We start from the raw sequence: 136,294 nt of genomic DNA, 5'->3' as shown, positions 1-136,294 counted from the left end.
TTCAACTCTCTAATTCATTAATTGAAACTCTTCCTAATTTTTTTCTAATGTAAAATAATGTTCATATATTTCCCGAACTTATTTGATATAAATCTCGATCTTATTTGACATATATCAAATAAGTTCTTGAATCAATTTTCTGTTAGTAAAATTAGATGAAAATTCTTAAATTCAACAATTTCATTAATTTGGGATTTCAACAGACTTAAAGGTTGGAGGTACAATTTTTTGTATATGTCAAAGTTCGAAAAACAAAAATTCATTTTTTTTTTTGGAACTAATAGGTTTTTTCTTAATCCTTATAGTGTTTTGTTCCCTATTTTTTTTTCTTCTTCTAATTTATAACAATTATTGAACATGTATTTTTTTTTATATATATTTTGTTCATTTTTTTGAAACAATTACTTACTAATATGGTGTTAATGATATGATATCCGCATCAACAAAACTTGATGGAATATAGAATTAAACGACACATTATCATCAATATTTTTATGGTTTGAGAAGATTATATCCATACAAATTAAATATTAAATAAAACTCTATAATGGTCATAATACTATTATTATTGGCTTGTCACATTTAACACCTTGTCAAATTTACTAAGGGGAGTTCTATTTACACCTCACAAAATGATAAGTACACCTCATTATTAAAAAAAAAATATAAACTTAAATAATTTTTAAAAATTACTCTTAATATTTTTTTAAAATTTTTTTCTCACATTATGTTATGTTAATTTCAATACTTGCTTTGATTTTATTTTCATAATTTTTTCTAACTCATGTATATTTTTTTTTTAATTTTTTCTAAGAAAATTTTATATAATTTTTTATTTTAATTTTTTTCTCATAATATTTAAAATATAATTTATTTTTGTTTGATAGGTATATTTTTTAAGAATATGAATTGGAAAAAAAAAAAGTTAAAAAAATTTAGTACAATTAAAGATATAAATTGTATATAAAATAAAAATTATTAAAATGAGGTGCCTTTAGAAAATTTTGGGGTGTAAATAAAATTTTTCATTTACTAATCAATACTCTTTATGGATGACAATTTTACAAAAATGACCTCTTTTAAGTTTAAATTTCGTAGTGATTGAAACTTTCTAGTTTAAAATTTAGGGATATGAGGACTGTGTTTCAAAATTTTATACTAAATACTCTAGTTATGAACTAGAACCTAAGATCATCAAAATAAATGAACTAGAACCTAAGATCATCAAAATATACACTGAAATTATTTTGAGCTGTTGATTTATTTTTGTTTTCGACCACAATCTTAGTTACTATGAAAGCATGAGTAAAAGCTTAGACAAACAAAATCAAAGTATAAAAGAATTTCATTATGCTACTTGTATATATTACATGGGATACATGTATACTAATAGTATATATACACAGGGACAGATCCCTTAAGATTGATGTGGAGGCTATTACTATAGCCAACACTAATAAAAATATTGTCTTTTAAAAAATTAAATGTAAATTTTTTAATTTTATAATTATAAGTCAAAATAGTAAAAAAAACCCCCACAAAATTAGATAAATTTAGTAAGAGTGATTATAATGTAGCTATAAATATTTTTTTTATGATAAATAATTTGTATTACAAAATGAATTTTTGCTTTTTTTTGGTCTATTACTCTTTATTAAGTTCCAAATAGATTTTTATATTCTTGGTGGAATATTGTATGGCATAAACATAGTAAAGTCTATATTTTTTATTTCTTAGAATGAGAATTTTTGGGATATTTTGTATGAATAAATAGAAATTTTTATTGTGATCTTGATTCTCTTGTGATAATGACATATAATATTATCAGCAAGTACACAATGTTTTTTTAAGATAAAATAATGAAGAAATCTTGTGTAAATTAAAGACTTTATGACATATCCCAATACTATATGAAAGATTTAAATAATAAACATGATTAATTAGTGTAAAAAATATTAAATATAAATTAAAATTATGTCCAAAAGGAGAATTGTAAGTGGAAACATATAATGTGGTCAAGTTGTGGAGAACAAACAAAAAAATAGTGTTCTCTAAGGAGAAGAGAAAAATAGCTAATAATATTATATTAGGCACTTCTAGAAATTTTGATGCTTTCTCTTTCCAAATATTTGTAGATATATTTTTTTTTTTATTTATAGTGATGAAACTAATTTATATAAAATATAGGGAGTTAAATGTGATTTTATTTCTTAAATTTAGACTTTTTTTTATCTATATATAAATATTTTAGGGGGTTTAAGTAGTTTTTTCCTTTAAATTTAAAGTTTTTTTAATGATTTTCTTTTTAAAAAAATAAAAAATTTAACTTGATGATTATTTTTTTAATGTGAAACTTGATGGTTAATTAGAATCATATTATTAAGTGAACAAAATATTGGGGGCATATATATATATGAAGAGATTTAAAGTTTAAACCTAAAAATCCTCAACATTTGACATGGTGGTAATTTTGATGTTATAAGTATCAAAGAGGCTCTTAGTTGGATTAAAAGTATGAATTGGTAAAATATTGAGATTGAATCTGATAGCATGATCTCTCTTCAAGGTATTCGTGGAAACTAATTAATGTGTTCTATTTTTAGGTTAATTTTACACGATTGTCAACTTTTATTCTTATCTTTATCTTTTGTAAATTTGTGTTTTATTAGACGATCAGTAAATTAAGTTGCTCATGTTGTGGCAAGAAATTCTTGATTTCTCTCTAGTCGTAGCATTTTCGAGCACAATATTTGGACTAATCTAAAAGCATGAATGCTAATATTTTAATAAGATTGTTGTTTTTTTTTTTTTTGTTTAAAATACTAATCTCTATTAATAATTAATTAGTAATATAAAGACGTTTTTATATTAAAAAAATAAAATCTGTATTAATAATTAAACATTAAAGTGTTAAGTGATTGTTCACAACATCTATCATAAATCCTTTAATAATTTTTTGTTCTATCATGAGCAAATAATAGAGATATTGACTATAATACTACTGAATTATATATTTGGTAACATTTAACTTTATAAACTAAATTTTTTAGGGTAAATATAATTTTGGATTCTGTGTTTTGCAAAAGTTATTAATTGGACCCTTTGTTTTGTTAAATGGCAAAATTGATCCCGTATTTTCTAAAATGGTACAAATAGAAACCTGAACTGATTTTTTATCAAAATAAAATTTAATAATAATCCGATCTAAAGGAGTTATGACAAAACTGTTTACATTTTCTGTATTTGTTTGTGTTAAAAATTTTCTTCAAGTTGGTTATATTAAAGAAAAAGTTGTAAAAAATTAAGCTCAGTGTCTTATTTTTACCATTTTGGAAAATACAAAGTCCATTTTGTTATTTAACAAAATAGAGGGTCCAATTAGTAACTTTTGTAAAACATAAGGTCCAAAATGATATTTATCCTTTTTTTATGTAAACCTCACTTCTTAAGTGCGAGGATGGACTGCTGACAGTACATTTGTGTACACATGTTAAATTTTTATTGGTCCATATTATTTTAATAATTTAAATATTATAAAAATAATTTAAAAATAAAAAATAAAAAGTTTGGAAATAACTAAAATAATAAAAATAATTTTCTTTCTCTAATTTTTTATTTTATTCGCAATATCACCATTATCACCACCACTAAAAGAGAAATACTATAAACATTGAACCAATCACCACAACCAAATGTAAGCATACCGAGATCAAATTGAACAAAACAAATCTTAACAAAATCACAAGAAAAATAAACTCCAATTTCATCTATTCATCAAACACAACAATCTTAATTTTTTCTAATTATTTTTTCTCAAATCAATGGTCAATCTCTAAAAAAAATCCAATCTAATCCGAACAAAAATCTGAAAGAGAACCAAAATGAAGGAGATCGCTTTTATTATGGGCGAAGGGGTTTCGATGAAACACCATGGAAGCCTCATTGCTAGCGTGAGCAGAAGAAGAAGCCTCTTGTTCTGCACAGAGGGGTTTGAAGAAAAAAATGGAAAATTAAGATTACATGTCACAGGAAAATAATAAAAATGAAAAAAAAAATGAAAATATATATTTTTAGATTTTATTTATTATTTTTAATTAATTTTCCTATTTTAGAATTATTTATTTAATATTGTAATAATTAAAATTATGTAAACTAATAATAACATGATATGTGTATATTTCAATATTTGTGTAGATGTTAGTTATCTTATTGGTAATTATTTTTAGTATTTTACAACTAAAAATTTCATTTATAGGATTAAGTATTACAAATGATAGTGTTTAGATAGTTTTACTTTAATATCCTGTAATAATAATAAGGGTAAATACCATTGTAGACCCTGTGTTTTGCAAAAGTTACAGATTGGACCCTGTGTTTTGTTAAATGACAAAATGGACCTTGTATTTTCTAAAATAGTAAAAATAGGACCCTGAGCTTAATTTTTAACAACTTTTTTTAATACAACCAACTTGAAGATAATACTTAATACGAACAGATACAAAAAAATGTAAACAGTTTTGTCATAACACTTTTACATCGGATTATAATTAAACTTTATTTTGACAAAAAATCAATTCAGGGTCCTATTTGTACTATTTTAGAAAATACAGGGCCCATTTTGTCATTTAACAAAACACAGGGTCCAATTAGTAACTTTTGTAAAACAGAGGGTCCAAAATAGTATTTACCCTTTTAATAATAATAATAATAATAATAATAATTATTTAATTAATTAATTATTATTATTATTATTATTATTATTATTATTATTGAGATTTCCCAAAATAACAATAAAAGGCAAGAGAACCTAAGCTAGGTAGTGGATATAAGCTAAATTTGTGTTCACCACAAAATAATTAAGAATCAGATTCTCATAACAACAATTCAGCACCCTCAAAAATAAAAATTAATATAAATAAAAAATAACAACAATTCAGCAACCTCAAAAATAAAATAAATAAATAAATAAAATCACCAATTTAATTTGACCATTTGCTTCTATATGCTTTCCTAGGAATTTTAGCCATTTAATTTGGTGGCTGAGAGCTCTATTTTTATTTTTTTTTTATTTTATTATTATTTTTTTTTTTTTGTAAAAAAAAATGTATATAAAATTAATCGAAATCAAAATAAGTGAGTTAGTAAGAATTGAGATTACAGTTCGAATTAAGTATTACAATGCTAACTCTCACCTTAAAGTATAAACACTAATATTAAAAAAATATATAATAATTTGTAAATTATCCTTAATATTTTTTTAATAAAAATTTCTTTACCATGTTCATTTCAATAATTTTTTTTATCTTGTTTTCATATGTTTATTTTTAGTCCAATAAAATTTTTATATATCTTTTTATTTTAATTTTGGTCCTAACATTTAAAATATATTTTATTTCATATAATATATATGTAATTTTTTAGAGTGTGAGAAAGAAGAAAAAAAGTGAGCATAATTTAAACATATATTATGCATAATAAAAATAATAAAAAAAATCAATCTTTCTAAGTTTATGAGTGCAAATACAATTTCTTTAAATAATAATAATAATAATAATAATAATAATAATAATAAATATGACTCTGAAAATATGTATGTTGTCAATTAAATTTTGGAGTTCTCATTTTTAAAAATATACATAAAAAATGAATATTAAAAAAGAATATCATTGGACTCGAATCTAAATGCGTTATACAATACACTTAATTTTAGTTAAATAGAAACATAGTCAAATTTTTTATTTTTTTTATTTTGGATTTAAAAAAATGTAGACCCTAAATAAGGACCTAACCTAACTGACCCTGTAAACACCTGCGTGGAGCCTATTTATTCAATAGAATATTATTATTTTCCAGTTAATTATTATGTCTTTCTCCAAATTTTTGAAAAATAATTTTATAATGAGTTTGTAATCACTGCAACATATTCGAATATAACACTTTTCTTTTTGAATTAAATGATCATTAATTATTCTATCAAAATGAGAATCCTTGAAGTACTACTATAATAAACCTTTTATTTACTACAATTATATTATAATTAATCAAACAACATTAACACATGGGTAAAAAGAAAGTGCATATTTTATTTATTAATACAGCTAAAAATAAACAATAAAATGGTTTATATAAAGAAGTTGAATCAAATACCATATAAATGGTAGACATTAACACAAGTACTTATGATAACATAGAAAACAATTATATATTTATTATTTTTTATATAATAAATTACAACTAATTTATGACTCTTATACATGAATTTGTTATTCTAACTGCTTATTGAAATGATAATTAACCCTACAAATCAACAATACTATTTTCAACCTACTTTATATTTACTCGCACACTTTAGGCCACTTATTTCAAAATTACTCCAAATTAAGTACGTTTAATTTTAAAAATTTTAAGTGATAGGCGCTTAAAAAAAAAAATACACATTATCATTATAAGTAGTACACATCGATTTATTTAAATCTTCTTCAACTGAATAATTCTATACCTACACAATCTTATGATCATCACACTTAATTTTTTTTAAATAATATAACATTACTCAACTTACCTATCTCTCATTTACAGATCAATGGATACTATCACATAAATAAATATAATATCCCAAAATTATTATATGCTATATATGAATATTTTTATTCAATTATTATACGTATATCTAATTATATATATACACACACACGATAATATACCATATTTCTCTCAATTATTCACATTCATGTATAAAGTACAAAAGCAATTATTCCAAGTTTGATTTCAAGTCTTTATTATGTCATGGTTTTTTTTTTATTTTATTTTTTTTTTCTGTTGTAATGTTGGGGCATAAAAGAAAATGCATGCACTACAGTCAAATATACCACCATTTTTTTTTTTAAAGAAAAAGTTAATAGAAATATTTATTAATATATAAATTGGACACAATTAATTATAATGAATACAAATTAACAAATTCAACTATATAAACTCTTTTTTTTTTTTAAGAGAAGACATTGTTGTGCCTAAAAAATTATCAGTTCAGTTCTACATTCGATTAAAAATGAATAAGTGGCCATTTTTTAAAAAAATAATCCGACCCGATTCAACTTTTGAGAGCAAATTTTCTATACAAATTTTTGATATTTTGCAAATCATAACCACAAGAACAAATTAACATTTTACACATGAGTAGAAGATTAAAAGAAGAAAAAAATAAGAAATTTTTACTATAGATAAAAAAATGTAAATTTATAGCATATGAACAATAATACATCATAATACTTGTGTTTTTACAGCAGTTACAAACTTTAAAAAAAAAAAAAAATTAAAAAAAGGTCAAAATCATAGTAAAAAAAAGTCTTATATTATATACGTTTATTCTTTATTTTTTCTTTCTCTCTCTAAAAAAAAAAGCCAAAATTATAGTAAAGAAAGTAAAACTTATAGTAAAAAAAGTCTTATATTATATACGTTTATTTTTTTTATTCTTTGTTTTTATTTTCTCTCTCTCTCCAAAAAAAAAGTCAAATTTCAATGTAAAAAAAGTCTTATATTGTATACGTTTATTTTTCTTATTAGGTAAAAGTTACATGCAATGCAAGTATGTATGGTTAGTTTTATGTTTAAAATATATTGTTTATTTATTATCTTTTTATAATTATTTTATTAAAATTCAATATAAAAAACAATATATTCCCTGCATTAATAAATTTCACCTGTCTAATACCCATCTTAAACTCAATTATTTTGTTTACTTTTTTCTTCTTCTTTTTTACTATTCTTATTATTACAACTACTACCATGGTCAAAGTCAACATTAGGACTCTCCAAAGCTCTCTTCTTTTTTTTTTGAAAATAAGCGTAAATTATATTAAAGTAGAACTAGACCTCATGGTCGTTACATAAAATGTTTTCCGGAACAGAATTGATCGGGATCGATCCAAACACTTGGTGGGTAAAGGCCCACTTGGCAACATTGTGTGCCGCAAAGTTACAGTTCCTACTAATGTTAGAAAAATTACAACACATTAAAGAAGGAGAAGACTTAGAACAAAAGGAGACATAGTTCTCTAGAGCCCAATGAGACGCCTTCCCATTGAGAGCGTTGATTACTAGTCTCGAGTCACTCTCCACAATAACATAATTATACTTTAAATCTAAAGCAACCGACACCGCCATGCAACAGGCCGCCGCTTCTCCGCAAAGAGCTTCCGAGAAATCCAATCTAGCCGTGTGAATAGAAACCACCCTCCCCAGATGATTCCTAGCAACAACAGCTGTGCACATACTCTCCAAACCCACGCGAACATCACAGTTTAATTTTATCCAGTCCAGTGGTGGAGGCATCCAGATGTCCTTCCCAGGCGGAGTAGGACTATGCAAGAGAGAAGTATGTGCATCTGCAAAAGAAGAACAAATATGGTCAATACATTTAAGAACATTAGGAGTGCAATTATTGTGTATGACGTCGTTGCGCATCCTCCAGATGTTGTCCACTACAAACGAGGCATAAAGGAAGACATCGTCCACTCGGAGACCCCGGCTATTAAGGCTCCAAATGAACTTCACCCAATCCCAAACACGAACACCGGTGTCACACACAGGGAAAATCCCCCACGGAGAAGACCTCCATAAGTGCATCGCCACATCGCAGGTTAGAAACAAGTGTTCCATAGATTCCTCACCCCTACCACACAACGGACAGCTGGTATCATCAATCTGAAGTCTTCGTTTAATCACAGCTCTAACAGGGAGAGCTTGGGAAAGGATGCACCACCAGAGAACCTTATGTCTCTCCATGATGTTACTATTCCAAAGTTTATTCCAAAGCGCAGGGGCAACATTACACTGGGGAGCTCTCTCCAAAGCCTGGGACAGATAAGCCGATTTACTAGAGAACCGCCCATTACTTTCCAAGGTCCACATCCAACTATCCTGACCCAAACCAGGGGGGGTACCATTTTTCAGAATAGCTAACACCGTCTCTTGGTCAAACAGATGTTTAATCTTAGGGACGTCCCACCCTCCCGAAGGCAACATTAGATCAGCGACACAACTATTATCCATAACAACACTTTGGTTTGGTTTCGGGACGAAACCTTTCAAGTGAGGGATCCACGGATCCCTCCAGATGCTAGTGTCTCTTCCATCAGCCACCCTTTTACAGGCCCCTTTCCGGAGTATTTCACTTGCTTTAACGACATTCTTCCAAAACCAGGAGTCAGAATCTCTATATCTGCAATGGAAGAAGTCCTTACCCCTTAGGTATTTAGCCTTAAGGACCTTGCAACATAAAGACTGGCTCCCTGTCAGCAGATTCCAACCCCACTTAGCCAAAAAAGCAAGGTTCATCTCATTGGTTTTCCGAAATCCCAGTCCCCCTAAAGACTTGGGGAGACACAGTTTATCCCACGCTTTGAGGTAAAGGCCATGGTTCCCTTTCTCAAAGCCCCACCAGAAATCACGGATCAAACCGTCAATCCGATTCACAAGTCGGTTCGACAACTTGGTGGTTTGCATGGCATAGATGGGCATGGACAAACCCACAGATTTGATTAGGGTAGCCCTTCCCGCTTTTGATAAGGTTTTAGCCTTCCACCCCTGAAGTTTAGATGTAAGATTGTCCAGAATGAAATTAAAATCAGCATCTTTTTGCCTTGATCTGAACAGTGGCAAACCCAAATACTTAAGAACCCCCTCAGGGGTACCAATCCCAAGAGCTTCCTTAATTCCTCTCCTCATACCGATCGGGGTATTTTTACTGAAGAAAATTGACGTCTTAAGTTTGTTGACCTTCTGCCCAGACCACGAGCAAAACTTTTCCAAACAATCCCAAAAGGATTTAGCTTCATTTAGGTTAGCCCGGCCCACTAATATGAGATCATCAGCAAAGAAAATATGGGATAGCACCGGACCCCCCCTACTTAGTTTAATCCCATGGATAGTCCCCTCCCCAATCGCTTCTTCTAGAAGTCTTGAGAGCACTTCAGCCGCACAGATGAAAAGGTAGGGGGATAACGGGTCACCCTGACGGATACCGCACGAGGGTGTGATCTTCCCCACCGGCCCACCATTGAGACAAAGATTGAGGGAGGAAGTGGAAATACATTGAGTGACCCATCTGCAAAGTTTTTGGGGGAACCCAAAACAGCCAAGGACATGGTCAATAAAGTTCCAACTTAGTCTATCATAAGCTTTGACCAAGTCAATTTTTATCGCAAATAACCCCTCTTTTCCTCTCTTCTTATTGAAAGAGTGGATAATCTCTTGCACTAACACATTATTATCTTGAATACTCCTTCCTGGGACAAAAGCAGCTTGAGTTGGACAAATGATCGAGGGAAGAATAGGCTTGATTCTATTTGCAATGATTTTGGAAATGACCTTATACGTCACATTGCAGAGAGAAATGGGCCTAAAATGATTCGGTCTCTTCGGGTTTTGCACCTTAGGAATTAGCACAACATTCGTGGAATTCACACCCCTATGCATTCTACCTTTGTCAAAAAAGTCAACAACAGCATCACAGAAATCATTCCCAACAAACTCCCAGTAGTGTTTGAAAAATAAGACAGACATTCCATCAGGCCCAGGGGCTTTATGATTGCTCATGGCAAAAAGAGTGCTTCTTATTTCTTCACGGGATGGGGCCTCAACTACCCCAACCTGGTCCTCAGGAGAAATCCTTTCCCTAAATAAATGTCCACAATTCAGAGGCCATTCATTGGTAGAATCAGAGAAAATATCCTTAAAAAAGTCCAAGAATTCCTGACCAATTAATTTTCTCTCATTTATCCAAACATTATGTTTGTTCAAGATGCAATCAATGGCATTCCTTCTTCCTCTAATAGCTGCAGAGAGGAAGAAAAATTTGGTGCACTTGTCTCCATCCTTAAGCCAGTCAATTCTCGCCCTTTGTTTCCAGTAAATAGCTTTCCTGGTTCTAGCTTCATTTAGGTTCCGTCTGATGTCACACTCCAAACTCCAGTTTCGAGAGCCTGCAGGCATCCTCTGAATTCTCTCAAGCTCCATCTCCAAATCTTTGATATCCACATCGAGTTTCCCAAACTGCGTTCTTTTCCACTGAAGGAACGCCACTCTAGTAGCCCCAATCTTTTTGAAGACTCGGGCGGGTGCCCATAGGTGGCAAACAGAATCCCAGGCGTTGGCAACAACAAGCTTGCTTCTAACATCTCTCGTCCAACTTTCCTCAAACTTGAAACACTTCTTAAACTTAGGCTCAGACCCTGCCGTATCAAGACACAACGGTCTATGATCAGAAGTGCTCGTCTGGACCGAGCAGAGACTAGCTTTAGGGAAAAGCTGAAGCCAGGCTGCATTCATAATTCCTTTATCCAGGGCCGATTTCACATGGCTTTCTCCCGAACGGTGGTTGTCCCAAGTCATCATGTCCCCTTGGATGTGCATATTAATTAGGCCACGGGACTCCACCAAGTTTGAAATGAAAGGGATAAAGGGGTCTCTACCCGACGACCCCTCCCTCTCAGAGTAATTAAGGACAAAATTGGTATCACCAAATATCAACCAAGGACCACCGTATCTATCCCCTAACGCCATGATCTCATTCCAAAAATGCTTCTTTGCATGGATGTAGGGCGGACCATACACACACGAGAGGAGCCACGGGTTGGAAGGGGGGTCCGAATAGACTATGCCCGATATATGATTACGAGAGCACGCGATACATTCAAAAGAAAACCCAAACTTCCAAGCTAAAATGATTCCGCCAGCAATACCAATGGGCGGCACATAGATATGAAAATAAAAGTGAAAAGCTTTCAGAGTACGTACCAGGGGATTGGCATCCACCTTGAGCTCAGTCAAAAACACAAAATCCGGAGAGCGCGATCTGAGCAGGGACTTCAGCTCCAGAACTGTAGAGGTCTGCCCCAACCCTCTACAGTTCCAAGCAACACCTCTCATGTCGCCTGTGGAGGAGATTTGACATTCTCCTCCACAGGGTTAGTCGAGTGGACTGATAAGCTAGAGCCAGATTCTTCAATTACAAATGAGCCAATCAAGTGATTACTTTTAACTCCTTTATTGCAACTAGAGCTCTCATCAGAGGGCTCCTCCGAAGGTTCCTCAGAAAAATCATCATCCTCCCCATGTCCCACATGATTATTCTTCTTAGTGTCCCAGGGAAAGTCTCCAAAGCTCTCTTCTCTTGCTCCAACTCAGTACTCTTATTAAAAAAAAATCCTTAAAAAAATAGTAAAACCAAAAATTAAGGTTAAATAATATATAAAGATTTTTTGTTTTTTCTTTCTCTGTCTAAAAAAATTGTCAAAATTATAGTAAAAAAAGTCTTGTATTATATACGTTTATTCTTCTTATTCTTTATTCTCTCTCTCTCAAAAAAAAAAAAAGTTCATTTGTTATTCTTATAAATATCAAACAAAACTCTCACATTTCAAGCTATAAATTTGTTATTCTTTAAGGAAAAAAAACACCAATTTTACTAACATAACAATTTTTTTTTTTATTATTATTATTATTATTATTATTATGGGTTGTGTTTGTATGAAGCTAAAGAAGTTTAGATATAATGACCCTAAAGTTCTTGCTTCTCATACTTATTCTAAGCCATTTAGATATGAAGAAGAAAATCATGAAGTTCTTGCTTCTCAAACTTATTGTAAGATTTTATTTTCATTAATTTTCTTTTAATTTTTCTTGGGTTAATTAGTTCTTAATTACTTTTTTTTTTTTTTGCAGTTACTATAAATGAAGTTGAATTTGTACATGAGCTTTTCAAGAAATTAAGTAGTTCTATAATTGATGATGGTTTAATAAACAAAGTAAGTTTTAGTAAAATTTACATCAAAATTAAATAAATAAATATATATATATATAATGTATTAATTTATTCACTAAATTTATTTGAGTTTTTCTTTAGGAAGAATTTCAACTTGGTTTATTTGGGAATAGCAAAAAACAAAGTCTTTTTACAGACAGAGTGAGTAGTAGTTACTAGTTACCATTTATGCTTAATCTAATCTCTTCAAAAGCTTAGCATATTACTTATTTGTTCTTGCTCATATCTTAACAGATATTTCAAATGTTTGATACCAAACAAGATGGGGTAATAGATTTTGGTGAATTCGTTCGATTTCTAAGTATCTTCCATCCAAAAACACCTCAAGCTGAAAAAGTTTCATGTATGTAATTTTTTTTTCCAGTAAATTAGTTACTTGAATTACAAAACATGTAACCATTAACCGAATAAGTCTTTGTGTTAAATTTTTGGTAATAGGTGCTTTTCAACAATATGATTTATGGAATACTGGCTTCATTGAACATGAAGAGGTAAGTAAAAAATTGCCCTTTTAAAGACTTTAAATCTAAATGATTTTAACTCTTTTTTTTTTAAAAAAAAATGATGAAAAAGGTTAAGGAGATGATCATGGCACTTCTAAAAGAATCAGATTTGATTCTCCCTGATGAGATAATTGAATCAATTGTCAAAAAGGTGAGAACTTTAGTCACCAACAAGAATTTTCAATTGATCTTAATCATGTTATTATGTAGTTAATTTGTTCATCACTAATCTTTTTTGGTTTTGTAATTTTGTATAGACTTTTGAAGAAGCTGATTTTAAAAGAGATGGGAAAATTGACATGGAAGAATGGAAGGAATTAGTGGCTAAAAATCCATCCTTATTGAAAAACATGACAATTCCATATTTGAAGTAATAACATCTTCATATTATTATTATGCAAAGTGTAAATTTCTTTGGCTAGAATTGTTCTTCTCTTTACTAATGAGATTTTGTATTCATTTGTTATTGTAGGGACATTACAACTATGTTCCCAAGTTTTGTGCTAAAACCAGATATAGAAGACAACAACAATAACTTCTGAAATTTCGAAGTTATTTCGAAGACTAGATTAGAATTTCGAAGCTTCTTATCGAGCTCTTCAATGGCGTATCTCGTGATAAAGTTAAACTTCATTAAATTTGTCAAACTAACCATTTCAAATATTAAAATTTGTAAAATAACCTCATTTAATTACTCTATGACCATGATGATCACATAATGTAAATCTATGGTTGTTTAAAAATTTTTGTAAAATTATTTTACCAATAAAAATTTTCATAAAGGTTATTTTTACAAAACACTCGAAGATTACAGCCAATTGGTGGCACCAAAGAAGAAGCAAATTCCTAAAAATTCCAACACATGAAAATTGTTGCAATAAGGGCAATTTATCATAGTGGAATTGTTCTCCTCACCTTGAGTTGTTGCCTAACAATAGAAGCTAAGAACTTGTTGGAAAGTCCATGATTCATAGATGGTTTGAACATTTAGACACATTAGGAAGATAGTAATGTATGTAATAATTGATACCAATTGAGATGTAAATGATGGAAATTTCTCATATGTATCTGTATTTATGTAAAGGAAAATCCTTTGACCTTGTTCAACATCACAAAAGTAGGCTACACTGAATTTTTATACAACATGGTTTTACATTCTAAGATTCCTTGTGAATATAATTTGGAAAAGAAAGCTCGGTAAAAACTGAAAAACCAATGCAATGATTTTAGCAGCCACTTGGAAAAGAATTCCAATCTTCTGAAACCTCTTCTGCATTATACCATATCCTGTAGATTCATGGGATAGCATGTTTTTGAGTACCGGCCGTTCCAAACATTGTCGGCGATGATGGCGTTCACTGCATCGGTAGGATGAAACTGATCCCACCATATGTAGTTAGAAGCATCAGTACAAGCCATTTCTGGTGAAAGACACATAATCCAACCTTTGTACTTGCCTAAACCACAACAAGCCTCAGTAGTCACATTGAAACCTGAAGAAACCAAAGGAAAAAAACCTCAATATCCAGCATTAGATGCAAACACTAACACAATTTAGGCTGTAATACTCACCATAACTTGCAGGGTTCTTTAGTATATCCATGGCACCTTCAAGCACATCACAGAAGATTAGATTGGAATTTCGAAGCTTCTTACCGAGCTCTTCAATGGTGTATCTCATGACAAAGTTAAACTCCATTATCATGTCGTTTATCTCTTCTATACATTCCCCATTTCGGCTACCGAATTGCCACAAGTAGTGAGGACTACAGCCTATTGGTGGCAGCCCCATTATAACCATCTTTCTAGCTTTTAAGTTGTACAAGTTCTGCACCAAAAAAAGAAGCAAATTTTTAAAAATTCCAACACATAATAAGGGCAATTAACATAGTGGAATTGTTCTCCTCACCTTGAGTTGTTGCCTAACTATAGAAGCTAAGAACTTGTTGAAAGTCCATGGTTGATAGATGGTTTGAACATTAGACACATTACGAAGATAGTAATGTATGTAGTCATTGATACCAATCGAAATGTAAAAGATTGAGTTTGAGATTAAATCAGCTGCAGCCTGTTCTCCCATACTTAACACAAATTTCTCATATGTATCTGTGAACTGTTGAATTTGTTGTGTAAAGGAAATCCTTTGACCCTGTTCAACATCACAAAAGTAGGTACTGAATAATGTTTTCTAGATTCTAGGGTTCTTTGATACTAAAATTGAAAGAAAACACATACCAATTCTGATCCACTTGTGAATATGATTCCAGCTCCAGCAGAAGCATAATTCACTCCATGAAGCATATCACCAACACTTCCAGATTGCCCAAGAAAGCTTGGTACGAATGGAAGTCCCAGATGAGCAGCTAAACATGGAATTCAAGAACAAAACAATCAATGAAACATTTCATCAAACACATTCAAAACACCAGCTTTTGATAAAAATCAAAATCCCAAACTTTAATATAAAATCATTTCTCTTCAAGAAAATCACACTGCTTTGAATTTAGGGAAAGTGACCCAATTCAACTAAAAACATAAACGAAGAGAAAATTTCAATCTTTTCCAATTTTTTCTCAGTAACCAAACAGAAAAGAATCAAGAAAACTCGGTTTTAATTCAAAATCAAAGAAATATTTCATCAAACACATTCTAAAATCAAAATCCCAAACTTTTATACAAAGAAAGTCTCATTCAAGAAAGTGTTTCCCTTGAAGAAAATCACATAATCCTCTGAGAAAAACCCAATTCGACTAAAAACATCACCAAAGATAAAAATCAAATCTTTACAACTATTTTCTCACTAACCAAACAGAAAAGAACAAAGAAAACCCTCAACTCACCAAGATAATCAACGGGGATTCTTCCATTGGAGAAACGGCCGGTAGGGCGGTGAGTATCGAAATCTCGGCCGTAGGGAAGGCGATCAGCTCTAGCAAGAGTGCCGAGGAAGTTATTGGTGCCTGAATCGACAGAGGAATCGCCTATGACGAACATTGCAGGGACCAATGGAGGAGGATGAGGAAATTGGGGAATGGTAATGCCGGTAGTTGGATACACAGAAATTGAAGACGGTAAAGTTGTGGGGTTAATGGAAGTAATGAGTTCTTGAGGGTATTGTAAAGCTTTTGTCAGTGCAAAAATGGAGGAGATGAAGATCAAGATCAGAGGAGGAAGAACAGTATTAGCTTCCATTTTTGGTTTTGGAAGAAAGAAAATGAAAATCAATTTTGGCGGGTAATATGACAGTTAATGCCGTTGTGACTTGGGCTTTTTTTAAAGACAGCCCAAATCCAAGCCCAGCCCAGCCCAGCCCACTCATTCAAAAATACAATGATTTTTATAAAAATACTGAATTTTGGATAAAAGTTTACAATTTTACTGTCACATAGAATTTGTTACAAAAATACAGTCTTTTTTATAAAACAATCCTAAAACAACAAAATAGAATAATTAAAACAATTGTGTAACAAGTAAAAAATAACCGTGAAAACTTAACACAGTATACAGTATAAAACTTACACAATATTTTTGAAAAAAATTCTGCCCCACAGTTTAAAAGTAAAAAAGTTAGAAATTTCAGTATGTGGTGTAAAAACTCCAAAATACAATAAAAAATTATACTCTAAACCCGCTTTTCATTTCTTATTTTAGTTTTTACTTTTTTTTATTACTCTTTAATTTACACTCAAACTCAATGTTGTAGGTTATATCCAGTATGTGAGTTAGAGGCTCTAATTTTAATAAGTTACGTGAGATTATATTTAGTACTTTAAATATAAAAAAGAATATTTATCAATTAAAATTATTTTACAATTATATTTAATTAATATACAATAAAAATAATAATTCTCACCTTATCCCAAATTTAATCACAAGCATTTATTATAAAATTATGGCTTATCCTCCATTGACACTTACTCACAAAAACTCCTATAAACATGCTGAGTTTGCATGGATTAAATTCATGCGAACTTGTTAGCAATAATCTATATGATTTATTTCAAATAAGTAATAATAAAAGAAATGTAAAAAGCTACCAATAATATTTAGCATTCTCTAAAGTATAATATTTATATTTAGTATAATTAAATATTAAGTCTCATATAATTTAATATAATACCATTACGCTACACTAAAAAAAAATATAATTTAATATAATAACTTTTATAGAGTATTGTTAACTAATCATAAGACATCAAATATAAATGATGCTAGATTACTAATACATAATAATAATAGGGAAATTTACATGGTATACTAACTTTTGCCATTTTTTTACAAAAATACTGCCAGGCAGTATTTTTTACTTTTTTACTGTGTTTTTTTATAAGTTTCATACTGCAGTAGACTGTGTTAAGTTTCACTGGTGTTCTACTAGTGTTTTACTAGTGTTCTACTGTTGTTTTGAGTTATACTGCTTTGTGTTTTACTGGTGTTTTATAAAAACACAGTATTTTTGAAAAAAATTTCGTGTGACAGTATTTTTGTAAAAGTTAACCAAAATTCCAGTATTTTTGTAAGTTTCCCTAATAATACTCTAATAATAAATAACAATACGATTACAGTTGAGACTTTTGCTATTCTTCGTAGTTTTCGTCTTTGATTTTAATTGGGATACTCTCACGTCTCACTTGAATTAGATTGCGAAATGCTTATCTCGTGGTCTTAGTAATATTCATGTTGTTTGTTAATAATTTTTATGATGTTACTTTTATTTTTTGTCCAAAAAGTAGTAATAGTGTTGCTCAATTTTTAACAATTCTTTACATTAGTTAAGACCTTTGTTTGATGGCCCTAAATTTAGGTTGAGTCCTCTTTGATTAATGAATTTGTTTTTTACATAATTTAATTTACATGTATCTTAAATCACACCTATAAATATTTGAGTCAAACCTTAAATATAGTCCCTTCACCACTATATTAAGGAATAAGGAGGTGTCATATTTCTCAAATAAGAAGATTTTTCTTTTAATATTGATTCAGGTTTTTTAGTAACGATTGTTTTGTCATATTCTATTTTCTATGTATGAAATGATAATTTTTCCTTTTTCTAAAATTCCAATTAAAATTGTTATTTGTCCCAAATTAACCGCTCCTTCTCACAAGAATATTCAAAATTCAACCTTTAAAAAAAAGGAAAAGAAAACCCAACCTCATTTATAATAGTAAACCCATATATAACAAATCAACACCTTTTATTCTAAAAAAAAAAACAAAGACAAATAATCCACACCTTCTCAATTTTTACTCTAGTAATAATTATTACCATTTACTATTTACTTCTCTATTAACCCCCTAATAGAATTTTGATAATTAGTGTGATTCAATCCATAAAAAAAAAAATCATCGACCGGTGGTGGTAGCAATTGCTATCACCGTCGTAGTCATCGTCAGTCCATCGATCGGTGATCAAATCCTTCGATGGATGCGAATTTCTTATGCAATAGTTCAACTCTCAATCCTGAAAGCGATTGGTGTCTAAAGGGAAAAGAATTGAATTACATTGTTGTTTGTTTCAAACAAAGAATTACCCAAAAAAATGGATTGTGGCAAGTTGATAGTGGTAACAATGTATCATTTAAGTTATTCATAATTCAATTAGCCTTAATCATTTGCGTTAATCGTCTCTTAATCTCTTTCTTTAGACTCCTTCGTCTTCCTCGAATTGCCGCCGAAATTCTCGGCGGCACATTGATAGGTTCGAGTGGAATCGCTCGAACCCCAATTGGATTCAAATTCCTTTTCCCTCAAAGTGGGGTTATGATTTTAGAAACTGTTGCTCATTTAGGGTTAATATTTTACATGTTTTTAGTTGGATTAGAAATTGATATTAGACCCATTTCCAAAACCCCCAAAAAGGCCTTAATCATCGCCGCCGCCGGATTTCTTCTCCCTTTTCCGGTCGGTTACGCTTTACACTACATGTTCGTCGGAAACGCCATGGATTCCGGTCCAATAGCAGCTAAATACGGTCCAATTTTTTGGGGAATAGCTCTCTCCACAACAAATTTCCCAGATCTAGCTCAAGTACTCGAAGACATGAAGCTCCTCCACTCCGAAATCGGCCGAACAGCCCTTTCAGCCGCCGCCGTAACAGACGTTTTCTCATGGATAATTCTCGTCGTAACTCTCTCAATCGTGAAAGGAGTTCACGTTAACACAATCATATTTGGTTCAATCTTCTTGATCTTCAACGTAACAACAGTCCGACCGATCCTCCACTGGATTCTCCGACGTAAACAAAACCAGGAAGAAGATTACAACATCTACTTTGTGTTGACCGGAGTAGTATTATTCGGTTACATAACAGATTCGCTAGGACTTCACTCCATAATTGGGGGTTTCGTGTTCGGATTGATTATGCCGAAACAGAAAGAGCTGAAAACGATTCTGATGGAGAGAATTGAAGATTTCGTTTCGGGGATAATGATTCCGCTGTTCTTCTTGATCGTTGGGTTGAGAACGAATCGTCAAGATGTTTTCGAAGGACAATTTGGGATTTGGAGGATTGTTGGGGTTGTTGTTGTTGGGTTTTGGGTTAAGATATTTAGTACATTGATTAGTGCTGTTTGGTTGAATGAGATGAGTTTTCGTGATGGTTTGGCTTTGGGTTTGCTTATGAATACCAAAGGCATGCTTTCATTGATTGTTATTAGTGCTGCTCGCAACTTCAAGGTACTTTTTCATAATTATGCTTAGTTATATTCTTAATTTTTATTTTAATTATATATAAATTTGGGTAATTTTATAATGCACCTCCTTAAAAAAATATAGTGATGCACTATCTACTTGTTTCGGTATCCAGAAGAACTTTTTAGTCTAATTTTTTTTTTATATTCATGTATGTTATAGCTATTTAAGATATCTTATAAAATTTTGATAAATTCAGAATAATTTACAATATAGATTACAATATTTAAACAGTCTATTTTACACGAGTATAAAATAAAATAGTCACAAGTGTAACACACTGTTTGAACACAGTTTTTGGCATGTTAAATTTTTTTTCGAATTTCTTAAAATTTTGCATGATGTCTTAAATAACTATAATTTACGATGAGAAAAATTTGACTACAATTTTTCATATTATTTATTAAATTAAAATATACAGGATACATAATTATTAGTCATATTTACATATTTCAGGTGCTCACCAACCAAACATTTACAATGATCATTGTGACCCTTTGGTGGATGACTGTTGCTGTTTTTCCCATTCTAAATTTGACTTACAAATCTATTAAACAATTTGTGAAGCGCATGCAAAGGTCTTTGACAAGCTTACAGCCAAGCTCAGAGCTTCGAGTTTTGACATGTTTTCACTCCTCGTACGAGGTCACTGGCATCATCAACCTTCTAGACGCATCCAACCCTACTAGAGACTCTCCAATATCCGTATTTGTCATAAACCTTATCGAGAATATTGGTCGAACCACCGCCATGAACATTGTCCATGGCACTTGCACGGTAGTCAACATGGGAGGAGAAGGAGGAGGATACGACAATGATCAACAAGCGGCTTTTGATGCCTTTAAGGGCTTCAACAGCGAGAAAGAAGGTCTCTTCATACAACCATCGACTGCAGTGTCATCATACGCAACCATGCACGAGCACATATGCGATTTCGCAGAGGAGAATCGTGCCAACATCATAATTTTGCCATTTCATTTAAAGACGATAAAAAATGTAGTAGGAGGAGGAACTAATGCCAACAATAATTCAACAACAAATCTCGATTTTAGAAATATTAACAAAAAAGTACTAGAAAAATCCTCATGCTCGGTTGCTATACTTGTGGACCGTGGCCACAGGCCTCTCACAGATGCAAAAACTACACAACCAACTGGCCATAACTTCATGATGTTATTTTTAGGTGGACATGATGACCGTGAGGCCTTGGCTTATGCGCAAAGAATGTCTGGGAGTCAAAATGTAGCCCTAACAGTACTGCGTTTTGTCGCTGCTAATAATAACAACAACAACGACGAAGACAATAGTATTGTCTATAACGAAAAAGAAAAAAGAGATAGATTGTTAGACGAGCAATACTTCGAAGAGTTTCGACACAAGACATATGGGAATCCACTAGTGAACATTACACAAGAGGTTGTGAGTAGTGTAGAGGATATTGTGAAAGCTATTGGAACTATGACCGAAAAAGAGTATGATTTGATCATAGTTGGAAAAGGATCATCAAAAAGAGGTACTAGTAAAGGATCACTTTGGAAGATGTTAGAGGATCAAACAGAAATCGAATGGAGTGATTATCCTGAATTAGGTATTTTAGGAGATACTTTGGTTTGCTCTACTTTTGCCCCTAATGCATGGATTCTTGTAGTTCAACAAGGTAGTGGTTGTGATATTCGTTTGAAGGAGGAGCAAGTGAATAAATGTGGTAAAATTAGCCAACAAAGTGGTCACATGACATGGCAACCTTCCAAGGTTGAAACACCAGAATTAGCACTTTTTGTGTCTCGTAATGTTTAATTACCTAAAATGGTTTTGTAGACTTGTAACAAATTAAGAAATTGTGTGTAAAGATAGTTATAGGTTTTGTGTACTAATTAATTATAGGTTTGTGTATTTTTTTATAGTAAGATATTGAAAGTAAAGTATAAATTTGATTTTTGAATTATTCGTTCATATTTATATAAGATATAGGATGTAATATGCTAAAAAATGGTTGTATCTATCGATGCATCCTTTTCTTGTTTTCGATATCTGAATAGCTATAATTTTATTTTTTTTATATGATTATATATATTGTAGTTATTTAAGATATTCTATAAAGTTTTAAAAAATTTGGAAAGATTATTTTACATTACAGAAAGTAGAGTTCAAACAGTTTATTTTATATACGTATAGAATAAAAGAGGCACATGTGGAACATACTGTTTGATTGTATATATTGTAGTTATTTAAGATATTCTATAAAGTTTTAAAAAAATTAGAAAGATTATTTTACATTACAGAAAGTAGAGTTCAAACAATCTATTTCATATACCTATAGAATAAAAGAGGTACATGTACAACATACTATTTGAATTTTATTTTTGGAACGTTAAATTATTTTGATTTTTTTAAAAATTTTGCAAAATGCCTACTATATGGAACCTTTGATGAACATAGATTATATAATAAGGTTTAATTATTCTTAAGTACACAAATTAAAGATAAATAGAAAATGATTTTGAAGATATCTTTAACCCTGTTTATGGAACATAATTATTTTTCATCAATTATAATGAACACTTGTCACAACTCAAGTATGAGTACACTGCGGGTAAGTCTGTCGTATAGAATTCTCGATGGACTCTTTATCTGTTTTGGTATTTAAGAAAAAAATTTAGTCCAATTTCTTTTTATGATCATAATCATATATATTATGTACTTAAGGCCAAGTGTAAATTTTTAAAAAAATTTGAATATTTTACAATAATAAAAATAAAATTTACATATTTTATTGTACACACCATTGTTTTTTCTTATAAACATAATAAATAATAAAAAAATCTTATTAAAATTTGTAACATCATAACACATAATAATCATCAAGTCATTATATTGAATTATCTCTAAAAAATAATATAATATATAAATATATTATATATATTTATTCTTATATAAAAAAAAGAATAAAAATTAGTGTAATTCTGAAATATATAGTGCGGTGTAGTTTGAACTGTAATTATTAAATTTAAAACTGCAAACTACATTACACTGCGTAGTTTGATAAAAATACAAATTATAAACACACCGCAAAAAATTTAAAACTACATTTTTATGCGGTATAGTGCGGTACGAGCAGTTTGTACAGTATAAACGATTTAATGAACACCCTACTTGGCAACTTCCTCCACCGACCATTTGAAAAGTGTTGTTAATGTTTAAAATTGCCATTCCAACGGCTACTCCCACCTTAGGAGCCTCAAAATCTGCCACCTATTCATTTCTTACAAACCAATATTTAACAAACCAATTTCTTTTTTTTATTACTTTCTCACCTACTCATTATTTATTAGTTTGGTGAAATTTAATATTTTTATTTTTTATTTGTGAATGAATCGACAAATTTGTTAAGAGATAATAAAAAGAATGTTCCTAGATATTACTTTTAATCAAAAAATAAATAAAACTAGATAATAAATTTTGATCATACAAGGCATAAATAATTTTTTTATAATTATTATTAAATTATAATAATGTTAGAAGGCATAAATAATTTTAGAGTAATTGGCGGCAAAACTTTTTTATATTTTAATTTTTGAGTTTTTAGCAGTTAAATCTTCTCAGCCATCATTTCACTTGTTCTTTCAAGCTCAAATTTTGACAGTAAAACTTTCCAAACAACTAAACTGTTAACAAATTTAAAGTGTAATATGGCTAACTGACACTATTGATTATTTATATGTACACTCGTGTACACGTGACACGTTTATATTGGTACACATAATATTATTATTTCAAAATTTATTTTAAAACTAAATAAAATTATAAAAATAAATAAATTTTTAAAAAATAATTTTTTTTTTATAATTTTTAAATAATAATATCAAGTGTATCAATATAAACGTGTCACGTGTATAAGAGTGTACACATAAACAGTCCATATTGGTAGTGAAAAAATATATGACATTTTAAATTTACTAATAGTTTAGAGAGTTTTAACACTAAAAATTGAACTTAAAAAGTTAAGTGCAAATAGATATATAAGCCACAAAAAAATCTTAATTTTTATATACTTAACTCTTCTTTTTTTTTTTTGGAGAAACTCTTTTAATTTTTTTTTTTAAATTTTTATGGCGTTAGTTAAATATCACTGTTAACTACTAACTGGATGATTACTGTGTACACTTGTGTATATGTGAAAGAAAGTAAAACTAAAAAGTCAATATTGTAATACTTCAGTTGTTATTTAACAGTGATATCCCGGTGATACTACAAATTTGTAAAAAAATAAATAAACATAAAGAAATTTTTCCCAAAAAAAAAAGATAAAGGTGTTAAATATAAAAAATCAAAAACATAAAAGAATTTTCCTAATTACCCATAATTTTATTATAATTTAATAAATTATAATATGTTGGTTAATTTTTTTTTAAGAAAATGATGGTTTTATTACAAGATAAATTGATCATTATTTTCCTAAAAAGGATAATTATGGAGTTAATATAAGATATATATATTATAGTGTAGTACCTACCAACAACATTAATAAATAAAACTTGTGATGGGGAACACCAACATTGCAACATGGGAGCATGAATGAGCTAAACATTATTCTTTCTTGCTCCACACTTATACTATTAATATTTTCTTTTTGTCTTCATAAGTAAGATTTATTATTCTTAATTATCAATTATTCAATTTAATATTCACCTATAAAGTTTTCTCTTAAATTATTTGCTTAAAACTTAGACTAATTATTATGCTATATACTAATTAATTAGTTGTTGTCATATATTTAAATGTAAAACTAATTATAAGATAAGATGATCAAAGGGTTTCTATGTATAAATGGGGTTAATTGTAAAATGTTAGTGGCTTAAAAAAAAAACCATAAGATCTATTATGATTCATTACTAACTTTTATTATCTGACCAATAAATATATAGAGATTGGACTTTGTGTCATATTAGAAAATGCATTTTGTTTACTCTAGATCAATAATCGAAGTAATAAAATAAATATTAATTATTAGAGGTAATTTAATAATTACAGTAATTTAATAAATTACAGTAATTTGATGATTATTTGTAATTTGAGCTCCATCAAAATACTATTTAATAATAATTTTTAGATTAATATTATTAAGTACTTGATGATTATAATTAAGAGCATAGAACACTAATATAAAAGAGAAATATAATATAAATTAATATTAAATATTACCTTTTCTTATCAATTGAAAATTTTCATTAATCAACCATGCATATTACATCAATTCAAGAGCACCTTTATTATCTTCGCTACAATATTTAAAAAAATTATTATTATTATTAATTATGTAATAATTATTATAAAATTACTATCAATATTATAAATATATAGATATATATAATTAAATAATGTAAACTAACATAGATCATACATGTGCTCTCAAATTATATCCCCACGTACTCAACTTTTTTATTTTAGCAAATCAATAATGCTATTTTTTATTTATTATAAATGAATAAAACTTTACACAACTTTTAATAAAATTATTACAAAATTCCAACCACAAACGAAAGCAATAATAATAAGTTAGAAGAGTTAGAAACTATGCATGTTCACTGTACCTGTTCTTATTAGTATTATTATTATTCTTTTGAGAAGTTATTTTCATAAATATTAATTATTGTAGTAATAACAAATCTCCACCGTTCATTCTAATAATGATCTAACGAAATACATACGTTAGAATAACACTACAACAAGATACAATGAATATATTATTAATGGTTCCAATGATGGTTAGGGGAGCTTAATAAATATTGATTATTTATTTTATAAATTAATATATAATTTTATTTATTTTTTTTAATTAAAAAAAACACCAAAAGAAGACAATGTAGATTTGTAAGGTAGATCTGGGGACCCTTTTCGAGTTCAACGGCAATTAAAATTGCCTCTTTATTTATTATTAATTTAATTTAAAATAATAAAAATAAAAATAATTTGCAAATTGTACCTAAACACATGGTTTAGTACTTTAATTTTATTTATTTAATATGTGATTATCCTAAAAATATATTGTAGATCTTGATTTTATGGCATTTTAATAACTTAAATTGATTCCATTTTATCCTTATTTGTCAGTTCTGACAAAGGTTTGAATGAATACACGTGTGGACGGTGCACATGTGTGAGATTGTGCTTAACCTTAATTATGATTATTAATTAGTAATGCATAATATACTTTATTCTGTCCCCCTAAAAGAATAATAATAAAATCTCATTTCTCCAAATAATAATAATTATTATTAACTAAAAGTAATTATAATCATTTTGATACATAATAATAGTATTTTTTACAGCAATGATATTTTACAAAAGTAAATAAATTTATAACTAAATATAATATGATCTTTTTATGCTGATTTTTTTTTTAATTTCATAACACACCTCATTTAAAAATAAATAATTTGTGGTATAAATATTTAAATTTAATACTCTTGCAAATAAATACTTAAGTTTAATTTTCAGCGGTAATAATACTTAAGTTATATTTCAAAAACTCCGTAAGAACCTACTCGTTAAATATCAAGTTATTATTTACGTATAATTTTCTTATTGGTATATTTAAACTAATTTTTTTTAAAAAAATAAAAATTTAAAGATCTAGACCAATCAGGATTATCACGAGCCAATTTACTTAACACTTAGGTGGCGTTTGATTGGGAGGAATGAAAATATAGGAATAGGAATGGAAATGGAAATTAGAATAGAAATAAAATGGAATAAAATTTAAAATGCATAAAAAAATTGATAAAAAAAATTATTAATTTTTTTCAAATCTTGCAATAGTCTTTCCTTACATTTTAAAATAAAATAGTCATTCTACCAAAATGGTAGAAAGATCATTCTATTGTAATGATATTTCAATACTTTAATGGCACGTATACTATACGGTATTCAGAATCGGAATAAATTAATAGATAAATGTAACGGAATAAATAAAAGAGAATCGAAATCAATATTTGTAATATATTGTTTACTAAAATTATTTGGAAATGGAATAGTTGTGATTTATCTTGTTTACTTTATCATGAGACGTAATCGGAATGCTTAAATTGACTAAATTACCATTTTGAGTTAAACTATATTATATGGTAGTTATTTTGTAAGATATATTTTAAAAGATAAAATTGTCATTGTATATTTAATATTAAAAAAAAAATTAAAATCCATTACCTTTAATCGCATTCCTTATAAAATTGGTGGAAAAACCGAAAAAGTTCTCCCTTTCTTTTCTCTCATATTTAATTAAGTTCTCATCACTTTCTTAATTTTAATATTGTAAGTAAATGAATGTAAGGGAATAATTATCTTACCATTGATTCTCATTATTTATTAGTAAACATGTCAAATGCAACCAAACAAAAAAATAAAATGAAAATTATTTCTTATTGGTATATTTAAACTATTTTTTTAAAAAAAATAAAAATTTAATGACCTAAACTAATTAGAATTATCACGAGTCAATTTACTTAACACTTAATATTCAGATACTTATAAAAATTTCAAAATTATAACGTAAGTATTATTACCATTAAAAATTAAACTTACATATTTATACAAAAAAAAACTACTAAAAAAAATTAATATCTCATAATAAATTCTCATCATTTTTTAGAGTGTTTTATTCAAATAATTTATCGGACTTTTTTCAACAAATCAATAAGTTATAAGCTATTATTACCAAAACAATTATATTTTTTTGTCAAAAAAAAAAGTTCTATTTTCACTAATTTACTCTAATAATTGAAATTTAAGAAAGAAAAAAACAGTTAGGAAAATTTGGTTTAAGAACAATGGCAATTTGGTAAAATAACACCTGACAGTTAACCCGACATGGGGGACAAGAGCCACGCTATTAATAAAGCAAAGCAAACTACCGTTACGAACCCAAACGACGTCGTTTTCCATTTTTAATTAGTTAATTAATTACTTTTTTTATTAATAGTATTTATAAAATAGTAATAATTAAAATAATATTTGATATTTTCTGGTAATAGTCGTTGGGTCAAAAGGTGTTTATATAAAGCCAACGGCTATAATTCAGTTTCTCTCTCTCTCTCTCTCTCTCTCTCTCTCTCTCTCTCTCTCTCTTTACTTCTTCTCTTTAATCAGACTACAATTTTCTCGGACCAGAAAATCTCGCCGAGAACACTGCGGAGAGACCTATGACTCTTAACCCTCCAATCTGGGTAAACAACTCATCTCAATTAATCGCCACCTGATCGCCATGCCAGCTTTCCCTCTTGGCAATTTAAGCTCAACTTCCATCTCCATTTTCCTTTGATTCTTTTCCTTGGGTAAGAATCCACTCTCTCCTTTTCAACTTTTCTGAAGAAAAAAATGTTATCTTTTTGAGAGTTTTTTCTTAGCTACCCCCCATCACTTAGATTGTTCGTAATTGGGTTTTTTTTTTTCCTTTCTATTTTCGAGTTTCGGTTGTTGTTGTTTGTGAACCCCCTGGGATTTTTAATTCCTTTGTGGGGTTTTCGATTTGTGATGTTTTTGATTATGGGTTTTCGTCAAGTTTGATTGAAAGGCCGGTAAAAAGGAATCTTTTTTATTTTTGGGTTTGGGGGAAAAAATGTCAGTGGATGTTGCTTTGAGTCCGATTCGGAAGGAATCGGTACATTCTTCCGGGTTTTTCGGGAGTAGGAGAGGAGGAAGACATTCACACTGTTCGAGTGAATCTATTGTAATTTATCTCAGTGTGGCTGGTTCTGTGATTCCCATGCGTGTTCTGGAATCTGATTCCATTGCTTCTGTGAAACTTAGGATTCAGACTTGTAAAGGGTTTGTTGTTAAGAAGCAAAAGCTTGTGTTTGGAGGCAGAGAATTGGCCAGGAATGATTCCTTGGTTAAGGATTATGGTGTGACTGGTGGGAATGTTTTGCATTTGGTTTTAAGGCTCTCTGATCTTTTGCTCATCACTGTTAGAACCACTTGTGGTAAGGAGTTTGAATTCCATGTTGATAGGTACCGAAATGTTAGGTACTTGAAGCAAAGGATTTTGAAGAAAGGGAAAGGTTTTGTGGATATTGATGATCAAGAAATCTTCTTTAATGGTGAAAAGCTTGAAGATCAAAGACTCATTGATGATATTAATAAGAATAATGATGCAGCTATTCATTTGGTGGTTCAGAAATCTGCTAAAGTTAGAGCTAAACCCCTTGAGAAGGATTTGGAGCTGTCTGTGGTGGCTGCAGTTCTTGATGAGGAAGTTAATGAGTCAGAAGAGATCCGATCTGAGGAGCTTCCACTTGTAACAACAACTAAGCCACCTTGTAGTGATAGAGATTTCTTGTTGGAACCTATTTATGTTAATCCCAAGGTTAAGTTTCCGAAATCTGTCTGGGATATGTTTAACTCTACATTTGATGGTTTGGAGAAAGGCTATGAACCCATCAGATCCTCTGAGGGAACTGGAGGAACTTATCTAATGCAAGATGGATTAGGACAAGAGTATGTTTCTGTGTTTAAGCCTATTGATGAAGAGCCTATGGCTGTGAACAATCCCCGAGGATTACCCGTTTCTCTGAATGGTGAAGGTCTTAAAAGAGGAACCAAGGTTGGAGATGGAGCACTTAGAGAAGTGGCTGCCTATATATTGGATCATCCAAGAAATGGACCTCGAACCCCATCGGGTGAACAGGTTATGGGATTTGCTGGTGTGCCTCCGACGATCATGGTTCAGTGCTTGCACAAAGGATTTAACCATCCAGATGGGTATGAGAGTGGACCAAAGAATGTTAAGATAGGATCACTGCAGATGTTCAAGAGGAATGAGGGAAGTTGTGAGGACATTGGTCCCGGAGCCTTCCCAGTCGAGGAGGTGCATAAGATCACTGTCTTTGACATAAGGATGGCCAATGCAGATAGGCATGCTGGAAACATTCTGCTGAGTAAAGGAGAAAATGGTCAAACTGTGCTCATTCCAATTGATCATGGATACTGTCTGCCTGATAGCGTAAGTCTTTTTTCATGGTTTAGTCTTTTCCTTTGCTATGCTATCTTATCAGTAGTTTGTCTTTTGTAGAACTGGTCTGATCATACCACAATTTTTCATTGCATTCTATAATGATTTATGCAGACTTTTTGCTTTAAGTGTTCGAATCGAACATATCAAAATCGTTAGCTTGCTTAAAACTAGCCACCCTGATCCAGACTATAGACTTACTTTCGTATTGAACATCTGGTTATTGTTTGGATTTTTGTGGTTAATCACAAGTTTACTTACTCTCTCTTCCTTCTTGCAGTTTGAAGATTGCACATTTGACTGGCTTTACTGGCCACAGGCACGCCAAGCCTATTCTCCTGACACCGTCGAGTACATAAACTCATTAGATGCTGAAAGAGATATTTCTCTTTTGAAATACTATGGTTGGGACATTCCTCTTGAGTGTGCCCGAACACTTCGTATTTCCACTATGCTTCTAAAGAAAGGAGTAGAGAGAGGCTTAACTCCTTTCGCCATTGGAAGTATCATGTGTAGAGAAAATGTAAATAAGGAATCTGTCATTGAGGTGATTGTTCAAGAAGCGTGGGATTCCTGTCTCCCGGGCATGAGTGAAACAGCATTTCTTGAAGTTGTCTCTGAAATCATGGATTCCCGGCTTGACAAACTCGCGAACTAGTTTATCATACTTCTTACAAAAAAAAAAGTATATATATTTATATGCTTTTGTGTACTAAAATTAAAATGACCAGTTCATTTTTTAGATGTAACTGCTGGTCATATCTGTAATGGTGGATCCTTACTTGTTCCACCGAAACAAGCGTCTTTGACTTCTGTCAACAACTCCTGCTTGAGATTGTAATTTGGGGTGTTGAAACAGAGGTGTAAAGATCATAAAATAAGATGTATTATGCTCAGATATATGGATTTGCAGGGTTTGTAATATGATCTCTTTGTAATATATAGTATAATGTAATGTACATAAATCTGAGCCCCTATTTCAGATTCAAAGCTCATAAAGAAGAGAAAAAAAGGAGCTTTGTAAGTTGATATTGGAGGGCATGGACAACCGTGATTTAAGGTTTGTCTGTCTATCACGGGTTGTAATATAGTGTGGTGTTTCAAATTTTAATTATTATAATAAAAATAATTATGTCATTTGAAATTTATAGCTGCATTGCTGCTGAGTATGATGAATTTTGTTGAGTTTAGTTACAAGTAACCAGTAACTAACTCTCATTAAGTGACTGGTTAGCTTATTCTGTTAAGTTAGTTATCTTATTCGGTTAGTAGCCGAAAGCTATACAAGTTTGACTCCCCTATTCATTTAGTTCTTGACATTGTTATGTTTAATTGGGTTTCGTGTTGTGTGTTCTTGATCGAGGTGAATGGATCTCACAACGGGCATTTGTGCTTTTAACTAGTGTTTTTCTTGAACTTTTGCAGATTGAGCTTTCTTTTGTTCAGATAAAAATGGCATCTACTCACCAAAAAAACAAAAGAGCAAATGTCAGTAACATTTTTTTTTCTGTTTTTTTGGTAATCTTTTCAGGAAATAAAGCATATTTCACTTGTTTTGAATTCAAATTTTGTGTCAACTTTTTGCTATTTCCATATCATGTGTGTTATGCCACTTATGGAGGTGTTGATAATATAATATGCCTTCTTCTGGTCATATTCTTTTCATATCACTTATTATGACATTGTTGCAGAAGCACTATATGACATGAATGGTGGGCTTGTGAGTCACCAATCAACAATCATTATTATTCATCTTCATGTTCATCACTTTTGTTTCGCGAAAAGGGTATCTATTTTTTTTTAGAGTAATTTGCGGATAAATACTTAAATTTAGCTTTCGCATGTGAAGAAATACCTAAGTTATAATTTTAGAACTTCTGTAAGTACTTGATCGTTAAATTTTAAGTAGATTGTCATGACAATCTTTAATTAGTCTAAGTCATTCAAATTTTATTTTTTATTTAAAAATTAATTTAAATATACAAATAAGAAAATAGCACGTGAATAATAACTTGATACTTAATGGTTAGGTACTTACGAAAATTCGTATTATTAATTAAACTTAAATATTTATTTGTAATTGAAAATTAAACTTAAGTATTTGTGCTGCAAATATTCTTTTTTTTATTCCTTTTGAGATTTCAAACTTAAATTTGTTGTCTTTAGTGAAAAAAACTATATTTGAAATACACAAAAAATTAGTTACAGAAAACTTCCTATAAGTTAAAGATATTGCTGAAAAATTCAAGAGAGATCTGAAAAAGAATTTAAGAAAAGTCATGAAAAGTATTGGTGACTACATTTAATGGCTAATTATGTAAAGTATAAACCTTTGTTCAAAACCCCTCAAAAAAAACTTTGTTCAAAAGAAATTATAGTACAATGGACCCCCATTGCATAAGACTATATATAATGTGTGTAAAGTGACATCACATCACTAGCTCTTACAAAATAAATACTATCACTAAACTTGTCTTTGAGTTTTGGCATTAAAATACTTAAGCATAAATCTTGGATTCTTAACTTTGTCTTAAGTTAAAATTTGTGGGTTTTATGCTTTTAACACTAATCTTAATGAAATGGGGTTAAGTAATGAAAAAAGAACAATCATTATGTTCTTTACACTATGTTTAGTAGGAGGAGGAGGTGGGTGGATGGAGAGGGGTGGAGGAAAAGTGATGGAAGGAGAAACTAAATCACTTATTTGGCAAAAGGAATAGGAGAGATAGATGGAGACATTCTCCCTCTAAACCTTCAAAATTTAATCCTCCTAAATTTGGAAGGATTGTAAAAATAGACAAAATACAATAATTACCCTTAAAAAATAATAAAAATTTATTTTTAAAAGGACAATTTTGTAATTTTACTAATTAATTTTTTCTCCATCCTTCTCACCTCTCACCTAATAGCAAACAATACAAGGTAGATTAATAATCATCTTCATCCCTCTTACTCCTCATCCTCTCTAACCTTTCCATCCATCCTAATCTCCCTCCTTCCCACCAAACATAGCCTTAGTTAGACTTTTTTGTAAGTGAAAAAATATTAAAATCATTTAATAGACTTTGGACATGTATTTATAGAAAAATTCTCACTTAAAATGTTGTCATACATTAATGAAGAAAAATGTAAAAGAAACAACTAGGTACACACTGCTACTAGATATCGTTTTGTGAATAGTTAGCTATTTTTTTATAAAAATTATTAAATTAAATTATAAAATTTGGTATTTAATTATACTAATAATCATGGCCGGAACCACATGTAGACTAAGTGAGGCTTAAATTAAATAATTTTTTTTTAGTCTTTTATACAAATATTAATCCACTCAATATTATCAAATTATATTCTTTGGTGTATTATTATTTGGATTTGAACTTAATAATTAATTTAAAATGTGATTATACTAAAATTTATTTAACATAATTATTTATTATTTTATATTTTATTATAGTCCTATAATTTTTATTAAATATTAAATCTACATGATATAAGAATAAGCATTACTATCTTATAAATAGTTATTAGCTTTCTATAATTATTATTAAAAGTAAAATAAATAAGTGAGACTTGATATCAAATTACACAAATAGCTTATGACACTTCATAAAAAGTATTAAACACCATAAATATTGTTAGCATTTCACTATAAAAATAAATAATCACCCTACCTAAGATTTATTTTTAGTTTTGCCATAATAATATGATAGATCTAGTAATATTAAACACTACTAGTGTTATCTACTTTTTCAAATATTAACATAATTAAATATTATACTTTTTGGGACAAGAATTTAAGAATTGTTGCTTGGATAGTAGGAGGAGGATCCCTAATTTCTTTTTGTAGGGCCATCAATCTCATTCATTCCTTTAAAACTCTCTCAAAGTTTTCAACTTTGCCTTTAGATACCTTACCTTCTCATAGTTCATAAGTCCCCACACTCACACAACCCCAAATAATAACTCAATTCAAATCAAACCCCACTTTGACATTTTTGTCTCTTGAAACTTTAATGAGTACCTAAATTTAAGTTATATTATTGTCTCAAAATTATCATAGAATTTAGTTTGAAATCCCAACTATTAAGTAGCAAAACAGAAACCACTTGAGGCTAGCTCAAGTGGCTATAGAAGAGTGCGTGTGTGTTAGAGGTCCTGGGTTCGAGTCTCATATTATGTATGGTTGTAATATATAAATACTTAAATTAAAAAAAAAAATAGCAAAAAAGAAACTTCAACAAACAAAAAATTGACAAATTTGTATTCTGTTGGAGAATAATGTGACAGAGTAATTCTTTTAGTTAGAAAACAAATCATTTGAATAATGAATTTATGATATTGGATAAATGAAATGTGTGTTTTTTTTTTAATAAATGTACTTATATTTAACATTATAAAAATATTTCAATAAGGGAGATTAAGAATTGGGTAATAGCTATTTCTCTCCTTGAATTAAGGAATTTGCATAACTTTATCTTTTTGTTATTTCAATTTGCTTATGTAAGACTAATATTGTATAATTCAAGAATTTTAGCAGAAAATATATGTATAATAACACATTTTCGAAAATATATGTATTATAAATAGCAGTGATTATTCTAAAAAAAATATATATAAATATATATATATATATTTAATATCAATAAGCTCGGCCTTTCTACAACATTTATAGCCGAATCATAAAAATAAATATGAAAATATATTATCTACATTTTATATACAAACAAAATAAATATAATAGTTAATGAGTGTCCATACTACATCACCTTGAGATGTAGTTACATGTGTGACTATTGTTTTTTTGATAAGAAATTTTATTTTTAGTATCACAAATTATTTAAATTATTTAGAGATTTTGTCTCATATTATTGTATTTCTTGAATTTTTTAGTATGTTAAAAATAATTTTTGAACTATTTAAAGTGTTATAAAATTATTTCTCTGTCTGATTTTATCATACGCGACAAACAAAATAATGATGTAGTTGTTTATACTATTATTACATCAACGATTCATGTAACAAAATATCAAGAAAAATAACTTTTCAGAATATCGAAATAAATTTAAAGTGTACTGAAGTGTTCCTTCATAGAATAAATTTTTCTATATAAATAATAATATGTAGGCAATTATAATTTTTTTTTTCTCTTAAATTTTAACATCTGAAAAAGTTTGAATGATATAATTTGGTAGATGTCAATATTCATGGAGGAAAAAGGGTAAAAATCATTTTGAACTATGTTTTGCAAAAATTATTAATTAGACTCTCTATTTTATTAAATGATAAATTAGACCCTGTATTTTTTAAAATAGTTTAAAATGATATATTAGACTAATTTTTTGTTATAATAAAACTTATTAATTACATGATATAGAGATATTATGATTAAATTAGTTGCAATTTTTTTATTTATTAGTGTTAAAAATTATTTTTAAGTTGGTTATATTAAGAAAATATATTGAAAATTGAGTTTAAAGTGCTATATTATACTATCTTGAAAAATACAAGATCTAATTTGTCATTTAACAAAATTAAGAGTCTAATCAGTAACTTTTGCAAAATAAAGAGTCTAAAATATTATTAACTCAAGCAAAAAAAGAAATGTTAAAAGATATCAGTAGTGCTTAATACACTCATAGTTATCGTATCAATATTAATACAATTAATTATCATTTTTCGTGTAATTTAATATAATAATTTTTAAAAAATATCGCTAATCAATTTAAGAATACTCCCAACAGACTCTCTACTCTATTTTTGAAATACATCACTAAAATTCTATTTTTTTTTTAATTTTAGAGCACATTTTTACCTTACATCACACACTTACTTCTTTAAAATACATCACTAAAACTTTAATTTTTTAATATATTTTATTCATTTTTATTATATATTCACATATCCCTATGCAAAACCCATTATTTAAGCTCAAAACAATTAATAAGATATGTTTGGAGGAATGAATAGTATTTTAAAAATATAAAGCATGAATAATAAATTTTAAAGAAACTTTAAAATGAATAAGGAGTTTAGAACATATATTGTAGCGCATTTTTATTACAATTCATTATTTTTTTAAAAAAAAGCTTCTCTATTTTAAAGAAACTACTGTAAGTGCTCTAAGGACGTCACATTTAGATAGTGCTAGATACTATAAGTATCTAATAACAATTCTTGAGCAAAAATTTAAGATTAATTATGATTTTAACCTAATGAACTTTGACATGGACTAAATTATCTTCCATGAATTTTCTTTCCCCGTTTAAAATCCTCTTCAAATTGAGATGGTTAGATTTAAGGACATTTGTCTAATTTCATTCAATTTTACTAATTATATGATTTTTTAATGTACTAAATCATGCTCCTTAAACTTTAATATCTACAAAATCATACCTATTAAATTTTGATATGTATCAAATCAAGCCTCCTGAACTTTCATTCTTGTTAAATTTTCCTTACTTAAATTAAAAAAAAAAAAAAAATCCTTAAATTCAACCATTTCAAAATATTTAACAATTTAAAACATGATTTATTACATAGACAAATATCTTAAATAGTGAAATCTTAATATCCAAATGAAATAAATAATAATAATAAAAAAATAAAATAACCAAATGTCCAAACACACCCTTAATTAAATCCAAAAAAAAAAAAAACTGAAAATCCACACACAAAAAGAAAACCAAAACTTTCTCTCTCTTTCCTTCTCCATAGATCCACCATTGTTGACCTCACTCCAAACCTTCAAACCCTCACATGGCGAAACCCCACCCTCCACACCGCCCACCTTCCCGTTCCGGCCGTACAAACCTAGCATCTTGCATTGTAGCCCTAATCTTCCTAATCTTCATCATAATCATCGCTCTCATAGTCTACTTCACCGTCTTCAAACCCAAAGACCCCAAAATCTCCGTCAACGCAATCCAACTCCCATCTTTCTCCGTCACTAACGCCACCGTTAACTTCACCTTCGCTCAATACGTCGCCGTTCGAAACCCTAACAAATCTTCCTTCACTCACTACGACAGCTCTCTCCAGCTTCTCTACTCAGGTAATCAAGTAGGGTTTATGTTCATCCCCGCCGGAAAGATCGACGCTGATCAGACTCAGTTCATGGCCGCCACGTTTGCCGTTCAATCGTTCCCGATTTCGCCGCCTCAACAGTCCGGAATCGGAGCGAACATGTTATCGGGTTCGGATTCGGACTCTGTGCCCGGAATGGGTATGGGTTTGGGTCTCGGACCACAGCTCGGTAATGGATTTGGCGGCGGAAACCGTGGCGGAGCAAGTATGGAGATCGAATCGAAGATCGAAATGGCGGGTCGGGTTCGGGTCTTGCATTTCTTCACTCACCATGTTGAAGCTAAGATTGAATGTAAGGTTTCCATTGCTATGAGTGATGGGTCTGTTTTGGGGTTTCATTGCTAATGATAATTAGTTAATTAATTAATTAATTAATTGATTGATTAAGTAATTAATTGATTAATTAATTAATTGATACCCAATTAATTTTTTAGTTTTTGTAAGTTTTATATGTTAGTTTTTGGGAGATTTGGTGAGTTGGGTTTTGTTAACTCAAGTTAATGAATGTATCATGTTAAGTGTATAAATTAGTAAACTTTTTATTTGATGATTAATGATTAATGATTGATGATAATCAAACCAAACTCATTCGAATTATAGCATTGTTAGTACCTTATAAATGGTTACATGTTACTTTAAAATAATTGTTAGAGCAATTTGGGAGGTAAATATTTTAACTATTTAATAATTTTGGAATTAATATTTGCATTTTATTTGTTTAGTGGTATATTAAAATGAATAAGTATTATTACTGTTAAAATTAAATTTAATTAATTATCTATAATAAAAAGTAAAATTTAAATATTTATACTGTAAATTACTCGAGTCTTTTTAATTTTCACATATAAACACTTCCTATGACATCATGCATGATGCTATTAGACAAAATCCCTTAAGCATATTTTTCTTCATGTAATGGTATTTTTCTTTGTAATTTTAGAAAGAAAATGGGATAGGTTTGGTGAGAGAATTGGTCATAATAATTGTAAGCTTTGTTTTTTATACACAACAACATAGTTTGAAATATTAATAAAGGAAAGCTAAAGCTATAATAATGTATATAATAAGAGAGCTTTTTTGTTTTGCTTTTGCTTTTTGGAATGGAAACAAAGAAAGTGAGAGAGATTAATTAGAGTTGAAGTAAAGTGTTCTTGTAAAATGGGTATTGGTATTAATTAATGAGGCTAAGACATCTTTAGGAGTTTTGTTTGTGATTCCATAGATGGGTTTTGTTGTGGTAAATGACTAAAGGTAATGTAAGAGCAAAATTGGCCAATAAGTGTGAATGTGTGGAGTTTTGGGTTTTGGGTTTGGGTAAAAAAGAGTGGTTGAGTTAAATAAGTGTAAGTGGTGCAGACAAGACTTTGGGATTAGAGTCAACTTTTTTGACTTCTATGCTATCAAGTATGAATGCTACTAATTGTAATTACTATTATTCTTTCACGCATTTTTCCACTTAACAAAAATTACATATAAAATTAAGGAAATTAACCTTTGGACAAACAAATTACCTCAAAAATTGTGTAAAATAAAAAAAAAAAAAAAAAACCAATAGTCCAAAACCGTAGTTGGACTTCGGGAACTTAGCTAAAAGAATAAAATTTAAGAAATTTCTAATAGATTCTTTAATTTTATGATTATTTTTAGTCTTGTTATTTTTATGATTATGTTTGTATCACATCTAATTTTTTTTAAAAAATTAAATAGTTAATTAAATTTTATTTTTAGTATTATATTCAAAATTTTCTAGAAAATTTACATGTGAAATATAATCCTATATAGCTACAACAATGCAATAATATATATATAAAAAATAAATAAAAAACTTTCTAATTAAATACAGAAATAATAAAAAAATCTACTAAAATAATTCTTTAAAAGGATATATTATAGACTTACCCTACAATATATTATTGTGTGTTTTTGTGCCTTTGAGTTTGTAAACATTGAAGAAAAAAAAAGAATTAATCTAATAGTTAAAAAAAACAAAAATGATTTTCCAAGAAAGAAAAATTTGCAATGAATTGTTACAAAAAAAAAAAATATATATATAAAAAAAAATTATTTAGGATGTTTTTTCTTTTGTAAAATTTTTAAACTACAAGGATAATGCTAAAGACACAAAAATTGCAGATAGTTTTTACAGAGTAAAATATAGTTTTAGTTTTTACCGTAAATAATTTGATATAGAGACTATATTATTTTTAATTTATGATTAAGATTAATTAAACATGTAGATAATGTGTGCAATTTTTGTGTATTACAATACAATTATAATTATTAGAAATAGAATTCAAAATTCTTAATTCTAAAAAAACCCAAAATTGAAAAATTTCTTGGAGATTGGTAATATTTTAATGGAAAGTGAAGCTTCAAAATATTAAGAATAATAAATTCTTTGGAGGAAAGTTTTGTATGTTCCCAAGCTACAACCAAGTATCTTAGTCCAAAATAATGATATTAACATTTAGAGCACCTATATATATTAGACTAATTATGATTTTTATTTTAAATTTTTTTTTCATATATTAAATCATGTTTCTTAAATTTTTTTGACTATTTAAAATTGCATCTAAATTATTAAATTTGTTTGATTTAAGGACTTTACTATAATTACAGTCAATTTTACTAATTTTATGATTGGTTATATTCTAAATTTTGATATCTACTAAATTACGTCCTTCAAACTTTGTCATGTATCAAAATTACGTTCCCTAAATTTTTATCCATGTTAGATTTTTCTAACTAAAAATTGGACAAAAGTCTATAAATCTAACAATTTCAATAGTTCAGAAAATATTTTTAACGACCTTAAAAGTTTAAGAGGCATTTTTAACGACCTTAAAAGTTCAGGTGACATTATTTAATATATGTCAAAGTTCAAAGACAAAAATCTTAATTAGCCTATATTTATTTCTAGATTATATGTATAGAACAATAAATATTTTATCACTATTTATTGAGTTTACAATTATTTATCAATGATATTTTTAGTTCTCGATTTTTGAAGTGTATTACTCTTAAGGCATGTTTTCTTGAGGCTATTTTTCTCTTAAAAGTAGTCATTGTATTTATTATGAATAGTATATTCATCATTTTTCGTGAAGAATTTTAAAAATTCAGGGTTTACAGTTTACTTGAGATAAATTTTAAAAAAATTATCATTATTAAAACTTAAGAAGAAAAAAGAATTTCATTTTTATTATACATTAATTATTATTGTCAACTTTTTCTCATTTATAAGTTATATAATTGTTTCTCATATCCTTACTCATTGGATTGTCTTGCTTTAACTTTCAATAAAGTATAATGTGCAGATTGATTTAAAAATCACACAAGTTTAATTTGCTTTTTATTATTTATTGGATAAATATTATTTTAAAATTTTATATTTTTAAAAGTTTTTGATTAAATTCTCTATTTTATAAAATGATAAATTGAATCATGTTTGTTTACGTTTTGTTAAACGATCTGCAAACCGTGTGGCTCATTGACTTGCCAGAGTCTCATGATTATATGATGAACGTAGTTATTCGGTTGATACTATTCCAAATAACATTAGTGATGTAATTGTGCAAGAATTGTTTTAATTAAAATTTCAGCTTTTATTCAAAAAAAAAAATATCTTAAATTAATTTTTATTAAAATAAAACTTAATAATAATTTAATACAAAAGTATTATGACAAAACAGTTTACCTATCTGTTCATAGTAAAAATTATCTTCAAGTTTATTATATAACAAAAGATTGCTAAAAATTAAGGTCAAAGTACTATTTATACTATTTTAAAAAAATACAAGAACATCTTTATCATTTAACAAAATAAAAATTCCAATCAGTAATTTTTACAAAATAGCATCAACCCTTATTTATACATCAATAATAATAATAATAATACACATGCAAGCATGAGACTTTAATTCAATCAATAGTAGTAGGTAAAAAAATACAAATTCATTAGCTTTATAAACTTGAATATAGAGATAATATTAACAACTACCAATGATTGAACAAATGATACCATAACAAAAGGAATAAACATAAAAAACATCTGCATATGATGTTTGACTACCCAATGTAACAAGACAACATTATCAAACAATCACACAGTACCAAAACAAATTAAATGATCTTATCTGTAGCTATAAAGCTTGGATTCCAATTGCATATTGTCTCTCCACCATTGATGAATTCCATGAGCTTCTTTCAAATCCCGGGCTGGCGTTGTATTAATAACCAAGTTCGCCGAAGGAATGAGGTGCATTGGCTCTGATTCTTTGCCTATTGCTTTCATAAACAGACCCCCAACTGAGTTTTGAGTTGCCAACCTCTCAATAGCTCCAGCTCCTATATCATCCATTTTCTTCCTGTGTTCGAAATATCCAATGTATTCTGAGCCTATGTGATCGGCAGGATTCACAAATAGATAAGGAGTCCATGCCGAAAGAGCTGTAAATGGATCTTCAGAGGGACCCCTTTGCTGAGTAGCCTTCATGGCAATGGTAAGTCCTGCTGTGATCACACTTGTAGCAAACCGAATTCCATGTTTGATGTTCTTATCCTTGATTCTCTCGACGGGGGCAGAAAAGAAAGGGGGGTTAAAAAGGAAAGAGTTGAGGAAAATGCCTGTCTTGGCCATGTTTTTCCCGGCTAGCATTGCCATTGCTGATCCTAAGGAATGGCCAGCTAACCAAACGTTTGAATCGCCTACCAATGCAACCATGTTTCGTACTGCTTGAATTGCTATCTCAAAACGAGATGTTCTGTGAAGTCCGTGCTGAAGGAAGTGAATGTTCAACTCAATATCCCTTGAAAATGAGCCTGGCTTTGTTAAGGTACCACGAAAAGCTATTACATATCTCGGGCTTCCATCTAATGAGTGGTTAAACTGAGCTGTTGGAGGTTTGAATTCATAAATTGCACCGAAGATGGAAGAATCAGCATCGTCTACTAGTTGACGAAACAGCTGAAAGTGAAAAAACTCCCACCATGGAGGCGCAATGGCCTGGTCACCTAACCGTTTCTCCTGGCGATCTCGTTCTAGAATGTAGACACCTTGAACTAAACTCGCTGCAACAGACCTTCTGTGATTTTCATTCTCCCTACAAATTCCAAACAATAGCAAGATAAAGTTGTTTTCCATATTTTTCTTTTCGAAACTAAGATCCCCCCTTAACCATACAAAATTTTTGAAGACCAGGAAATTATAGCAATTGCTATGTAGGTACCCAAGAGGAACTCGAACCTCAAAACTTGTGGGACCAAACCACATGTCTGATCATTTGAGCTACCCCAATTGGGTAAAATTGTTTCCCATATCATCTTACAAAATATCAAACACATAACAAAATAGTATAAAATGATGCTATCAGAAGCTGCTTCATTCAATCAAGACTAACAGCAGATTTGTATGACTAAAGATGGCTATTTGAAATGACATAAACATAAGACAAAGCTCATAACAGCAGTTATTATCTCATATACACTTTCAAAGGATAACAAGAGATAAGTAATCTAAACTAAACATTTTCTCAACCAATATGGTGATAGGAATTTCCAATCAATATTACCTATGAACAGCAAGAACAGTAAAATAAAAATAGGAAAACAGAGAAATATTTTGTATTGAATACCAATTGGGTTACAACCCTTACCAATTTCTTCACCCCTTACAAAAAATCATCTCCCTCTATTTATTCTAATTCAAGCAAATATCTATCATATGGCTAATCATATCCGAGCACATTTTCTAAACCAATATGGCTAATCTTATTAGCTCAAATGTACAAAGTTTTTGCTTTACATTTTGTTTAGTCTAGTCTGGTCCTTCAGATTAACCTTAAAATCTTTTCTTGGTAGAATCTTTTATGAGGAATTCAACCTCAATCCTCATGGAAAACTATCTCTCACCACTCAATCTAATCCTCATATATCACCATATTCAATTAGTTCAACAGTAAATATTGAATGACAGAAATCCCATATACCAGTTTTTGCAAATTAGAACATATGATTCAAAAACAATCTTCTTCTTGGGGTAGAAAGGAAAGTCTTACCAATCAATGGAAGTTAGATGGAGTGGTCCAGAAAGGTCAAAACATTCTCTCTCAGATGCCATTTTCATTAACACCACACTGTTCTGCATTGTATAGAAAATCCATACATTATATATTTATACATATATATATATGTGTGTGTGTGTGTGTGTAATAAAAAGGAAAAGGGCCAGAAATCCCAACCGCAACTTCCAAAAACCAAACAGAAAAATACAGAGAATGAAATATGAAATTAAAGTGAACCCAAATTTAAAAATTTAAAAAAAAGCACGTACCTTCGAAGAAATCACAGCCAGAAAAAACAAAACCCAGATAGGAACGAACAAAAAGATTGAATTTTTATCAATAAGAAAAGGGTTTATAAGTTGTAATTGAAAGGTTGGTGTTTTGGGAAGAAAATTTTCAAATGTAAAAAAGATCAAATGAAACAAAAACAAAACAACATTTACACCTTTACACGCCAAAACTACATGACATCATAGATTAATATAAGAAAACAGAAGAAAGAAATTGAAAAGTAATATCAATTGACTGATTATATGTCATTGTCTTCTATTATTAATAGGTTTTATTTTTGTACCTCTGTGGATCTGGAATCCGAGAATTGTTGTTCAATCTAAAACGATGTCGTTTTGTATTGATTTGTGTTGAAATTGAAATGGTGTCGGTCTATTCTTAACTGCATTACCACTCAAAGTTTTCTCTTTTAATTTATTATTTAGGTATGTTGCAAAGTTAACTATTAAATATTGATTTGGATATTAAAAACCATTAATTTTAATAAAAAGAGCAATATTACAAATATTAAATAGCATCCTATAAATGGTTAGTATTTTTTAATTATTGTTATTAAATTATTTTATATACTATTTTTTTTTTTACAATTTGAATTGCTCTATAATTATTATTTGGGTTGCAATTTAAACTTTTCTGATTGCTATGTAAGTTATTATGTAGTCCTTTCAAAAAAAAAAAAAAGTTATTATGTAGATATTCCTCAAAATACAAAATACAAAATACCAAAAAAAAAAAAACTTTAAAATGTAAAAATTAAAAAATCCCATAAAATAAAATAAGTATTAAATTGCATGTATATAAAAAAAAAATTATTCTATTATTTTTTCTTATGTTAACATAGTTAATATGTTATTGCTATAATATAAAATTTAATTTTTTCTTAACAATTAATTAAAAGAAATTAGATTTTTTTAGAAGGGTGTTATGAACCCCGAAAATAAATGTTAGAATATATTTTGAGTAATGTTATGGGACACTAAGATGTTTCGCACCTTTATCACATAACGTCTTATAATTAGTTAGTGGTTCTCAAAATTTTTATTAAATTATAATAAGTGAGACTTAATATTAAATTGTACCAATAGTAATATTACAAGGTGTTAGGCACTATAAATGTCCTTTAGCATTTCTCATATTTTTTTATAGTAATCTATGTTATAATTATAATATTACAACCTTTAAATTTTTTTAAAAAAATTGAATAATTTACAATATCAAAATAAAATTTTTAATATTCCAATTTACCACACGTATTCATAAAACTTCTAATTGTTTTTTATACTGTAATTTTTCAAAAACTTACAAAATAATATTGTCTATAACAAGGTTTTATTTTCTTCATTTGTATTTTTTTTTATATATATATATATATTATTATTATTTGATTTGTTACTTTTTACTAGCTATTCTAATAGTTTATTAGATGTTTTGAGTATTTATGTGTCCACACAAGTTTAATGATTTTGATGCATTTTTCAGTTTATGTGTCTTTTATGGCATTTGTGCTATTTTTGTGGCTTGTTCCCTTTTAGTTTAGGGTAATTTTGTATTATAGTCAATTGGCAAGAGAAGTAATCCATTTTGTGCTCATGATCTCTACTTCAACAACTTTTTTTCTTTTAACATATAAGTATTTCAAGTCTTTTAAGTCCTTACCTTTAAAGATGAATTTGTTTACCATCATTCTCTCACTTTATCTTTTTTCATTATATTGTGTGGTAATACAATTTTATTTTTGGTTGTTTTTGTAGGTTGCTTTGTGGAGGGCCTACACTTACAAGAGAATTTATCGATAAGTTTAATTTTAATTATAATCTGTTTGATATTGATTTTCAACAGTCTCCAATTTGGGTGCTAGTTTGTTGTTACTAGCCAAAGGGTAATACCTTTGGCTAGTTTTACTCAGATATTATGTTTGGTTTTTTAGTTTTAGTATTGTTGAGCTAGTGTTATGGGTGGTGTGTTTAATTCTAAGTTTAATTTTTTAATTTTCATTTTGAAGAATGTTATTCTAATATAACTATATTTTTTGGTTTGGTATTGTGATGTTTTTCAGTTTTGCTAAATTTTTATATTGAGAATGTGTTTTTCAATGTGATGGGTGTTGTTTGATCTCGCTATAGTTTTATTGTCTAAATTTTCAGGGACAGTTTTGTCTGCTCGAGATAAAAATTCTATAGCGCATGGTTTGACAAAACATGCCCTTCGATTAGACAATGAGCTATCCTAGTTCGAGAAAGTACTGCCGCCGACTATGAATTACTGCTTTATTAATCATGTGTGATTTTATCACCGCATCAAAAGTAAAATATTGTCTATAACAAATACTGCCATAAATATAGAGGTTATAATCTTGCAATTAGCACTCCTTTGTTTTTTATTTATTAAGTATTAATTATTAATAAATAAAATATAAATTCTAAATTACTCCACATCATTATTTTATTGGTTACATAGATATATTACCCTATTAATAGACACAAGTAATGGTAAATCATAAATAGATATATCACCCTTCATAGGCACACAAATATTACATCTATTGGCATCCAAACCTTAATACCCTAATGTTATGAAATTTACAGATCTCTTTAACATTTAACTGTTATCTAGAATCGATAACTAATCGTATATTAAAAAAAAAAAAGCTAAACACGACCTAATAATTGTTTTATGAATGAGAAAAGAGAAAGAAAACAAAACAACAAAATTTATCAACAGTGGAAAACACAATATCACTATGCAATATGCATAATAGCACAATAGAAAGAAATCACTAAAGAGTAAAATAATGATACAACCATATTATATCATAAAGTATATATTGTAAAAGCAATTTCAAAATCAAAACGACGACGAATAATGTCATCCTTCTAAACGATGACACAACCCCCATTTCACCCAACCCTCCTCCTCTTACCAATTTTTACATTAGTACACAAAAAAATTTACCAGGACAAATACCCCAAATACTCCTTTCTCCCTAGAAATATATATATGTACATATATGTACACATATATATAACCGGGGGAATGAATGATATTATAAATCAAAGCCTCTTCATCATCATCATCTTCTTTCTATTTGGACCAAGCAACTGAATCAATTTCAGCTTGAGCACTCCTGTATAACTCCAGCCTCTTGGCGAGGGCCGCTCGTCGCTCCATCACAGCTGGATCCTCGTTCAACAATGACGACAATCGCTTTTGCTGTAAAAACACATTCAAGTTAGACCCTCACCTGATTCAGAACAAGAAAGAAAGTGAGTTATTCTAAAGCTTACCTCCAATTTTCCCAAGTCAGCGAAGAAATGGTCGAGTAAGCTTCGCTTTGCTTCTCGGACTTGACAATAGACAATGGATTTCGGAATGGAGTTACGAAGACTTGAGCAGACCATATTGACGTATGCCAAAACAGTTGTTCCTGTTTATGTGAAGGGTAAGTTATGATCAGTAAGAGAGGACAAGAGATATTTTATTTTAGCGGAATTTGAGTTGAAAAATTTACCAATTCGCCTTAGATATGAATCGTTGTATCTGTCGAAGATGGAATGTGATGGGTTGCCACCCTTTTCAACGTCTTGAGGAAGTTTACGGAAGAAGTCAACGGTCAAGTAACTACTTTCCATATCAACAAGCTGAAGCGTGGCTTTCTTGCTCTCGTCCCTCATTCTCTCGAGAGACTCAATCGCTGCATTTGTCACCTCTACTCTAAGACCAGGATATTGCCTTAACTCCTGTAAATTCCAAAGTCAAAAACAAACATTTATTAGGCAGGTTGCACAATTTCAAACGACACGATAATGTCAGTTTTGTTATCTGAAAAGCCAAGAACTACACACAGTATGTATCTATATCAATATATATATATATGAATGAAAGCAATAAATTTAGTCAAGGCCACACATACCAGAGTCTCATTGATAGCCTTGTGAATGAGGTCTTTCAATAGGGAATGGACCTGGAGTAGAAAATGACAAAAAATTCTTCATTATTCATTTCTTAGTAATTTCACAAGACATATTGAAAAGTCTGGCACATAATTTTTTCTTTTGGCTTGGCACTTTGACCGAGAGACCTCCCAATGGCCATTTTCCAGTTTGAGGATTCAAACTTGGAACATCTACTGGCACTTTCCAGCACCCCTTGGGGTTCACATAAAGAAAGTTTCTGGGCACTTAAAAGCCTACATTCTCGAATCTATCATACTACAAGTAATCAACTCCGTTTTTTCACAAAGCTAAAGCTATAAATTAATATACGACAGAAAGAAGTTACAGGAAAGGTCAAAAGAGTTTATTTAATCTTAATGACTTAAAAATACATACCGCATCAACAGCTGCCTCTGCAGGACCTCTGATGGTAATTAAAGTAGATTCAATGAGTCGACGGTATCCTTGCTCTGGAGCTATCAAATGAGGCTGATAACCATCTGCCTCAGTTATGAGCTTCCTTATATTTTCCATCGCGAGCTGCTTATCAAATTGCAGTCTTTTTAGGGCAGCAGGAAGCTGGTTGTCAAATACGTTGTAGATCTTATCACCACCGGGACGCCTGTGAGCAAACATTACAGGTATAAAACCAATGCAATTTTGTCAGTAGAAGAACAAAAAACTTGTAATTAATGTAAACTACATCGAAGCAAAAGGCCCAATTTAGGACCATTAAGTGTGACACATACACTCCATCAAGATGCTCCTTGTATATCTGATCAAAAATTCTACAAATTTCCATGATTGAGTATAGCTTTCCCTGCAGGTAAAAACGCAAGCAGTTAGAGTTACTACTTCTTGTATAATGTTGTGTAAGATCCAAAAATAAAAGACAATGAACAAAACTAACTCCGGCATCAGCAGCAATAGGCTTTCCAAGACGAGACAGTTCGGTTTCAAGATCAGAAACTGTCTTAGCTATAAGGGACTGGATGCCAGGAATTTTGGACTTGATAACTGTTTCCAAATGCTGAAATATTAACACCATTCAAACAGTAAATATAGCATATATACGATCACCTTAGTCATTTTTAATCCCAAAGAAATGAATAGTAGATGATGACCCTGTGCTTACCTTAGAAAGCATCTTTGCTAGATGCTCAGATCCCATTCTGTGAGCAAGGTGCTTATATTCTGGTGTAGTAGCAAAGTACTCACGCTCCCGACGTCGAGCAGCAATCATGTCAACATTCTTATTAATATCTTGTTGTGAACGATTGACAACTCCAACCCACGGAAACTTAAGCCTATAAGACTTCCCCTCCAAAATCTAAGCAGAGCAAAAGGGAAATGACTCAGAAGACATAACGAAAATGCTTTTAAAAATAACAAATCAGCATGTCACTGAGTAGCTAGTAGCTACACATATCACATACAATTTCAATCATATCTGACATCTAGAAACCATAGACAATAGCAATTTTTACAGTAATTTCAGGTTCTTAAATATGAAAACAGAAGTCCAAGGTGAATCCATGCGTTAAAGACAGTTTGAGAAAAAATGCAATATTAACTGTAATCTGTAATATTACTTCAAATCCAATGCATGATCATAAATGGTTCAGAAAATATATACAATAAGACTAAAATCTTTGCAACAAAATAACAGCCACAGATTATTGAGAAATGGATAAACAAAAGAAGAGAAAAAAATTGGACACAAAAAGTTAACGAAATATCTTAAGCTGTAAAGGAAATGTCAATTTCTATCTATCTTCTATAATAAAGTTACCTTACCTCAACTGCGTCAGTACCCTTGTCCATAAGATCAATCTTTGTCAAGACACCTAATGTCCTCTCCCCTAAGGACATGGGAAAAAAATAAACAAGTTAAAAATCATTAATAAAAATATATAAATATAGCACAAAATATGCTCTAAGTGCACCAGCTTTTGATGCTTAAAAATTCATATAATGTTACCTGTAGGATCTACTTCACGAGATATCTTAATTGCATCTGATGTTGCAAGATCTTGATTGGCAGGTGAGACTGCTAAAATAATGCAATTAGGCTGCAAGGGTGGTGAACAAAATAATGCAAAAGAGTAAGATAATTTATCTGCAACATCCATCAAAAAATACATAGAGAAACTAGAAACATGGAAGACTAGTAAGAACCAAAATTAATAATGAAGTCATAGTTTGATTATAGTTTTATCAAGAACTGAATCAGCCAAATAGGAAAGATGGTAAAATGAAAGTAAATAATGCTTCTGCAATATTATATTACCTTTTCAATGTAGGCACGAACCATATTCTCAATGTCTTGCACAATATTCTCTGACTGACCATCTGCCTCATTAAATAAAATACTTTGTCACACATCTGTTTTTACTATATTGCATTTATTTATTGCAGAAAAAGGAAACAAAATAAAAAAAATTAAAGTCTATGTTTACATAACAGATTCCCAGAATAGTAGCAGCAGAAAAATACTCAATTAGTTCATGTACTTGTCTTTTTTAATATTGAAACGCAACAATCTTTTCTCTTCACAAGTTAAAAGAAATTTTCCACATCATTTATAAGATTTAAGGTAAAAGAAAATTTCCCAATGTCTCGAAAGATGTACGTGTTGCCAAATGCCCAAATCAAGAGATGTCAATACTTACCAACTGCCACTTTTGTAAGCCCGGGAAGATCGATAAGTGTCAAGTTGACAACTGCCATCAGCAAGCAAAAGTAAAATGTGTCAAAATAAGTACGAACAAAAGTGCACTTTCAATAATGCTATTCTTAAAAAAAGGAAAAAAAAGAAGAGACAAATACATTCCCTTTCTTACCATTAGGAGAAAATATGCTGAGATGAATTGGAACGCTAGAGATTTGTTTGCTGCGGCCAGTTTCTCTATCTGTCTCATCACTAATCTCCTTCCTCACAGCAGCTACACAAATATGACAATCAATGTCAAATAAAGAAACATTTCATAACTATATGCATCTCTCTAGATCCTCACCTATCCCTAACCAAGGCAATGTATCAGTGCATAGGGAAGGACAGACAAGTATTTTACTTCACAGTAATCAGTTCCTCACAACAACTAGACAGATATGGCAAGCCTTTCATGTAAAGTAAGTAAAATCAATAACTAAATGTATCTAGCTCTCACTCAATCCACCCCTAATCAAGGAGAAGCACCATCAAATATGTTATATTACACTAATCAGTTCCTCTATGTTCAGGGCTGATAGTATGATAATGAAATAATAAAGTTTACCGAAATCAGTAAATCTTTTTCTCGGAAGGTGGAGAAACTCCGCATATTCTCTGCTGCCTTCGGCAATTTTATGAAGCTGCAACACAAGAGGACGCCGAGTAACAATTCCTGCACATATTTTGCATAGCATAATTCCCATAATGTTCAAGAAGAACAATTTTCAGTGCTCAACTGAACAAAATTGTTTCAATGAAAATCCTATAAATTACCAGATCCACGAGGTAAAAAGTCCTTGCCAACAACACTCTCCAACACTGAAGACTTCCCGGAACTCTGTTTAACAACAAAGAAGCAATTATTATTGGTGAGAACTGATATTGTTATCACTAAATTTTGTAAAGCAAACAATAAATTTCGGTATAACTGCCTAATTCCTCCATTACAAAATCTTAGTCATCAACAAATTTAGCTAAAACCAAATATCATTATTAGATTTCTACTCAGTTTTGACTAGTGAGTCAAAGCATACATTAAATTTTCCTAACCTTGTCAAAATAGATCACCTCAAACATCTCAATTAGTACACTAATCAAGTATGGAATTGTATTAAATATAAAGCAATCAAGTTAAATCGATTAATACACCATAAAGGAGCTTCTTTCAATCCAAAAAATTGAAACGACCTAAATCAATTCCACCGTAAAACAAAGCAGAATATCTAACAATAGATAAGCAATCAAAGAGAAAGCGATCGGTAACTGACCTGACCACCAACAACAGCGATCGCAGGCAAGGCGTCCCATAGAGTAGGCAATGCATTAGCTTCCCCATGGTCACCAAGAGCAGTACAAGCTCTCTGGATTTTATTCACCAAAGAGATAAGATTCTCCATTTCTCAATCACAACCAAGATCAACGCCGCCGATTACAACCTTCAGACTCAGATCACCCCTGGATCTGCACAGATTCGCCGTGAAACGACCTCGCAGAAGCAGAGCAAGAAAGATCCACGGGCGGTGACGATTTCGCCGACCTGAGAGTTTAGAGAGAGAAAAGGCTTTTGTGTTTGAAAGAAAGAAAGAAATGAGAGAAGGAAAAGCGTGTTGTTTGGATTTGAATTTATAGCGTTTTTTGTTTTCGGAATTTAAAAACGGTATTAAAGAGAATTCGGGTAACCAGTTACCAAAGCTTAATGGGAAAAGTAACTAAAGAGTGTTTTAAAAAACAAAATTTTGTAAATTGACCCTATTTTCAATAATAATCCTAGATCTGCGTTGCCTTGTCATTATCCAACATTTAAGGCCGTGTTTGGCAGTTGTTTTTTGTTTTTTTACTTTGGTTTTAAAAGAAAAAAATTGGTTAATGATAAATGCACACACAAACTTGACACATACAAGTAATTTTAACTAATAATTTTTATTTAAAATAGGTCTCACTTAAAAATGACTTATTACATAAGGGTGCGTTTGGAAAGCTATAATGTAATTAGATTTGTGAGTAATTGGAGGTAATTACACAATTTGACATATTTGTTTGACCATGTAATTACACTGTAACTGTGTAATTGTGTAATTGGAAGTAATTGAGGGGTTCCAATTAAACTCTCCAATTCTCATGGCCCCCTATAAGAATTGAATGTAATTACACTGTGTAATTACTAAAAACTTTCCATATTAAACATTAGCTACTAAAAAATATTATTTTCCCATGTAATTACTAATTATTTTGCCAAACAAGATATTAGGAATTCATATGTAATTACCACCTCATATCCAAACACACCTTGCATTTTAAAATATAGTGTAATTACTACACTGTGTAATTACCACCCTAGTAATTATTCTACTTAGTAATTACACAATTACTTCCAAACACACCCTAAATGTGTGTCATGTTTGTGTGTCGTTTATTTGTGCATATATTTTTACTCAAAAACTTTAGCCTCATCTTCTGAAAATTTTACCTAATGTTTGGTAGAGGGGATTTATAGAGGGATGGAGGGGGAGGTGGAGGGAGAGCAAATCTTTCCTAATTCAAAAAAATCCAATCCTTCCAAAGATTGGGGGATTGAAAATAACATATTTATCCTCAATTAAACATTAATTTTATTTTTGTTAAATTAAAATTATTTTGTTTTTTTGGTTTTTTTTTTTTTTTTTGTCTTGATTTATATATATATATATATATATATAAATTACTAACTTTATAAAAGTATCATTTTGAAGTCAAATAAATTAAATAATTATATGCTTGTATTTATTAGTGTAATAACTAAAAATATATAAATATAAATATTTATTATTTTTGTGTATTAAATTACCTTACATATATATAATTCATATTTTTTTATTACTATTTTAGGGAGTGTAATTATCAAGATTATAATTAGACAGTTTAATAATTATTTTATCTTTTAAATATAAAATTTATCTAAATATGAAATGGTAATTACATATGAATTTTTGATATCTTGTTTCACAATATAATTAGTAAATACACAAAAAAGTAATATTTTTTAGTAGTTAATATTTAAAATGAATTTTTTTTAATAATTATACAGTATAAATACACTAAATTCTCTTAAGGTCATAAGAATTGGAGAGTGTAAATATATAATCAAATATCAAATTATATAATTATCTTCAATTACACATAAATGACTTTTCAAACATGCCCCTATTTTTTAGGAGTTTCTACAAAGATACTGGATTTTAAGTAAAAGTTTACAATTTTACTATGCGGTAGATTTTTTTTTATAAAAATACTATCTTTTCTATAAAACAACCGTAGAATAATAAATCAGAACAATAAAAACAACAGTGGAACAACTGAAAAACAACTGTGAAACAACCGTAAAACTCAACACAGTACACAGTATTTTTGAAAAAAAATTCGGCCCAAAAGTACAAAATTTGAAATTTAAAAAGGGTTAATTTCACAAATGCACAAAAACAACAAAAAAACAACAAAAATACGGTTTCACGGAATTTTAAATATTTTTACGATTTTTTTGATTTTATTTACATAAAATACGGTCTTTTATGTTGAAATTTTGTTCATTTGTTGTTTATTTTTTGTAATATGTATGTTATTTTTTGTTGTTTTTTTATTGTTATTTTGATGTTATTTTCATGTTACTTTTATGTTGTTTTCTTGTTGATTTTATGTTGTTTTCGTGTTATTTTTTGGAAAACCGTAAAAATGTAAAAATACATTCTTTGAACGTAAAAATGTAAATATTTTACAAAACAAGGGTGCCTTATGTAATTATTCCATTTAAAAACCCTTATTTATTTATTTTTTTTTTTTATAATTCATACTATAAATATAGAAAATTACACTCTATCTATACAACGGTGAAACTCACCTTTACACACATACATGTATTTTATATTGAAAAATACCCCACTTACCTTTCAACTTTTTAACTATAGACAAATTTGGCTAATAATGCAAATTTGAAAGCTTTTTCAGCCGAAAGCTAAAAACAAAAAATTTGAAATTCCATAGTCCAACGGCACTAAACCTAGAAGACGTTGGATTGGTATGGGACCAACCTTTTTTATTTTTAATTTTTGAAATTTCACCATTTTTAAACATTTGAAAAGTTTATATTTTAATATTAATCATTCATTATCTGTTTGATTAATTATGGCTATGTTTTTAATCACTTTTACACATAATTATCTAGGACAATTCAAGTGTTTATAATGAGTGTTGATGTTATTATTCCTTAAGGTAATCATGTTATTTTTTTGCTTAAATATTTGAAGAAAAAAAAAAAGAGTAATGTGATCATATGAAAATAATAAATATGAAAAAATTGAATATTGAATAAAAATAGCATACGACATTTTAGAGGTTATAACTAATCACACATTGTTCAGTGGAAGAAAATATAGTTATGATATAGCAACTCTTTCATTATCTAACTTTTGTTCTTCTTCTCTTGGTATATTGTTGATGAAATTCATGATTGAAAGAAAAAAATATTTATGATATAGATTCCCTCTTATTTTATTTGAAGATGGTACCGGGAGAATCTGCGCGAGAAAGGTTCTCCACTTGAAGTCGGAGGAAGGCGGAGTTCCAAAAACCGCGAGAAGGCCCCCTGCAAGGAGGGGCTTGTGGGGACCCTCTGCTAGAAGGTCCTTGGAAAGAGAACCCTATGAGAAGGGACCTGCAAGGATCTCCTTGTGGGGACCCTTCCCTGGGAGGACCTCCCTGTGCCAGACCTTTCGTGTTAGGAACACCCAGACGACGACACTTTGTTAACACCTTGATTGTTTGATAATTCAGAGTTCTTTCATTGCATCCCTTGTCCCGTTGATGCTCAAACGATCTGACTACTATAACCTCTTACAAAATTAAACAACCACAATAGAGAGTTAAACCACAAATTATAAAGCTCAAAATCACAGTCCACATGTATAGAAATTCAGATTCAAACAACATAAAACCAAAGCTCCAAACTTGAGCACAATATCAACATATTCAAACTCACACCTTGAATCTTCAAATCCCAAAACATAAACTCAAACACAACACTAAAATTAGAGCTGCATAACAGATTAAAAACACTTATGAATTCCCTAAAATCATCCCAACAACATTACTCAAGCATCCTACATCAATTTCTAACTCAATCACGCATAAGATGTAAAGATTACACCAATATCATCATACATGCATACCAAGAACATCATACCCTATTTTCATGATTTTGAACAATAAATTTCAGCAAGAAATTCAACAAATAAATGGGTTAAGAACTACCTCAAGCTCCAAACCAAGCTAAGCACAAAACCAACCAAAAATCCAAGTTTTCAAGATGAATTTTCCAACACTTAGCAAAATGGAAATATGGAGAAAAAGAGGGAGAGGGGGTTCGGCTAGGGCAGAGGAAAAAGCCCAGAATTTTTCTTTCTAAAATGTAAAATAATTTCGCTTTGTTGCAATTAATCCAAAAGGCTAATTTACCAAAACGCCCCCTAGGGCCAAATAACACATAAAAGCATTTCCAAGGATGACATAGTCATTTTCAACATAAATATTCCCAATTAAATTTCAGATTAAACGCACTTAATTAAAATGCCAATAAATAATCCCAAAATTGTATTTCGACCCCGAACCCAGTTCGGCCCGGAATACCCAGTTGTGATTATACCGCACCGACTTGTCAGAATATACCTGAAAAAGGACAAAACATGCATACTATATAATAACATAGTCCATAAGCACGTATTAAATTAAATTCACCGTTTTACCCTTTTTGGGTCAAAATTACTAAAATGCCCCTGGTTCACCAACATGATCTTAACATGTCATATTTCATAATAATTTGCATATAATATATTATATAATAATATAATTCCACAATAATACACAATTAACTAGTTAGGGATTGCTAATCCATTTCATAATCTTAGGATATTACAATACTTGGCTATCTTCCTTGTTCTCTGAGAACAAGGGCGATGGCGCTGACCTTTGCACAAGAAAATTCATACGGCTTTAGAATTGTGGCTCGTGACAATCAAGGCAAGTTAATTGAGGCTTAAACTTGTTACCAAGGAGGTGATTATTCTGCTGAAACTATTGATGCCATTGGTATCAAGGAAGCCCTCAGTTGGCTGAAAAACAAAAAATGTCAGAATGTACAGATCGAGACAGATAGCATGGTCTCTGTCCAAAGTATTCGTAGTAAGCAAAAGATGAACTCCACTTTCGAACTTGTTATTCAAGATTGCCTATTTTTGTTATCTTCTTTATACAATGTAAATCTCTTTTTCATTAGACAATCAACAAATCGAGTTGCTCATGTTGTTGTAAGGCACTCTCGATTTTTCCTTGGTCGTAGCATTTTCGAGCATAATATTTGGGCTAATTTAAAAGCTCTCTTGTATTTCAGAATGGTAATAATTCAATGAAGTTGTTATTTCATCTTAAAAAAAATGAATAGAATTAAACGGAAATTCTTAAAATTAACAATTTAAATAGTTCAGAGATAATTTTTAACAGCTTAAAAGTTCATTAAAGTCATTAGTGCATCTTTTTTAGAAAATACATTGTAGAATTTTCCCATCTTATATAAATTTATTATTTCTTTGTAGCCTTTTCTCTCTGTCAAAGAAAAAAATAAGTTCACATAAAAGAAACAAAAACACACACACTCTCACATTTTAAGCTATAAATTTATTAATATTCTTTTTTTTTTTAACACCACATGAAACAATATCACTAATACACTTGGGCAAGGAGAAGGGCCTTCAAAGTTTTGTTTTTGTGAGGAAGGGAAAATTTGGCATGCACTTGGCTAGGGGTGTTCATTGGATCACATCCAATATTTTTAGGCCTATTCAGATCTGATCCAATCATATATTGAATGTTAGATTTTACCATCCGATCCGATCCAATTAATTCCGGTCATCCAATCGATCGGTTTTATCCATTGAATGTATTTCATATATATTTATTGGTTTAATTTGAGTTTATCTAATATTTTAGATCTAGTATTTTTTGGATCGGATCGGATCTATCCAATATTTTAGGTCCAGTATTTATTGGATTGGAATGGATCCATCCAATCTAAGAAAAAAAGAGTAAAATTTTAATATTAATTTTCATATATACATATAGATTTGACGTATTACAATATAAAATCTAATTACTCATCCCAACTAAATGAAAATACTAATTAGTTCGATTGGAGGTTGGATGTATTGAATTTTTAGACACCCCATCCACCATCCGATCCGATCCAATTAGATATTTAAAAATAATATCCAATCCAATCCGATCACAATTGGATATCCAATGTTTGGCGGTCGGTTCTCATTGGATTGGATCGATCTATGCACACCCCTACACTTGACTATGGAGAATCGGTAGGGGTCATGATTTGGGTGGGGGTCATATCGGTGTTTTCACCCTTGGTGAAATTTTGCTTATTTTTCAATAGTGAATACTATGTATAAATTTAAGTGTTTATTCATAATTAGAGATTCTTCTATTGTCCACACTTAAAATAAAATTATACTCTATACCCTTTTTATATTGTCCTCTTTTATTTTTACCCTTTTTCTTTAAATCCTATCATTTTTACTTATTTTTTAAAACACTTTACCAATTTTACCCCTGTCACCTCAATATAGTCTCCATGTGACTCTCTTATGTCAGAGTATTTTGGGTACAACACATATAAAAAGAGGTATATTTCAATTAAATATAAAATTAGAGGTAGATTTTGACTAATTGATGAATAAAAGAGGTATTTTTCAATATACCCCAAATAACTTTCTCCCTAATACACAAAAGGGCTATTTACAAAAATATGGGAAAATAAAGATAAGTTTTGATATATATGGCATAAAAACTTAATTACACTAAATATGGCATTTTTTTAAAAAACTTACAAATATGGGAAAAAGTCTTGAGGAATGCCATAAAAAACTTTAAATTTGTGTTTCTTTTTATTTATTTTTTCTTTTTTAAAAAAAAATAAAATACTAAAATAAATAAAAAAATGATCTCAACTATAGATATTATTTTTTTTACAGAAATTAAACTTGTTTTTTTTTATTTAAACTACTATTTTGTTTTCTTTGTTTTTTTGTTAAAAACTAATTATTTCATTAAAAGCAGCAGGAAAAAAAAAACCAGTTTCATCAACATCATCCTGAAGAAAAAACAATATAAAAAATTATAATCTAAAGAAACTATTAATTTCATTAAAAGAATAGAAAAAAAAATAGTTTCATTATGTAATTAGAATTTTTTTTCAAGTTACTTTTTTATTATTTTGTTTCTAGGTTGGAAACTTACACTTATATTTTGTTATTAAATTATTGGTAGGCATTATGTGTTGTTTTGATTATATTTGTGATTAGTATTATTTTTTTTTTTTTTGTATATTTGTGTGTGTGTGTGTGTTTTTATTTGATTGTCTGATGAAACTGGTTTCAATTAACTTTATTATTAACATTTGTATTTTGTTATGATTTTTTATAACGTCAAAACTGGTTTCACATGTCGAAACTGGTTTCACAGGTTTTAACTGTTACGTAATGGGGTTGCTCAATTTTTATGATATTATTATATATTTTTTAGTTTGTATAAAACCAGTTTTATTATTGTATGATATTTGAACAACAATTTTTTATTTTATTTTAATTAATCAGTTTCTGACACACATATTATTTTATTATTTTCATAACTGGTTTTTTTAAGTAACTAGTTTTTATAACTAATTTTTTTTTATTGTTGTTCATAATTGAGTTTTATTCAATTTTTTATTAATTTATTTCAAGAAACTGGTTTTTATTTGTTTGTTTTTATTTTGGTTGTTTTACTAACTGGTTTCTCACATTCTACTGTTTTTTTTTTTGTTATTCTTTTATGGTTTTTATTGCACTTTTGTCTCTTTAATTTTCTTTGTTTCTTTTTTTTTCTCTTTGATTTTAATTTATGATTCTCTTTGTTATATTTGTTGCATATTGTATGTTTAAATTAACTCTAATTTTTGAGCAAGCAAATAAAAAATTAAATGCCAAAATAAAGAATGAAGTTAAAAGTTTGATTATTAGGTATTGATATAAAATTTATATGTTCGAAACTGGTTTTTAAATTTAGTATCGTTAATTTGTAAAAGTTTAGTTATTAAGCATTGTGTATTTTTTATTATGTTATTGATGAAACTATTTTTTTTTTTTTTTGCCTCTTTTAATGAAATAATTCGTTTCTTTTAATATTGATGAAACTGGTTTTTAAAGTTTGTATCGTCTTTAGATTGTAATTTTTTTCATTATCTTGTTGATGAAACTATTTTTTGTATTCTTTAAATGAAATTATTAGTTTCTTTCAATGTTGATGAAACTAGTTTTTAAAGTTTGGATTCTTTTTAGATTATGATTTTTTATATTGTTTTTTTTTTTTCAGGATGATGTTGATGAAACTGGTTTTTTTTTCTGCTGTTTTTAATGGAATAATTAGTTTTTAACAAAAAACAAAAAGTAGTTTAAATAAAAAAACAAGTTTAATTTTTGTAAAAAAAATGAAATATAAAAATATACACTTATTATATATATTAAGAGAAAAAAAATTAGGTTGAGAAAAAAAAATTAAAAAAAAAAGAGACACAAAGAGAAATTAGAAAATAAAAATAGAGAGAGATAAGCAAAAGAAAGAAAAAAAAAGTTGCAACTGATTTAAAAGTTGAAAAGAAAAAAGAGAGCTAAAATTGACTAAAAAATATATAAAAAAGACAAAAAAAAAACTTTTTGAAGTTTCAATAAGTAAAAAAAAAAAAAAAAATTAATAAAAGTATAAAAGTAAAATGTTCTTGTCAAATTAAAAATGTAATGTTTGAAAAAAAAATGTAGTATTTGGTGTAAATTTTTCAAATAAAAAAAAAACTCTAAAATGTAAGTGTAAAATAAATTAAAAAATAAATAAAACTAATTAAGCTAAAAACAAAAACATAAAATATGGGATTGGATAATAAGTTTATAAAAATATGGCATATCAAATACCATAAAAAATTTTAAATGTGAAAAAATACCATAGAAGAGTGGCAAACCTAAAAATGCCATATTTTTCTAACTTTGTTATGAAATCCCATATTTCATGTAATTTTCACTACACAAAAATGTGATATTGCTTTAAAATGTTGGGCCTTCCTAATAGACAAACCCTTCTAATTTGGGCCGCTCCTATTAGTTTTAAATCTAAAAGACATCGGATTTTTTCACAAATACACAAAAATTAGTAAGATACGGTTTCATGTAATTTTAAATATTTTTACAATTTTTTTGATTTTATTTGCAGAAAATACGATTTTTTTATGTTGTAATCTTGTTATTTTGTTGTTGATTTTTTGTTATTTGCATGTTATTTTTTGTTTTTATTTTTGATGTTATTTAAATGTTATTCTCATGTTACTTTTATGTAGTTTTCTTGTTATTTTCGTGTTGTTTTTATGAAAAACCGTAAAAATATATATAAAAAAAAAAATTCTTTAAACGTAAAAATGTAAGTTTTTTACAAAAAATGATATCTTATGTAATTATCCCAATTAAAAAAAATTACAAGTATGTTTCAAAAATATCCATAATCTATAGTCATGCTCGACACAAAATAGACCTTATAGCACCCTATTATCCTATTCTATGTTTTCAACAGAAAATACAACACCCCAAAAACCAAATTCCACCTAATAATTAAAGCTAATTAAGAATTTTATCTCCTAAATTTTTGACTAAATTATGAACTTTCTGAACTATTGAAATTGTTGGATTAAAGACTTGTCCAGTTTAATTTGATTTTGATTGTTTATATACTAAATCATACTTTCTAATGTTCTACCAAATCATGACCCTGAATTCGAAAAAAATACTCATAAACATAATTTGGTCATATTAAAAGTTAGAAGCAAAAATCTTAATTAACGAATAATTAATTCCACAGTATATTTCCATTTTATAAGTAACCAAGTTCAAATAAACCAATCACAAAGTGTTCAAAATAGGCATCTGCTGCCTTATCATATCATAATGGTCAACCTTAATTAATAAGCTATAATAAATATGAGACCAAAGACACAATGAATTCCATGAAAAATACTTTATAAAATTGAACCAGTCAAAAGAATGTTGAAAGAATTGGTACTAAAATTTAACTATAATTATTACTATTATTATTATTATAAATTCTTATTCTATATAATGATATACACCTCAATGGCTATCAGCTTTCACAGGGTCTGCCAACAAAAGCTCTGTATTCCTACAATGGCCAAAGCTGGACACACCGGGTGACAATATTATCACTAAATTAAATACCAGTTAAATAATATATATTTATATTTATATATATATATAGATTTTTAAAAATAGAGAGAGCTTATTATATGGTTACAAGTATCAACTTCTGTTTCATTTTCTTTACTCAGTTGCTGTTTTCTTGTGATTCATAGCCGTAAGGATTTTTGCTAGCCCAGTTCCATTGATCCCGACACATTTCGACGATACCAAATTTCGCCCTGCAACAAAAGTTTGAAGCTTTATCAACAATGTTACCAACTTTAACAACAAGAATTTTCTTTAGTAAAGCAGAATTAGCACTTACTTCCAGTTCAATTCAGCTTCCGCCTTCTTTGTCGATGCATAAACTACTTCGGCGTCACCAGGCCGTCTTCCAGCTATCACAAGAGGAATTTTCTGTACAAGTTGACATGAAGATTGTCAGACAAAAATATCCTTACAAGTTACAACAGATGAGTTTTATGATACATATTTAGTATAGCATTTTCGAGCATGAGAAAGTGATACAGGTTTTTGTGCGGTTTTGGTCCAGTACCACATTACTTATTACTGGTACCTAATAGCAATGCTCTTATATTTAAAGTTAAGGATTACGGGATTATTTGGAATCTAAACTAACTACAAAACAAGCATCTTTTAAATTTCTCAATTTTGGTATGGAGATTTACTTCAGTTATTGTTAACAGATAGTTTCATAGGGCAAAAGGGAGATGTATAACCTTCCCAGACGCGTTTTCAAATGCTGCAACCATCTCCAACACCGACGTTCCTTTTCCCGTTCCTAGATTGTACACCTCACAACCTGGCACAAAACACCCTTGAATCAAAAAAATGATGTACAATAGCCAACTTTCTAATACTGAATCACAACTCAGTACTTTCACTAATTTATTAGCTGATTAATAGTGCAAAGAGCCAGAAAAAAGAAAAAAATAAGAGGTGAAGATATAACATTTATGACAAAATGTGCAGATACCTTTCGAAACCAGAAAGTTCATACCTATTTTTGCATCGTCGAGTTTCTGCAATGCAGCAATGTGCCCATCGGCTAAGTCAACAACGTGAATGTAGTCACGTACCTAAATACAAAATACCACTATAAGAACTTACATGTCTTTTATTAAGACAAAAAAAAAAAACATTGAATCTAAACTTGTGGCAGAAAGAAATACAATTGAGAATACAACTTCAGATATCAGCAAGTTTGAAACCAAATAGAATGGCAAAAGCATAGCCAACATTCAAACTACAGCTTTAGAAAATATTTGGACCAATTCACCATACAAAAGCAGCAGCAAACTTACCCCAGTTCCATCTTTTGTGCAGTAATCATTCCCATAAACTGTCAAGGCTGGCCTCCTCCCAACAGCAACTTGCTGCACGAATGGCATCAGGTTGTTTGGAATTCCGCGAGGATCTTCACCGATATATCCACTAGGGTGTGCTCCAACAGGATTGAAATATCTTAGCAATATGATTTTCCATTCTGAATCTGATTGGTATATGTCACGACAGATTTCCTCAATAAAAAGCTGGAACAAGACCATAGTACATATGATTAAGCTAAACTGTTATGAATGATTAATCAAGAATCAGCTTAAAAGACACAACTTTACTTACCTTAGTTCGTCCATATGGATTCACTGCACCAATGGGGAACTCTTCTGTGCATGGAACCTCCTTTGGCCAACCATAAACTGTTGCTGATGAGGAGAAGACAAGCTGAAACAAACTTCCAAAATCAGCCATTTCTCACTAAAACAAGAATATATGAACATACTTCGTTTAAACATGTCATTAACGAGTCAGTGTTAGCTGTGTCAACACGAACACTTTCTTAATTGATTTGCTGGCCCTAACCAAAACTACTAACAAAAGTACCAAAGAAAGATAAAGCAAAACAATAAAATTTTTCATTATGACAGAAATTTCCAAAAACTAAACCTTGTTCAAGTCAACATTCTAAAATGAGTACCTTCTTGCAACCATGGGCAGCCATAACTTCCAACAGAGAAATTGTCCCAATTAAATTGTTGTTATAGTAACGCAATGGCTCTTTCACACTTTCACCAACTGCCTTCAATCCAGCAAAATGTATAACAGCATCAAATCTGCAACCATAAATGGAGACAACTCAAAGGAATGTTATATAAGAAAAATTAAAGCAAAACAAAACTGGTTTTCACATAATTAGATAGATCCTTACTTTGTTTCAGAAAAGATTTTCTCAAGTGCTGGTTTGTCACGGAGATCAATCTGCCAATGGAAACAAATATTTATTCAACAAAAACAATGATGAAAACAGAGAAAATTATTCTTTTTAAAAATTAACACTTTTAATGGTTTGTTGTACTAACACAATCATCACAAAAGAGAGAAGTAATCATAGTACAAACAGTCAAAACTTAAGAAAAGCCAGAAAAAGACAAAGACAAAGAGAGAGAGAGAGGAAACAATTTTGGGACACTTGAAAAACATATAAAAGGGTTCTTAATTCCATGCTTTAAAACAACATTTTAATATTGTTTTATGGAGCAAAGTTTAGCATAATGCCATATTACATTACATTCCCCCAAAAAACCAAAGGTAGTGGCATTTATTATTGTATTTAATCAGTTGTAAAAAATTCAAAATTGTCAGCAAAATCACATGAACAAACTATAAAAGAGGGTCACAAATCACAATCACAGAAACTAACCCAATATATAATTGACAAGACTAAATTTTTAATTTTTAATTTTTTATTCTTCCCAAAAAAAAAAAAATCAATAACATTGAATTTTGTGGAACCCAATTCATATACGAAAATTAATTCAATATATATTATATACAAATAAAAATTCCAATTACCTTATGAAAAGAAAGGTTTTTGCCAAAATCAGCAGCGAGTTCTTTGACTCGTTCAATAGCGATTTGAGAAGCGTTATCAAGATTATCAACAACAACAGTATTAAACCCACCAAGCAAAAGTTGAAGAACAGTATGACTACCGATGTAGCCAGCTCCACCAGTAACAAGTATACTCTTCTTCGCCATTAAAGATACAAACTTTCGAGTTCTGAGAAGTTGTCGTTATCAAAAAACCGTTTTCTCGGATCGCAACAACCAAAGATTGAAGCAGAGGAGTATTTATAGCGATTGGTATCAGAATTATGGGTCTTATGAATGAACACGACGAAGAAGAAGAAAGAATATTTATAATTAAAAATTTAAAAAAAATCCTAAAAATTAAACAAATAAATAAAAAATGATAAATAAAAAAATCATTTTTTATTTATCATTTTATTTCTTTTTTTAAAAAAAGAAAAAAAGTTATAGGAAAGAGAAGTAACCACGTGAGGCAACGTGGCGCGATTTTGTGAGCTGTGATTTGAATGGACTTGGACACGTGGCGCTATTTCGTGAGCTGTGATTTGAATTTTGGCGAATGACTTGGACACGGTAGCATCTCCATTATAGATTCCACCGGGTGAAGGGATGAAATTACTAAAATGCCCTTGTTCTGGTTCTTGCTTGAATTGAATTGCAATGCCCTTTGTTGTCTTTTTCACCGCCTATAATATAATGGAACCTTCTCACCGCAACTTTTGGAATTTCGGTTAAACCAGTCAACTTCTTATAACTTATTAAGACTATTTCTTAATTAGTTTAAACTAATTACTTGGTTAATGTTATTATTGGCTTTTTTTTTCTAAATTTTAAGTTTTTTTTTCCTTAAAAAAAAGATAATTTTTTTTCCTTAAAAAAAGATAATTTTTTTTTTTTAAAAAAAAAGATAATTTTGATTGTTTTTTTATGTTATGTTAGATTTTTTTTATTTTTTATTTGGAATGATTAAAAAATTAAAACATGTGTTACCTATGTCATTAATTTCAGGGGAGGTAGCTACACTCTAATTGACCAAATTTTATGGTAAAAATAAAAAGTTATTAAGGAAAAAAATCTCAAACAACTTATTTTAGTATTTTTTTTAAATTAATTAGGATTTTCACCCTCAAATTTTTATATGTATCAAATTATGTCCTTAATTAATAGTTCAAGATAATTTTTAAAGGTTAAAAAAGTTTAGGGATATGTGAAAGTTTAGAGAAAAAAAAAATCTAATTAGTTTTTTTTATCTATATATATGTTTTGGTATTTACAATGTATTTTAAGTTTTGTTTAAAAAAAAAAAAGAAAATTAAATTTTAAGATCTATTTATTGTTATTTTTGAGAAATAATCTGAACTTTTTATTTGAGTTGGAATATTACTTACATATAAATTTATTTTTTAAAAAAAGAAGATAATATGTGATGTAATTGGTCATGTTTTGATGTTGAAATGGATGAAAGGGAATGTTATTAGGATTTAAAATCTATGTATTGCAAAATAAAAAATGATTTGCTTTATGTTTCCCTTAAATAAAACAAAAGGACATTATTCTCACTCCACTTCAAATATGATTTTTTTTTTATCTATATTAAAAAAAAAATATGTATTTTTAAAACATTTTTCCTATTAAATATCTATTTTTAGTGCATTATAATAAGTGAGTGTACATAATATATGATTTTTTGTTGTAATAATGAGATATGTAAAAAAAAAAAAATTAAATTTGAAAATTTTAATACCCTTAACCTAAACATTAACTTTTTATAAAAATAAATAAATAAATAAATAAAATATATCCATAATTTTACAATGACACAAAGTTTTCGTTTTGAAATTTGCAAGGTATCTTTATCTTATGTTGTAGTAAAAGTTTGAGCTTTATAACTTTCACAAAGAATAAAAATAAAATTACTTTTATCTTTATTTTTATCAAGCATATATTCTATTTTTTTTTTCTTTTTAAATATAACTTTTTAAGCCATTTAAGAACATATTCTATATAAATTATGTTTTGTTTTATTTTTTGAAAACACTTATCAACAATGATTAAAAATTTTGATTCTCCTTTTGGAGCAATAATTTACATTCAAATATGATTAAAAAAATTAGAAAAATAAAATAATAATAATAATAATGAAATGAAAATGTGGTGGTGGACCTACCTATCTTTTAGGTCACTTAATTTTTATTTATTTATTTATTTATTTTTAAAAAAGAGGCGTGTATTGACTAAAAAGGGTTCAATTTTTTTTTTCTCTTTTAATACGTAACTTATGACACTTTATTATATAGTTACTCTTCTTGTGAGATACATGGAAAAAGGCATAATATATGGTCTAAAATGTCACAAATATTTACTTCACTAAATAAATAAATAATAATAAAAAACAAAAGATAAGATTGGTCATTCTAATCTAAACGTAATCTCAATAAAGGAAGTAAGAAAATTCTGGTAAATGCTCGAAAAAAATGAGATCATCAACTTTTGGAGTGGAGTGTAAAATTTGTGATGCAATAATGTTATATATATATATTAAAAATATAATGTTATATTTTGTTATTAATTACTACATATAAAAGAGTTTAAAATTACTTTTATTGGTGTGTTGAGCTAAAAAAAAATTAACTCAATGATGATATGGCTGTTTAATTAGTTTGATGTGTATAATTTAAAATTAAAAAAAATTAAAATTATGTATTTTTAAAAAATTATTAAATTAAAAAATAATTAATGATTAAAAAAATTATGTAAAATTAAATTAAAAAATAATTATTTTTTAAATTAATTATATATGTAGTACTGACGATACGTGGCAACTGACTAAGTAGTCATGTCATCATGTTGTTTGTCACGTGTGAAAAAATTTGACTAAAAGATCAAACTGAAAAATTTAGAAGCACAATAATACATAAGTCGTTCGCGAAAAAATTCAAACCTTTTTCTAACATTTATATATGTGGAGGCTTGAACTCCCAACAAGAACCAACACAACACCAATTAAACAAGCAAAGATCAGGAATGCAAACAACAATAAACCAGCAATCATAAACCAGTAATTAAACCAGTAACAAACTTGCAGAAAACACTAAATGAACACAAAGAACTTACGTGGTTGGGCTACATAATCAAGATGATCATGAGCTTAATCCACGGGAGAAAGCAGCCTTAAACATGGCTGGGATGATGAATATTATTACTCTGAACAGAGGTACAAAACAGGGATTAAAACCCTGAAGCAACAATGGAGACTAGCTCCTTACAGATTCTCAATCGAGATACAAGATTCACAACTCTCAGTTTCTGTTTCTCTCTTTTCTGTTTCTTCTCTCAACCCTCTGAATTTTGTCTTTCTCACTCATCATCAATAATAGAACACTTCCAGCATTATATATAGGTGTTTAGGCTAACTAACTTAACTGAAAAACAGTTAAGTTAGTTGGACAGATATTACCAACTGTCAAAACTGACAGTAACACTGATTTTAAGTGTTCAAACCTCAACAATTCCACCTGGTTTGATCACTTGAAAAACTCTGAAGTTTCCATTGAACAATGTAGACTGCTTTCTAATTCCAATATAGGTTGTCTCCAATATGAGACATGTCTTTTAGTTTACACTTAGTAAGTTTAGACAATGTCTAAACTTGTCACCCGTGGTACTCTTTGTGAAGATGTCTGCAGGGTTATCATCAGTCCCAATCTTCTTGACTTGAACTTGCTTAGAGCTGATTATGTCTCGAATGAAGTGTAGTTTTATGTCAATGTGCTTTGATCTCTCATGAAACATGGGATTTTTCATGAGATGCAGAGCACTTTGATTATCACAGAAAACAGTGATGTCATCAGAGTTTATTTCCATTTCAGATGACATTCCCTTGAGCCAAATTGCTTCCTTGATGGCTTCTGTAGCAGCCATATATTCAGCCTCAGTGGATGACAAAGCAACCACTTTTTGTAAGTTCGATTTCCAGCTAACACATCCTCCATAAACAGTGAACACATATCCAGTTAATGATCTTCTAGTATCAATGTTCCCTGCATAATCTGAATCTACATAGCCAGTAACATCACCATGTATTTGATTTTTACTGTCAAATACCAAACCAGTGTTCAGAGTACCTTTAATGTATCTCATTGTCCACTTGAGTGCAGACCAATGTTTCATTCCAGGATTTGCCAAATATCTGCTTGTGACACTCATGGCATGTGCAATATCTGGTCTTGTACACACCATTGAGTACATTAGACTTCCTACACAACTAGCATAGGGAACACTGCTCATGTGTTTTCTTTCAGCATCAGTTGTTGGAGATTGAGTAGCAGATAACTTGAAATGCTGTGCTAGTGGTGTTGATACAGCTTTGGAATCTTGCATTCCAAACTTGTCAAGAACCTTCTTGAGGTAATTGCTTTGAGATAGAGTAATCTTGTGAGGTCTTTCTCTTTTTATATCAATTCCCAGTATCCTCTTTGCTGTTCCCAAATCCTTCATCTCGAACTCTTCACATAGCAGGTGTTTTAACTTGTCAATTTCTGTCCTTTCCTTCCCAACAACCAGTATATCATCAACATACAAAAGCAAATAGATTTTGTTAGCAAAATAAACACAAGGATCATAGTTGCTCTTACAGTAGCCAATCTTACTCATGTATTCATCGAATTTCAAGTTCCATTGTCTAGGTGCTTGTTTAAGGCCATATAGAGATTTCTTCAAGAGACAGACTTGATCTTTGTCTTTGGTTTCAAATCCCTCAGGTAATTGCATATAGATCTCTTCTTCTAGATTTCCATGTAGAAAGGCTGTTCTTACATCCATTTGATCCACCTCAAGATCAAATTTAGCAGCCTTTGACAGTATCATTCTTATTGAGGCTTGCTTGACAACAGGTGAGAAGATTTCATTGAAATCTACCCCTTCTTGTTGAGTGAAACCCTTAGCTACTAACCTAGCTTTAAATTTCTTTGAACCATCATTAGAATCACCTTCCTTTTCTCTGAAAATCCACTTGCAGCCAACAACTCTCTTTCCAGCAGGTTTCTTGACCACAATCCAAGTTCTGTTCTTTCTAAGTGAGGTCATTTCTTCTTGAATTGCTTGTAACCATGCCTTCCCATTCTTACCATTCACTGCTTCATAGAAACTTGCAGGTACTGAGCTGTCAATTTCATCAGCAACAGTAAGTGCAAAAGCAATGAATTCTGCATATCCAAGTCTATCAGGTGGTTTTGTTTCTCTTCTTTCTCTGTCTCTGGCCAACTGATAGTTGCTGAGATCCTCCTGGTCATTTCCTGTTCTCTCTTGTTCTTCTTCAATCTGAATTCCTTGTGTCTGATCTGAATCATTTTCTGGTTCCACCTCAAGCTGTAAACTGCTTGAATTTGTGTCTGCAGCAGGAGCAGTTTCAGTCTGTGTTGAGGTTGTTTTCATGGCCATCTCATCCTCTCTAAACACAACATCCCTACTTATGATACATTTCTTAAAACCATTTTCAAGACACCATAGCTTGTATCCCTTGATCCCATCAGGATAGCCTAGGAATAGACACTTGATAGCTCTAGGTTGAAGTTTGTCTTGCCTAATGTGTGCATAGGCTGTGCATCCAAATACCTTTAGATGCTCATACTTGGGAATTTGACCAGTCCACATTTCTTGTGGAGTTTTGAAGTTGATTGCTGTTGAGGGACACCTGTTGATTAAATAACAGGCTGTCTTTAGTGCTTCTCCCCAAAACTTTCTTTCCAGACCAGCACTATTCAACATACATCTTACTCTTTCAAGAAGAGTTCTATTCATCCTTTCAGCCAATCCATTTTGTTGTGGATTTTTGACAACTGTGTTGTGTCTTCTAATGCCTTCTTTTGTACAGTAACTTTTGAACTCTTCTGAGCAAAATTCGAGTCCATTATCAGTCCTTAAAACCTTAATGTAACACCCTGTTTGTTTCTCAATCATTGTTCTCCAATTTACAAAGGTTTCAAATGCTAGATTCTTATTTTTAAGCAAGAACACCCAGACTTTCCTAGAGTAATCATCAATGATACTAAGGAAATAGTTTGCACCCCCTAATGTTTGAATCTTAGAAGGGCCCCATAGGTCTGAATGTATGTAGCTTAATTTTTCTGTAGTTGTATGCATTCCTTTAGGGAATTTCACTTTGCAACTTTTCCCTAACACACAAGATTCACAGAATTCTAGTTTTTCTTTTAGACCACCTTTGAATACACCTTGTTTGTCAAGTTCCATCAATCCTCTTTCACTTACATGTCCCAACCTAAGATGCCACATTTTTATACTATTCACCAGTGATTTGTCTATTACTGGTGCAGCAGAACCAGTAACAGAGTGTCCATCAAGAAAATAAATTCCATTTTTGAGTTTGCCTTTGGCAACAACAAGTGATCCTCTAGTAACTTTCAGTGTGCCATCATCTATCTTAACAGTATAGCCATTTTTATCAAAAGCACCAATTGAAAGTAAGTTTCTCTTTAGATCAGGTACATACCTTACTTGTTGCAGAGTTCTAATTTCACCATCATGCATTTTCATTTGTACTGATCCAATTCCTTCAATCTTGCATGATTTGTTGTTTCCCAATAGGACACTTCCACCTTGTTCATTAGACAGTGTGTTGAACAGTTTGTCATTTGGTGTCATGTGAAATGAACAACCCGAGTCTAGTATCCATTCTTCACCAGACTTTATGCTTGATGCAACAAGCACATCAGCAGACTCATAACCATCAGCAGCTAGGTCAGCTTCTCCCTTGAACTTGCTTTTCTTGTTTTGCTCTCTCTTCAATTTGGCTTTGAGAGCAAGACAATCATCCCTAAAGTGCCCTTCCTTTTTGCAATAGTAGCATTGTTTCCCCGCTGCATTTCTTGAACCAGATCTTGCCTTGTATCCTCCATTCCCATGATGATTCTTGTTCCCTTTATACTCTCTTTTTGTGCTTCTGCCTCTGGTGAATAAACCTTCCCCATTTGATTCAATCTTGTTGTCATCCTTTCTTTGAATCTCTTTAGAACTTAGGGCAGCTTTGACTTCTGTCATGGTGAGTGAGTCTTTCCCATACAGAATAGTGTCAACAAAATGTTCATAGTTTTTAGGCAATGAACTTAGCAAAATAATTGCTTGATCTTCATCATCAATCTTTACCCCAATGTTGCACAGATCCAATACAATCTTGTTATAGTCATCAAGATGTTTTCTTAATTCCTTTGATTCATCCATTCTTAGAGTGTACAGTTTCTTCTTGAGATATAGTTTGTTGGCTAGGGATTTCTTCATGTAAATCTCAGATAGCTTTTCCCACAATCCCAAGGCTTTCTCCTCACTTGAGACTTCTCTTAAAACTTCATCACCCAAACTGAGTAAAATTGCACTGTGTGCTTTAGTTTCTATTTCGAACTTCTTCTTCTTATCATCAATAGCTGCAAGAGCTTCTAGATTCAAGGCCTCTGAAATACCTTGATGTACCAACAGTGCTTTCATTTTGATTCTCCATAGACCAAAGTCATTGGTACCATTGAACTTGTCAATTTCAAACTTTGAGCTGGACATTCTTGATCTTCTTGGTGAGTTCTTTGAGGAACTGATTTGATTCTTGAACAACCGAGATTAACCTCGGCTCTGATACCAATTTGTGGAGGCTTGAACTCCCAACAAGAACCAACACAACACCAATTAAACAAGCAAAGATCAGGAATGCAAACAACAATAAACCAGCAATCATAAACCAGTAATTAAACCAGTAACAAACTTGCAGAAAACACTAAATGAACACAAAGAACTTACGTGGTTGGGCTACATAATCAAGATGATCATGAGCTTAATCCACGGGAGAAAGCAGCCTTAAACATGGCTGGGATGATGAATATTATTACTCTGAACAGAGGTACAAAACAGGGATTAAAACCCTGAAGCAACAATGGAGACTAGCTCCTTACAGATTCTCAATCGAGATACAAGATTCACAACTCTCAGTTTCTGTTTCTCTCTTTTCTGTTTCTTCTCTCAACCCTCTGAATTTTGTCTTTCTCACTCATCATCAATAATAGAACACTTCCAGCATTATATATAGGTGTTTAGGCTAACTAACTTAACTGAAAAACAGTTAAGTTAGTTGGACAGATATTACCAACTGTCAAAACTGACAGTAACACTGATTTTAAGTGTTCAAACCTCAACAATATATAATACGTGTCAAATTTAGCCTAATAATATATATTTAATTATTTTATTATTAAATGTTAATAAAGAGAGTTTAATACATATATATTTTTTTAATTATATAATATATCAAATTAACAATGATATTAAATTATTAATACATAATTTTTTAAATTAAATTATGATAGTTTTTTTAAATAAAAAAGTCAATTTTTATATCAAAGTGTTATTTTAAAGTATTAATGTGAATATTATGTTAAATATTTATAAGTGAAGTAGTGAGTTGTTTTGGTGACCAAAATTACAGCTAAAAAAGTAGTTGTTGAGACCATTCAATATTTTTATATATAATAATAATCATAATAAGAAGAAGATATATTATTATTATTATTATTATTATTATTATTATTATTATTATTATTATTATTATTATTATTATTGTGACTAAATTTAATATTTCAACTATGACTTATTATGACTAGGTTGCTTTGCTTACAAAACCATTGAATATTTTTATTAATATATAAAAAATATATATTATATTTATTGAGTTAAAGCAAGTTTGTATACGTGTAGAAGGAGCTTTAAACCGTCGGTAGCATATTAATTTTTGGTTAATTAATAATTTAATTAAAATAAATTAAATAATAAGATAAAAGAATGAGATTAGTTGGTTTTTTTGGTTTTAATAAAAAAGACAAAATTTTAGGTTGTCTTTACAATTATACAACTACTACAACTGTTTTTTTGAGTGGTAGTAGTATCATTCTAATTAGATGGTGTCTCAAATTAAATGGCTCACCTTTCTTTTTTTATTTAAAAAAAATATTTAATGATAGTGTAGGATAAATTTTTGAAAAACCTTTAATAATTTTCAGAAAACAAATTTTAATTTACTTCAAATACATATAATAAAGAATAATTTATGGTATAAATACTTAAATTTAACTCTCAGTCATAAATAAATACTTAAGTTTAATTTTTAACGATAATAATAATACCTAAATTTTTAATTATAGAACTTTTGTAACTACCTGACTGTTAAGTGTTAAGTAAATTGTCATGTGACAATTCTTAATTGGTTCAATTCATTAAATTTTTAGGTACCTAACTGTTAAGTGTTAAGTAAATGAGAATTGTTAAAGGACACCATTGGTGCCTAGCACCATCTTTTAGTGTAATTAAATAGCGGGTCCCATATAAATAAATTTTAGGGAATATCGCTAACCAATCATAGGATAGCAGCTATGGAAGGTGATGGGCACCACTGGTGTCCAATAGCAATGCTCTAAGTAAATTACTATGTGGTAATCCTTAATTGGTCCAGGTCATTAAATTTTTATTTTAAAAAAATGTTTTAGATATACCAATAAGAAAATAACGCGTGGATAATGACTTGACATTTGACATTTGAGGGTTATGTACCTACAAAGGTTTCAAAAATATAACTTAAGTATCATTATCGATAAAAATTAAACTTAAGTATTTATTTACAATTGAGAGTTTAACTCAAGTATTTACGACGTAAATTAATCTATTATAAATTATAATATTATGAATTTTGATCGGCACTATAAATAATTTTAAATTTAGAAGTAAAAAAAATATAAATATAGTTACAATTAATATAATACCTCATGAAAAAAAATAATATGCCAACATATAGCTAGGAAAATTTGTTCAGCAGAGGCGAAGAAATTAGAAGAGAGAATAATCATAAAAATTAAAACATAATAAAAATTAATTTAAAATATAAAAATATAAAAATAAAATAGAAAAGGACTAAATTATAAACAGAACAAATTAAATATTAAAATTTAAGGGTAAAACTCTTATCTCAAAAATAAAAATAAAAATTAAGGTAAGTATATGCCACTAGTAATCCTATGATAGGTACATCCAACATATATTTTTAGTTATAAATAAAAACACCTTACAAAGAAAGAAGAAGAAGAAGTTATATAAATAGAAACACTTAAAAAAACATTATAAATGGAAAAAAAAATGTATGTATAGAAGATTAACCTAAACAATTTTTCTTTTACAAGAACACAATTATGAGTCCATAGATGGTCTCTTTCTTTTTTCCATTGTTAAAAATAATAGAATTAATTTTAATAAATTAATAAATTATTGTTTTCTGACAGAAAGAACCTAAGAGGCAAGTGTGTCTATGATATGTGTAACTAATCATTATGAATGCTCTGTTTATGTTCTTTTTAACTGTTTAATTAATTATATTCCAAAAAAGGATAACATGTGATGTGACCTACTCTCATTATTATGCAACCTTAGATATTGGATTAATTATTTTACCTAATTCTTTTTATTACCTATTTTCAAATTTATCGCTCAATAAAAAAATTATGTATTTTTTTTATATATATAAATGAGTAAAAACACTATTATAGTACAATGATTTTTTTTAGTGAATATGTACAATGTGTTTGTAAATGGAATTTTCCAAAAAGGGTTTGGGTTAAAAAAATAACTTAAATAAGGTGTTCTTTTTTCTTTTTATTTGGTATGTATGGATGAACTGTCTTTGTGGCCTTTAATGCCTTTTTTGGTGTCATGCTGAGATTAGGAGGCAATTTTCATAAGTTTGTTTTTTTTAAGTATCATAAATTAATAAATAAAATAAAAGATTGAGTGTGTTAATTGTATTTATAAATGCAATATTTTTCTAACATAGTATCTTATAAAAAATATATGCTATTATTATTATTATTATGAATTTGTCTATCTATATTATATATGACTATTATGTTGGAATTATGATATGAATTAATTAGAGTAAACAATCATTACTTTAATATTATATGATATAAATATATATTTATTGCATGGTTGCATGCATATCATAATAGGATGAAGATAATATAAATATTAATATTTTTATTACGCGCATAATTAATTATAATTTTTTATTTTAATTTTATTTTATATTTTATTATGGTATTTTTCAAAACCTTTTACAAATAGGTGCATACAAACTTACACTATTTTATCATTAAAGAATTAACAAAAGTACAAGATAAAAATACATTAAAAGATTGTATTTTCCATAAATAAAAATCATAAAAATTGTAAAAATATTTAAAATTTCATAAAACTATATATTTTTGTTTTGTATATTTGTGAACTAATCCCTACAGTACAAAAGGGTATAGAGTGTAATTTTTTAATTTTGGGCCAAGAGCCCAAACCCAAGTTCAGGCCCAAACCCAAGTTTAGGCCCACTTTCTTTTTACATAAAACTCCAACCAAACCTCTTATTAACTGTTCAGTCCTAGCTCCGCCGCCGTTATCGGCTCCACCGCCGGACTGTATCTTCACCTATCGAAAATTCTCAAATCAAAGCCATAACAAGGCCTTGTTTGGATGACCCAAATATTCTTTTCTTACTAAATTGAGTTAATGGCTTTCAAACTCTTTACTTGAGCTGTTTTTTCACGTAAAGAAGAATGTGGAGAACCGCCGGTAATCGACGACTCTGGCTTGGTCTCAGACAGTATTCAAGGATTCGTCCACCGCCGCCGGCTGGGGCTCAGCCCATTATCCGAGTGTCCAATAACGTAGCCCGATTGGGTGGCCCAAAAGAAGGCCCAAAACCATGTCAAGTTCTGTCTTTGCCTCCGTTCCCCGGACTCCCTTTGCCGGGGAAAAACTCGGTTACCGTTCCGGGAAGATCTCAACATGTCACCGCCATTAGCTGGGTTAAGTACTACTTTGATGAACTACTTGATAATGCTGTTCAATCCCATTTCAACAAGGGTCTTGTGAGTTTCATATCTTTAACCCATAAATTTATCATTTTTATTGTGAAGATCTTATTTTTATTTGGAATTTTTAATGACAATGTTTGTTATAGTGACAATATAAACCTGTTAATTTTCAAGTTTATTCAATTGACAATAAAGTTTCTGATATTCTAATTTACTTCAAACCAGCTTTCGGCACCACAATCTATTCAGAATCTGTAAGATATTGGAACTATAACGAAACACTTATGGAAAAAAAAAATAGAACAAAAGTATTTTGATGTGTTTTCTGAGTTTTTAAACTCAGATGAGAAGTAGGTTGTAATTAGAACTCCTCCTTGAATGTAATTATGCCTTATTTTTTTATAAATTTATTGGGTTTAGGTTCAGGTAAAGTGCTCAAACTTTAGTGACTCCATGAGTGATAAAGATGGAGAAGCTAACACAATGAAGAAGGTAGAGAAGTTAATCACATTGGTTTTAGTTTATTTTATTATGAAATCTTTTGGTGTGATGGATTCCTATTTGGGTTTAATTAATCTACAATACTACAGATATGAATAAACTACAGATAAAGCCCAATGATGTTATGGAAGAAGGGACCAGAGTTTATGTACCTGTGTCAGTTGCAGAGAGTAGGATTTCCAGAAGATTTGATACTATTCCAAGTGGAACACTTTACCCAAATGCTGATGAGATAGCTTACTTGCAAAGGCTTGTTCACTACAAGGCATGTCTTATTAGTTGAATTCCTATTTAAATATTTCTAAAACTTATTTGCATTTTAAGTGATTATGGTGTTTTTGTTTTCTTGGGGAATTTAAGGATTCTGCTATACTTGTTCTGAACAAGCCACCAAGAATGCCTGTCAAGGTAAGGAACTATATACAGATATGAAATTATATTCTTAGCAGCATTTGAATGTTTTGACTCTCTTGGGTTCTTTCTAGGGACACTTACCAATTCATAACAGCATGGATGCATTGGCAGCAGTAGCACTATCTTATGATTACAATGAAGGCCCTAAGTTGGTAAGTGTTTGGTTAGAACAATCATTTTGATAGTTTGATGGATTTTGTCTAGGTCAATTTCGGAGAGACCATGCGTCTCAAAAGCTTGGGAGTTTGTTATCTTCAGCAAGTTCAATAAGAATTTCAGAAATCATAATTTTGGTCTTTCATTGTATCTTTGCTTGTTGTACAATTAAATTATTTGTCATTCTCTTAAGAATCACTTGGTTCTCATAGAGATTTTGTTTTATTAGGTTCATCGTCTTGATAGAGAGAGCAGTGGCCTTATATTGATGGGAAGAACAAAGGAAAGCATAAACCATCTAGAGTGGTTATTCAGTGATGCCAAAATGAAATCGTCGTGTAAGGTATTCGACAATTGAGACAAAGGCCGGTGAATTTTTAAAACTAAGATCTGCACTGATTAATTGCTCTTAAATTTATGGCTGATATGCTTAATGGGTAATGTTAGGCTTGGAATGAAGCATGTGATGCTACATATCAGAAGTACTGGGCATTGGTTATAGGTTCTCCCAAGGAAAAGGAAGGCTTTATTTGTGCTCCTCTTTCTAAGGTTCCTTAGCTTTCTTAACATTACTCTTTCGATATATGTAATTTAGATTCTGTTTGGCTGGGCTTCTGCTTCTGATTTTAGGTGAGTGTTTTTGGAGCTTTAGAAGCCCGAAAACAGCTTTTAAAAGCCTAGCCAACTGGGGCCTATAATTCTGATTGGAAAATATGTGATTTGTTTGTTTGATTACTCAATGCAGGTGCTTCTTAACGATGGAAAGACAGAAAGGGTCATCATAGCTCATCAATCAGGTTTTGAGTCTTCTCAAGAAGCGATAACTGAATATCGTGTGCTCGGTCCAACGATAAATGGATGCTCATGGCTTGAGTTGCGTCCTCTTACTAGTCGGAAGCATCAGGTACAGAGTTTGTTCTATAAACTGTTGAATTTAAATTTATGTTTTGCATGAGTAACCGAGTTGCAAAACAAACGGTAACCAATTTTTTCTTTTCTTTCTGAAGCTTCGTGTCCATTGTGCCGAAGCTCTTGGCACCCCGATTGTGGGTGACTATAAATATGGATGGTTTGTGCACCAAAGATGGAAACAAATGCCTCGTGTTGATATTGAGCCAACAACAGGTAAGCCTTACAAGTTGCGCAGACCAGAAGGTCTCGATGTTCAAAAGGGAAGTGTTCTATCAAAGGTCCCTTTGTTGCATCTGCATTGCAGAGAGCTTGTGCTCCCCAACATTGCTAAGTTTCTCGTAGTTTTCGATAGAAAATCAGAAAACCGAGACCCTGCAGTTAGCTCGAAGCCTGATCTTCTGCGGTTTGTGGCACCTATGCCTTCCCACATGAAAATCAGTTGGAATCTTATGTCATCCTATTTAGTTTAAAAGATTTGGCATATGAATTGAATCATTCATACATGAAAGAATAGGTAGAGTTATTATTGTACAATTATGATACAAAAACACTTAACGGAAAATGTGATCAACTGATTTGATTTCTGTTACCCCAATATACATAAGAAGCCTTCTGTAAGCCTAATTCTAAGAGCCATCGACCGTTTTTTCCGGCTCAATGATGAACAACCACCCTAGTTTCTATGTCACTGATCTTGAAAATTTCAGAAACATTCAACATTGCTTGCTGAACAATCATTTGATATAAAAAGACATTTAATTTGATGTTAAACCTGTTCTGTTGGCATTGGTTGGGAACTAAGAAGCCTTTCTGCCTCATCATTTGCTTCAGCTTGTAACTTCCATCTCTGTAAAGATTAAAAGGGAATGGCTTTAATAATAAACAAACACTAAAATTGGAGTATCTTAAGGGTGAATTTAATAACATTATGTTTCAACTTATAAGGACATGCCTCTTCAAGATTTTCCAACTCCATTATCTGTTGTATTTGTTCAGCAATACTCTCCTGCAAGTGAAAATCAGAGTGTTCAGAATTTACTATTTCAAGGTTGGAAGAAATGTAGACGAACCACTTCATGCATACCACATTACTCGCTGCTTCAGCAGCAAGAACGTCGGAGTCCAATTCTACCTCAATTTCAATCATCGAAGATATCTGAACATTGAGAAGCCAGAGTTATGGAATCTATACCAATTTCAGTTTCTGGGATAATGAGTTAAGCGTAATGGAACATACTCTTGCATAGCTATCGATCAGTTCAATCCTACCCTTGAGAGAATTTTCCAGTCCTTCTCTAACTCGTTTGACTCTAGTTCTTCGAGCACTGTATGTATTTTAACAAATCAACAACATCGAATGAGGACAGCAAATTTCGAGAATTCAACTAAACACGACGAGGTTATAATGTTAAGAAGGTTTCACCGGTAAGTAGGCTCTCCTACAGCAAAGATTTTGTTCTCGAGTTGGCACATTCGAGCTAACATCCAAACCTACAAAGCAAGCATGTATCATCAGCATAAAACTCGGTTTTAACTAACGTGCCATGATAGTTCCAGAGCCACAGCTTGTGATTGTAAGTTTACCTCTTTTTCAGCAGCTTCCTTCAGGCCTCTAATTCGAGACTGAAGAACGTCGTATTGAGATAAAAGTTGTTGCTTCATAGCTATTGCATCCGCTGATTTTTGAGGAAGCTAACACCATAACAAATTATGAATGAAAGAAATATTTGTGGGAAAATGAGAGTAGTTGTTAACACACAACATTTTTGATAACTTTAGCCAACTTGAATTCAATGTGTGCCAAGTATAGAATGCATAGAAGCAACCTTATCAAAATTTGCTTGAATGTTTACCTTACTCAATTGTGGAAAAACCAATGTGTTAAGAGTAGTTCCAACAGCAACAGATGCTACTGCTGCAACCGAAATGAATTGTGGGAGGCTGGGGTCTATAACTCCCGAGGCGACATCTCCACTTGCTAGTAATGCAATGATGGGAAAGAGAATCGAGGGGTTGGTTAAAGATGAGCCTTTATCTTTAGCTGGGGCGCGTAATAGTTGTGATTCTCTGTCATCTTCATGGTTTGTTAGACAGATAGGCTCTCCGGGATAAAAGTTTGGGGCCTTCGGACTGAATTTTAAAGGACCTATTTGTCTATAAACATTGGATGGAGCTGCTAAAGCAATGGTTACTCTCTCTCCTTGTTGTGCTGGGACATCAACGGTTTCAGTAGCAAACCGGTGTGTTCGTGCCATACCAGTAGGGGTCTGAACCTGAAAATAAGAAAAGTATACACAAAAACAGTTTAAGCTCATTCTGATCTGAACTAGAATTTTATGTAACAATGTGTTTAGAGCAAAAATAAAGACATTCAACATGAACAAAAAGTATACCACAATAGAATGAACAGCAGCAGGAATGCTTTGCTTCTTAATTTGCAGGAATCTGAGCCCCCTTTGCCATGCTGGAACATCCATGCTGCGTTCGGCAGGATGAGATCCTTAGAGAAGGCCAATATCCCAAGATCAACACCACACACAGGTACATTGAAATAAGTGTGATAGCTTTCAATATCTATTTCCCAAATTGGCTTAGTATAAACATTGATACAATTTCAATTGTATAAAAAAAATAGCTTCTAGATTGACACAAGAGAAGATGGAAGCTGTCCCACCTGATTTCTTCCGATTCAATGCTAATTATCTTTCCAGAAACAAGTTCATACTGATAGCGACACTTTGAACAAGATGCTATCTGCACCATAAGGACTATGCTGGATTAGAACAGCATCATACAATAATGTCTAAAACAAAAGAGTAACATCTTAACCGAATCTGCCTTCGTTTATCATGCAACTGAAACTATATTCAGAGTCCTTGACAAGCCAGCAGGAAATAATCAGTCACATTATCTTAACTCATTTAAAGAAGGGAGGTTCAAGTCATACCTGAATACCCTGTTGAGGTTGTGCCACCGCTACAGCTATCATACAACTCGGACATTTCACAACCTTCCCGAAAGGGACCTGCAAAACATTAACAAATTCCAATCATTATCAAATATTTGGTTAGCTGACTAGGAAGTGGACTCAATACAAAGCTCATTTAGTAAGACAAGGAAAAAAAATTGCAACTGAATTTGTTTTTACCTCCTCAGCTGGTGAAACTCCAACTTGGCAAATGTTGTTGATTATTCTAAGAGCATCAGAAACCCTTAGTGAGGCTGCAAGACCCTGAACTAGTGTAGTGTAGACCCGAACATCTGGCCTCGACCACTTCCATCTCTCAACAAAAGAGCCAGTTTCTGTAACCCCTGCTTCGAGAACAAGAATGTAAATGATACTAATTCACTAAGACAATATATAGATAATTAAAAACAACTAGTAACTTAAATTCTAGTGTTGTTGCAGGATATACAGGCGAATTCAATTGTTTATCTTGATCAAATGCAGCTCTTTAGTAGTCAAGAACAAGCAGAAAAACTCTTTAGTTAGCCATTAAAAGAACATACTTTTTCCATTAATACTGTCTTCCAAACAGCCTTTGAGGCATTAAATTTTTCCAAAATCAACTTAACACGATTATATCAGAAACCCAATACATTCTGAACAACAATTATATGTAAACATTTCTTAACTAAAATATGGAGTGAGTTTTGAAAAAACAAGCTCTAACCATACAAAAAGTAGTGAATTTTTATAACAGAGATTGCATAAAAAACTCCCTACTTTTTCTACAAAACTTTTTAATATTATTTTAATCAAAAGCTATTACTTTTCTATTATTTTATATAATCATTTTATATTAACAAATTCAAAATATATAAATTACAAAATAATCAATCCTAACAAAGCATAATTGGAGTAAGAATAAAAAAAACTTTCTATTTTAATTTTTTTATCTAAAATTACTAAAATAGCTAATCCTAACTAAAGTAGGGAATATAAGTGGATTAAGACTAAACATGGCTCTCTATTTAATTTTTTAGCTAAACAATAGAGACTAAAATAGAGAATGAGCTTTAACCATACAAAAAGTTACTCTCTACAATAATGGATAGATAGGTAGCTCATTAAATGTAGAGAGCTCCCTTTAACAAGTAGAGATATGGTAATTTAAACAAGATTACACTTAATTTGAAACCTTTCTAAGGATTTGGGTCAATTGAACTTCTCTTTAGTAGTCAAGAACAAGCAAAAAAGAACTCTTTAGTGAGCCATGAAAAGAAACATAATTTTTCCATTCAAATTTTTGGTAAGTGTAGTTATCACCAATACTTAACAAGATTATATCAGAAACCCAATACGTTTTAACAACTAACAAGAATATTAGTTATGGTGATTTAAACACAATTACAGTTAATACCAAATAAAAAACCCACCTTGATCGAAACTGGAACGCATTGCATAGAAAACAGACAAAGCCAAATCAAGATTGTTCCTTTCAATAGCAGCGGAAATGATCATCAAACAATCAGAAACAGAAACAACACCACCACCATTTCTCTCAGACCTTTCCTCGATCATCTCCAATACCTCATAAGCATCTTTAGCAGCCGAAACTAGATTCAACAACTCAACATCTAAAACCCCATTAGAGCGTTCACTCTCACCCAGTGAAGATTTTACCCGAAAAGACTTGGAAAGATTGAGAGTGAAGGTTTTGAAGAACAGAGTGTGGGTGTTTCCGAACTGGTTGTTATTGCCAGGAAGACATAAAGTTGGGTAAGAAGAAGAGAAGCGAGAGAGCCATGGTGAGCTCAATCTCAAGGCCATTAAAGAAAATGAGAGAGAGAAGAAAAGGGTTACTGTGTTTTTTTGAAAAGATTTTTTTTTTTTTTGGATTGGTGATGAAGATGAGGAAGGAGAGGTGGTCACTGGTTCGAAGCCATGTTTTCACGTGCGTGTTGGTGCACTGTAACTATTTTTGATCTTCAATTTTGAGCCGTTGGATTAGTATAATTATAAAAGATGAAAGGATCGTGTTCTCGTGCATGCTGGTGCACCGTAACTTTGTTTGATCATCTAGGCTGAGCCGTTGGATTAGTGTAATAATGAAAGGATTATTAAAAAGATGGAAATGTTGAAACCCGTGTTCTCGTGCATGTTGGTGCACCGTAATTATGTTTGGTTGTCAATTTTGAACCGTTGGATTGACATAAAAATGAATAAAAGGTCAAAAAGTGTGGAGGTGCGGGGAATCGAACCCCGTGCCTCTCGCATGCGAAGCGAGCGCTCTACCATATGAGCTACACCCCCAATTTGACTTATGTTTAAACTAAGAACAATAAATTTATTATTGTTGATTTTGTACTTTTAAATATTTTATGTATGTGAAAGAAGATTTTAAAGGATGTGAAGAGAGAGAAATACAAGAAAATAATGATCTTAAGGGTTTGAGAAAAGAGAGGGAATGAATAAATATACACTTCCATTTAGAATATTGCTATTGAATTTGTGTTGGAATTTTGTAAATAATTATTAAATTAAATATCATTTGGAATTTATCTATAGTAACAATAGTATTGTGCAAATAGGTATAATCCCTTTAATCACAAAAATTATCAAAATGAAAGAATTGGCGATAATACCTATAAATATATAAAAATTTATTCCTTTATATAACTTTGAGAGAGTTTACAATACTTGACATCTAAGAAATTTTTTTAACCTTTTTTATTTTTATGATCGCATATGTTATGACTATTTACAAATTTTCAAAAAAAATTAAATAGTTTATAATATCAAAAATAAAATTTACATATTTTGTTGTACACACAAATATTTATATACGCGGTAGGTAATTATTTAAACTTTATTTTTAAAATTATAAACTATTCAAATTATAAGTAGGAACAAACTAGTTCAATTGATTTTATACTAATTGCATAGACATTTTATGTAAGAATACATATTATATCTCTCTATATATATGTGTCTTAGTGTATTTCTTTTCACCTACTTATTTTTTTAAAAAAAAAAAGAAAATTAATGTTCAAGGACTACGTGTCCCACTTTGGTTGATGTCATATACTTACACCAAAAACATAAAAAAGTTAATGTTAAAAGGTCACGTGTACTGTATACATATATATATAGATTATACTACTATATTTATAGGGAAAAAAAAAACCTTTTCAGGCCTCGTAGTCGACATGTTCACTTGTACAAGAAAAACCATATAGATAACTATTACTAATAGAAGGAAAACAAATGAATAGAATAAGCACATATTGATTGAATTGAAGTAGTAAAATATCTATTTACATCACATTAGCTAACGAGGGAGAAGATAGAAGAATCACAAACAGGCAGCCACAACCCAAAATTAAACAAAAAATAAAACCCATTTCTAAATGCAAGTAGTAGGCTAAAAAAATCCCATTTCTAACAAACGTGATTTGATGTTGGCGTTGGTTTAACAACTTAGTTGCCAAAACGACCTCTTCCTCTTGAAGGCCTTTGCTGACTGCCCCTGTTGCGATATTGTTGTTGTTGATGTTGTTGTACGCCATTGTTCTTCTGTGAAAGAATCCTCATCCTCTCTTCTTTCATGTTTGCAAACAATGAATCCAGTGTTTGAGGCCTTTGCTTATGCATCCCAGCATTACCCCCTTGCTGATGCTGATGCTGATGCTGATGACGCTGCTGCTGCTGCTGCTGAGGGGGTGGCATCTGCTGCTGTTGCGGGGGCTGTTCATCGAATGAGAAACTCGGTTAACCAGTTGATATTCTATGTCGAATTAATAACAAAAGCCCTCTATGAAACTATATGATCAGAAGTACACCGTTTAATGTGTATGTTTGGTTGAGAGTAATAGAATCATTCCTTGGTTAGGATTTTAAGTATTCCTTCCACAAGTCCATTGGGCAATAAAAAGAAAATTCACACACATTCCCATTCCCGTGTTTTCATTACTTCTAACCCTATCTTATCATTACTTCTATGATTAAGAATTATTATTCAAGAAACTGGTGGCAACAATAGTAATTATTATCCCCAGCAATAATGCCAAACAGTAATTTGCAGGAGCTTATAGAAGACTAATAGTCTGAGCATAAAAGAGTACCTTAGAAGCAAACCTTCCATTTCCAAACCTTCTTTGAACAGGTGGAGCACCAGCCCTGCATCCAGTAAAATAAAAAGTCGGTTGATGTCAACCAATATACAGTCAAGATGAAACCGATAAGAGATAATCACTATTCAAGATGCTGGCGGAACCTATAGTAACTATTATATACAACGATCATCAGGACTCGAGCGTGGAGATTCATACTGCTATAAATTATATAAAATACAACTTACAGAAACAGAACACAACCCAGTACAAGACTATACAGTAAACAAAAAATGAAGATCCTTCTGTGCAGTAGAAAATCTTCATGCCCAGCAATAGGTCTTCACAACAAAAAAACCAACCCAACTTTTGGAGGTTCCAAACTAAACACCAACAGAAGTGAAGTGGGACACCGTCACAACTCTCTGCATAGACAAGTACTTAAAAGACCTTGTCCAACACCAAACATAAGCACATGCAAAGAAGCGGTATAAACTGCTGGAAGGGTTTATAGATACAAAATTTCCATCATCATAAAAGGGGTCGTATTGTTAACAGAGCTCATCAAAAATTCCGACCACAAAAGGTACTCCAGAAATATTATCATGAGCAAACCTATGGCCCCATATCAACCCATATTCTCCCTCTCCAAATTAAAATTTTACAGCAAAACTATCCATACAACATCTATTCCACAACGCCTTATGACTGAGACAAGAAATCCATCATCCAATCCAAGAAGCATGCAATTGCAAGTAAATTTCAAGAAATTCAGATCAAGTATCTTTCAGCATAAAGTAGGAAAAACCAGACAAGTTTCCAAAAATCTCGGGAATGGTGCTAACTGCCAAATTGCAAACTAAAAGCATGCATCCTGCAACATTTTCTCTTAGTTCATATTCAACTTCAAAATGTAAATAGCAGTGGCACTTCAAGAACAGATGCTCTAGCAGCTCAAATGGTAGAAGACATCACTGAATCTATAACATGGTGGGCAGCAGAAAAGGAATAACACCGACTATATCACCACAGAATGGCTAACATCCAAACAAAGCTAATAGTGCATCAAGCTCATCACATTAATACAAGTGGCATAAACACACTGTATTTGGATTCATAAAGTCTAAAGGAACACAATGTTCCTTGATCCAGAGCATATGTGCAGGTTTCCTTGCAAGAAATTGTGCTAAAAACTTCAGATAGTTAAACTGAAATCATGTTTTTTAAAACCAATAGCAGCTCCTTCAAATCAAATCACTCTCCAACATGTCATCCATTGCTTTGACAGTTAAACCAAGACAACACAACTTCAGTTCTCTGCTTAACACATGTAATTTTGCATTCATGAGGTTCATGATGCAGAAATTCAATTCTGGATACCAATTACAAAAACAGTCAACACTTCCCAAATTGACTGCTTGCCACATAACAAGCAATATGCAGAGTTCCATAATTATCCCAGTTGAAAATACTTCAAAATCTGAAGTATACGGAAGATGTCAACAATAATGTAGAGAGATCTTATTTACCTGCCAAATAAAAATAAATAAGGTGTAAATAAAATAAACTACCATCAACACCATTTGAAGATCAGAGTTTAACACACTGTAATCAAGATTTCTTCCACTTAAAAATATAACAGAACAAGTACCTTGCTTTCCAATTGGCCGCCTGGTTGTATGAAAAAGCTCTATTGCGGAATGGAGCACTTGCAGCCTTTCGTGCAGCCTCATTTGCCAACTCAAATTGGTTTCCCTGGTAATTCGACCTTCTCTGAGCTAGAGCACCCTGATTCCAAAAAATAAATTGACCAACAGACCCAAGTTCAGATATAGTTTTCACAACATAAAATTTGTAACACTTAAGTAAGTTAATGGGGAAACTATTCATACCTGTCTAACTGAAGATCTTGAATCCATATACCGCTTCATCTTTGATGATTTATCATTACCAGCAGCTTTCAGAAAGCCCTGACTTTTATTCTGCAGGAACATACTAAATAAGGCACAACTACAGTAATCAAACATCATACAACATAAAAACACCAAAAACTCTTACCGAAACCCTACGCTGCTGCTGCTGCTTCTTAGGTTTACCATTGTTGATTTTCGACATTTTGATAATCTCATCTACATTAGTGGGAAAAAAATTAAGATATTTAATAATCAAGAAAGTATAAGACTAATTATAGATAACAGAAGCTTAGGTTAAAGCCACACCTAATGTCATATCCATCTTTTTCTCAGTGAGAGCAATTGCCTCAGTCGTAAGGGGCTTAATAGTAGCCATCTGCAGAAAACAAGAAGAAAAAAAGGTCAACAACACAGAAACATTCAACAAGAACTGTTTAATCTAAGCCAAAGAACGCAGCTTGTCGCCTAAGAAACCCTAAAAAGTAACAAATTTAAAACCTTATCTATTCCATATTTCTCACATTGCAGAAACAAGTTTAGCGAATCAAACAACAAAACTAGGGTTTAATAAAATGTAAAAACAAATCCAAAAAAAAGGAAAGAGAAACAATTTATTCAAGAGATTGAAGAAGAAAACCTTACCGATTGGGATGAGAGAAGCGAAAGCGGTTAACGAAGTGAAAATTGAGAGCGACTTAGGGTTTACGAAATTGTGAGGGAAAGGAAAAGGAAATAATCGCGAATTTTGTGAGAAAATCGGGAACGAGGAACATGTGTGAGGTGTTAATATAGGCAAGAGGAAATGGTGTGTAAGCGGCGGATTTCAAAAGCAGAATTAAATAGGGAATAATGTAAAATTGTTCATATTTAAAAGAAAAAGACTAATTAGCAATTTTTCCTCCCGAACTTTAACATGTACTAAATTATGCCTCCTGAACTTTTTTGGCCGTTAAAAATTTCCCCTGAACTATTAAAATTGTTAAATTTAAGGACTTTCATCTAATTTTAGTAAAAAAATTCTAACATGGATGAAAATTCAGGAGGCATGATTTAATACATATAAAAGTTTGAGGGGCATGATTTGGTAGATATCAAAGTTTAGGGAGCATGATTTAGTACATGAAACAGTAAAATTGAATGAAATTAGACAAAAGTCCTTAAATTTAACAATCTCAATAGTTCGAGGGGAATTTTTAACGGCCAAAAAAGTTCAGGGGACATGATTTGGTATATGTCAAAGTTCGGGGGGAAAAATTACTAATTAGCCAAAGAAAAATGTCTGCCCATTATTAGGGGTGTTCATCCGATCCAATCCGTATTTTTTTGGTCAAACAACATCCAATCCGCACTAAGTGCGGATTTCATATTTTAGATCCAATCCGATCCGCATAAGAGTTTAAATCCAATCCAATCCAATCCGCAATAGTGCGGATTGGATCGGTTATTTTTTTCATAATAAATTATTTAATATTTCATAGAAAAGAAAATACTATTGTTTCTTAATCTCCAATAATAATCTATTTCTATCTCTATTTATATATAAATTAAACTAATATACATATATATCAATATATATACTTATCTTTAGATTTACACTAGAATATATATATGTATCAGTTACTAAAATAAATAAGTTAGTATATATATATTTAAACTTTATGTGTATATGTCTATGTGAATAAGAATTATTTTTTTTTGTATTTTTATTACAAAATAAATAAAATGCACCAATTCAATATATTACTAAAAAAGATTAAAAAATTAGAAGTTTGTGTCTTATTTTAATTAACATATATTATATATTATATTTTTTAAAAATATATATATAATTAAGTGCGGATTGGATTGGATCGGTTACTTTTTGAGGTCAAACAACATCCAATCCGCACAAGTGCAGATTTTAGATTTTTCAATCCAATCCAATCCGCACAAGTGCGGATATCCGTATTTTGCGGATTGGATTGGATTGGATCGTGCGGATACTTTGTGAACACCCCTACCCATTATATTGTGTGGTAATAGAGTTTATTTTTCTTATTTTGTAGATTATTTTGTGAATGGCCTACACTTAAAGAGTATTTACTAATAAATTTATTTTTTAAATATAATCTGTTTGATATTGATTTTCAGCAATTTTAAATTAGGGTGCTAGTTTGTTGTAACTAGCCAGAGAGTAATACCTTTGGCTAGTTTTACTTAGAAATTTTGTTGGCTAATTTTACTTAGTTTTTTGTAATGTTGGACTAGTGACAAAGGTTGTGTGTTAATTTTATTTTTGTTTTTTAATTTTTATTTTGAAGATTGTTATTCTAATATAACTGTGTTTTTTTGTTTGGTGCTGCGATGTTTTTTCAGATTTGCTAGCTCTGGCGACAACTTTTAATTGTGAGAAGGTACTTGTTGTTTGAAGACGTTATAGCTTTATTGTCTATATTTTCGGGAGCAGTTTTGTCCCATGTGGCTCGCGATTTGATTTCTATAGCTCATGGTTGGCAAAACATGCCCTTCGGTTAGACGATGAGCTATCTCAGTACGAGGAGGCCGATTGTGATTTGCTACTTTGTTAATCATGTGTGACTCTGTTCACCACGTCAAAAAAAATAAATATTAAGTCTTACTTATTTTAGTTTAATAGATATTATAGAAAATTATTAACTAATTATAGAGTGATACTTCATCGTGGTGTTAGATACTATAAGTACCTCATAACAATGCTCTACTGAAAAAGATTAACTATTAATTAGAGTTACGACAGAATATTGAGCAGGTTGATTATGTTTGAGATTCAAAAAATTGTACTTGAACTCAACTCGTGAAATAATTTTGGGTTTGCGGGTTCAGGTTGGCTAAGTTGACCCGAACAATTTTTTTTATCACTTGAATTCTTTATAGAAAAAGAAAAACATTTGAAATCTAAAGTAAAAATGTAAATTCAATAATCTAAAACTAAACAAATTATTCGTCAAATTTATGTTTATTATTCATGAAACTTATCAATGATGAACATGATAATAAAAATTAGAGAGTTAAAATTTACCAATCATTTTATCTTTTTTTCAAAACATATAACTATTTTGTCTAATTATTTTCTTTTCCTTGTTGTACTAAAAAATCTTTTCCTTTACCCCCCCCTTTTTAGAGGTATTAATTTATTCATTATTATTATCATCTTACAACATATAAATTAGAATTACAACAATATAAATTATTTTATTTAGATAATATAAATATAAATAAAAAGAAAGTGAAATGAGATTATGTAATGAATAAAGAGGTAACCATATGAAATTATTGAATGAGAGATTCTACTTGGCCAATTCTAAACATTATTGGCTCAACTCAATTCAATAAGAAAACATAAAGCAACAATGTTAATTTATCATTATTATAATTGTAACAATGTAGTGAAAACTTATTTTGCTACTCTTCATGTGGACTTAGCTTAGCATAGCCGAAAATGTGTAGTAATAATCATTATTAATTGGAAGAAAAATGAATTATTCATCAGTTGTTTCCATAGACCCACTTCTCTGAATTGCTTGTGTAACTCACCAACTCTTCTGGTTTGAACCATAGATTGATTTCATCTTTTGCAGTCTCTGGTCCATCACTCCCATGAATGATATTTCTGCATATATAACAAATATGTTATAACTGATTTGAGATGTTGATGCACTTTAGAAGTTGTAATGTAAAAACTAGGATCCCCATCTAACTCTGTAGGTACTCGAAAAGAATTCTAATTTTATAACACAAAACCACATGTTTGACCATTTGAGTTACCGTTCACTCGGGTAATGTTTTTATAATATTTGAAGGCTTGAGTTAATTGATATGTAGGTACTTAAGAGAAACTCTACTCGAATTTCATAACACAAAACTACATGTTTGACCATTTGAGTTACTATGTAGGTACTTAAGAGAAACTCGACTCGAATTTCATAACACAAAACTACATGTTTGACCATTTGAGTTACTATGTAGGTACTTAAGAGAAACTCGACGCGAATTTCATAACACAAAACTACATGTTTGAACATTTGAGTTACTATGTAGGTACTTAAGAGAAACTCGACGCGAATTTCATAACACAAAACTACATGTTTGACCATTTGAGTTACTATGTAGGTACTTAAGAGAAACTCGACTCGAATTTCATAACACGAAACTACATGTTTGACCATTTGAGTTACTATGTAGGTACTTAAGAGAAACTCGACTCGAATTTCATAACACAAAACTACATGTTTGAACATTTGAGTTACTATGTAGGTACTTAAGAGAAACTCGACGCGAATTTCATAACACAAAACTACATGTTTGACCATTTGAGTTACTATGTAGGTACTTAAGAGAAACTCGACTCGAATTTCATAACACGAAACTACATGTTTGACCATTTGAGTTACTATGTAGGTACTTAAGAGAAACTCGACTCGAATTTCATAACACAAAACTACATGTTTGACCATTTGAGTTACTATGTAGGTACTTAAGAGGGACTCGACTCGAATTTTATAACACAAAGCCACATGCTTGACCATTTGAGTTACCGTTCACTCGAATACTGTTTTTATAATATTTGAAGGCTTGAGTTAATTGCTATGTAGGTACTTAAGAGGGACTCGACTCGAGTTTCATAACATAAAACCACATGTTTGACCATTTGAGCTATTGCTCGCTCGGGTAATGTTTTTATAAATATTTGAAGATTTGAGTTAATTGCTATGTAGGTACTTAAGAGGGACTTGACTTGAGTTTCATAACATAAAATCACATGCTTGACCATTTGAGGTAACGGTTCGCTTGGGTACTTTTGTTTATTTCTATTAGAGAATATTAGAAGATGAAGATTTGTATCAAGTAACATAAGTAGTACCTTCCAACAACCACAGCTAGATCACCTCTGATGGTTCCAGGCTCTGATTTTTGAGGATCTGTGGCTCCAATGAGTTTTCTACCATACTTGATCACACCTTCTCCTTCCCAAACCTGAAAACAGTTAACACAAAAAACAGAAAAGCTTTTAACTTTAGTGAAAAAACTGAGAAAAGAATAGTTAAGTGTTGAAACTAACTAACTAACTAACCATAGCAATGACAGGACCAGAGCTAAGGAAGTCACAGAGGCCATTGAAGAAGGGTCTTTCACTCAGATCATGGTAATGCTTCTGAGCAAATTCCTTTGAAGGAACCACAACTTTTATGGCAACCAGTTTAAACCCTTTTCGCTCGAACCTGGCTACGATTTCCGAAATCTGAATAAGAAGGAAAAAAAACACATACAGGTATTGGCTTAGCATAAGAACCATGTAATGCAAACAATTGTTCTAAATCCCTCTTGTTGGCATGAATAACAGAAGAAAATTGTGAAAAAAGATGGGATTTTTGATTCAAACTCTAATAGAAATCTAGCAACATTTAATGATATGAATCAAAGATTATGGAAGATGGTCTTAAGTGAGATCTCCCCATGACAATTTGATTAACATAAACACATTTTTAAGATTTGTATAGTTGTTAGCTTACCAGTCCTCTTTGCACTCCATCAGGCTTGATAGCGATAAAAGTGCGTTCGAACTGGATAGAGAAGCAAAAGATTCAGATTCAGAATAAAGCAAGCAAGAAAAAACATCATTAGAAAATAGTTTTGAGAAACTCAGAACAGAATACCTCTGCAGCATGAACCTCCTGGTCTAGTACCATGTAGGCTACAAAAGAAGGAAAAAGAAAATTGATAGAATAATAAGTATTAGGCAAAGAGTTTGAAGGTGTTAAAAAAATGCATGCTAAAATAGATCATTGCTAGCCCATTGAGTCAATTGGTCATTTTAGTAGAGAGTACTCTCTTCCCTTCACTATTCCATTCATAATTCATTTTAGAGTATATTCATTTCATTGAGTCAATTTAGTATGAAAAGTAGCAATTATAGGAAAATAGTGAATGGTATATTGATATAGATGATGAAGATAACAGTGTTATGCTCACTTAACCATACAATTCTCTTCTCTCACCATCCCCTCATTACTCATATACTCCTCTTGTTTAGTATCCTAAGGCCTATCATATTTCATCATCTACTGTGATCCCAACTTGGATTTTTGTGTACTAAGATAGTAGAAAATATGACATTTTGAAAGATCAGCACTTTTTCCTTAGTAGTACTGAATTTTGATGATCTCAGCAAATTGTTGAGAAAAACCATTATAAAGTATGACACAGTTCCCCAAGCATCAAAATCAAGCAATTATACTTGACCCTTGTGAAAATCACAAACTTAAGCAGGAGACATTATAGCCCTTTTCATTTTAACTAATATTAACATATGTAAACAGGGAAAGACTCAATTTTGAAAGCAGGGTACTAAAGAAATAAAGAAAAGAAGATTCTATATAGAGTCAAAACCAGAGAACAATCAACCTCACCTTTATTGTCTCAATTTTCATAAAGTATTGCACTTGGTTATAGATATGTTTATGTTTTTTACAATCTAAAATATATTGTATGAAACTTCAAAACTATGGGCGCATTTGGTTGGAAATAATAGAATGAAATAGAAAATAATCAAATTTCATTTCATTAGTATTGGAAATGGGTGGAAAAAAGAATATTCTAATGCAAGAAGATGAAAAAAAATTAATAATTTTTCTTTTTTTGTAAATACATATTAAATTTAATTTAATTTTATTTCTATTTTTATTTTTGTATTTTTATTTCTTCTAACTAACACAGGACAGGTTGTTTAAAAGACTATATTCTTAAGCGATCGGAAAATAAAGAAATAATTAATATATTCAAGATAATTTCGTATATACAAAGTATATTATATACCAGCAGCATGGATGGCAAGAGCTCCAGAAATCCATCTTGCGTATGCATTTTCAGAACCAGCTCTTCCAAATTTTGCAGCAGCTAAGAAAGACCCATTTCCTCTTGCAGCTAATGTTGCTGCTGCAGCTACAGTTCGTCCCTCTAAAAATGGGACAATTACAGAACGTACTAGTTAGTTTCATACATATAAATATATAATACAAACATGGATGTGATCACAAATATATATACACAACCAACTTCAACAGTAGTTATATATAAGAAAAATGCTAAAATGGCTAGAAAAGTGTAATATTACTATTCATACATGGGTTAGTATTATTTTAAACATATTTTGCAAAAGTTACCGAATAGACTTTCTGTTTTGTTAAATGATAAATTAGATCTTATATTTTTTAAAATAGTACTTTGAACTCAATTTCGATAATTTTCTTTTAATATAACCAACTTAAAAATAATTTCTAGAACGAACAGATGCAGAAAATATATTCAGTCTTGTCACAACACTTTTAGATCGAGTTATTATTAAGTTTTATTTTAACAAAAAATCAACTTAGAGTACTATTTATTATTTAACAAAATAAAGAGTCCAATCGGTAACTTTTGCAAAAAAAACAAAGTCCAAAATAACATTTACTTTTAATATAATTAAATATCTAGTCGAACATAATTTAATATAATAAAATTTTATAGAATATCCCTAACCACTAAATCACCCACCTTGTAGTAATGTGACTTATAGCAATGCACAACCACATAACAACTTTGAGAGTCCAATATTTACACAAATAACAAAGCTTATGTTATTGTACTTAGTTTGACTCTGATTATAATGGTGTTATTTAGGGAGGATTTAAATCAAGCTTAAAACATACAAAATAAACATAAAGATCATTATATCTACATAACTACATACATGTACATGAAAACACAATCACATATATATATACACATCTTTTCTTTTTCTCAATGCAAACAACAATCAATTGTATGATTACAACAACAGTAATAATAGTCATAACATGATTTTTTTTTTTAGTTTTTACACGTGAAAACAATTTAAACATTTCAGATCTAATATTACATCAAACCAAAATATTGAACAGTAATCCTAAAAACTAATGATAATAATAATTATAATCACAACACGAAAAAGTCCTTTCTACCAATCATTTCTCTCTAAAGCTCTTACCAACTCTTAATTCAAGATTAAAACTTTTTAAGAATGAAAACATTTTCCACCAAAACAAACATAAACCCAATTCAAAAATCATCATAAACCTTCAAAATCACAACAAAAACCCAATACATAACACTAAAAAAAAAAGTAAAATCAATCAACATAACCAAAAAAACCAAATGAAATAGAGAAAAAGTATACAAACCAGAGTGAAAACGAGCGTTCTTAGAAGAAGCGAGGAAGGACCTAAAGGCTCTAGCAGCAGATCTGGAAATCTGAGAATTCATCTTGGATGAAGAAGGAGATATGAGTTTTGGGAGAGTGTGAAGGAGTGAAGAATATGGTGCTGCGTTTAGTTATCTCTAAATGTCAAAACGACACCGATTGGTTGTTGATTTTATTAGGTCAAAATCTTACCCTATTGGCCGTTACGTTACACTACAAATTCAATAACACGTGTGAGTAAATTTTCATTTTTGTACCTAACTTTCTAAAATGCTTTTTTATAAAATGTGAGGGTATAATGGTAATTTTAAATTTTATAAGGGGGCTTTATTTGCACTTACACTTCATTATTATGAGAAATGCTAAAGAGCACTAGTGGTGCTAGGTCCAACTAAGTATCGGGTTCACATAGTTTAATATAATATAATAGCTTTTAGGGAGTATCGCTAGTCAATCGCAACGTGACATGTCGAGAAGGTGCTAGGCATCACTGGTGCCTAATAGCAATGCTCTTAAAAAAATATATAAAGTTAAATAATTTTTAAAATTTACTCTTAATATTTTTTAAATTTTTTTCCTCACATTATTTTATGTTAATTTTAATACTTATTTTGATTTTATTTTTATAATTTTTTCTAACTCGTGTATATACATATTTATTTTTTCTAAGAAAATTTTATATAATATTTTATTTTAATTTTTTTTGTCTTAATATTTAAAATATAATTTATTTTTGCTTGATAGATATATTTTTTAAGAATATGAATTAGAAGAAAAAAATTAAAAAAAAAAGTTAGTATAATTAAAGATATAAATTTTATATAAAATAAAAATTATTAAAATAAGGTGTATTTATAAATTTTTAGGGTATAAATAAAATTTTTCGCTAATTAAATATATGAATTTTCAAAAGAAAATTTTTCTTGAGTTCTTGGGCTAGGTGGACCCTAAGAGTGGGTCTAGCCTACATATACTCATAATCAAGCATGCTCCGTATACTAATATAGGTCGTGTTAGCACGACCCATATTCGTATTTATCGTATCGGAACTTGTTTAAACTCATATTTTTATGTCATGTTTAAGTTCATGTTTGTTTGTGTCGTGCCAAATTCAAATTAATATTTTCTATAATTAAAATATGAAGTGTTTTTTTTTTATCTTTGTTTAATTGTTAGTTTTGAATTTTGGTGGCATTATTTTATGTGCATGGTGGTGGAATTAGAAGGAGAAGGTAGTTTGGCCTTTGTTGGGTCCTTTTTAACTTTTGTAAGTAAAAAGAAACTAATATGTGATAGGAAGCTTCCTTCCTTTATTAGTTTCTTTCTATTAGTGGACAAAAAAAAAGAGCACCATATTCCACTTCTCTTCATTGATTTTTTATTTTTTTTTTTGATGAAAACTTCTCTTCATTGATTGAGTAACTAACTTTTCAATTATTAAGAAATAAAATATTAAGAAAATAGTAATTGAAAAAAGAAAAATATCACTTTATTCTTTTAATTGGGGTTGGCACTTGGAACAAAATAGATTCTTTCAGCTTTATATTTCTCCTTTCTATGTAAATACTTTTTACAAATTTACCATTTGATATGTACTGGGTGCAAAAGTACCTTGATTTATTTATTTTATTCTTTTATCATGTTTTGGTACATAAAACATTGATATTAAAGGTCTCTAAAGCAAATTAGGCCTTCGCTTTTTCTAAAGCAATAATAATAATTGTTTTTATTTTTTATATTTTGTATATATCTATTCTATATAAAGTATACCTATATAACAGAATTTTTGGTTTACTAGAAATTTATGGATGACTTTTTATTTATATTTAAAATAAAATAGTTTATTATTAAAAATAAAATGGTTTATGAGAAATTTATGGGTGATTTTTTATTTATATTATAAAAATAAAATGATTTATTATTAAAAATAAAATAGTTTAGGAGAAATTCATGTATCACTTTTTATTTATATATAATAAAATAAATCTCATTAAATAAAAAAAAAATACGATTGACACTTTAAGTGATGATTTTGGCATATACATGTGTATGATCATGGAACATTAGTGTTTTAGTTTAATTGACATTTTACAGAAACAAAAGGATCTATTGAAGTCGAGTAATTTTTAGTTTATTTTTGGATTAATTTGAGAACAATTTGGCGTTAGATAATCAAGATTTCTTAAAATTAATATATTGTATTCAGTATACTTTTAATTTGCAACACCATTATTTACATTAATTAATGTAAACTGTATTATTTTTTTATTGCATACATTAAAAATAATTTCAAACAATAATTAATAATATTTTTTTTTTCAATTATTTATTGTATTATTTGTAAATAAAATAAAAAATACCTAACATAAAACTAAGTATACGTGCTTGGCACCTAACTTTTTTCTAGTATTACAATACACGTGAATAATAGTTAACACATAATATAATAATCTCATCATATATATCTCTCAAATTTAACCAAAAAAAAAGTGTAGAAGTTGTCCATGATAAAAAAAAATACAAAAAGTCGGAATACTAAGTACAGAAAAATTCTACAATGCAACGTTTTAAAATATGTAGACTAATGTACTTCTATTTATTTTGACATTTAGAATAATTTTAGGGTTTAATTTTTTTCATAGTCATGTATGTTGTAGTTATTTAAGACATCCTATAAAATTTTGAAACTTTTAAAAAAATTCAACACGCCATAAATAGAATTGAAATAGTCTGTTATACGCGTAATTTTTTTATTTTATATGCATGTAAAATAAAACATTTGAACACTTTTTTCTATATTATAAATTATTTTAAATTTCTTAAAATTTTACAGAATATCTTAAATAACTATAACGTATACGAATATAAAAAAAAGAGTAATTTGCGGCAAAACCCCCCCCCCCAACTATCAATTTACTTGCAAAAAACCATCCAACCTCATATTTTGGTGGGAAAACCCTCCAAAGTACTGTTCCGTTTATATTTTTAAGGTGTCGTCTGTCCAGCCTCGTTAAGTCCTAATTTTGCCCACGTGGCAATGACAAGTCACTAAAAAATTATCCTATGTGGCCATATTTTACAAAATAAAAATAAAACTTTAAGAGTAATTTGCGGTAAAACTCCCCCAACTATCAATTTACTTGCAAAAAACCATCCAAAAAACTTTAAGGTTGGATGGTTTTTTGCAAGTAAATTGATAGTTGGACGAGTTTTGCCGCAAATTACTCTTAAATTTTTTGTTTTCATTTTAATTTTAATTTTGTAAAATATGGCTACGTAGGATAATTTTTTAGTGACCTGTGTGACAGTCAGTAGTCCCGTGATCCGTAAGGAGAAATACCGGGTAAGCTGTGCAATCCCAGACCACCTAGGGAAGGTCAAGTGTGATGATTCTGAGACTGTGTAGGTATGGGACTGCACAGTTGAAGAGAGCTTAAATGGATTGATTGGTACTACCTATATCAACAAGGTGCATCTTGTTTTTCGGTAGCCCATCTCGAAAGAACTCCACAGTTAAGCGTGCTTGACTTGGGGCAATTTCAGGATGGGTGACCTCCTAGGAAGTTTTCCCAGGAAGCGTGCGAGTGAGGACAAAGCACGCTGGAAACACTCGTGTTGGTCTGTAGGGTCAGTCGTCAGTCCATGAAGCAGCCAGAGTGACGTACTCGTGTATAAGAGCCCTTTATTTCGTGGGTGTAAAGACCCAATGAAGGCTTGAAGCGGGGACGTTACAAATAGTATCAGAGCCTTGACCCAGCCGAAAGTGTGGTCGACGAGGACGTCGGACCCCGTAAGGGGGTGATTGTGACAGTCAGTAGTCCCGTGATCCGTAAGGGGAAATACCGGGTAAACTGTGCAATCCCACACCGCCTGGGGAAGGTCAAGTGTGATGATTCTGAGACTGTGTAGGTATGGGACTGCACAGTTGAAGAGAGCTTAAATGGATTGATTGGTACTACTTATATCAACAAGGTGCATCTTGTTTTTCGATAGCCCATCTCGAAAGAACTCCACAGTTAAGCATGCTTGACTTGGGGAATTTCCTAAGAAGCGTGCAAGTGAGGACAAAGCACGTTGGAAACACTCGTGTTAGTCTGTAGGGTCAGTCGTCAGTCCATGAAGCAGCTAGAGTGACGTACTCGTGTATAAGAGCCCTTTGTTCCGTGGGTGTAAGGACCCAATGGAGGCTTGAAGCAGGGATGTTACAACCTGTCATTGCCACGTGGGCAAAATTAGGACTTAATGAGGCTGAATTGACGACACCTTAAAAATGTAAACGAAACAGTACTTTAGAGGGTTTTCCCACCAAAATATGAGATTGGATGGTTTTTTGCAAGTAAATTGATAGTTGAGGGAGTCTTACTCTAAAAAAAATTAGACTAATAAATTTTCCTGAATACTAAGAGTACATGTGCATCGATACTTCTTTTTAGAGGGTGGAATAAAATATTACTCCTAATTTTACTACTACTTATAAGTAAAAAAATAAATATATTATTTTTTAACAATACTTCAAATCGAAATTATATTCTTGTTATACAAAGTAGGAACTCTCATAACTAGGCCCCAAAATGGTGGAGAATAATAATAATAATAGTTAGAATTGGTTTTGAAACATCATTATTGTATAAGAAATCTTATAAAGCCACAAAGTGAAGATATTAATGAGGCTTGGAATAACTTTGTTTTATTTGGTATAAAATTTGTCTCAAACTCAAACTCAAGCTTTTTTTTTTTGTTTAACTAAACTCAAACTCAAGATTAGTATTTAGAGAACTTTTTGACATATTGAGTAAACAACACAATATAAGTGATCTTTGTCTTAACTATGTATAAATATAAGAGAGCTAGTGTGTAAATTTGGAAAATTTTCTTGAAAAAAGAACTTTTTGAACACTAAAAATCTTAAAAACGACAATAATCCTCGAAAACGACAAAGACTTGAAAAATGACAAATTTCTTAGAAACAACAAAATTCTTGATAAATAATAATGTTGGCACTTTTAAAAAATAAAAATACTAATTATTCTAATATTATTAAGAGGAGTGTTAATTACAATTTTATATTACAACCTCTTAGTTAATCTTTATGCCTGAAATTATCATGGTAGAATTTTTTTTTTTTAATTTTTTTTCATAGCGATATTCATTATAGTTATAATATTATCTTTGTATATTTTTAAAAAATTTGAAATAGTTTACCGTAGTAGAACAAAGTTCATGATATTCTAATTTACCGCGTATGTTTAGAAAACTTCAAACATATTTTTAGCACTATAAACTATTCGATATTTTTAAAAAATTTACAAAAATGATATTGTGAGTATAACGAACACCGCTAAAAAAATTAAAAGAAATATTCTAATATGTGTTTTCGAGCACAAAGATTAATTAAGAAGTTGTAATTAAAGTTGACGATAGTACTCCTCTATTATTAATGTACTACTGTGTCCATATATAATGATATAATTGATTTTAACTTCAAACATCATTATAGAAAAGGATTAATAATATTTTGGATTTTATGTTTTGTAAAAATTACTAACTGAACCTTCTGTTTTGTTAAATGACAAAATAAACTTTGTATTTTTTAAAATGGTACAAATAAGACCCTAAGCTTAATTTTCCACAATTTTTTTTTTTTTTATATATAATCAACTTAAAGACAATTCTTAGCACGAACAGAAGCAAAAAACAAAAAAACATAACCAATTTTTTTTATAACACCTCTAGATCAGCTCATCATTAAGTTTTATTTTGCCAAAAAAATAATTTAATGTACTCTTTATTACTATTTTAAATAATACAAAATCTAATTTATTATTTAACAAACAAAATATTCAAGTAACTTTTAAAAAGAGAATTCAAAATCATATTTACTCTATAACAAATCTATTATAAAGCTACAAAGTATGTGTAGATGTTAATGAAGATTGGAATCACTTTGTTTTTATTTGCTATAAACATTTGTCCCAACTTGTAGAGAACTTTTTTTTTTTTTTTTTTTTGGAATATTTGACTTGAGTAAAATATAATATAAGTGGTCTTTACAGAGTTGAAATATAAGAATCAGTGAGAAAAAGACAACCTTCTTGTTCTTCAATTTAATGATATTTCATGTACAATAGACAACATAATAATGAATGAATTATCCTTTAAGAGACAATATTAGATTAAACTAAGTTCAAATATAAATCTAACTCCCACCTATCTACAAGTTACAGTTAAAAAAAGAGAGTGAAAATTCACTTTTTAACATCTGATATTTCTTTGGGGGGTTTAGTATTATCAGAATCTATTTTGCAGTCTTTTTGTAATTCTAACAGCCAAGAATCTACCTGAAAAATCAACCCAATAAAAAACCAAGTTAAGAATTTTCATTAACAATAAATAAAAATTACGACATAACTACTCAATGTTTTAGATTTGTAACCGACAGGAACCCATTTCAATGTTTTTAGCGAGTTTCATCCTAACAAGTTCTGTTTGTGACATGAGTTTGCATGCACACATGTAAGTACACGATTAATACTCGAAATTGAATGAAATTAAACAGAATTACACTTTTAGTAATATTTGGTAGTTTTGCCACTAAAAAAATTAATAAGGTCCTGCTGGTTACAAATTCAAAACATTAAGTAGTTATGCCGCAAATACTCTCTACGGAAAAAAACCCAAGTAAGACATGACTGTAATGAATCACCAAAAGCTATGGTGAATCACAAAATAGTAACAGACATGATCTTAGTTCTCTTCTTGTTCTTATTTTCACACTCAAAACTGTTCACTAATTAGTTATTTCTGTTCAGTAAGTATAAACTAGAAAAATCAAACTAAAAATGAGTACCTTGATCTTAGAACTGCTTGAACATTCGATTCGCAAGCCATGACGACTTAATATGTAAAAGGCGTATACTGTTCCTTCCCCTTCTCGAACAAAGCTCGGTAAGGAACCTATCTTAATAACATCAGATAACAGGGTGGAGTCCTGAGGACTCAGATCTGCAATTTTAATCTTTAAGTTCATCAGCTACTAGTACTACCAAGAATCATATCGAAATGTCCACAGTAAACAACTACTAATCTAAATCCATCGAGGACAAGTAGTTTAAGCTACGATTTCTAGTTTTAGTGTCAAACTACTTATAAATTATGACCATAAGAACATAAAACATAATGAACTGAAAAATCATGACTAATCAACAGTCTTTGAGTGAAAATATAGTCAGTAATTGCCTCAGTGACGAGCTAGTTTCACAGGCATGCTTATTGCGGAGTCAAACAACTTATTGCACGTATTATTGAAAACAAAAGGTCCGAAATCTTAAGATAAGAAATTCAGTGAGCAAAATTCAACATTTATTTTACCTGTAGAAAGAAGATAGAAGAAGAGGCATACACCGTGCAGGACGACAAAGCGAGGAAGCCAATCATCAACCTCAGAATCGTCAATTGGAGGTTCTCCCGGTAATGCTTCCCATCTCTATTAGAGTGAGTGATGTTAAGGTCAAAATACCAGTCAAATACAGATGTAGTAGTAATAAAACATCTAGAAGGGAAATAAGAGATGAGAGTGAAGTGATCACTACCGTTCGTATGTATAAATAGCCACTAAGACGAGCTGAACGCAGAACTTCATCAACATGTTCCAACCTGTAAGAAACATGGACATTGTCAATGAAATGAAAAATATGACAATGAATTGTATAGAATGAAATGGGAACCATTTTCTCTTTATTATTCAAGGCTTTAAATCCAAACACTTAAGACTCAACACATTATCCATTAATGAAGCTGAAACAAAATTGCCCAAAAAGTCAAAATAACAACAAGAGAAGATTAGCTATCCCTATTTAAAGGGGTATCAAGTTTTCCCTTACTGAGCTTTTAAATGAGCTTCTCTCTCTTCTAAATCAGCAAGCTCCGATCGAAGTGATTCAAGTTCCGCAGCAGTAAGCTCAACCTGCAACAAATTGACCGCGGTTAAGAACATAGAAATGTTCACTAATCACAATCCACACACAAAAAAATTGAGTTCAACAAATGAGAGTTTCTCAAAAACCTTTCTTTCACCATCTTCATCAGAACTCCAAGGGAGTCCCCGGAGACTAAACAACTTCAACATGTATGCAGCGCTCTTTAATCTTCTCCGTGTACTCAACCGACTATGAGACCTGTACAAAAACCAGATCAAACCAAGCTGAGATAAACTCAATAGCCATTACATCTTGGCTAACTAAGATAGTTGCCTTCGAGTTTTGAAATGTACCAAATTTTGCTTCCAAACTTTTCAGGCTATTAAATTTTTTTCTTAAACTATTAAAATTGTTGGATTCAAGAACTTTTGTCTAATTTTACCAATAAAAGCACCAAGTCAAATTTCGGGAGGCACGATTTGTTACATGGACAATCGCCACGTTACTAAAATTGAACAAAATTAGACAAAAATCTTTGAATCCAATAATTTCTTGGGAAAATTTTAACGGCATAATAAATTCGTGGGAGAATGATTTGATATATATCAAAAACCATAATTACTCTTCAATCTACATTTCCTTTTTATTTTCCATAAGAATAATTACCTAAATGAATTATCAATCCTTGGCCTTAAAATAGATGAAGGACTACTTTGAGGAGATTCCAAACTTGATTCTGAAGCTGTAAAATGATCTTGAATAATCTTTATCTTCCCAAGACCATCGTCCATTAAGCTTGATTTCACTAGCCTATATAATTATTAAACATGAACACCAACTGTTTGTGTTATGATCCCAAAGAACATATCTTGAAAATTGAAGTTTTTATCATAAAAATACCAAGAAAATATATTTAATAAAACTAAAAAAAACACAAACAAAAACCCAGAAAACATTGCACACAACAACATAAAAAAAAATATATATATTTTATTAGAACTTCAAGAACCAAACTTTAACTGAAACCAATTGCAAAAAATAAAAAATTTAACCATAAACTCAAAAGGGTTTTCTTCAAAATCAAAACTATGCACAAAAAAACAGATCAAACTGTAAAATTCCAAGAAATGAAACTCAGTTCAAAATAATTACATAAAGACAATCAATAAAGCTGATCATTTTGTATGCAAACAACTCAGAAAAAATCATAGAAATCTATTAAAGTGAAAAAGAAAAGAAATTAAGACAAAAATGAAAAGGGAAGATGTGATCGTACCTGTAGAAAGAGACTTTGTTTTTGCAGAAGATAATTTTAAACAAAGGGTCCTTTTGATCATGGAAAAGGCTTTGACTGTTCGGTATAATATAGTTGTGATTAATGTGAAAAGACCTTTATGCCCCCACTGTGTAAAAGGTACATGGAAAGTGCTCTTAGTGTTAGTTAGGGGCATATTTGTGATTTCAAGTTATAAAATTTAATAAAGAAAGTAAAAATGAAAACTTTATCCAGAGTAATTAAAGTAAAAAACTTATATTTTATTTTAATAGCTTGTGAAATAAAAATAGAGGATTGTAATAAAAAATTAGTAGTGTTTAATATTTTTTTTATGCAATGTTTTATGATTAGTTAGTGATATTTTTTAAAAATTATTTTTTAAAATTATATAAAATTTAATATTCAATTAGACACCGAAGAAGATATTAAGTATGAATAGTGTCTTTTAACAATTTTCATAAAAATATTTAAGATGATGATGATGTGTTGAGGTAATTTAGCTTAGTCTATAAGAAACAAAGATAGTTGGTTAGAAGTTAGAACTAATACTTAATAATTATGATAATTATTACTTAACTAAATAAATGGAGTAAATATTAAATCATTAAAGATGGTAAATGTATTCATTAAACGTGTAACAATATGACACTTAGTTACAATGGCAACATTTTTTTATAATAATTAAAAAAAAAAAGTCAAGTCACACCAATTAATGTCTTTTATAAAAAGTTCATCATGTCAATGATCTTTTTGGAATCTTATACACACAACACAAATACTTAGATATAATTATTTATGAAAAATTTGATTACTTGTCATGAACATTATCTAATTAATTATCATCCCATATCATATTTATATTGGGTACACTTGGACACCCACAAGCTATCTTTTTCAATATTAAGAAAATAAAATAAAAGGATATATTTCACTTTAATGAATAAATATAACTAAAAAAAGAAGGTGAATAATCTATTGGAATTTTGAGCTAATAAACAAATATTAGGTCTGTTTAAAAAAAAAAAAGCCAATTAGAATTTTTACCCTCGAACTTAAACTTGTACTAAATCATAACTCCTGAATTTTTAAGGTCATTAAAAATGCCCCATGAACTATTAAAATTATTGAATTTAAGGACTTTTATTCAATTTTAGTAAAAAAAATCTAACATAGATGAAAGTTTAGTGGACATAATTTAGTACATGTCAAAGTTTGAGGGGCGTGATTTGATAGATACCAAAGTCTAGGGAGCATGATTTAGTACATAAATAATCACTGAAATAGTAAAATTAAATGAAATTAGACAAAAGCCCTTAAATCTAACAATCTCAATAGTTCAGGGGGAATTTTTAACGGCTAAAAAAGTTCAAGGTGCATTATTTAGTAGATGTCAAAGTTCGGGAGGTAAAAATCCTAATTAGCCAAAAAAAAAAAAAATAGGAAAAACTTATTACATAGTGGGCATTATAAATAAGTTATTTTTACAGAGTAAATACTATTTAAATTTTGTATTGTGTAAAAGTTATTATTTGGACTGTTTATTTTGTCAAATGACAAGTTGGACTCTATATTTTTTAAAATAGTATCATGAATTCTTTTTTTGTCAAAATAAAACTCAATAATAATCTGATGTAGATGTGTTATAATAAAATTGGTTACATTTTTAGCATCTGTTCGTGTTAGGAATTGTTTTTAAGTTGTTTTTTATATAAAAAAAATTGTCGAAAATTGAGCTCAAGGCTCTATTTATACCATTTTAAAAAATACATAATTTATTTTTTTATTTAACAAAATAAAAAATCCAATCAATAAATTTTATAAAATACAAAGTTCAAAATAATATCAAACCTATTTTTATAATTTGAACTAGAGATAAATGAGATCAAGTGTTTTGGGAGCACAACATTCTTTGGAGCATGTTGAATTAGTGCTCTTGTTTTGGATAAGCAATTATTGGACATTACTCATTAGTGTATGGTGAAGATTGGTGATTTGTTTTGATATTGGTTGGGGTACCCAAATTTTTCATTCTACTTTTTTATTTGGTTCTCAATATTATTCTACTTTGTTGATGTACCTTTCAAAAATGGAAAAGGAATAATTGGTTGGAAGGTGGTCGAAAATGTTGGCGACTACTCCTATCGTTGCTAATTTAATGTTTGAAACGAAGATGTTAGCTAACTCATGAATCTGTGACTGTTTACAAGCTATTCGACAGTTATTTAGTAATCATTCTCTTATTGCTTGGCCATCAAAGGATATTATCTTTAGTATTTTAAACTTTCTGAAGGTAATCTCTTTGTGATCATCAATTTGTTGATTGATTTATAATTTTAATTAAATTTTCTTTCAACCAACATAGATAATTTTTTTTCCTTAAAAAAGTTGAGGAAACACCATTCTTATACAATATATATTTTTCATAGTTAAAATTATGGGTAAATACTATTTTGGACCCTGTATTTTGTAAAAGTTATTAATTGGACCCTGTGTTTTGTTAAATGACAAAATGAACCCTGTATTTTCAAAAATAGTACAAATAAGACCCTGAATTAATTTTTTGTCAAAATAAAGTTTAATTATAATCCGATCTAAAAGTGCTATGACAAAACTGTTTATATTTTTTGTATTTGTTCGTAATAAGAATTGTCTTCAAGTTGGTTTTATTAAAAAAAAAAAGTTGTCAAAAATTAAGCTCAGGGTCTTATTTTTACAATTTTAGAAAATACAGGGTCAATTTTGTCATTTAATAAAACACATGGTCCAATCTGTAACTTTTGCAAAACACAAAGTTCAAAATGGTATTTACCCTAAAGTTATTTATTTATTTGCTAGCTAATTTTTTTATATATTTTTATTTGTTAAAGAGGGTGTGGAAAAGTATTATATTTCTTTTGAAATAATAAAAAATCCTAAAGTTGTTTTTTTAATTAAAAATTTATGGTAATTTTGTACCAAAAATTCAATTATTTATTTTGGAGGAAAATATTTAAAAAAAGGTAAGGATAGAAGAAGAAAAAAAAGAGCTTCCTTTTCCTTAAAAAAAAAATAACTTTGACAACATAAAGTAGTGGAAATGAAAAGGACAAAAACAGTTTGTATCATCATTCATTATGATCAAAATTGATCATGAAATGAAAGAAAACAATTGGTTCACACAGATAAGAGTCTCATCCAATCCAACCAAACAATTAATTTGCGTGGCTAAAATTTAATATAGCTATAAAAGAAAGTGACAAACAACAATGGCTTCTTTCTTTTTTTTTCTCTCTCTTTCCTAAACTCCCATCATCATCATCATCACCACCATCAAAATTGTGGCTACTGTTAAACCAATATGGCTTCCTCTTCTAACATCTCTCTCCCAACTTTTAAGTCTTACTATTTCCATGGTGGAAACTTCATATCTAATCGTCCCAATAAGCTTGGTTTCATTCCTTACAAACCCCAACAACAACAACTACTAAGACCATGTGCCAAATTCAACCTCTCCGAAATTCTTGGAGGAAGAGGACTCTGCAATGGCGAAGAGGGTCTGCAACAAGAGCTGAGAAAGAATGTTGAAGACATAGCAACTCAAACAGATGACAACAAGGAAGAAGAAAAACAAGAGAGCCCTGTGATTTCTTCGGTACCAGAAGAAGGTTTCGATAAGGAGTTAATGGGACTCACTGGAGGGTTTCCTGGTGGTGAAAAGGGTTTAAAGAGTTTCATTGAGAAAAACCCGCCTCCAAAAATGCCTTCGGTTGAAAATAAAACACAAGCTATAAGCTTAAAGAAATCGAAAGCACCTGATATGCCGATGTTACTCCCTGGAATGATTGCCATTGTGAGTAACCAAAATAGTCCTTACTACATGTACTGTGGTATTGTTCAGAGGATCACTGATGGAAAAGCTGGAGTTCTTTTCGAGGGAGGAAACTGGGATCGGTTGATTACTTTTCGCCTGGAGGAGTTACAGCGCAGAGACAAGGGACCTCCGGGGAAAAATCCCAAGTCTGCTATCCTTGAACCTCTGCTCCAAAAGGATTCAGAGTGATTCTTGTCTAAGTTTAACAATCAATCAAATGTTATGTAAATTTTTGTACTGAATGTGCAGTTTCATATTTATCAAAATAAAATAAATAAACCAGTGCAAGCAAACTCTCAATTATATTTATATCAATCAATAGACAGATACATAAGAGTATATCATGGTTTTGAGAATAGAATGCAAAATCACATCTTTTGTCATAAATTTCAATAATGAATTGTTACAAAAGATCAACTTTGATATACTGTAAAATGGTTATTAATACTCAATAGAATACATTGCAACCTTGAAGCTCCATCATATCATGACATCAGATCAGATCAGATGCATCCACCCAACTGCCAAAAGAAAATTATAAAAATGAGTAAATGAATTGCAGATAGTAAAGAAGACAAAGTAACAAACACAAAACGATTGATTTCGTTTCCAAGTTTAAGCTCACATCAATTTTATGAAGCCGGATGCAAACTCAACCCAAGAAAAAAAGTTTCTGGTGAATATATTAGATAAGAGAAAAAGTAATTTTTAATCTTCTGATCCCAATTGATATTCAACCTATTCATCTACCTCAAAAAACAAGGGAAATACATTTGTTTAACTACTTTATCGATGGAAGTGTAAGCTTAAACTATACTAAACATTTCATCAACAAGAAATAACTGGTATCAGCATCACCGATCAATTTTAATGGAAAATGGAAATTTATGAAAATATGCAAGCAAGTTTCACATACCAGAACAGCCTCAATCTCATCATTGGACACTGGTGTCCGTTTGGGCTGAAGTGAAGCTTTCCCTCCCAAACTTGTTGAAGCCTTTGAACTTGAGAAGAAAGTGAAAGCAGCAGTTTTAGTTGGTGCTTGAGTCTCAGATGCAGAACCTGAAAATTAATCCTCAATGGTTGGATGACATGTGTGTTGGTACTTAACAATCTCTCTTATGTAAGAAAAAAACAGATCCAAAAGTTGATATGGAAGGCAAGAAACATAAAATCTAAATCAATTAAATCAAACACCAAACTAGATCAGTTAAACAAGGCACCATGATATAGATTTTGTATCCTAAACAGTTCATAGAAACAAAATATGATTCCTTAGCAGTTGCAGAATCTCAATACTATGATTCTTTGAGTCTAAAGATTTGATGACACAACAACAAAAAAGAAAAATATGAGAACAATACAAAAATAATATTAGTGTAATTCATGGCCATACTATCAAGTAATTTTACACTTAAATCTTATTGTTCTTAGCTTATGAATTATCTAAATGATTTTATTCTTATCATTTTGCTAATGTCAAAATTCATGAGAAGCAGAAAACTCTTAAAAGTTGGGTGATTTCTGAATTAAACCTAAAAATTATGAGTTGGGAATTTCAGCCTTTCGAAAATGAACTGAAAAATCTGAGATTTTTGGCACTAACCCCTTTTTACAAACAGAAAATTCTTAAGACTTCAAATCTCACCTTACATTCTCAATGCAAAAGAAATACTTTCACAACTCTTTGAGACTATTAAAGATTTGGGTTCGTTAAAAGACCTGATTTTTACTAATTTTCATTCTCAAAAGCTATGCTAATTCGAATAAACATAAAAAAGAACAATTTAGGTCAAAACAAGAGAAGAAAGTCGATCAAAGTCAACAAAAAGATACAAAGAAAATTGATTGATTGAGCTAAGAAGTTGAAATGAAATAGTTCACCAGATGGTTTTGGATGTCTTTGAGGAAATTTGATTCGAGGAATATACTTCATCGCTTGAGCTCCTCCCATCTCTTCTTCTTCTTCTCTTTCTCTCTCTTCTTCGTCTAGACTAAGGAAGACGACGATTTCAGAGATTATCAATACACTGTTATTCGGTGCACACTACTTATGGTGGACCCAATTTCCAACCTATCTCATTCTCACCCGCACATGTTATTCATCGGTATTCGGGTCGGGTCGGGATTTCCTAAGGGTCACCGTTAGAAACGACTATTAAAAAAAGAAGTTGAAAACGACGGAACTATTGGAAAACGACATAAAGGTAAGTAAAGGTTAAACTTTGGTAACTATAATTTGATTTTTTAAGATTTGTTAAAAAATGGCATTAGAAATTTTTTATTTATATTTTATAAAATGGAATATAGAGTAATAATGATTTATATTGTAATAATTGCATAAATATATTGATGAAAATTTTGTTTACAGTGGGTTAAGTATTCTGTTTAAAAAGTAAAAAGTTAGTAATCCGTATGATTATTCCCCTTAAAATAGGGAAGAAAAAAAATTAAAAAAAAATATATAAATTCTCATATTTTTCAAATAATTTATTTATTTTCATATTTTACTTTTTTTGGCCATTAATTTCAATAAGGGTATGTTTATAAATCTCTTAATTATTTGATTCAAATTATAAGCCACATAAGGAGACAATTACCAACTATGACTTATCATCATGAGTACCACCACCTCTTTCAAACTATGAAACGACAACGTTTCCAAACTTAATGGTAATCTAACACTAACATCGTATAAGTGTTCAATAATTATCTTTTGTGAGTCATTAAGATGTTCTTAGTGGATTATATATTTAATGTTAAAGAAAGTATAGGAGAGAGATAAGTGGATTTTTTTTTTTTGAAGAAGAAGAAGTGGATTTTTCTTTTAGTAATGAGACAAGTTTAAAAAATACAAAAATTTATTAATAATTAACGATTAATATAGTGATTTCACAAAAAAAAATAATAATAATAATTCTAGTGATTTCACAATAAATCAAGTTAATCAACTAGTCTATTTCAATTTCTATCTTAATTGAAATACACCATTTACATAAACAAGGATTAAAGCTCTATCCACTTGTGTAAAATAAAATTAACCTTATTGAAGTAAAAATGTTTTTGACAATACATAACTTATTCTTATTACCATTCTAAAAATAAATCAAACATCATAACATTATTCCCATTAATATTATTATTACAATTTATGACCATCGCCGTTACTATTACCATTCCATTACACCAAACTCCACCATAATATAAAACTGATAAATAATTCAAAGTCACAGTATCAAACTCTCATTCAGAAGCAAAATGTTTCAATCATTAATTTAAAATCTCATGGAACTAACAAGATTACATGACGATTTTATAGTGTTCACACTCATATGACCGAAACAGTTTCCATAGATTTTGAATTCCTATCAAGTCCTTAGCTTCTTTTTTACCTGCACATAAAAATGGACCCGCAACATAACTAAGGTTGGAACGAAACAGAATACGAGCCAGTGTTTGGATCTTTGACGGTTTTGAAGTTGTCGATGCTCATTCCAAAGCGACCCAACAAAGAGTTTCCCATTTCTTTTAGCTTCCCTGTTCAGAAGGAGCAATTTATGTCTTGATTTAGTCACAAAATAAGAATTTGAGAAAAGTGTAAATAAACATATAGTAAATTTTATGTATGAAAGCAAATTTCCTTCATTCATTTCGTGAACAGGCAGTGGCAGTAAGAGCTTACGAGCTCGATGAGTTATAGTAAGTTAGTGAGTGTTTGGTCATTCCATGGTTTGGTTTGTCATCAAAAAATGGAATAACAATCCCATTACTCATTGGGAACCGCCATTCCGAAACTAAATTGAAACTTAAGTTAAAATTACCGTCTCACTATTCTACTTTTCTATTTCAGAAGTAAAATGTCTGATTCCCAATATCAAACCCAACAAAATAATTTTAATTCCTAGATGTTTAAATCTTTTCAAGTTGTGAACACTATCCTAAATTTTATATGTTTATAAAATATGCTTTTAGAATATTTTACGCCTTCTTTAGATGAAGGCGTGTTAACTTCATCTAAAGAACTTGTAAACTATTCTACCCCTTCATCTAAATAACTCGTAAAATATTCTAACCCATTAGAGGAAAATAAAAAAATAGGATGAACTAATAGGTATTTCACTTATTTTACCAATCATCTCTTCTTTCATTTTTTCTCGTTTGGCTTCAGCTAGTGGCTCCAAACGACGAATTGCTTTCCTGACTTGGTCATTTGTAGGATCCAGCTCCAAGATTTTTTTCATATCTAGGAGAAAACGGGAATGAAAGAATGCAAAATTAGCAGAGCACAAGACTATTCATACAACTTTAATATCTTTTCATCATATAAAAGAATTGTATATAATTTAACAGTGAAATAGAATTGAGAACATCCATGCACAGTTTAACAACAGAGAATCAAATCCGTACTCACCAGCCATAGCCTCCTCAAAATGTTCAAGCTTCTCATGAGCCTCTCCTCTTCTTAACAGAGCTTTTATATATGATGGATTTAATTCCAATGCTTTTGTGCATTCTTTGATTGTTTCCTCATATTTTCCCTATGATACAGTAATGAAATATCCATTATTCATAAGAAAACAAAAAAGGTATAAACAATATCAAGTGACAAAAAGGTAGCAAAGATTCTCCATATTAAGCCACAAAACTAAGACCAAAATAAAAATGGTTTTAACATCCCACCAATTCTCTAATTCTAAGCTATAGCTAATCTCTGACCCTGTTATGCTTACAATATACCAAAAATTAATTCTACTATGCACTAATCTAACATATTAATAAATATAAAACAAAAAATATTGATGAAAAAACAGATAGAATCTACAAATTAGGTAAATAAACATATAAATAAAGCATGAAAACAAACCAGCTTCAAATAGCATATTCCACGGTTTGAATGGCACGTAGAACGTATTTCCACAGATGAAGTCATCTCGGGTGCAAGTTGTAAAGCATATTCATATTTTGATAGTGCCTCCTCAAATTGCCCACTACTGTAGAGTTGATTGCCTTCCAATTTAGCATCATTTGCTTGTGCTAAGGCTTTCTGGTTTGACATTTGAACAAAACGAAAAGGACAATATATAATTATTCAGAAATCATCATAGCCTAAAATTGGGCTAACTAACAGAACTGAAAGTTCAATAGATCAAAAGTGTAGCTTTAAGCAAGTGATAGAGAAATTCTTCTCACTTTAAGGAGTATCATTAGATACCAGGTTAGCATAACAAAGCAAAAGAATGAAAGATAATTACTTTTTCATTTGAAACAATCTTAATTTTAAACTTGATCAACATTAGAGATAAGTAAGAGAATTATCAATCAGGCTTGGTCTCCAGAGACATGTATCCCAAAAAGGTGTCCAGCATTATATCCTTATATCTAACATGGTTCAACAAACCCGATTTTTTCTACTGGATCTTACGTAGCCTGTTCATACATATGACATGATCGAGTCTGATCATAGAAAAAAAAAAACTATTCTCTTCCGACGAACCACCTTATCCTCTATATGGAGCTTTCATATGATGAAAATTCCACTTGAATAGAGAAATAACTTGATCTTAATGTACAATCAACCTCATGTTGTGTTTGTAGACCTTTATCATTTGTTAGGTTCCCCTTTGGTATTATCTTGATATTGTACTGCAAAAAACACTCTTTGACAGAGTGAATTTCTCTCCTATGCCTGTGGTTTTTCTACTTTGGAGTTTCCATATAAACCAGTGTGTGATTTTGTTTTTCTTCTTCATCTTCTATTGCTATATTTTCTACACCCTATGAGCTAGTTGATCAAACTTAATGTGAAACAATGTTGTACCCCTAAATTTACTCATGCTCAGACATTGGAATAGTGTCAAAGTCATCAAAACCTAAGATGCATTATAACGATTTCTTCAAGCACATTCTACACTGTATTAAAAATCCTATTTTTCGATTACACAAAAATTAGGGGAAAACACGAAAAAATGTATTACTGCTCTTAGAACTTTTTAATTTCAATCATTTGAAAATCGTTTTTAGAAAGACAAACCTGATTGAGCTCATCGTCATCATTATCATTATCAATAGGGGAAACAACTTGTTCTCGGTGGTGATTCTGGGGTTGGCGATGGTGGTGGTGTTCGTCGTCATCGCTGCCACCGAATTCGCCATCGCTGGCGGTCTCGAAGCCGTCGTCGTGGTTAGGGTGGTTTTGGGAAGAAGAGGGTTTTGGATTTGGGGGAGTGGAAACGAGGTCTTCGTTCTCGTCTACTTCGATTCTCACCATTTCTGTAAAGCTTCAAAAGTTTAGGAAGTCTCTACCCAAACCAATAAATAAATAATTTTTTTTTTTTGAACATATAAATAAATAAAATTAAAGGATAATTATTTCGATTTTTTTACATGAATTAAATTATTCCCTCTAAATTTTGAACATTATTAAAAATATTTTTTTATTTTTACACTTTAAAATAATTTTTTTTTTATATATTTTTATGAAATTCTACATAGAAATTTTTAGTGAAACTAGCGCTGCAACTACTTTAGAAACCCAAACTGTAAATTAAAAAAAAAAAAAAACTTCCCTATTAAAAATTACCTTTAAAATTGTTGGAGTTAAAGACTTTTGTCTAATTTAAGTAAAAAAAGAGTTCAAAGGCATAATTTGTCACATATGAAAGTTCGAGCGGCATAATTTGGTAGATATCAAAGTCTGAAGAACATGATTTAGTTCATGGACAATCACCGAATTAATTAAATTAAATGAAATTAGAGAAAAGTCCTTAAATTTAACAATCTCAATAGTTTAGAGATAATTTTTAACTACAAAAAAAATTCAAGAAACATGATTTAGCACATGTCAAAATTCAGGGGCAAAAATCTTAATTAGCCAAAAAATAAATTATAAAGATATGTTATATAAATATATTAAAAATCACTTGATAAATTGTGAAGAGTTAATTTATTCAACATAAATTTTATATGAGAATTGCTAAAATGAATCTTAATGTCATATTGTTAATTTTGTAATTAAGTATTAAATGTTATATAAATTAAAAAAATAGTTTTTCGGAAATATCGCTAATTAATCGTGTGATGCCACTTATAGAAGGTGTTTAGCAGTGGAATGCATATATTTTACTAGTTTGATGTTACGTGCAACACACATATAATTAGTTTTTTTTTTTAATTAAATTTAATTAAATGATCTTAAGTGTAATACATGTAGTTTATTATTTTTTTAATTTGGTACATAATGTTTTTTTTAATTTTTGAAATAGGGTTTGAAAATTTAATTTTTGAGTATTTTTTAAGATATTGCGGCTATATTTGTGTGCTTTTTGGATGCAATTATATATGTACAATAAAACCCAAGTGAGATATCGTGGTGAATCAATACTTGTCCGATTGAGTAAAATTGTCTCTCATTTTAATTCAAAGTTAAATCAACAAAATACTGGTAAAAATATTTTAAATTTAAATTTAAATTTCTTTATATAAAATATTTATATTATTTTTATTTTTAAATATATATAATAATATTATAAAATTAATAAAACATATTATATTAAATAATATTGTATTCTGTTAAAATTAACATAAAACTAAAAAAACACCGTTAAACCAATAATTACAATATATAGAATAGATATCATTTTACATGTATAATATAAAATATAAGTAAATATTTATCTATGACAAGAATAAGGAGACAATGTTTTGGCTCAATATTTTATATTTAATCTATATGGGATAATATTATTCAATATTCTCTTAAAATAGTGGCTATTTTTTACTCACCCATCTTGAATCACTTTATCATAAGCTTTGCTATTTGCTTGTTCATTTTTATTTAGATCTCGTGTGGTTGACTCTATTAGGATACGTGTATGTTGAAAACAAGTTAAGGATATGACTCTTGATACTATAACAAGAATCACAATATATTAATGATGTGCTTGAAGAAATTTTCATAACTTTTTAGGTCTTTAAAAATTCTTTTAAATTTTGACACGTACCAAATAGTAAAACCCATAAACTTCCATCCACATCAGGCTTCCATTGAAAAATTATACAAAAATTTTTAAATTTAACAATCTTAATAGTTTGGAAGAAATTTTTAACGTCTGAAAGAGAAAATTTTGATACGTGTTAAAGTTCGAGGTTAACCTCTAAATTATTAGGTGTGGATGGGGACATCTATTCAGGGCTGGCCTTAAATTGAAATGGGTCATAGGCAAAAAAAAAATTTAGGCCCTTACTATAAAGATAAATAGTATTTTTACATTTTTTTTTAAAAAAATATGTATATTTTTTAAAAGGTATTTTTTTATTTGGGCTCCTAAAATAAGTGAGCCCTAGGCGCAGGCCTAGCCCGCCTATACATAGGGTCGGCCCTGCATCTATTATAAGTTAGGACAAAAATTATACTTTTATTAATATTTTTTTAGAATAATACTTTTATGTACTTATGTGTTTTAAAAAAATTATTAAGTCTTCCTTACTTTGGATACTTATACTTTATACTGCAAATAACTCATTTATATAAATATATATAATAAAAAATTGAACAAACATACCCCATTAGTTTAATAGTAATATTTTTCAAATTAATTATTAAGCCATTTCCAACTTTAAATATTAAATTTGGTGTTATATACTCTTTTCATTCCAATCATGATAACTAAAATATTTTCAATTATTATATTATTTTTTAAGTAAAATAAAATTTTTAAACTTAACAAACATAAACAATAATATAAAGAGAGCTTTTAGGGTTCATCCTCTAAAAAAATTGGTGCAACCTCTAATGTTTTGGTATCTATAATAATTTTTTATTTTAATTTTTTTTTTTTTTGTAGTCATATACGTTATAGTTATTTAAAATATCTTATAAAATTTTAAGAAATTTATAATAATTTTTAATATAAAAAGTAATGTTCAAACAATTTACTGCTTGAATTTTATTTTAATCGTGTTAAATTTTTCTGAATTTATCAAAATTTTACAGGATATATCTTGAACAACTACAAGATACACAACTATAAAAAAATTAAAATATTCTCTTGAGTATTTTATTAAATGTAAGTGAGAAATTGAGTGGAAGTGTTCCTTCATCCTCAAACTCTATTTATGTTAAAAATATATATATAAAAAAAAAGTAATTTGCGATCTCTTTAAGTCTCGCTAACTCGAGATCTTCTTCCAAGTTCACATGAGACTCGCCAATTCCTAGCTCTGTCTCTCTAGAATAATACTGGAGACCAGATCCAATCGTGGTGCACGGGAATTGCCCCACGTTGGCCATTCTTTAGTATGAGACGCCAGTAGAGGGTCCTCTCTGTACAACAAAGATTGATCATGAAGACCAACTGGATTGGTTGTGTTGACCTGGCCAGTTGTGGTGGCTAAGTTCGTGGTGCTTGTTGAGGTGGCAAGGGTGGCCACATCTGCCAGATTCGTGGAGATTCCAATTGTGACTAGAGCACAAACATCAAGATCTACAGCCATAGGATCTTAAGGAAGACCCGAAAAATATTGGATAAATACTAAAAGACACCATTATTTAATACTTTCCAACGTATCATATTACTATTAGTATAATTAAATATCGAATTTTATATAATTTAATAAAATAATTTTTATAGAATATTATTAACCAATTGTAAGAGACCATCTATAAATAGTGCTAGACATCACAGTGTCTTCTACCAATGTTCTAAATGTTGTAGTAGTAGCCTTAAGATTAAATAATTGAAAGTGTTAACTAAAATGATTTGAGTTTAATAATTGAAAGTTTGGAAAATGGACAATAAATAATTAAAATGTTATATGAATGATAAGTAAATAGAAGATTATGACATGTAATAAATTGTTGACCAGGTCAAGTGCTAGATAGTCTAGTCATATTAATTCAACCCCAAAACCGCGTATTAATGAAGATTAACCATTTCAGCTTGATTAAATAATATATTTATTAATAAAGGGAAATTTGATTTTCTATGCTTAGAAAATCAAAAAATTTGATTTTTAAACCAAAAATTTAAAACCTAAAAAAACTATTCCTTTTTTTTCAAAACCCCAAAAATACCCCCCTCACAATATTCTCTCTCTCTGCATCATCTCTCTCTCCCTCTATCTCACCCCAACCGCCCACCCTCACCCGAACCACCCTCACCCACCCACGTCAACCCCAACGCCGATCACCACCCTCACCCCCGTCGACCACGACCCCAACCCCTCCGACCCCAACCCCAACCCGAAAGAGCAACCCCGCCCTACGAAACTTTTTTTTTTTTTTTTTTTTTCCCCGCGATTTGAGAGAGGGAAGAAGACAAAGGTCCGATGGTCGGACCTTGGGGTCCGATGGTCGGACCCATCGGACCCCAAGGTCCGACCATCGGACCTTTTTTTTTTTTTTTTTTTTTTCTCGCGATTTTGGAGAGAGAGGAAGAAAGGGTCCGATGGTCGGGTCCGATGGGTCCGATGGGTCCGATGGTCGGGTCCGATGGGTCCGATGGCTCGGCTTTAATTTTTTTTTTTTTTTTTTTTTCGCGATTTTGGAGAGAGAGGAAGAAAGGGTCCGATGGTCGGGTCCGATGGGTCCGATGGGTCCGATGGTCGGGTCCGATGGGTCCGATGGCTCGGCTTTAATTTTTTTTTTTTTTTTTTTCCCGCGATTTGAGAGAGAGGAAGAGAGAGGTCCGATGGTCGGACCTTGGGGTCCGATGGGTCCGATTGGTCGGACCCCATCGGACCCCATGGTCCGACCATCGGACCTGGGGTGTGGGACCGGCTAGATAGAGAGAGAAAGAGAGATAGTTTTAGTTTGGGGGTATTTTTGGGGTTTTGAAAAAAAAGGTATAGTTTTTTTAGGGTTTTAATTATTGGTTTATAAATCAAATTTTTTGATTTTCTAAGCATAGAAAATCAAATTTCCCTTAATAAATCCCCTTCTTTAATAATTAAATATTTTTATTCATTTTTTGAACTTTTTTCTTGTTGTTGGATAAATTTTTTTATGTGTTTTTATGAGTATAATGGTAAAAATGTTTAAGAGATTCTTTTTTTTTGGGTGATATAATTTAGTATTTTAAATTATAGTATAATATATTTTTATCTAATTTATTTTTTATAGAGTAATTTGCGGTATAAATACTTAAGTTTAATTATCGATTATAGATAAATACTTAAGTTTAACTTTTAACGATAATAATACTTGAGTTATATTTTAAAAACTTTCGTACGTATCTGGCTGTTAAATATCAAGCTAATGACCATGTAATAGTCTTTAATTGGTTCATGTCATTAAATTTTTATTTTTATTTAAAAATTAATTTAAATATACCAATAAGAAAATGACATGTGGACAAGACTGACCCTAAGCATAGGCGGGCTAAGCCCGCGTCTAGGGCTCACTCAATTTAGGGGCCCAAATAAAAAAATACATTTTAAAAAATATACATATTTTTTTAATAATTTTTAAAAATATCATTTATCTTTATAATAAGGGTCTAATTTTTTTTTTTTTTTTTGCATATGACCCATTTCAACTCAGGGCTGTGCATGTGGATAATGACTAAACACTCAATGACTATGTATTTATGGAAGTTTTAGAAATATAACTTAGATATTATCACTGTCAAAAATTAAACTTAGATATTTATCTACAACTAAGAATTAAATTTAAGTATTTAAGCCACAAATTACCATTTTTCGTATTTTAACATAAATGAGGATGAAGGAACACTTGAAGTTTGAGGATGAAGGAACACTTCCACTCAATTTCTCACTGTACATTTAATAAAAATACTCATTTGATTTGTATAATTCAAATAAGGTTAACAAGTAATTTACTTTTAATTTTTACATATATAAAAATTGTGCTCAAACAAATAAATCACAAAGAAACTATTCATATATACCTTTGCCTTTGGACCTTTGGTACTTTCATTATTAAAACACCATATATTTTCTTTAAATTATAATAATTAATAATATGTATTTCAAATTACACTTAACAAATAAAAATTAGCAAACTCAATATTTTTTAATTAATTTTGTTAAAAGAAAATCAAATTAAAATGAGCAACAATAAATATCAATACACTAACATAAAAAAAAACAAACACACCAAAAGTTGTTTAAAACTAGTCAATCTATTCTAAAATCTAAATATTATTGTCAAAATAAAAAAAAAACTAGAAATGAAAACAGTAAAAAAAAAAATTAAATATTTAAAACCAAAGACAACGTAAGCATAATAGTCCAACTAAAAAAATATCTAGAATAAACATAAATTAAAACGATTTTTTTTTTTTTTCATGACAAATCATTAAATAAATAATATATTAATTTAAGTACTGAGTTTTGATTTTGACAATAGTGGTTGAAGAAAAGAAAATAAAGTAAACATTCAACTGCTTCTTCTCAATCATATGAAGCTTCAATTTAGTTTATAATTTATTTATTTTGAGAAAATAATTTCAAAAAATACTACCAATAAGTAAAAACACAAAAGGGCCGAAAGTTATCAGTAAAGACAAAATTACCGATACAAAAATTGTATTATCAGTAGCAGTTAAAGCCAAATTAATAAGAGAATCAATGACTATATTAACAGTTCAGGTAATAATTAAAACAAATAACATTGAAATATATTTACATAAAGTTCTATTATCATCAAGAATTAAACTTTAGAAATAAATCTAACAATAATAAATTATTAAGTTTATGAACTAAGTTTTTACAATCAGATTCGAATCGAATGTTAGATACCAAATGTGAGAGATTGAGAAGCTGCATTTCAAACAACAAGAGCCTCAACCTACTTCAATAAGAGAACACTGTCGATCTTTTAGATTGTCGAATTTAATTTATTTTTAGCAAAAGAGGTGACTCAGATAATAAACGAGTATACCAATTATAATGAATATTATTAAAACTAACTAAAAGACTAATTGATGACCATTTCAAAGCTTCTAATTAATTTTGTTTTATTATGATGTATCAATTCACTTGACTTGAAAATGAAATCTTAGCTAGAATTCAATGCCCATTCAATACCGTTATCCCCACGTCCAAATTTGGAAAAATAATAATAATCACCTTAAATTACATATGAAAATTAAGGAGCAAAAAAAATTGATATTGTTTTCTAAAACTTAAACTAATCATAAGAAAATATTTTGCCATGTATAGGACTTGTTAATATTAATAATATTTCTTGAAATATAACTTTTACATATTATTCTTTTATCATATTCTATTCAATTTTATCAAAAATAAGTGACGCGGTAAATAATAGTTGATAAATGAATATCAATTCAATACAATTCGTCTTTTTTAATTTAATGATTAAAAAAAATTAAAAGTGAAAACATAAAGGGATTTTTTCATTTTTATACTTCAAAATAGTTCTTTTTTTATTTTTTTTTATTTTTACGAAATTCTACATGGAAATCCTTATTGTAACTAGCGCTGCAATCTAAATTGCAACAAAAAATCGTATAAAAACCCCTATTACAACTAGCGCTGTAACTACTTTAAAAACCCAAGCTGTAAATTTGAAAAAAAAAAAAAAAGTTAAAAAACAGTAAATAAAGTAATTCCCCAAATATAAATTATTATAAAAAAAAATGTCTTTTATTCAACTATAGTAAAAAGTATTTAATTTGTATTCATTTATTAACTAGTATCTATTACTTCACTTTAGTTTTAGTCACAATAAGTATTGTGACTAAAAACACATTTAGTAACAACAAATTGTAATTTTTGTGACTAATACATTTAGCTACGGATCTTTTAATCACATCATAAGAATGATGTTTTATAATTAGTCACAATTTTTTTACTTTTAGTCACAAATTTTGTTGTGACCAAAAGTAAGATTTTTTTATAACGAGATTAAACAAATATGTCATATACCGAAATAAATAAAAATACATCAGTATATCACTTTAAAAAAAAGGGCTAATTAAGATTTTTACTCCCCTGACTTTGACATGTACTAAATCATACCTCCTGAACTTTTAAGGTCGTTAAAAATGCTCCCGAATTATTGAGATTGTTAGATTTAAGGACTTTTGTCTAATTTTAGTAAAAAAAGTCTAACATTGATGAAAGTTTAGGGGGCATGATTTAGTATATGTTAAAATTCGAGGGGCATGATTTGGTAGATATCAAAGTCTTGGGAGCATGGTTTAGTACATAAACAATCACTGAAATAGTAAAATTGAATTAAATTAAACAAAAGTCTTTAAATCTTACCATCTCAATAGGTCAGGGCAATTTTTGACGGCAAAAAAAAATTCAAATAACATAATTTAGTACATATTAAAGTTTAGAGAAATCCTAATTAGCTTTTTTAAGTACATTATAAATTTTTCTAAAATTAAATTCTTAATTTTATAAATACATCTAATGATATAAACGTATGTAAATATTGATTAAATATATATAATATAAACAAAAAGACAAATGTTGCACGACATAATATATGTAATTTGCCGTTTATTTGGAGTTGGCCTTAGGTTGCTTTTTTTTTTTTTTTTTTTTTTTAGAAAAAGCGTTTATATCATAAATTCAAATAAATTAGACCTCTCGGTCGTTACAAAATATATTGTCAGGTAAGGAGGACACCAGGATAGTCCCAAACACCTGATGAACAAACGCCCATCTAACCACATTATGAGCGGCAAAATTACAAGTTCTACGAACATGAGAGAAATTACAACTTATTATACGTTTTGTACTTAGGTTGCTTCATAACTTATACGTCTATATGTTGTTTTATTTATTTATTTAATTATTTTTTGTTATAAGAAAGTTTCACTTGTAATAGTCAACAAGTCAATGTTCTATTTTTAAACCACAACATCGTAGAATTAAATGGGCTATAAAGTAGAATTTTCTCAATAAAATAAACCAATAATAATAATAAAAAAAAAGTCATATAATAATCCATCTATAAATACAATCCTTCTTCAACCATCTAATTAAATATCTTTATTCACAAACCAAAACCATCTTCTTCTTCTTCTTCTTAACTCTTCTTAATTTCTTCTCTTCGAAAAAAGAGAAAATGTTGAACACTTTGGTTAGTTTCTTGAACAAAATTTCAGTAGATGAAATGTTAAGAACAACCAATAGTAAAGATATAATATATAGAGATGAGTTGAGTAATAACAATAAGAAGAATAAGAAGAATCATCACAAAAAATCAAAGAAGGAAAACTCATCACCATATTATTCTTTGGTTAAGAGCAAAGAAGAAAATATTACTACTTCAAGTTCAACTACTATTACCACAACAAGGCAATTTTGTTGTGAAGAAATTGAAGAGAAAAAAGTGATGAGAGTGAAAGTTACTATGACAAAACAAGATGCAGCTAGGCTTTTATCAAAATGTAAAGAAGGAGGAAAGCTTGATTTCAAGGATGTTGCCCTAGAGCTTGTTAGGATTCCGGTCGATCGGGTTTCGGTTGATCTTTCTCCAAACCCTACTACTTGTTCTTCTTCTTCTTCTCCTAAAAAAGTTATGCTTCAAAGTATTTGTGAAGAGTGTTAGTAATAATTTTGTTCAATATTCATCTAATTAGAAATTAGTTATATTAGTAGTTTTAGTAACTAGTAATATAGTAGTTACCTTTTTTTTTTTTCTAATGAGTAGTTACTTGTTAGTTTTTGATCTCTTAGGAAAATTTTTGTTATGGTTTTTTATTTAATGGGATTATTTTTATCACTTTAGTGGTTTTTTTAGCACTTAATTTTACATAATAATTTAAAGACTGAATTTTTATTTTAAGAATAATTTTTATTCACTTGCTCTACTTTTTCTTTCATTTTATCACTAACCAATCAATAGTTGAGTTGGGTAGATTATATATTTATATATATTTAATATAATGAAAAAGGGAACCAATGACAAATCTCATCATATAACACTTTAGAATTAGAGTCAAATAATGTTTGAAATTGTTTGAGAAATAGAGGTCTCTGTTTTGCTGCAAATATTATTTAAATTAATGAATGCCCTTTTTGTTTTTGCTTTCATAAACATAAAAAAGTAAAGCTTTTGTTTTTGTTTTTTGTATGTGTTCATTTTTCCTTTGAAAAAGTGTATTTTGGGTTCTGGACTTTTTCAAACATATGTAGTGAAATTAGGCAGAAATAAAAGATCTTGTCTTGGGTCCTTTTGGGCCTTTTTTTTTAATCAAGTGATCAATATATAATTGGGAATTTTAGAAAAATACTTTTTTTTTTACATGTGTACTGTTACACCTTTTATTTTATATATTTTTATTGTACTAAGTTTTCAAAAATATTATATTAAAATTTTAAAATTATAAAAATATCATGTTTCAATAAAATATAAAAATAACTTAAAAATAATTGTAGAACAACTTGACAAACAACATGAAAATAACTATAAAACAAGAAAAAAAATAACTATAAAGCAATAGAAAAATAACAAATAGACAATATCAACTCCTTGTATTACAATTTTTTTTTTTACTTAATTTTGACGGCTTGACTTATCTTTTTGTACTGTTACATTTTTTTCATGAAATTTATTGTTACAACTTCGTACTTTCAATTTTTTTAAGTAATTGACAGCATAAATACTTAAGTTTAACTCTCGGCTGTAAATAAATACCAAAATTTAATTTTTGACGATATTAATACTTAAATTATATTTCTGCAACTCCGTAAGTACATGGTCGTTAAATGTCAAGTCACTATCACGTGTCATTTTCTTATTCGTATATTTAAACTGTTTTTTTAAATGAAAATTTAATGACTTGGACCAATCAGTGATTGCCACATGACAATTTATTTAACACTTAACAGTCAAATACCTACAAAAGTTTTAAAATTATAACTTAAGTACTATTACTGCTAAAAATTAAACTTAGGTATTTATTTGCAACTAAAAGTTAAACTTAGGTATTTATGCCGTAAATTACTCTCTTTTTTTTCTCTCCCTTTTTGAGTATTTATGCCGTAAATTAAACTTATGTATTTATTTGCAACCAAGAGTTAAACTTAAGTATTTATGCCGTAAATTATTCTTTTTTTTTTCTCTTTCCCTTTTTGAGTTAGTGACAGTTAAAATGATAATTTATTTTTTAAAGTTAAATAAATAATTACATTAATAATAGAAATAATAAAATTTTATGATTTCAAAATACGGTATATAATATGAGCATACCTCTCAATGACCCTCGAATAGCTCATCCTCTTAAGAGGCGAAGAGAGGATGATTTGATGGTTCTCGTACTGATAGCAATCGGTAGGATTCTAAGAATCATCGAGACTCATGTGTGCCTAAAGATGCCATTCCACCTCATGAAAATGGAGGTAATAAAGACCAACCACTTGCTCAGGCGGAGCAAGCAGTTGAAGGCAATGGACACCAACCACTTGCTCAGGCGAATCAACTAATGGAGATCCCTCAAAAGGCCATACAAGCGGAGCTAGATGGCTTACAAGAGTTGGTGAGAGACCTTCCTACCTTGAGAGGTGTCATAGACAGGAGTCTTAATAGAGACAGACTGTCTCCACTCTCGAGAAGGGTCATGGCATTAGCCATCCTGAAATTTAGGATGCCAAAATAGAGTATGTATACGAGAAATTTAGATCCTTTTTCTCACATACATAATTTCAAAGTGCATATCGATCTTCAAGGTATTCAAGATGATTCTCAATGCCAGATCTTTCTAGCCACGCTGTTAGAAACAACACAACAATGGTATATTAGGCTTTCTTCAGGATCTATTGATTCTTGGGGAGCGCGTACAAGGGTATTCTATGACTAATTCTCACCATCAAGGCACATATATGAGCCCAATGATTCCATCTGCATTAAGCAAGAGCAAGATGAGTCTTTAAAGAATTACCTACAATGATTCTTAGAGGAATCCACTCAAATGAGGGTACTTAGTAAAGATGCCAAAGTCATGGCAATGGCGGTAGGACTTGGTGCTGTGAGTCCATTATGGCAGAACTTGAAACTTAAAGCAGTGTATATTTTTCAAGAATTTCAAGACAGAGTTGATGGTTTTATCAAGCTCGAAGAGGCCACCAAGAAGGTCGATGGTGTTGATCCACTAGCAGTTGCCCATTACTCTGTTTATTCACTTTCTGAGTCTCGAATCGACATTTATCAAGAAGAGGAGGAGGGATCAACATCTAGTATCTCCACTGAACCAGATTCCCCCTTTGTCTTCCAGGATGACCTGAGCAAGGGGTAGCAATGAAGAATCACCCTTTGCTTTTGAAGATGACTCAAAGTAAGGGGCAATAGCAAGGGTACTCCCTTTGTTTCCTATGATGACCAGGAATAGGGGGGCAGTGACAAAGATGTTTTCTGTAAGTCTCAGGATGATATTGAGCAAAAAAGCGACATTAAGGACTCCCAATGGTAAAAGAGAGAACCTCATGTTGTCGCAGAAGCGTTAGTATCTTGAAGATGCATAGTTGGTACGTTAATTTTTCCAACTTGATTCTAGTGCCAGTACCAAGACACTAGACCGGGAAGCATATGAGACGATCCATAAAATCACACTGTTCTTCAATAGTCCACTTTCCACTTTGCAAGTAGATGAGAAGTCACCTATTGATTCGAAGAGACCCAGTAATCTCTCTCTATTCATCAATTAGATCCACATAATGAATATATGATGGTCCCTACACTAGGGTAGCGAATAAGCTTTTTTTAATAAACGAAACATGTGTTGCTGTCTCACTTATGTTTTTCAAATTATTTAGAAACCAGTGATTGCCGTCTCATAACACTAGATTGTTAACATAAATGAGACACCAAAGTATCTAACACCACTATGAGTATGAGGTGACCCCTATAATTAGTTAGCGATTTTTTTTTATAATTTTTATTAAAGTAGAATTAGTAGGACTTGATACTAAACTACAACAATAGTAATATTACATCTCACAAGTGTGCTAGTCTACTATGCATTATGGGTGCCCTTTAAAATTACTATATATATATATATATTTTGATAGAAATTAGTGTTTGGAGTAGGGAAGCATATGGGGCGGGAAATCCCCCAATTTAAAAGAAAATGTAAAAATGATTCCCGTTCTCGCCTCGCTTTCCATTTAGACAAAAAATTCTCTTCCCATTAAGGGTAAGTCCTTGCAAACGGGGTCTACCACCTTGAGAATATATAGACCTAAATGAATTAAATTTTGAGATATTATGAGATTCGAACTTATACCATTATATAATATATTATACACATCAATTAATTAAGATATGAATTATTTATTTTATGTCTCCAAAATTCTAAGTACGATCTTAACCTGCCTATATGTAAGCCGATCGGCAAAACCTATTCCAATACAGATTAAAATATGTAAGTCTATTTTGGAATCTAACAAAATGTTGAAAAATGCCATTTATTTTTGAAATATTTGCACCAACAACTATTATTATTAAATTATTTAAGAATTTACCTTTACCTATTTTAATACTCATAATTGAGGTATTTCTTTTTGATAGGTATACCAATGTATATTTATTGCTTCTCTCTCTTAAATTTTGCCTACATGCTAGCTTTTTTTTTTTTTTTCTTTTTCTAGACAGTAGCTTTTTTTTTCTTTTAATAAAAAACTTATTTTTTCAAAATAGCAGTAAACTATGTTGATCAAATATTTTTTTTTTTTACATTCTATTCTTTTTATTTATTTATTTTACATTTTTTTTTTGTTTTTTAATCTAATTAGTAGTTTTAGAAAAAAAATAATTATATGTATCAACGTGAATTGTAAATTATTTATGAAATTTTCTTAGACTATTTTATTGTTTTAAATACCGCTACACGCCTACTAACATTAAAAATTAACCATATGTTTTTCTTTTACATTTTATTGACTCTCCTAGTTGGTATACAATCAGATTTTTTTTTTTAAAAAAAAAATTATGTGAATAAACGACACAAATTGTTATTATTCTCACTTTCTTTATTTTATTTTTATTTCAAAAGTTTTTTCAGCCACGCAATTTATTATTTGGACACAAAAATTACACTATTATAATCTATTTTTTAAAGTGATCATTTTGACATGTTAGAAGCATATTTTTTTCTGCTACAAAAAAAAATGACTAGACTAAGGTTTCTTAGGGGTCGTTTGGAACGCCGTATTAGGTAGTATTGTATTGTATTGTATTATATTGAATTGGATTATATATCATATTTTTATATAATACTATGTTAAATTTTAATTTATACTAAAATATTATATATTTAGGTGTCCATAAAAGTTAATACCACATATAGTTTTACATAAAAATATTGCATAAAATACAATTCAATATAATGCAATACAATACAATACGACCTAATATGGCGTTCCAAACAAGCCCTTAAACAACAAAATAACACACTATAATTTAAAATCTAAACAAGAAATTATAAGTCTCCTCCAATATTTATCTTTTTACTTTTTTTTTTCCTTTTTTTTTACTTTTTCTTTTTCTGACATTATAATCTTCTTCATTTATTTATTAATTTGTTTTTTTGAAAAAAATCTTCTTCATTTATTATTATTTTTTTATTATTCTTTTTCTCTAAATTTATTATTTCTCTTAGTTTTTTTTTTTTTTTTTATTTTTCCTCTAACATTTAGATATCTCTCTTACATTTTACTGACTCCGAAAAAGGACGATCAGTGTTAAAAGAAACTTTTTTATTCCTTTTTTATATTTTGTAACAAAAAGTAATAAAATTTAAAATTTAATAAACTTTAACATATCAAGTAACATCATAACTTAACTTAAAGTCTTTTGTTATTTTGTATTTAAAAGTTAAAATATAGTATACTAATAATAAATTTATTTAGTAAAAAGAATTTAATATGTTAATAAAAAAACTTATAAAGTTACCAAATAGTATCTAAAACATAATAGAATTAGTTACAATATGAAAATTATTATATATATTAATTTTAAAGTTGTCTGATCAAAATAAGCAACCAAATGTGTATGAGAAAAAAATTATCTTAAATTAATTTTTTTCTAATAAAAAGTAACTAATTGATATATTATTTACATCAAAAGCAACCAAAAGGTTGCTTTTTTTAAAATTTGCAAAACACTGAAATTTTTGGAAGCGAGATTTTTTTATTTTTTTCAATTTTCGGTAATTATTTTATATTTCGGTATTTATGCTGACGTGGCAATCGGTATTTGTGCAAATAATTTTCTTAAAGGTATTTTTATAAATAAAATCAATTTTAGGTATAATATTAAAAAGACCCCTTTATTTTTCTACACCCCAAAAATAAAAAAAAAAAAATCACTCACTAAAGGAGTATCAGAATTGGAAAGATGCAACACACAAACATATGACCCTACAATTAATGGAAACTTACAAAATTACACTAAACCCAAAGGTGAGCTCATGTATGCCACTTGTTACAATAGCTATAAATAACAATCCTCCATTTCTAGACCCTTCATTTCCTATCATCCCACGTGTCACTCCAGATATTCTCATTTCTTCTTCTTTATTTATATACCAACCCTTTTCTCATCTCCTCACTCACTCAAAATCTTCTACTCTATTTTTTTTCTCACAGGGGCATTTCAGTAATTTAAACACCACCACCACCACCATGGCAACCATGGCATCATCCACTTTCACAGCCTCTCATCTTACCAAGTCCTCCATCTTCGACACTAGCTCCTTCCATGGAACACCAGTGGCTCCACCACCCTCCTCATCAGTTCGGTTCCAACCCACCGTTAAGGCGTCGTCCTCCTCCGTTTCCATGTCATCAACTGGTGGTTCGAACCTTCCGTACGACCTCCAGAACTTCCGGTTCGAACCGATCAGAGAATCGATCGTGTCAAGGGAGATGACGAGGCGTTACATGATGGACATGATTACTTATGCTGATACCGATGTGGTTGTGGTCGGAGCTGGTTCAGCTGGGCTATCTTGCGCTTATGAGCTGAGTAAGAACCCCAATGTTCAGGTGGCTATAATTGAGCAATCTGTTAGCCCTGGTGGCGGCGCGTGGCTCGGTGGCCAGCTTTTCTCCGCCATGGTATTATTATATTATTATTATTCTAACCAAATATATATATATATATATTTTTGTATTTATTAGCATTTATTTATTTGGTTTAATTATGAGGCATTTATTACGTGGCGAAGTATGTTATCTTTTTTATTATATTTTATTTAGACCACCTGAGATTGATACCTAAATATACTATATTAAAAGATGTACTTCAAAACAAATTTTTGTGTTTAAGTTTTATTTATTTATTATTTTTTTTATATACATATAAAATTCATGCACAATTTCTCCATGCAGATGGGGGATCCAAATAGTCAGGGTCAGCCAATATAACGGGGCCATAAGAAAAAAAAAAATTAGATTCTTATATAGAAGAAAATGTAGTATTTTTTTTAAAAGTATGATTACATGAATCACTATTTTTTTTTTAAAAAAAAAAAATTACATTTTTATGATTTTTTAAATAAATAACACAAAAACAATAATAAAACTACATAAAATTATAGTAAAAATAATATTTAAATAACATCAAAACAACAATAAAATATAACCCCCAGAATAAGAGGAGTACAACATAAAAAAAAAAATAGTATAATCGGTAAATAAAATTGGAAAAATATTTAAAATTCTCTCTATTTTTGTAATTTTTGTGTATTTGTGAAATAATCTCTTTTTTAAAATCAGTAAAAAAAAATTGTATTTTTGAGCCTAGCCCGCCTATGTTATAGAGTTAGGCCTGCAAATAGGGCAAGAATCTGCCATCAAAATGGAGAACAAGCGGGGATGGTGATCATTTTTTTTTTTGTTTTTGAATGTTAAGTGGGATCCCATCTCCTCCGCCATGAGGAATATTGGGAATGGGATGGACACTCCTCGTTAATTTCTCGTCCTGTGTGCATCCTTATAAGTTTAATAATAAATACAAGTTTATTTTTTTTTATTATTGTTCTTTTTGTTTTTATAAAATTCAATCAAACTCATAGCATCATGTGGTTAGAAATTTTCATGGTTTTGTCATAGAATTGTTCTCGAATTGTGGGTTTTAATGTGGTTTTTCCTTTTAGTGTTTGAGTTTTGGGATTAACTCGTAGATTTGTTATACATTAGATTGTGAGGAAACCAGCACACCTTTTCCTTGACGAGCTTGGTATTGCATACGATGAGCAAGACACATACGTGGTGATCAAGCACGCTGCCTTGTTCACCTCCACCATCATGAGCAAGCTTTTGGCCAGGCCAAACGTCAAGCTCTTCAACGCGGTGGCAGCCGAGGACCTCATTGTCAAGGGTGACAGAGTTGCGGGAGTAGTGACCAACTGGGCTTTGGTGTCAATGAACCACGACACACAATCCTGCATGGATCCTAATGTCATGGAGGCCAAGGTTGTGGTCAGCTCTTGCGGCCACGACGGTCCTTTTGGCGCCACTGGTGTCAAGAGGCTGAGAAGTATTGGCATGATCAAGAGTGTTCCTGGAATGAAGGCGCTCGACATGAACGCCGCTGAGGATGCCATTGTTGATCTGACTAGGGAGATTGTCCCTGGAATGATTGTCACTGGAATGGAAGTTGCTGAGATTGATGGATCACCTAGGATGGTAAGTAACTAATTCTTGCCCATATTTTTATTTAATCATCAATTAGGAAAGATTTATTGTCTAATTGTGAAATAATTCTGTCCATTCATTTTGTTGTGACCACTTGATACTTTAGTAGAAACCAATAATGATATAAGCAACTTTAGTGGTAGTTTTCCTTTACAGCTAGGATTTTTCTTTTCACTAAGAAATTTTGTGGCATATGCTTAGTGTGGACCAAATATCCCATTTTATTTATGAATGGTACTTTTGCTTTTGTTGGGGTCATTCTCTCTTTCCATCTAGTGGTTGTATGTATTTTTGCGGCGAAACTCTTTATGTTTTGATTTTATAAATATCAGTTGAATTATTACTGTATTGCCTTCGAAGTTGTACTTAACAGTAATCATTCGGTTAGTATTTAAGAGGATTATAAAAGGGTTTTCCCGCTAAGATATGATATAAGTAAGCATAGACCACTAGTTGAGATATTTATTTTGTTTGGGTAGAAGACAAGAAAAGGTGTGGTCCAAACTATGAGAAGTACTATACTAATGTAATGATATATATGGTTATTGCAGGGGCCAACATTTGGAGCAATGATGATGTCAGGGCAGAAAGCAGCACACTTGGCCTTGAAAGCACTTGGACTCCCCAATGCTGTTGATGTCCAGCCAGAGCTGATCTTAGCTGCAGCTGATTCTGTTGATACTGCAGATGCTTAATTATTTGGCAATGGCAATGGCCATGAAAGTAGTTCATGGTAGCTAAAGCTGAGACTACAGCCATAGCTGGAGTGGATCTGTAGTAGTTGTTAGGACTAAGAGTCTGATCGATTTGAGAGTTATTTGGTTGGTATTGTTAATAAGAATAATGAGGGTTGTGTTCATTTATATCTCTCTATTTTATCTTTTTCCCTCAAGACTAAGACTACTTGTGTTTGGAAGTGTGATCAATTAATGGCAACTTTTGTGTCACTATTTTCTTTTCTGCCATTATCTTTCAAGAAATGAAAAAAAAGAAAGTGATTGTTGTTTTTGATTTTGTGTTTTGGTGAATGATAAAATAAATTTGTAATTTTTAAAATGATAAAAAAAATAGGAGTATGTTATTTTTAATATAATTTTTAGAATTTGAATATAGTTTTTAGTATAAATAAATATAAAAAAAAATGTAATTAATTCTTTAAATTGAATTATTATTAAATTATATTTCTAGTTAGTGGAAGACATATAGTTATATAATAAAATTTCCAGAGAAGAGTGAGAGGGTAGAATATTGTTTGATAGGAGGGAGATTTTTTCCTTGTAAATTTTAAAAATGTAATCCTCCATTTTTAGAATGATATAAGAAAAAGATAAAATGAATATACAAATATCAAAATCATCTTTTAAAAAAAATAATAAATATTAATATTAAAAAGAGTTTTTGGTAGCTAAAATTTTTTAACTATTATTTTACTTATATTTAATTTTTCAAGCATAAATTTTGGCGGCAAAATTTTTAAATTACTAAACTATTAGTAAATTTAAGGTGTGCTTCAGTTAATTGTCACCATAAATTGTTTATGCATACACTCTTGTACATGACACGTTTATATTGGTACACTTGATATTATTATCTTAAAATTCATTTTAAAATTAAATAAAATTATTAAAAGAGTTAGTTGCAGCAAAATTCCTAGCTAATATTTTTTACTTTACTTACACTTAACCCTCAACTCAATTTTTGGCACTAAAACTCTCAAAATCACAATACCGTTAGCAATTTACAATTTCTTAGCTGTTAAGTACCATGTGGACATATGCATGTGTACACAGGATATTATCTATGTAGACACACAAAACATAATTTTATTGGTCCATTTGAATAAATTTTTTAAAACTAATCTAAAATTATAAAAAAAATAAAAATAAAAATTCTTTTTTTTTTCTTTAGACCCTAATTTCCTAAAGTAAAAAGTGCAAAAAAAATCAAAAACCATTTATTATTACTACTATTTGTTAAGAAAAAACACGAAAATCCTAATCCCTTTGCTCTTCACGCTCTCTCTCTCTAAATTTCTTTTCGATCCCTTTGCATGGAAACCTGAAAATTTACTTAGCCTCTTACGAATAGACCTTGAACATTTGGAGGATAGTGTGACAGTCAGTAGTCCCGTGATCCGTAAGGGGAAATACCGGGTAAGCTGTACAATCCCACACCGCCTGGGGAAGGTCAAGTGGGATGATTCTGAGACTGTGTAGGTATGGGACTACACAGTTGAAGAGGGCTTAAATGGATTGATTGGTACTACCTATATCAACAAGGTGCATCTTGTTTTTCGGTAGCCCATCTCGAAAGAACTCCACAGTTAAGCGTGCTTGGCTTGGAGCAATTTCAAGGATGGGTGACCTCCTGAAAAGTTTTCGCAGGATGCGTGTGAGTGAGGACAAAACACGCTGGAAACACTCGTGTTGGTCTGTAGGGTCAGTCGTCATTCCAGCAAGCAGCCAAAGTGGCGTACTCGTGTATAAGAGCCAATTATTCCGTGGGTGTAAGGGCCCAATGGAGGCTTGAAGCGGGGACGTTACAGATAGACAACTCCAAGTGCTCCAGCAAGCATCAGAGTCTCGGTAGATCGTATCGCTAATCAATCGCAAGATGCAATTTCTAAATAGTATTAGATATCACTAGTGCCTAATACCAATCTTATATATACAAATGCACCTTGAGTACGTAAATATAATAGCCTGTCCATTAAACCCTAGTTGGCAATTAGTTACTTCAACTGTATGATAGTAATTGATTTGATATTTTTGGATAGCATTTAAAGGATCATTAATAAAGAGAAGAGACTAGCTAACATACATCTTATCACCATGTATGTTAATAATACAAACTCCTAAATAGTCACATGATTTAGTTATAAGGACAAAATTTATCATTTTTCATCTTATTAATATTTGTACATTAATTCAAAATCAAGTGGGAAATATTTAAAATGTTTGGAGAGATAAACTCATCACATCAAGGTGAGTAACAGCCTATATCAACATTTTTTTAAGCTTCAATTTTGAGCAAATGTTGAATGTTTCTAACAATTTGTGTAACCTCTAAATTACCTATTCAAGTTCATAATAAATACTACTTAATTAAATATCTACAGTAACACATGTTTACGTTAATATAAGAATGAAAACTCTATAAATATATATAGGTTATAGTCACTTAAGATATATATTTACGATAATATACTTATTTTTTCATTACATATAAGATATATATTTATGATGATATACTTATCTTCAAAACACTAGGTTGAGTATGAGTAAGTTTGATTAATCCTTGTAATCAATGTTTGGAAATACAATTACATTTCTTGATTATAAATTAAATAATAACTTTATAAATTATTATTATTTTATTTCCAAATAATTTTAGTAATTAAATATTATTAATATTAATTTTAATTATTCTTTACTTATACTGTTATATTTTTTTTTATTTTAATTTTAAATATTATGTAGTAAATGTGTTCTTAATTTATAGATAGTTTATACACTTTGAGTGTCACTATACCATTATTTATATTATATTTATTGTGAGTTCATTATTCATTGTAGTAATAGCCCTTAATGGTTAAAATCATTGAAAATGTCAACTAAAATGGTTTGAGTTTAATAATATAAAAGTTTGGAAAATGGACAATAAATAATTAAAATGTGATATGAATGATAATTAAATAGAAGATGATGACATGTAATAAATTGTTGACCAGGTCAAGTGTTAGATAGTCTAATCATATTAATTCAACCCCAAAACCGCGTATTAGTGAAGATTAACCATTTGAGCTTGATTAAATAATGACACTTTAATATATTCAAAAAAGTATATTTATTTTAATAAATCCCCTTCTTTAATTAAATACTTTTATTCACTTTTTTTTTTTTAACTTTTTTCTTGTTGCTTGGATAGTTAAATTTTTTATGTGTTTTTATTAGTATAATATTAAAAAAAATCAAGAATTTTTTTGGAGAAAGTATTTAGTATTTAGTATTTTAAATTATTAATATTTTATTTTTTTTATGTAATTAATTTTTTTTTTATATTTTAACATAATTAATAGGTTTGAGGACGAATGACACTTTCGCTAAATTTCTCACTATGTTTGCTTCCTTCTTCACATTTAATAAAAATAGTCATTTGCATAATTCGAATAAGATTAACAACTTTTTTTATTTTTTTTTGTATTTTTTAGCATATATATAAAAAAA

At 30.0% G+C, this 136,294-nt stretch overlaps 18 protein-coding genes and 1 non-coding gene across 25 annotated transcripts; 7 read left to right on the top strand and 12 right to left on the bottom strand.

The window, feature by feature from the left end:
- Positions 1-7,869: 7,869 nt before the first annotated feature.
- Positions 7,870-11,931, bottom strand: LOC133038519 (uncharacterized). Its single transcript, XM_061116688.1, has one exon. It carries the CDS (start codon positions 11,929-11,931, stop codon positions 7,870-7,872), a length of 4,062 nt encoding a protein of 1,353 aa, XP_060972671.1.
- Positions 11,932-12,149: 218 nt separating this feature from the next.
- On the top strand, positions 12,150-14,468 carry LOC115715886 (calcineurin B-like protein 7). Of its 2 annotated transcripts, XM_030644562.2 has the most exons (8): positions 12,150-12,646; positions 12,727-12,809; positions 12,908-12,967; positions 13,061-13,169; positions 13,265-13,317; positions 13,400-13,480; positions 13,587-13,699; positions 13,802-14,468. In XM_030644562.2, exons 1-8 carry the CDS (start codon positions 12,517-12,519, stop codon positions 13,869-13,871), a joined length of 699 nt encoding a protein of 232 aa, XP_030500422.2. In that variant the 5' UTR covers positions 12,150-12,516; the 3' UTR covers positions 13,872-14,468. The 2 variants fall into 2 exon arrangements, with proteins under 2 accessions (XP_030500422.2, XP_030500423.2); XM_030644563.2 differs by lacking the exon at positions 12,908-12,967 and having other exon boundaries at positions 13,802-14,127.
- LOC115715887 (GDSL esterase/lipase At5g08460) lies at positions 14,373-16,568 on the bottom strand. The gene is made up of 5 exons (XM_030644564.2): positions 16,170-16,568; positions 15,565-15,692; positions 15,239-15,478; positions 14,902-15,157; positions 14,373-14,822 (listed from the first exon to the last, which is right to left on the bottom strand). Exons 1-5 carry the CDS (start codon positions 16,519-16,521, stop codon positions 14,605-14,607), a joined length of 1,194 nt encoding a protein of 397 aa, XP_030500424.1. The 5' UTR covers positions 16,522-16,568; the 3' UTR covers positions 14,373-14,604.
- Positions 16,569-18,289: 1,721 nt separating this feature from the next.
- Positions 18,290-22,073, top strand: LOC115718131 (cation/H(+) antiporter 15-like). The gene is made up of 2 exons (XM_030647090.2): positions 18,290-20,004; positions 20,476-22,073. Exons 1-2 carry the CDS (start codon positions 18,751-18,753, stop codon positions 21,814-21,816), a joined length of 2,595 nt encoding a protein of 864 aa, XP_030502950.2. The 5' UTR covers positions 18,290-18,750; the 3' UTR covers positions 21,817-22,073.
- A 6,006-nt stretch (positions 22,074-28,079) lies between these two features.
- On the top strand, positions 28,080-31,173 carry LOC115716454 (phosphatidylinositol 4-kinase gamma 2). Its single transcript, XM_030645259.2, has 2 exons — positions 28,080-30,016; positions 30,306-31,173. Exons 1-2 carry the CDS (start codon positions 28,634-28,636, stop codon positions 30,681-30,683), a joined length of 1,761 nt encoding a protein of 586 aa, XP_030501119.1. The 5' UTR covers positions 28,080-28,633; the 3' UTR covers positions 30,684-31,173.
- A 5,361-nt stretch (positions 31,174-36,534) lies between these two features.
- Positions 36,535-37,692, top strand: LOC115717446 (uncharacterized). The gene has a single exon (XM_030646435.2). It carries the CDS (start codon positions 36,782-36,784, stop codon positions 37,451-37,453), a length of 672 nt encoding a protein of 223 aa, XP_030502295.2. The 5' UTR covers positions 36,535-36,781; the 3' UTR covers positions 37,454-37,692.
- Positions 37,693-40,993: 3,301 nt separating this feature from the next.
- Positions 40,994-43,893, bottom strand: LOC115716907 (GDSL esterase/lipase At4g10955). 4 transcript variants are annotated; one of them, XM_030645829.2, is made up of 3 exons: positions 43,745-43,893; positions 43,165-43,247; positions 40,994-42,210 (listed from the first exon to the last, which is right to left on the bottom strand). In XM_030645829.2, exons 2-3 carry the CDS (start codon positions 43,230-43,232, stop codon positions 41,241-41,243), a joined length of 1,038 nt encoding a protein of 345 aa, XP_030501689.2. In that variant the 5' UTR covers positions 43,233-43,247; positions 43,745-43,893; the 3' UTR covers positions 40,994-41,240. The 4 variants fall into 4 exon arrangements, with proteins under 4 accessions (XP_030501689.2, XP_060972094.1, XP_030501688.2 ...); XM_061116111.1 differs by having other exon boundaries at positions 43,165-43,242; positions 43,745-43,857; XM_030645828.2 differs by lacking the exon at positions 43,745-43,893 and adding an exon at positions 43,440-43,697.
- Positions 43,894-46,216: 2,323 nt separating this feature from the next.
- On the bottom strand, positions 46,217-51,731 carry LOC115716119 (dynamin-related protein 5A). The gene is made up of 16 exons (XM_030644843.2): positions 51,375-51,731; positions 50,881-50,944; positions 50,672-50,779; positions 50,237-50,338; positions 50,066-50,116; positions 49,684-49,745; positions 49,375-49,465; positions 49,191-49,255; positions 48,529-48,723; positions 48,304-48,423; positions 48,143-48,213; positions 47,790-48,015; positions 47,372-47,422; positions 46,970-47,198; positions 46,746-46,885; positions 46,217-46,671 (listed from the first exon to the last, which is right to left on the bottom strand). The coding sequence occupies exons 1-16, from the start codon at positions 51,501-51,503 to the stop codon at positions 46,543-46,545; spliced, it is 1,833 nt and encodes a 610-aa protein (XP_030500703.2). The 5' UTR covers positions 51,504-51,731; the 3' UTR covers positions 46,217-46,542.
- A 9,484-nt stretch (positions 51,732-61,215) lies between these two features.
- On the bottom strand, positions 61,216-64,622 carry LOC115717091 (UDP-glucose 4-epimerase GEPI48). 2 transcript variants are annotated; one of them, XM_030646029.2, is made up of 9 exons: positions 64,281-64,622; positions 63,637-63,686; positions 63,406-63,541; positions 63,051-63,152; positions 62,735-62,962; positions 62,431-62,509; positions 62,150-62,232; positions 61,735-61,826; positions 61,216-61,648 (listed from the first exon to the last, which is right to left on the bottom strand). In XM_030646029.2, the coding sequence occupies exons 1-9, from the start codon at positions 64,464-64,466 to the stop codon at positions 61,555-61,557; spliced, it is 1,050 nt and encodes a 349-aa protein (XP_030501889.2). In that variant the 5' UTR covers positions 64,467-64,622; the 3' UTR covers positions 61,216-61,554. The 2 variants fall into 2 exon arrangements, with proteins under 2 accessions (XP_030501889.2, XP_060972093.1); XM_061116110.1 differs by lacking the exon at positions 64,281-64,622 and adding an exon at positions 63,788-63,989.
- A 10,973-nt stretch (positions 64,623-75,595) lies between these two features.
- Positions 75,596-83,113, bottom strand: LOC115716643 (uncharacterized). The gene is made up of 12 exons (XM_030645489.2): positions 82,565-83,113; positions 81,333-81,496; positions 81,132-81,209; positions 80,859-80,938; positions 80,578-80,662; positions 80,038-80,457; positions 79,769-79,876; positions 79,608-79,675; positions 79,422-79,509; positions 79,269-79,340; positions 79,137-79,190; positions 75,596-79,031 (listed from the first exon to the last, which is right to left on the bottom strand). Exons 1-12 carry the CDS (start codon positions 82,956-82,958, stop codon positions 78,951-78,953), a joined length of 1,692 nt encoding a protein of 563 aa, XP_030501349.2. The 5' UTR covers positions 82,959-83,113; the 3' UTR covers positions 75,596-78,950.
- Positions 75,941-78,955, top strand: LOC115716644 (RNA pseudouridine synthase 3, mitochondrial). Of its 2 annotated transcripts, XM_030645490.2 has the most exons (9): positions 75,941-76,255; positions 76,622-76,693; positions 76,809-76,967; positions 77,063-77,110; positions 77,188-77,268; positions 77,502-77,615; positions 77,720-77,821; positions 78,018-78,176; positions 78,280-78,955. In XM_030645490.2, the coding sequence occupies exons 1-9, from the start codon at positions 75,941-75,943 to the stop codon at positions 78,652-78,654; spliced, it is 1,425 nt and encodes a 474-aa protein (XP_030501350.2). In that variant the 3' UTR covers positions 78,655-78,955. The 2 variants fall into 2 exon arrangements, with proteins under 2 accessions (XP_030501350.2, XP_030501351.2); XM_030645491.2 differs by lacking the exon at positions 75,941-76,255 and having other exon boundaries at positions 76,792-76,967.
- A 255-nt stretch (positions 83,114-83,368) lies between the features above and the next one.
- TRNAA-CGC (transfer RNA alanine (anticodon CGC)) lies at positions 83,369-83,441 on the bottom strand. The gene has a single exon. It is a non-coding gene; the product is annotated as a tRNA-Ala (tRNA).
- Positions 83,442-84,396: 955 nt separating this feature from the next.
- Positions 84,397-88,027, bottom strand: LOC115716308 (transcription activator MSS11). The gene is made up of 7 exons (XM_030645067.2): positions 87,796-88,027; positions 87,460-87,529; positions 87,299-87,369; positions 87,133-87,222; positions 86,892-87,028; positions 85,253-85,307; positions 84,397-84,875 (listed from the first exon to the last, which is right to left on the bottom strand). The coding sequence occupies exons 2-7, from the start codon at positions 87,527-87,529 to the stop codon at positions 84,609-84,611; spliced, it is 690 nt and encodes a 229-aa protein (XP_030500927.2). The 5' UTR covers positions 87,796-88,027; the 3' UTR covers positions 84,397-84,608.
- A 2,389-nt stretch (positions 88,028-90,416) lies between these two features.
- LOC115716183 (nucleoside diphosphate kinase 3) lies at positions 90,417-95,671 on the bottom strand. The gene is made up of 7 exons (XM_030644923.2): positions 95,370-95,671; positions 93,985-94,125; positions 92,826-92,863; positions 92,682-92,732; positions 92,243-92,410; positions 92,033-92,145; positions 90,417-90,781 (listed from the first exon to the last, which is right to left on the bottom strand). Exons 1-7 carry the CDS (start codon positions 95,449-95,451, stop codon positions 90,658-90,660), a joined length of 717 nt encoding a protein of 238 aa, XP_030500783.1. The 5' UTR covers positions 95,452-95,671; the 3' UTR covers positions 90,417-90,657.
- A 5,798-nt stretch (positions 95,672-101,469) lies between these two features.
- LOC115716182 (uncharacterized) lies at positions 101,470-104,671 on the bottom strand. The gene is made up of 8 exons (XM_030644921.2): positions 104,582-104,671; positions 103,972-104,115; positions 103,452-103,563; positions 103,270-103,352; positions 102,979-103,042; positions 102,758-102,872; positions 102,237-102,391; positions 101,470-101,727 (listed from the first exon to the last, which is right to left on the bottom strand). Exons 2-8 carry the CDS (start codon positions 104,094-104,096, stop codon positions 101,635-101,637), a joined length of 747 nt encoding a protein of 248 aa, XP_030500781.2. The 5' UTR covers positions 104,097-104,115; positions 104,582-104,671; the 3' UTR covers positions 101,470-101,634.
- A 3,229-nt stretch (positions 104,672-107,900) lies between these two features.
- On the bottom strand, positions 107,901-110,495 carry LOC133038072 (uncharacterized). The gene is made up of 3 exons (XM_061116107.1): positions 110,316-110,495; positions 109,348-109,493; positions 107,901-108,952 (listed from the first exon to the last, which is right to left on the bottom strand). Exons 1-3 carry the CDS (start codon positions 110,383-110,385, stop codon positions 108,935-108,937), a joined length of 234 nt encoding a protein of 77 aa, XP_060972090.1. The 5' UTR covers positions 110,386-110,495; the 3' UTR covers positions 107,901-108,934.
- Positions 107,919-108,724, top strand: LOC133038071 (NAD(P)H-quinone oxidoreductase subunit S, chloroplastic). Its single transcript, XM_061116106.1, has one exon. It carries the CDS (start codon positions 107,919-107,921, stop codon positions 108,618-108,620), a length of 702 nt encoding a protein of 233 aa, XP_060972089.1. The 3' UTR covers positions 108,621-108,724.
- A 996-nt stretch (positions 110,496-111,491) lies between the features above and the next one.
- Positions 111,492-114,783, bottom strand: LOC133038070 (uncharacterized). Its single transcript, XM_061116105.1, has 5 exons — positions 114,463-114,783; positions 113,296-113,475; positions 112,843-112,969; positions 112,561-112,674; positions 111,492-111,968 (listed from the first exon to the last, which is right to left on the bottom strand). Exons 1-5 carry the CDS (start codon positions 114,697-114,699, stop codon positions 111,853-111,855), a joined length of 774 nt encoding a protein of 257 aa, XP_060972088.1. The 5' UTR covers positions 114,700-114,783; the 3' UTR covers positions 111,492-111,852.
- A 15,102-nt stretch (positions 114,784-129,885) lies between these two features.
- Positions 129,886-133,015, top strand: LOC115717421 (thiamine thiazole synthase, chloroplastic). The gene is made up of 3 exons (XM_030646405.2): positions 129,886-130,487; positions 131,571-132,059; positions 132,620-133,015. The coding sequence occupies exons 1-3, from the start codon at positions 130,053-130,055 to the stop codon at positions 132,761-132,763; spliced, it is 1,068 nt and encodes a 355-aa protein (XP_030502265.2). The 5' UTR covers positions 129,886-130,052; the 3' UTR covers positions 132,764-133,015.
- Positions 133,016-136,294: the final 3,279 nt, after the last annotated feature.

The sequence above is a fragment of the Cannabis sativa genome, chromosome 5 (genome assembly GCF_029168945.1).
Source record: "Cannabis sativa cultivar Pink pepper isolate KNU-18-1 chromosome 5, ASM2916894v1, whole genome shotgun sequence".
In the NCBI taxonomy this organism is placed as follows: domain Eukaryota; kingdom Viridiplantae; phylum Streptophyta; class Magnoliopsida; order Rosales; family Cannabaceae; genus Cannabis; species Cannabis sativa.
This window is presented reverse-complemented; position numbering and strand designations above follow the sequence as displayed.

What these genes read in the sequence shown, in the direction of transcription:
- LOC115715886 (XM_030644562.2), top strand. Translation starts at nt 12,517, where the DNA reads ATGGGTTGTGTTTGTATGAAGCTAAAGAAGTTTAGATATAATGACCCT. An exon ending in ATGATGGTTTAATAAACAAA is followed by an intron (nt 12,810 to 12,907) that starts GTAAGTTTTAGT and finishes GTTTTTCTTTAG; the next exon opens with GAAGAATTTCAACTTGGTTT. An exon ending in TCAAGCTGAAAAAGTTTCAT is followed by an intron (nt 13,170 to 13,264) that starts GTATGTAATTTT and finishes TTTTGGTAATAG; the next exon opens with GTGCTTTTCAACAATATGAT.
- LOC115716308 (XM_030645067.2), bottom strand. Translation starts at nt 87,529, where the DNA reads ATGGCTACTATTAAGCCCCTTACGACTGAGGCAATTGCTCTCACTGAG. An exon ending in CAAGATCTTCAGTTAGACAG is followed by an intron (nt 87,029 to 87,132) that starts GTATGAATAGTT and finishes TTTTGGAATCAG; the next exon opens with GGTGCTCTAGCTCAGAGAAG. An exon ending in ATGGAAGGTTTGCTTCTAAG is followed by an intron (nt 84,876 to 85,252) that starts GTACTCTTTTAT and finishes TTCGATGAACAG; the next exon opens with CCCCCGCAACAGCAGCAGAT.
- LOC115716182 (XM_030644921.2), bottom strand. Translation starts at nt 104,096, where the DNA reads ATGGACGATGGTCTTGGGAAGATAAAGATTATTCAAGATCATTTTACA. An exon ending in AGGATTGATAATTCATTTAG is followed by an intron (nt 103,564 to 103,971) that starts GTAATTATTCTT and finishes GTTTTTGTACAG; the next exon opens with GTCTCATAGTCGGTTGAGTA. An exon ending in GCTATTTATACATACGAACG is followed by an intron (nt 102,873 to 102,978) that starts GTAGTGATCACT and finishes TCACTCTAATAG; the next exon opens with AGATGGGAAGCATTACCGGG.
- LOC133038519 (XM_061116688.1), bottom strand. Translation starts at nt 11,931, where the DNA reads ATGAGAGGTGTTGCTTGGAACTGTAGAGGGTTGGGGCAGACCTCTACA.
- LOC115716183 (XM_030644923.2), bottom strand. Translation starts at nt 95,451, where the DNA reads ATGAATTCTCAGATTTCCAGATCTGCTGCTAGAGCCTTTAGGTCCTTC. An exon ending in AGGAGGTTCATGCTGCAGAG is followed by an intron (nt 92,733 to 92,825) that starts GTATTCTGTTCT and finishes TTCTCTATCCAG; the next exon opens with TTCGAACGCACTTTTATCGC. An exon ending in CTGGTCCTGTCATTGCTATG is followed by an intron (nt 92,146 to 92,242) that starts GTTAGTTAGTTA and finishes AACTGTTTTCAG; the next exon opens with GTTTGGGAAGGAGAAGGTGT.
- LOC115716454 (XM_030645259.2), top strand. Translation starts at nt 28,634, where the DNA reads ATGTCAGTGGATGTTGCTTTGAGTCCGATTCGGAAGGAATCGGTACAT. An exon ending in GATACTGTCTGCCTGATAGC is followed by an intron (nt 30,017 to 30,305) that starts GTAAGTCTTTTT and finishes TCCTTCTTGCAG; the next exon opens with TTTGAAGATTGCACATTTGA.
- LOC115718131 (XM_030647090.2), top strand. Translation starts at nt 18,751, where the DNA reads ATGGATGCGAATTTCTTATGCAATAGTTCAACTCTCAATCCTGAAAGC. An exon ending in GTGCTGCTCGCAACTTCAAG is followed by an intron (nt 20,005 to 20,475) that starts GTACTTTTTCAT and finishes TACATATTTCAG; the next exon opens with GTGCTCACCAACCAAACATT.
- LOC133038071 (XM_061116106.1), top strand. Translation starts at nt 107,919, where the DNA reads ATGGCTTCCTCTTCTAACATCTCTCTCCCAACTTTTAAGTCTTACTAT.
- LOC115716907 (XM_030645829.2), bottom strand. Translation starts at nt 43,232, where the DNA reads ATGAAAATGGCATCTGAGAGAGAATGTTTTGACCTTTCTGGACCACTC. An exon ending in CATCTAACTTCCATTGATTG is followed by an intron (nt 42,211 to 43,164) that starts GTAAGACTTTCC and finishes TGGAATTTGTAG; the next exon opens with GGAGAATGAAAATCACAGAA.
- LOC115717421 (XM_030646405.2), top strand. Translation starts at nt 130,053, where the DNA reads ATGGCAACCATGGCATCATCCACTTTCACAGCCTCTCATCTTACCAAG. An exon ending in GCCAGCTTTTCTCCGCCATG is followed by an intron (nt 130,488 to 131,570) that starts GTATTATTATAT and finishes GTTATACATTAG; the next exon opens with ATTGTGAGGAAACCAGCACA. An exon ending in TTGATGGATCACCTAGGATG is followed by an intron (nt 132,060 to 132,619) that starts GTAAGTAACTAA and finishes TGGTTATTGCAG; the next exon opens with GGGCCAACATTTGGAGCAAT.
- LOC115715887 (XM_030644564.2), bottom strand. Translation starts at nt 16,521, where the DNA reads ATGGAAGCTAATACTGTTCTTCCTCCTCTGATCTTGATCTTCATCTCC. An exon ending in AATCCCCGTTGATTATCTTG is followed by an intron (nt 15,693 to 16,169) that starts GTGAGTTGAGGG and finishes TTCCATGTTTAG; the next exon opens with CTGCTCATCTGGGACTTCCA. An exon ending in AAAGAACCCTGCAAGTTATG is followed by an intron (nt 14,823 to 14,901) that starts GTGAGTATTACA and finishes TGGTTTCTTCAG; the next exon opens with GTTTCAATGTGACTACTGAG.
- LOC133038070 (XM_061116105.1), bottom strand. Translation starts at nt 114,699, where the DNA reads ATGGTGAGAATCGAAGTAGACGAGAACGAAGACCTCGTTTCCACTCCC. An exon ending in TTTTGAGGAGGCTATGGCTG is followed by an intron (nt 112,675 to 112,842) that starts GTGAGTACGGAT and finishes GTTTTCTCCTAG; the next exon opens with ATATGAAAAAAATCTTGGAG. An exon ending in AATGAAAGAAGAGATGATTG is followed by an intron (nt 111,969 to 112,560) that starts GTAAAATAAGTG and finishes CCTTCTGAACAG; the next exon opens with GGAAGCTAAAAGAAATGGGA.
- LOC133038072 (XM_061116107.1), bottom strand. Translation starts at nt 110,385, where the DNA reads ATGGGAGGAGCTCAAGCGATGAAGTATATTCCTCGAATCAAATTTCCT. An exon ending in AAGACATCCAAAACCATCTG is followed by an intron (nt 109,494 to 110,315) that starts GTGAACTATTTC and finishes ATTAATTTTCAG; the next exon opens with GTTCTGCATCTGAGACTCAA.
- LOC115716119 (XM_030644843.2), bottom strand. Translation starts at nt 51,503, where the DNA reads ATGGAGAATCTTATCTCTTTGGTGAATAAAATCCAGAGAGCTTGTACT. An exon ending in AGGGTACTGACGCAGTTGAG is followed by an intron (nt 48,724 to 49,190) that starts GTAAGGTAACTT and finishes TGCTCTGCTTAG; the next exon opens with ATTTTGGAGGGGAAGTCTTA. An exon ending in CTATTGCTGCTGATGCCGGA is followed by an intron (nt 48,214 to 48,303) that starts GTTAGTTTTGTT and finishes TTTTACCTGCAG; the next exon opens with GGAAAGCTATACTCAATCAT.
- LOC115717446 (XM_030646435.2), top strand. Translation starts at nt 36,782, where the DNA reads ATGGCGAAACCCCACCCTCCACACCGCCCACCTTCCCGTTCCGGCCGT.
- LOC115716644 (XM_030645490.2), top strand. Translation starts at nt 75,941, where the DNA reads ATGTGGAGAACCGCCGGTAATCGACGACTCTGGCTTGGTCTCAGACAG. An exon ending in AAAGGCTTGTTCACTACAAG is followed by an intron (nt 76,968 to 77,062) that starts GCATGTCTTATT and finishes GGGGAATTTAAG; the next exon opens with GATTCTGCTATACTTGTTCT. An exon ending in ACAATGAAGGCCCTAAGTTG is followed by an intron (nt 77,269 to 77,501) that starts GTAAGTGTTTGG and finishes TTGTTTTATTAG; the next exon opens with GTTCATCGTCTTGATAGAGA.
- LOC115716643 (XM_030645489.2), bottom strand. Translation starts at nt 82,958, where the DNA reads ATGGCCTTGAGATTGAGCTCACCATGGCTCTCTCGCTTCTCTTCTTCT. An exon ending in GTAGGAGAGCCTACTTACCG is followed by an intron (nt 79,510 to 79,607) that starts GTGAAACCTTCT and finishes AAATACATACAG; the next exon opens with TGCTCGAAGAACTAGAGTCA. An exon ending in CTGAAGCAGCGAGTAATGTG is followed by an intron (nt 79,191 to 79,268) that starts GTATGCATGAAG and finishes TTTCACTTGCAG; the next exon opens with GAGAGTATTGCTGAACAAAT.
- LOC115717091 (XM_030646029.2), bottom strand. Translation starts at nt 64,466, where the DNA reads ATGGCGAAGAAGAGTATACTTGTTACTGGTGGAGCTGGCTACATCGGT. An exon ending in CTGCCCATGGTTGCAAGAAG is followed by an intron (nt 63,153 to 63,405) that starts GTACTCATTTTA and finishes AGTTTGTTTCAG; the next exon opens with CTTGTCTTCTCCTCATCAGC. An exon ending in ATCCATATGGACGAACTAAG is followed by an intron (nt 62,963 to 63,050) that starts GTAAGTAAAGTT and finishes GTCTTGTTCCAG; the next exon opens with CTTTTTATTGAGGAAATCTG.